The sequence below is a fragment of the Necator americanus genome, chromosome V, assembly GCF_031761385.1.
Source record: "Necator americanus strain Aroian chromosome V, whole genome shotgun sequence".
In the NCBI taxonomy this organism is placed as follows: Eukaryota; Metazoa; Nematoda; class Chromadorea; order Rhabditida; family Ancylostomatidae; genus Necator; species Necator americanus.
The window spans coordinates 34,407,179-34,510,654 of NC_087375.1; the positions used below are offsets into that span (position 1 = coordinate 34,407,179).

Here is a 103,476-nt window from a genome sequence, read left to right on the forward strand (position 1 = left end):
TGGTCCGTCGAGCACCTAGACAGGACTATTCCTTCCGGAACTATTTGGTGAACAAGTTGTCTATATGTACGTCTGTCTTGCGAAAAACTCACATCAAGCCGACTTGCTGCGAACATCCCGCAAAAGCCATTATCATCGCTTGACTTTAGATCATCTATGTTCACAAGCGAAAATCGAACATGATTTCCTTAAGTCAGTAAAGTTCAGAATCCTGACGTTTCTCCCATGAAGAAACCGTCAAACCGTTACCAAGAGCTACTGCTATCGTCCATGAACAATCAAGACTTCGAGAATCCTTCAGAGGGTATTGAGGACTTGCGATCGATCCAGAAACACCCTCAACATGTCCACCACAAGCTATAAAATACGACGCTTTCTCTTTTCTCGCTATGATTCAAACCGGTTGTAACCTACATGAAAGTATTTGTTCGTAGCTTATATTGAAATACGTCTTCGATGAGTCTGTGGTTTGAAGCCTCAGGAAAACACGGTTGCCATGAGATCGCAAGATTGGCATTGAAAACTCATCACATACGGATGATTCTGTATTCAGCGCTGTAAATCCAGGTGATTGGTCAGAAGCACCGTTTCTGAAAAATTAAAGGTGGGTTTTTCATAGCAATCTGTTCTTACCATTACCAGATTCAAAATTAAAGATTCTTCTTGTACTCTAGAAAAAAAAAAACGGTCAAAGTACAAATTCTGCGTGACATTTGATTCAGCAGTTTCCAGAAGTTGAGCAATTCAGATTACGTATTAAGTTTTTAAAGATTTGTGCGTGAAATCGAAAAGTGGACGTGGAATCCAGTTTTGTTTATTTAGAATGCTGTTTTGCAGTTTTTGCATGATCACTTCATCCGCTTTGTTTCTTCCTAAAAACCATCATGCTGTCTTCACTCCGTCCATGTTCTCGAATAATTGGTCCATAAGTAATACTAAGGCGGAATGGAGAAAAAAAACTGGGAGGTTTCTGAGGCTATCATGACCGCTACAGTTCATTTTTCCCTCACCTAGCTGCACCCAACAAATTGGTAAAGATAAAATAATCATCATTTCCACTAGATTAGTTGTTAAAAGCAGAAATAAATGCATCTCAAGAAATAGTTGGTCGCATACCTCAAAATTAGTTGTGATTTGAGGCATGGAATGCTCATATTATTCATCTTCAGTACAAGGCGAGCTGTCGAAACGACCTAAAGATTTCAGCTGAAGTTAAAAAAAAAGTAAATTACGAAAACATCATTAAGAAGAACTTAAATCGAATTTAAGGGCAAAACAAAATCCAAGAAAAAAGAAAACTTACTGAAATATGGAAGTCACACTGTGAGTATCTTCCTTGACTGCCATCGAAAATTATCTCTCCTGCAGGTTCAGTGTAAGTGTGATCACAGTCTGTTGATGGATCAACACCTTCGAATCTGAACGAAATAAAATCTCTGCTGTTCTTCTTTGATGTTGAGCGATGTTTTCCACATCCACTACGATTCAGTTTCACAATTTTGTTCAAATAAAATAGTTCAAGTTAATTTCAGCTGTTAGCAGTCAAACAAGAGCGGTTCAAAAAAGATATATTAACTGTAAATTAACGTTCGTTATCCATTTGAATTGAACGAACGCATGTTTTATGACATTTCAGTTCTATGCTACCGTGGAACCGAATCCGACTCAATGCCCGAATTTTAATATGGCACATGAAGAACCGTACCTAGCTGAGAAGCCGTTTCCAGCAATCGAACGATCTGAGCTGAATACCACAGCCATCTTGTATAAGCTCGAAAGAAGTGTTGGTGGTAACATTGTGCCGCAGAATCTAACAATAACATACTGCACAATCGATATGAGAGGGAGATCTACGAAAACACCTTACCTTCCCAGCAATTTTCCGTGTTCTGTTGCACTTACGTACCATTCATACACCGCCACATTGTCGTATGAGCATTCATCGTTCTGCACGACCTCGATGTCGAAATTGTCAAAAGTTAGTCGCACTTGTTTAGACTGAAAAAAAAAACTGAAGCACCAATGAAACCGTGAATGGGCAGAAAATGAAAAACCTACCCATGGAACTTGTATATGGTATACACAATGCATATGAGGGAGATATTTATCGGGATAATTAGGCGAGCTGATAGTGCCACTAGACTGCGAGAAAACACCACCGCAACCTATAATTTCGACAACGAGTTTAAGCGAAGCCACGTGAATTCGAAAAAAAAAAGATCATAGTCGAAAACTGAATGGGTAAAAATGTAATTCAGGACAAAATATTCACAGGATTAAGAGAGGATAAGAAACTTAGTAACAGAATGATCTATGAAACGAAAGGTAAGAAATGCGACTGGAACAACAAAGATGAATTGCTTCGTACTTATGCTTAATGTACAAAAACAAAGAAGAAGAGTAAAGTTTCAAAGGATAAGTAGAGCAGTTATTCGTATCCTAAGAGTACAAGCAAAAGTGAACAGCAGAGAAAAAAAGAAAAAGGAAGGAACACAGCAAAGAGATAGAGAAGAGAATACTAACACTCGTGCAACTATACGATAACTGTCACCTGTAAAACTGAGAAACCAGTCACGTACCGACATCTATCGTTGAGTACTCCATGAGCAAGCCACGGTTCTTCTCATCACCGCTGCTCGCATAAGTGATTACCAAAGGTCGTGTTGCGCTCATAATGAACTCGCCCTCTTCAACGAACGGATACCGAGCACATATGTATCTTTGGTTGATCTGTTTGTCCTCTTCTTTTCCACCAGAAAACTGAAATATGTGGAAAAATTACTATAGTCGGGAAGCAAAGGAAGAAATTACTAGCAGCCACGTTTAAAAATGAGGTTTCTACCCGCGCTGAGCGCCCCAAGCTCCCACTGCCCTTAGGTTCCTACCATGTTGCCTTCTCTTTTGGAGTATTAGGCAAGATACATAAAACCTTAACCTTGGTATCTACATCGTTTTGTACCATTTTAGATCTCTTCTCAAAAACAAAAAAAAATGCTGCTGTACTTCCTTTTCAGGGATAAACTACCGTCACTTAAACAGGCAAATGTGATGTGTCGAAATGCAGCACCGCTAATTCGTACCTCAACATAATCTGTAGCCGTCGCAACGGAATCTCGATTGTAGAAGCATTGTGATATTGTTGCTCCACGCATACCTATCGTTTTGAATCTGAATTTATTCATGGAATACTTGAAAGCCTTTGCAATGCTAGGAAATATTTAGGAATTCACTTAAGTCTGATTGCATGACTCTGATCCGCCCTTATTATGTAGGTGCATTTACCAGCTCTTCCACCGTCTGGATAGTTCCATGTTTGGATGGTTCCGTTTCCGTAGAGCGATTTCTCGCATACTTAAAGAAAAATGGAAAGTAAAAAAAAACACTTCTCATTCTTCATTTATCAAAATTACTCATTTACTTTAAGATACTATTTCAATTAAAAATCTATTCACCTAAACTGTATGCAATTTTGAAACCTTTCCCCTGTGTTCCACCATCTGAATGAAATCTGAGTATAATTTGCGGCATAGGCATTAACATAGTAGTTGGAGGTGGATGACCGTTGCAACCGTCATGTATTAGTTGTCCATCAGCGTATAACTAAAAAGTACCGTACCCAACAAACAAATGAACTTGATGTGATGTCTTACAAGGTTTCTTACATGAAGGTAGTCGTCCGTGCACTGATAAATCATTTGTCTACGAAAAGGTATTAAAGGATTGACACGTCGGAATGGTGATGTCAGGCCCATTCGACCTAAAATTATCCATTTAAAGCACAAAATTTCTAGCGACACAACAAACCCGAAACAATTTTTGTGAAAAGTTCGTAAAACGTACGCTCAATACCACTAAAAATGTTAAAAGCCCTTCTCGGAATTTCTATTTGTTGCTGGAACATTGCAGACGAGAATTGGTACGTTGATGGGATATCGAAAGAGAGGAATTCAAGCTGGAATACAAAAAATCACGTCTATCCATAGAAAATACGTACGTATACACGAACCTTTAGGGTTTGATCAGTGATGGAAAAGTTGCTAGGACCAATACCATCAAGTTTCCACGTACAGTCCATGTTTGCTGGATAAAATCCACCATAATTAGGGCTCTCGATTACACCAGAAAAGTCCCATTCGCCGTCCGTATTGGTGACATCTCCACCACAACGGCGGTCAGCTTCAAATAAATGTGATATCAAGATGAAAAAAAAATAATTCTATGCGGAACCTACGTTCAAATGTTCTGTATTTCATTGTGAATCCACGCTGCAGAGCACTTTTCGACCCTCCAAGAACGTTACTTCGGAAGGACACTGTGAGGAATGGCCCTGTGGACCTAACCTGGAAATAATGTAACAAACGTTTTATAGTTCTCAACACTTTCTTACACAATCTACAAGCCACTCAATACCCACACAGGAAACGACGAATCTCTAAAAGACAGTTACCAAGCGCCGAAAAACTTCACAAAAGTCTTTTCTGCATCTCTATGTTTATGTTAACACGCTGAATTTACAGCACATGAAAATAAGACGACATAATCCGAAAGTGACACAGCTTAATTGTTGCCGCAGTTAGCCTATATTTCTGCATGAATTCTTAGGTCAATTGCTGTCATTATCAACAATCTCACGGTTATCTCATATAAAGGTGAGAGAAATAAGCGCACTACGTTATATAGAAAACAACAGACAATCCGCTGAAAAAGTTGATGAGTGAACATGGTTCATGATTCTAACTGCGCAATTAGTATTTCACTCTTGTAATTGTAAATTTCAAATGAAAAAGAGAAAATTATAGAGATTAATCAGTTGCCCACCACTGTCGTTACGTTCGTTGTTTCGCAAATGTGAACAATTCGATGAGCATCGTATGAAGTATAGCCATCGAAAACCTGGAATAGAACACATATGAATATATTCATTATATTAATTATTATTATATATTATTATTAATTATATCAGAATCTACGAAAAAAGATCATTGTTTCATATGTTACAAGAATTACATCATGTTTGTTGTAGTAAAAAGTAGTAACTGACCTCCAACTCATTGACCGAGCAATTTAATTCCACACCAGTAGTCATTTCTACCGTAGGAATCTCAATTTCGATATGCCTCTCCATCGGTGCCGAAATAAACCAATCGCACGCTGTATCCATATGGTGCTGGGGCACAACGAGTACTCCGGAGGCCAAATTGGTGCGGTAACCACATTCTTAATGGAGTAAACTTGTAATTTTCAAAACCATCTTTTTAGTAATACGTCTGCATGTATGGTTCTGTTGTGATCAGGAACAAAGGAGAAATATCCAGACGAGGAAGCCTAGAGACTCATCTACATACTATCCATACATGATACATGCTTGTCTTAGTGTAGTCGAGTCAAAACGACATGAAGCTTGGTGCAATTGGGTGAGGGGGTTCGCGTGCGATAAAGCGTAGCTGTGGTGGGGATCGAGAAGTATCTTTTCTAGCACCACTCATCACTGCAGTTCGCGATGGTCCTACATCGATCTCACCCGCTCGCTCCACCGCGCCGCTTCGAGCGCAGACGCTTATGCAAATGCACCGACTTCCATGTCATTTTGACCCGACTATATACGTACAGAATCGTTAAAAACTGAACCTACGTATAGGAACTATGTACCTCGTTTTTTTGTTTCCCATTTAATCGAGAATGAACCACCCGTTCCTTTGTAGCGAAGCAGAGCACTCGAGGACGTCATCGTTATTGCTTCACCAATTACAGGCATCTAAACGGAACAAGGAGCCTTTTTGGAACAAGCGCTGCATCAAGATGCAGCAAAATTTAGTCGATAACCCGCTGTTTTTAGAATTAGTGATGACTTGCGGTAGGATATATACAGTATACATGCGATGAGAGATCTTACTTTACAGCCGTCTCAAGAAAAATCCAGGAAACAAATGCCTTGCAGTGGCTGTGAGCACTACTGTTAACCAACCACATCATCTCTAATGGGTATACCCTCTAATTATAAACTGGCACTTTTTTAAAGTATATTTCCTGAAACGACTAGCTTTTTTATTTGTAAGTGCATGATCTCCTTCGTGTCAATATTACGGAAGAATATCCTTCATTTTAGTTGGTTGACGGAGTTGAACTATAGGCTGATTCATGAGTCATCCGAGGATTTAAGAAAATAATAAAGAGAAATACCTTGCCACTATTCCCATCGCCACAGAAAGTCGCAAAAACCGGCGCGTTGTCACTAGCGCCGTCGAAGAGTGTTAAGTTGGCTGGCATCTTTGAACAGTCCGTAGAGCTAATCCCACCATCCATATTTTCAAACGAAGTAAACGTGATTCGTAACGCCTCAAAAAGTAAACTTTGTCGCAGAAAACATCGACAGAAGCTTAACTTTGCACGTAATATTGTTTAAGAGAATTTTAAGAGGAAGAAATATAAATAAGTCAAAACAGGTGTACCTAGGTGTCCAAAGATGTGCCAAAATTCTTAGTTTGAAATCAAAATAAGTTATCATCATTGAAAGGAAGTGAAACCAGACTAGGCCGCATCACTACTATTGCTACTACTACCGTAAATAACTGTGCTCTTACCGAGTTTTCCTCCCCGGTGGAGATCACAAAATCACAACCATCCTCCGCAATATTGCCAGCGTCGGTAGGAAAAGTGAGATTGCCGGAGGGCTCCCTGTAGTGAGCACCACAGCCTTAAAGGTACCCATTTTTAAAAATCAAATTCTCTTTAGAGGAACGAGAATATAAAGAAGGTAATTGATAGAAGGTATACTTTAAAAGCAAAAACTCACTGTTTTCCTCATACTGACATAATGATCCATAGAACCCAATTGGACATATACAATTCACTTTACCAACGCCGGCATCCTCACAAATGCCACCATTTTCACATGGGGAACCAATGCATGCGGAGACCTTCAATATACATTTACAACTAACAATGATTTTTCTGAAGAAACTTATTTAGAAAAAAAAAGAAAACTTCTGATATACAGCCGACTCAAAACGACATGAAGCACGATGCAGTTACGTAAGCGGCTGGGCTCCAAGCAAGGTGGGAGAGATAGCGGTTGGAATCGAGGTGGGACCATCACGAACCGCAGCGGGGTAGCATGGGTCAGCATTCGATCCTAACCGTTACGCTCCGCCACACCGCTTCGAGCGCAGCTGCGACTACATTCCCACACAGACAAACATGTACAGAACTTCGAAATTACCTGTTCGCAGTGGATGCCATAGTAAAATTCTGGACAAGCACATCGATAGTCGGTCGCTGATATCGGCTGAAAGTTGGATCTTCGAAATCACTCATATAAATCTCCTTTTGTCTCCTTTTGTCTACGCCTACATTAAAGTAGGAAACAAGTTTTGGTAATTTCTAGAAAATGACGTTTCTAGACGGAAACAAAACTCGATTTTTTTCGAATTCGATTTCGAAAACAAAGCAATTTTTACTTAGTTAAAAAAACATTACGGGGATGCTTTAAGCTTTTATAGTCTAAGTAAAAATCGAATAGCATGTCCCATACGAACATTGCACGTCCCTCCATTCATACAATATCCTTCTGAACGACAAATCGTCGAGTTGCTCTTCTGACATCCACTTTCTCCTAAAAAGTAGCCTCATCTTAATTCTATGCAGCATTTCAAACAATAAATTGTCTCACCGACTCCATCTCCCATCATTCCACTCGGACAATGACAAATAAAGCCTCCTGGGTTCAGAGATGTCTGATCATCTACACAAGTGGCGGTTGGATAACATGGTGCATCGTCACAGCCTGACTTGCGACGGCACGAACGACCATCACCGCGATAACCTACGAACAAACTTTATGATTTATAGTCTCAACCTTGAGAGACAAAGCCTGAACGAAATTTACCTGGCGGACAACTGCCACAGTGAAATGAACCGATAGTGTTAAAGCATGGTACGCGAGGATTCGTCGAGCATGGATAGATTTCCGCAGCGCATTCATCGATATCAGCACAAATTTGTCCATTGCCTAAAAACGAATAACAGATGTTGTACAACCATCTAGAATATATTTTACAGCGAAATTCCGCTCTTGTACACTTAAATGGATTAGAGTGACGCCTCCTCAACGACGCAAACTCTTCCTCATCTAGGGCACAAACCTCTTCCCTCCACCCATTGAAGATGAGTGACTGCGTCGTAAGATAAGATGTTGGATATTTTAGAAGCTTGGGCTCTTGAGGACAAAAAACAGACTTCATTGTTAAATTACTCCTAGCTAATAGGAGTAGTTTTGTAATATAGGACATAGTAAAAAAGTTGTAAAATGCATCATGACCTTTCGGTTAAGGACTCACTAACGAAAATAACGCAAACAAGATGAGTATTTCTATACTACTGCACTACTACTGTTCTATTCCAATTTACTAAATTATCATCAAAGACCGTAATTAGTTACTGTCAACAAATCACTTGAGCATTAATCGTTTTTTAGCCATAACACAATCCTGTGGCCGACTCCAACCGCACATCGTCCCTGTTCAAGTGACAGTGGAGTGGAGTGAGCGACATACAAGATTGCCCAAGAATATCTAACTGAGTTTAATTATGAATAGTTGCAATTATTCTACGTAGATTAGAAGGAAGCTGACTGTACCATGATAACCCTTCGGACAGCCAACGCATTGAAATTTTCCAGGCAAATTGATGCAGTCGACTCCCGGATGGCATGGGTTGTCCAGACATTCGTCCACATCGACGCAAGTCGGGTTCTGTTTGTCATCCGAAACCTTGTAACCCCAATCACATATGCACTTGTATGAAGCCTACAAGGAAAACCATCTCTTTAATAGATTTCTCCTACTATTTAATAAAAACTAACGTCGTTTTCGGATGTGTCTACGTCAATGCAATGACCATGTGGTCCGCATAGTTCGATCGAACGAGAGCACGTCGATTGACGGTACTGGCAGAGGGGTCCATGGTAACCAGAACGGCATTCACATCTAAACAAACACTTTAACATCCAGAAAACGTAGGTAGATATAAAGAAAGTAATCAAGCAGCTCCAATCACTGTTCTCTTGCTACCAAAACTAAACGAATGTTGAACTGAAAGAAGCTTCGAAATTTCCAAAGCTTACACTTTTATAGCCATGGATTAATTCCACCGATTGACCCCTTAACTAATTGAGATCGGGAAACATGTAGTCGGAGGGAGCAATCATTAACGCTCTAATCAAACTATACGCTACTTTAGAAGAGCATTTTTAGAGCACAAAGACCGTTTTTGTGACCGTTCAGACCGTTTCAGATGTGGACTGCGAAGATGTCACCTCTTCAGCAATTTTCAGTTTCGTTAAAAGTAGTACATGATACGACTTAGCTTTTTACTTCCACTAAACTTGTTAAAAGAGTTTAATAAAGTTAAAATGTTAGTAGTTCTAGCTCTATTGTCTTTTCTCACTTAGTAGCTTTAACCCACTTGTCATAGATTCTCTAAGACCAATGTTTATGTTTTAGTGCCCCGAATAAATCAACAATTCACTTCCAGTGATGATTCTCGATTGTGGAATTATCGGCTTTCCACATGAGAAAGTCAATTGTCAGTTCAGAATGGTTTTTTTCTTTGCTGTATGAACGTTTTTTTTTTTGCGTTCTAAAGTAGAGTTCGACAGTGTTGAGTCACCCTTCCATAAAGAGATCAAATCCTGTAATTACGAACCGAAAACCTGTGTCATGATTTATGCACGTTCCATTATGTTGACATCCAGCATGCGTGCCTTCATACATCGCACATTCGTCTACATCCTCTTCGCAATTGTCACCCTAAAAATTCATGAGTGTTAGGACAGATAGAAAAGTGCCCTTTTTTCAGATCCATGTAGTCATGGCACTGGAACGGTTCCAGCTTTACAAATTTATTAGACAACATTCTGGTTCTTTACAAATAATTAACTGAATTGCTCAACAAGCTCAAGCGACAAGAACTTATAATTGGGTCAAAACTACATGAATCATGAACAGTTGCGTAAGCGGCTGCTCTCGGGGCGGGGCGATAGAGCGTAGCAGTTGGGATCGTGTAAGGATCCCCGCTACCGCCAACCATCTTTGCAGTTCGTCATGGTCCCACCACGATTCCAACCGTTCTCTTCACCGCACCGCTTCGAGTGCAGCCGCTTACGCAACTGTCCGTGCATCATGTCATTTTGACCCAACTACAACTTAATTAACTGAACGTACCGAGCGATAAGACGGACAGAGACAATTGTATTTGTTACCGAAACGAGGAAGGCAAGTACCACCATGCTGGCACGGCTTCGACTCGCATCCATCCATTGCCAACATGTCGGCGAGAGCCCTGCAATGGATCACTATTCCTAAGAAGATAAATAGTTCCGTTAGGGACCGACTGTCAACTGAAACACAGTTTATTCTTATTATTACTAATTCAACTAACTTGATGCTTTTTTGCAATCTTCCCATGAATCTTCTCACTCGCACGTCTTTCAACGTTTTGTTTTGCTTCCATTCTTGAAGTTGTTTCAACTCAGCGGAAAAGTTCCTTGTCTAAAATAGAACTAATCACTCAGAAGACGATTTTTTTTCTGCTGGGTGAGCACTAACCGACTGTAGAAGACGTCTGGACGCGGTTGCAACTAAAATTAGTGTGGATTGATGTGAATCAACCCGTGATTTAAACGTATCTTGACGCGCCGAAATCGATTCGACTTTTTCTTGAAGCGCACTGAATTGAGCCTGAAAATGCAACAAATACAACTTCAAGAAAAAATTTGAAATAAGATGTTAGACGGCTGGTGACAACGGACGATCGTATCACGAATTTACGACTCCTAGTCGATCTCAAACACATTTTCATGTTGAAGAAAGGAATTAAAGCAGATGTTTAAACACCTAGAAACTCCAGTCAATCCTATAAAATTTCATGGAGTACTTTCCAGAACTGTGTAGGTATCCTTGCATCCTCCATCGTGTGCATTAGAGTAATTAGTTAGTTGCTATTTAATTAGAAACATTAGAACAGTTGGTTGAGTCGTGCTACCTACTCCAACTACAAAACAGTTCAGTTAACAGTTCCCATTGAAACTAAAATACTAGCGCAACAGTTGTGATCCAGAAAATATAGCTGTAAATTGTTCACCCAATTCAATTTGTTCAATGAAACGGTGTCCAACGACAGATCTTTCAAAGTGACCATGTTTGTCCGGGTCCCAACGGTAGTGGGTCCCGGACGCATGCAATGTACGTAATGCGCGACGAGCGATAAAAGAAAACTATGAAGTGTTTACGCTTAGAAATCGATGCTACACTGCTATCAAACTTTGATAGTAATGAATCATGACAATAACGCTAATAAAAGCAAAGAAATTCCAATCAACATTCATTTACACAAATCGTCGACCTCATGAGTGCCGATGCAGCAAAGGCTGGCTCAATACCAGAGGGAGACTATGAAAAAGGGAAAAAGGTAGGTGGATATGTTTCAGCGTGGTCGAATCGGATTCAAGGATAATGCCTGCGCAAAAGTATAGGAATTAAACGCAGTTAGACGCACTAGAGCTGCAGCGATTTGAGCAATGATAAACGAACTCCAGAAAAATCTTCTTAGCATGATTCCTCGACGTTATTAAGCCCTTTTCATAGTTTTTTCTGCGTTACGCCAAACTATGCAGAAAATGGAAGCGGAAACGAGTAGCGACAAATGCGAATTCCCTGCAAAAGCGATAAATTCGAGAAATATTCCTCTTGTGCAGCGCGCGAGACATCCCCGCGACATCCTTGCGAGCAGGCGCGGCAGTTCGGATGGGTCAGATTCGCTCAATACGTATGATTTTGTGAAAAGGAACAGATTTCTGCCCAACTGAAAAAGCAACGGGACGCATGTGATTCGACGTGCGGTACATGATGCCTATGCGAGCGCGCAAAATGACGCAGGGATGTCGCGAGCGATAAAAAGTCTGGACGCACAAACTTCGCGTTATTGTTGCGTTGGGCTCGCGCTTGTCGCTTCCATATCCTTCATCATGTGATGTAGCGCGAAAAATACGAGAACACCACAACTTTCACGGATGTTCAGCCTCTTCGTAAAGGCATATTCTTCAAAAGCAAGCGTACTTTCACTGCACCTTGCCTGCCTTGTCTGAGGCGGTCAAAACGACGTGAAGCACGGTGCATTTGGGTACGCGCTCGAAACGGCGCGGTGGAGGCAGCAGGTGGGACCGCGGTGGGACGATCGCAAACTGCATCGATGAGTGGTGCCAGCACGTTCCTAACCGCTACGCTGAACCGCACTGCTTCGAGAGAAGTTCCGTACGTAATTACACCGTGCTTCACGTCGTTTTAACCCTACTATACATCGTGATATTTTTCATTGCGATTAGACTGATGGGGTTTGCGAGAGAATTTACTAAAAGAATTCATATCTAAGTGAACTGAACAGATTTTTTTCTTGGAGTTTTTCATAATTACACTTCGGTTCATTCAGATTTATAAGTACCGTTGTGCTCAATGCCATAGCATCAATTCAACACGTAGCCTTGCTGGACCAACACTAAATGGTTTGATAGGCCGAATGTCTGGAACAGCACCAGGTTACGTCTACTCGCAAGGGAACAAACACAAGGTATAACCCAAGCAGTTATGCAACATGAAAAAAAAACCCTAGAAAATAAGATAAAGATCATCACACTGATCTCTTTTTTCCTTCATATTCCCATATCTTTTTCCTCTTTCAGGGTGTGGTCTGGACCCGTGAAACATTGTATGACTATCTTGCCGATCCAAGAAAGTACATTCCTGGTACGAAGATGTTCTTCGTTGGATTGAAGAATTCCAATGAACGTGCGGATCTCCTCAAGTACATCGAGGTCGAGAGTGCCAAACCACCCTCATAAATATCCAAGAACCCGTTCCATTTTCTTTCGTTCAAATGAGATTTTTTCTGGCATAGTAGCATAACGTAGTGAGTGCTTAATAAAAATTGTGTTATGTAGTCCTCAGATAAATGCCGTCAAATACATTTTTCATTATTTTTATCCAATTTTGAAGAAAAATCGCCTTAATCAATAACAAGGTTGAATGGCAAAATTTGAACACAACAACGTACAAGTGGGGAAGTGAAGAAGAAAAATGCGAATATTTGGGAATAATCTTACATGAAAAGGGGATTTTTCGTATTGTTCCCAAAAAGACCACGGAATACGATTTATCCATTTCGATAACACGCATGGTATGATAGACCCAAGCGGATTGAACACACTATTATCCAGCAAAAGTTTGTGCAGCTTGTTGAAGCAGCAGACAGTTATAGTCGGATCAAAACGACATGAAGCACGATGCAGTTGCGTAAGCGGTCGCGCTGGAGCCGGCGCGGTGGCGATAGCGATTGGAATCGAGCTGGGACCATCGCAAATTGCAGCGATGAACGGTGGTAGTAGGGATCTTCACTCAATCCTAATCGCTACGTTCCCACGCACCGCTATGACAGCTTCGCTCTTGGGACCCTCGCATTCAATGTTGTTTCATACTATATAATAACGGGCTTATTTTGTAACGTATTTGTATGTGTGTGTGTCTCAGTCAAGAAATCCCAAGAAGAGAGGGAGACGGATACCATGGAGTCGGTTTGGTGCGCTGGAGCCCCAACGCGGTAAAATTGGGTGAGACGAATCCTATGGCGTCGAATTCGTGCCCCGGAGCCAGATAGCCGTAAAATGGAATGGGACGAGTCCAATGGGGTCGGAATGGTGTGCCGGTGCCAGAAAGCTATGCAGCGGGGAGAGCCGGGTTCCACTGCATCGGATTGGTGCGCGAGATCCACAACGCGGTAGAATGGGTTTTCTGTGGTCCCTTCGCACATCTATTTCCCAGCGTGTCTTCCTGATGCTGCTAACATCCTTTCTTCAAAAAAAAGGAAACACACGAGCGAACGGTTGCTTAAATGCAATACATAATAGCCAACAGTTTACGCGATCTGACGTAGAACGTTGTTTTTATCAGTACGATAGTGATATTCACGTCTTCATGTTAGCACATCATTCTTTGCTAATAGCTGAGAACGGAAGAAACTCATACTTCGAATGATGTTTCCCAATTGTGAGGTTTGAGAGAAACATAGATGTAAAATCAAGATTGATTGTTCTCCAAATATAGAACTGAGCGTTTAGAGAAAATCTTTCATCCATGCATAGATTTCCGGGTAAAAAAACTGAAGAAAGTGTTGATAGAAAAGATCAATTCTAATCTTACAAAAATGTCGCTACTGTTATTTCTTATTGATCGGTGAAGGCGAGCGAAGCGAACAGCAAAAAAAGTCTGATGTCCGGCTTTAGCCGGACGTTCAAGCTGGTAGAAAATATCGTAACAAAATGTTTTATATACCTACATTAGGTCTTTTTATATCACATCTTGGCGCCTATATCTTATATATCTTGGCGCCTTGTCCTTTAGTTACAGTAGTTTCTTTCGATTTATAGCACACTTCGCTCATGTATACTATCACTATTATACTGCTCCTTATCACATACTAAGATAGATTGCATACGATTTCGAGTATTCTACTCTTTTTTGAAATATCTCTACTATTATTTTGATGTCATTTCAACTACTGAGATAATATTATTCCCTAAGATAAAAAATGAAATATAAAAAATATATTTACACCCTTTTGACCCTCATAATTTCACCATTATCATTCTAGTTTAATATATAATTAGGTTGTAGTTACCTTACTTAGGTGAGTTTATTTATTTATCTATTCATTTTAGTTATTTATATTTTATTTTTTACTTATTTATTTATTTATTTTTCTTCCTTTCTTTCTTCTTCTTTCTTTAAACATTAACCTTGCAACTCGTATCCTCATTGTATTTCTATACTTTATAACATAACACTACCGATGTGGATTACCAGTAGTCTCTGGCATGGGAGGATAAGAGCTACGCCTCCGGTGTGTTATTATTTACGGAGTGCCAACCCCTGGAAGCAGCCCTTTCGAAACCTTACGGTAACCTTCCCTCTGACTAGGGTTGAGGTCTGTCCTAGGTCTGTCTTAGACTCTAGGTCTAAAAACACTTTCAAACAAATCGCTTACACCCATTTCCCCTATTATTTTCAGGAGCACATCTTCCACAAAAGTAAGGGTTTATACAACCTACTTAATTTTGGTAATAACATTGAGGGTCAAAAATGTTCTAATAATTGTTTCTATTGCAATAATATTAACTTCAGCAGTTATATAACATCATATTCAAGTTTATTCTTAATACGTATAAATATAACAATAGTAATTGTATGTCAAATAATGTGATATATTGCCTCACTTGCTCTACATGTAATTTACAACATGCAGGTATAACAACCAGAAAACTCAATAAAAAACCATTCGAACAAATTATTTTATGACCATTATTATAAAAATAATTGCGATCTCGCTAAATTTTGTACACATATTCTGGATAATCATCCCGAAAATATTAATACTAATACGTTAAGAGATAAAGAATTATTCTGGATCAAACTTTTTATGACTCCATCCCATTTCGGTTTTAATGATAACATTAAAAGATATGGTCCTTCCGTCTAAGGGTAGAGGCGAAACGAAAGTATTTACTATATTCTAAGCTACTTCACACCAATATTCAGCTATATACTAATTTAATTTCTATTATTCTACTGTATTAGACTACTAATATCTGTGTTCTCCTAGACAAGTCTGGTACAATTTAGTCGACCACGGACGGATGAAAAGCTTGGTTGTCGCCCGCACGGGTTCAACCATCGATCGATCGATCGTGCAGTCATAGCGGAACTTCTTACTGACTACGCTACATCGTTTGCTGATCTTCTTCAGCACGAAATATCGCCACAGTCAGACCGAAATGAGCTGAAACCTGATGTAGTTGCGTAAGCGGGTGTGGCCTATGTATCGAGAAGAGTTGGTGGCTGTGACCGAAGAGATGAGGTCCCACCTCGATCGCGGCCGCTAACTCCACCTCAGCACATGCAACGCAGCCGTCATACACAATTGCGTCAGGACTCAATTCGTGTAGAGTTATGCGATGCCGTGCTTGCTGAGGCTGACCTTTCCTTGTAATCTCGGGCATATTTCTTTTATAGCTTGTTCCGAGCATTCGGAACAATACTATGGTGGAGTCGAAACGACATGAAGCACGGTGCAATTGCGTAAGCGGCTGCGCTCGAAGCGGCGCGGTGGAGGCAGCGGTTGGGATCGGAATGCGACCATGCAACGATGAGTGATGCTAACAAGGGTCTCGCCGCTTCCAGCGCAGCCATGTACGCAACCAGCTGCGCTGTGCTCCATGTTCTTCACGACCGTTCTATAGTAATTACTCTTATGTGCTTATGTCCTCCTCTTGTCCAATTATATTGCAAAAAGGTGGTCAACCTGGGCAGTTGTTACGCAGTATTTACCCCGGAAATTCTCAATGGTTCTACTCGATTACTCTACTTTTTTTGATAAACTTTATCCACTGAACCAATTGCTGCTTTTATTGGGTTTAAAACCCTCTTCTGGTGAACCACCGTACCTCACTTTCGCACTGTTGACTACTACATATTTTTGGTTACTAATATATGTTATATCACTCAAAACTCATCATTTTTTCTTTCAGCGTTGATAAAGGGTGGAGACGTTGAGACAGAGACGAGAAATTAAAAAAAAACGGTGAGCGCTGGCGTTCCAAGCAATGGTAGAGTGGTAGAGGAAGGGCGGTCGCCGGAGCTACTCTCTTTTCGAACTGGGCACTTCACCTGCGTCGGTGTCCACCGTGGATAATCACTTTTTGTTTGTTTTTTTTTATCTTCCATCATTCTAATCGAAATTTCGTGGTCATCCATTTGTCTATGAGGCTTCTCTCTTTTTATCTCTCCTTATTCATTAACTTGGATATAATAACTTGGATACTCTGAAGGTCCCGTTCTTAGGACTCTTTATTGTGTTGTTGCCTTCCTGAAGAGTGTTCTGATACTTGCTCAAGTAATTTCGATGCTCATAAAATTGCTTCGACCCTTACAGTGGGGTGCCAATCGATTCTTTTTTTTTCCTGAACAGTGCAGTTGTCCTTTCACTGCTACGATTCCTCGATTGCAACGTAATGCTCACTATAGAGGAATTTTCAACTTTCGATGAACGTCGAGGATGATGCTAAAATATAATTTGACCCCATAATCATATTTTGACACTTTAATGAATCGTACGAGAGAATGCTTATTGACGCTTCGTGACGCTTCCGACGAATCGCCTTCTTCAGAGCATTATATTTAAATTGATCTAGTAGTAGATTTTTGTCTTCCTGCTATGTTTGACGTTTGTGGAAACGTCAGGCCAGTGACAAAGTCTCAAAACCTCGTTGGCATAATAAGAAAACATAAATGCAGTTCCCAACGCCGTGGTTTTAAGAAGAGAAGTCTTGGAGATCCAGTAGTGACCGTTGAACTTGATAACACTAGATTGACTCCTAGATCTTAGCCTAAAGCTCCGAAGTCTTCATAATTTGACGTATTCTTCTTAATTTCACTTTTTTTGCTTTCACGTCTCTTATTTTTTTACTTCTATGTTAATCGCATACGAGAAAGTGGCCGAAAAGGGTTAAAAGCAACAAAAAAAAACTCCGGTATAGCTCTACAAAAAATTTTTGGCACTGAATTGTCGCAGGGTTACGTCATGGTGTGCTATGCTCAAACGCAGGAATGTTAGACCCCGACCTCAATTCTGAAAGTGAAAGGATAACAGTGGAATACTGCTAACCGCCTACTAATAGAATCTGTTCACCTTAATAAGTTCAAATCTTCATAATTTGACGTACTCGTCTTATTTTCACTTTCTTTGCTTCCACGTCTCTTACTTTTTTTACTTCTATGTTAATCGCATATGAGAAAATGAAATGATGAGATTGGCAGTCTTCTAGTTCTTTTCTCATGGACCTTGTTGGTGTAAAAAATCACTAGATTTCTCCGACTTTTTCTTTTTATTTTTACTGTAAAACTGCAGCGTAATTTTTCCCCTTTAACAAATGCGCACTCCGATGACAAAATTGGCGTTTCCATGTTGTTTGCCTCTATTGTGCGAGTCTAATTCTAACGCGACCGGAAAACTGTAGAAAAAAAAATCGTCTACCAGTTTCGCCCTACTACAAAAAAAGGAAAGTGTTCAAAAACGACAATATTGCACGAGAAACGAGTTTCTTGACGAAATTACGGTTGGAGAATCTCCGTGAAACTCACAACCACATCGCAAAACACGTGGACCAGGACATGAGTGCGCAGACCTAGAGCTATGGTTCTCAAGAAAAAAAAAGCTACTGAGGGAACCGAAGGAGGTTGCGGAAAGGTGGGGCGTTCTAACGTACCATAACGTAACGTATTAACTGAGGCATTTCCGTTTTTTTTTTTTCGGGGAGAATAAGCTGAATTGGGCGTGACCACGCTCGTACTCGTAATCTACATCCCGAGCTCTGTATCAGCTCCATAACTACGCCAACATCGTCACTTTCGTGATACGTTGTCTTCAACTAAACTGTAACTCATACGAAACGAAGTTGCACTACTGTAGTCTCATAATCCAGAGGAAAAAAAGAGTGGATCTAAATCACAGCTGTAATTTGAAATATCTCCATGCGGCAAGTCGCATTCCATTGCAATAGTGTGACTTGTGACGAATTTTTGCGTCGTAAACATCATGTATTTTTTCAAAAGATGGATGAAATTTTCGTCTTCAACGTCTTCAAAGAAAAAATCCCAACGAAAACCGCCAAAGAATTTCTGTAACATGACCGCACAACATATATACTTCAGTAGAACTGCTACTTAGAGCCGAAGGGCTTCTCATTGCCAGAAATACATATATTTTCTAATCATTGCTTAGAACAGAGTACATTATTTGCCGATACAGCCGATTTAGTCCCTCATAACCGATCCGAAGGACCAGCAGTTGAAAAAGTAACTTCCAACTTGATAAAAATGTTTTTAAATGAGATTTGATAAGATAACTATGGGAATTCTCGTATATAAACTGATTCTCCGAAGTATTCGTTCATTTTATTTCTACCAATGGGTAAAGGCAAAGATTCGGATTCGGGTGGCGGTATACCCGAAGGCGATTACGAAAGAGGAAAGAAGGTGAGTTTCTGCTCCTCCTCGTGTTACCGCTTGGAAATCTCTAAAGTATCCGTTCAGATTTTCAAACAACGTTGTTTACAATGTCACGTTATTGACTCTATGGCATCTAAGACTGGTCCCTCACTGAATGGATTAATTGGACGGACATCGGGAACAGTACCTGGATTCACGTATTCGGATGCAAATAAGAACAAGGTTCGTTTGGGTATCTGAAATGAAATCGCGGAGGAGGAGTTACATCTGAGCGCATGTGATTGGCTAGCTGAGAATTCACCAATAATCAATGAGTTTATTTAAGTTGGTTCGATCTATGGAATGAACGCTTCTCAAACGCTGAAACGGCATTTTTTCAGGGAATTGTTTGGTCTCGTGAGACATTGTTCGATTATCTGCTCGATCCGAAAAAGTACATCCCAGGCACGAAAATGGTATTTGCTGGTTTGAAAAAAGCAGGAGAACGAGCTGATCTGATTAAATACATGGAAGTTGAAGGGGCAAAAAAGCCATCTTGAGTCAAAATAATAAATATGTGCTTCTACGCCTACGGACACATCCTCCTATGCAGACCGTATCCATGTAGAAAAACAAGCGCCTTGGATCCAATCATTTTATTGTATGTTATTGTAGTGTGTCATGTTATTGTTCATTGTACCTACTGAGAAAGAAAAAAGTCCTGAGGTAATATTCTAGAAATATGTAGAAAAACGATTTTTACAATCTCCAGAGATGTTTATATAGCGTGACGGCAAAGTTTATGCAGATAGCTGTCTGCTGGCTCTCTACGATTTAGGTGATTATCGGGGATTCATCATATTCGCCAGAAAAGATAATCAATAGTAATCGATTATCAGGAAATCTGCAGCGACACCGCCGAGCGTCTCCCCTTTACCATACGTCGTGGAACTATTCACCCACGAAATTAAGTGATAATAGTAGTAGTCAGATCCTGAATCCAAATATTAGTACGGTACACATATTTTCTGAAACAGACCGAAAATGGTGGTGATTTTCTATCTTCCGGAAGTTTCAATTCATCAGCAAATTTCTGGATCCACATGGTTCGATCCGTAAATAAATCTACGAACTGTTTGTAACAGCTTTTTAAATCAGTGAACAACAAAAATTATATCTAGTTTTGCAATAAGTTATCCATTTTCAAAGTTATCTTCATTTTTAAATGGTGTGCCATTTTGCCCTCGAAAGAGAGGGCAGAAATAAGGAGCAGAGAAATTAAGACAAAGATATTGTAAAAGAAAGAAATGAAGAGAGAAGTAGAAGAAAAGAGGAGGATTCGATTCATATTCTATGGACTAAAGATGAAGAAAAAATACCGTTCGAAACAACCAGTGTTCTTTTTTTCGTTCATATTTTGTCCAAACAATATGAACTGAAATTATAATTATTAGTAGTTTCGATAAGAACTTATTTAGAAAAAAAAAACAGAATAACAGAACAGAAACAGAAGCCACTAATCCAATGAGTCAATCGAGAAGATTTCAAGCGTACTAACTTCCGGATTTGGTGTAGTTTTTTAATTCGCCTTTTCATAATTCTAAACGAGCATTTTACGATATCTGGGCCCATATGAAGACGAGAAATCTTTGCAAGAATGTAAGCGCACCGAAGGAAAAAGTGATTTTTCCAGAAATCTGACCGAAAAGCGAAAAACTGACCAATTCGGGTAGCTTTGAAATATCCGTCTGATCTATGAAAATTGAACCGCCACCACTTGTTTTAAATGTCATATTTTTTCCACGTCCCGCGTGAAACCACATATGACCATCGACCATCAACAATCGGGATCTGAAAGAAAATCGTTTCTCTCCTCAAAGTGAATGATTTTTAGAGGAAAATATACCTTGGTTCATTTACGTCGTAAATTTCAATATCGGCAAAATCATCGCCATTTACTAAATGTTCGGATATAATCCATGTGATTAGGATTATAACCCATTTCGTAGTCGTTTGAGGACGCATTTCGCCTTTGAAAATAATTTCCAGATTGAAAAATTGACGCAGCTAATTGATGGGTTATTGATGGAGAATTTTTCACGTGATCGATCGAAGAATAGTTTTCGGTAGAATTTTTTTTTTCGAGTTTAGAGTAAAATGCCAACGAAGAAGCAATCTTGTACCTGAGTATGTAATATTAAAATTTTATATATTATTATTATTATTATTATTATTATTATTATTATTATTATTATTATTATTATTATTATTATTATTATTATTATTTGAAAGGTCTAAGGATATTATTTTATTAAAGATAAGATAATATTAAAGATATTAGATTAGATATTAAAGATAATAAGATGTTTTTATTATTATTCTTGTTCCATCTTTTTTTTTAGTTTTATGGCACAGCTGCAGGTGCTTTCAATATGTAAATAAATAAATAAATAAATAAAACAAAAAGAGAGAAAAAACACCCATTTCTTACTTAGAAAATTGATCATCTTCACTAAACATATCTTATTGGTTTGTATAGAACAAAATGTGATCCTAAAGCCTGTGAAATTCTCTGAAAGTGACCACGGATGCTTAGAAAAAGAGCGCTTTAGGGAAGTAATGAGAAAATTAACAATCGGGTAGGAACAATCACTGGAACGGCTGACGACTGTCGATGGACACGTAATAGGTGGTAATACGATCCGTAGCTATTCTATATAAACGAAATTGAGTATCATTGACATACCTGTCATCGCTTAAACGCAGGAAAAAAAACAAACTCGCCATGCCACTAATCCAATACGTCAATTGAGGGGAGCTTAAGCAAATTAATTTTTGGATTTGGTGTGATTTCCTAAGATGACGGTTTTTCAATTCGCTTTTCCTTATTTCTAAACATGTACGACGATCCCTAGACTTTTCTGAAAATAAATTCGCATGGCTGAGTCTGTCAGATACAACACCGCTACTAACTTGTGTCCCAAAATCCGTTGCCGACGGATTAATCCGTCGCAAACCGTCGGAATTATTGGAGGTGGTCAAAATTAAATTTTGAAAGTACCATTCGAAAGTAAATGAGCTATGTATGCAGCTTTTTTGCTTTTCCACCACAATCTTTGTCTACATCTATTCTACTTGCTTATTTTATATTCGACTAATAAATAAATCCCGTGCGAGCACCTGGACTGCTTGGAAAAAAAGCGAAATTTATCTGTTCAAAATTTTCTTTGAATTTTTGGAACGCTCATCATTTTAACCTATGTGTAATAATTTTTTTGAAATCCACATTGTTATAATAGGAGATTAATGGTTCCTATTTCTTGGATGTTGGGAATTTATTCATGAATTAAAGTCGAAAGTATGCCGCAATCGTTAAACGTCATTCCTCCCACTTAACCAGGACCCGACATTTATTCTGAGCCGAGGTTCTGGCAAGTAGTCACAGAATTTTTCAACATTCTATTATCTCTCAGGATGCGATGAGTTTTCACATAACTTTCTTGTTTGTTTTTGCTTGAAATGTGCCTCTAGACGCCCAAAACATCGCTTTTTTGGCTCTGATGTGTTAGCAGATCCTGAGACGTCGTAAAGTTATGTTACAGTACAGTACAGTACAGTTTGACCTGTACTGTACATCTTTTTTTTGTCAGTATAGTACACTTTATTGAAAAATACAAGATAAAGAAATTCACACTTATGAAATATGTAGTTTTTTTTATTTTATTTCATGCTTATTAGGAAGAATACTTATCTCCAAATCCCTACGAATAGAGTGCAGAATAGATGTGAGAGGTGCTAAGACAGAGATCTTTGTTGTTATGTTTTTTTTTGTAAAAGGTTTTTGTTAATTTACTGTTTAATGTGCCGAAACTTAAACCAATTAATGCTATTTTTTTTCTGAATAACACTATCTATTCAAATTCAGACCGTGCGTTAATAATTCGATATCTTTTCTTTCCTGGACCACTTCCGATCCTTCCCGAATGTCAGGTCTGAACTAAATGAGAGGATAAAAACAAAAACAAAAAAAACTGGTCGATCTCCTGTTAACAAATCCGATCCAAATCAGGATCAAAGTAGTTACTGAGAAAAGCAAGATTTGAAGAAAGCACGGTTCACCCTAATTTTCACGAAGTCCTCCTTTTCCCATTTAGAATTAGCGATATCTTCATTCTCTCATATGCATACTGTAGTTATTAACATCTTTATTCACCTGTGTATTTAGCAGAATGTGTATAGTATCTGAAATGTTTGAAATGCAACATGTAATCAATGCATATGTTAAGTAGTTCGACCGCTCTTGTAAGTGAAAAGGCAACGGTTCTAATGTAAACTATGATACATTCGCTTATGTAACAATAAAAAAGCATAGTAAAAAAACCAAATTAGAAACAATTCAGAAACATATATTATAGCAAGAACAAAAAAGACTATACTCACGCATTGCTCGGTCATATTTGATATCGTTAATACTGACAATAAATAAGAGAACAGGTAAATATTAAATCACACGAATCAATATATAAGAAATCATTTACAGATATTTTCCCCACCAGATCGCAAAAATCGAGTTAGAGGCGTGGCTTCAACTCACTCTTATTGGTCAGCAAATCGCTGCACCTCCTCTTCCATTTCCACTAATTACGTGGTGGTTCTAATCAGCGACACGCCCATATTGAGCACGTCCATCCACAAAAATTAGAAGACAGACTGGATGGCAACCAAGAAAAAATTACGTGCTCCCGATGTGGTACGAATAGTTATCGATTAGCTGACGACTTATGGGATAGTCTTTTTAATGTATATCATGAGTAAACGGAGAAATCAACAACAAGCAAACTGTAAACGTAAATGTAAATGTAAATGGAATTCTGGGATAAATGTGTAGACCGTGTTGTTTAGGTGAAGACCGCGATGCTTTCACTGCACAAATTCGGCTAAGGCGCGGGCTGGCGCCATAGGACGTCGCTCACTTGCTCGACGAATCACGCCGTGCTTCTTTTGTACCGGTACTAAAGGCTGCTTCATAGGTGGAGCCATACGCCATTGCACATATGGCGCTTGTGAGTTATGCCGACGGAACTGAAAAATCCACTGTTAAGGAACATTCTCCATGCACACAGGTAAGGAAGCACGCAAACTTCACTAAACAGCACTTTACTAAACAGAAAATTATTAACTACTACATAAATGTTTTAAATGTTAGTTTTGAAAGCAAAACTAAATGTGTCACATTCGATCACCAAAACAAATGTTACAGCGCAGTATGTTCAAAGATGTTCGTCTTGATTGATGATAGAAAAAGATCGAAATCGATCGATGATCGAAAAAGCAGCGTAGCGCAATGATTTGACAGAATGCTTTCAATCTTTTAGTTATGCTAAAACCAAAGCACCTACTACTACAACTACAAAGTACAACCAACTACGTTTTTTAGAGCTACGTCTAGCAAACTTAACATGACTGTAACAGCTGCTAATTGTATCCTATCAATGTCCAAGCACAACCAATTCACAAACACCACAAATCAATCGAAACCAATCAGTGACATCACATCATCACACACACGCCTCATCTTACCGTCATCATCGTCGAACAATGGCGTCTCACATAATGCCATTGCTGCTTCAATGCGAGCACGCTCACTTTGTGCACACTGTATTTCATAAATGAGCAAATAAAATAGAATTTGGTGTTCCAAAGATAATGAAACAATTGTTAGCTATCCCACAATATATCAAGAAAGTACGCAGAGACTCCTTTCTTCCTCTTCTTTGAATTTCCCGTTTCTTTTTACTCACCTTCGTGCTGGCAATATATGCAGCTTTGACCGTCAGAACTACGGCACCGAGAAGATTTCTGGCGGTTTGGATAAGCGACATGGCTGATTCCAAGCCGGAAACTACCACATCGTTACCAATCTGCTGCACATCCGCTTTTACCTGTAGTAGAAATGCATGGTTGCATGATTTAGTGCAGAGCGCGTTCAAATGCAGACTTTCTATATCACTCGCCTTGCTACAGATGTTCAACTGCTGACAATAGAGCGTGATCCGCGATAAATAAGCGAAAAGATCTGCTTTCGTGTTCGAATCAACACTTTCATCACCAATTTGTTTCGCTAGCGCATTTAACTGAAAAAGAATAGCTTCATTTCAGAAAATTCAAAAACTAGAACAATTTAATAGTAAGTAGCTACCAGAAAAAGCAATAAGAGGAAACTAATGGACCAAATAAAGCGCGAAGAAGACTTACCTTTGAACCGTCCACGGAAATTTCTTGTGCTGCACGAATCACATCCATCGTGGTCTTCAAAGGTCCATGACCCCTAAGAACAGCATTTTCCTTGGGAGATTATCAGTATTGGGATTTTTGCTTCAAAACAAGGGCAAATCCAAAATTTCTACGTATTAAAACTCACTAATAGCAGCACTCTTCCTTTTTCTTAACAAAGGATACTAATTAAAAAAAAAAACTAGTGGTTACTCAAAAAGTAAATTTTAAGTAGAAAATTTCAGATGAGTATTAAGAGAAGAACTTTGATGGTGCTGTGATATCAACGGAAATGTGTTAACAAAATATGCGGGCAGCAACCAAACAGCGGCAGATATCTACCAAACGAAAAGTTCAGTCGAACCTACAGGATCAGCTAACTGTGAAGTTCCCGTGAACTGGTGACTTATTTCCAAAAGGTAAAGGCGTATCTCGTGTATCTCTGTGTAAGAACTAAAACTACCAATTTATAATGGACATTTTCAAAGATGACCCAATTGGCTTGCTATTCGAAATACATCTTATATGATCTCTGACTGATGAGAAAAGAGAGCAAAAAAGAACAGCTGGACACGTGAAAACGTAAACAATAAAACTAGAGAGAAAGTACCTTGTGAAATCAGTCATGTCAGTCATAATCATGCACATATGTTTCGCTAACACGATGATATCGTTGCCACTTTCATCCCATTTAGCCACTTCCCGTTCGAATTTCGTCTGGGTGATCTGCAAATTTTTCATTCTCATTAATTATTGCTACAAAGCAGGTCCTGGAACGCAATTATAAACTACAGTCAGCTTCACAAAAAAAAAGATTCCTGTGGAAACTCTGCCCGTACCTTAAAGACATCGATCTGCTCTTGGATCTTCTTCTTATCCTCCTCTGGTAGACGACGCATGATTTTTTGTTGGTTCTCTCCTTCTGATATCTTAAACAGAAAATAGTTAAACAAAGATGTTAAGTCATCCAGGTGTTTATTTAGAAAGCACTACTAATAATCTGTGATTAGAAAATTTAATGAACAAGTTCGCTATACGAAATATTGTATTTTAGAAAGATCGGCGAAAAGAATAGCAGTCAATTTTAAGGGAACCACAAAACTCTGTAGCAAAACCAGAAGTCTCCAGCAATTTGGCTTTATAAACTTTGACTTGTTATTAAAGGAAATCGCAATAGTGCAGAAAGTAAATAAAGAACAATCAAAGAGAAAAAAATCAGAAAACTAACTGCTCCCAGTTCTACTCACCCTACTGGTGTTATCGTGCACATTCGTTTGACCATCATCCTCATATTCGTTATCCGAATCGACATCTTCTGGATGCCGATTCACCAGAAGTGCATTGCGGATGTCTTTTACTGCGTCGTGCACCAGAGTGCAGGCGTTGATAAACTCGTCTGAGTCACGATCCCTATAAAACCTTATTGCAGATCAAATTTTCTAAAAAAAAAAAGACAACATTGATGTAAAGCAAAAGCATAAGCATTCTGTCCACTTTTCGGTGAGGAAACTGAGAAGGAAGAAAAAAATCGGAAAGAAAGTAGGAACCGTAAAATTTTTCAAAGAAAATTTATGAAGTTAAAGAATATTTGTTGCCTACCCTTACTGACATATCAACTCTATACTGCAGTAACTTTTTGGGAGCAAAACAAAACTCAAGTCTCTTCTAAGATCAAACATTAAGACACTAAATTTACCTTTCTTCCTGAGTTGAATTCGGACCGACTGCTTCTAATCGGGTAACAACTGCCTCCGCACGAACAGCGTACTGGCTCAACACTGGAAATCGGACGGGCGATTACAAATGAATAGAGAAAACAGTAGTAAAAATACTGTCTGCAATTTCGGTAGAACAACTTCGATGTGACGCTGATTACGGTACTAGCTTGCAGGGGAGCGCGAAACAGAAAAGGGAGCAAATATTGTTTCCACTCACTCTCATCCCTTAACCTTCTCGTTGCCAACTTCACTCGCTCTGTATAAGCACTTGGCTGCAATGCGTCCATTTCAGCGTCGACTGCCGAACAAACCTAAGAAAGTTCCCAATAAGTGAGATTACATTTGTATGAAGTTAAAACTAGGCTTACTCTCAACGATCTGCCACGGATCGCTCCTGATGCTCTATCCAGCATGTCTCCATCTCCTTCGTGAACAGCCTAAAATGAGTCTCTAACGTAACTAATCAATGTACGAAAGTAATTTTTTCTATTTTAAATGAAATAGGGAAGCTTTTCTAAAGATAGAATCGCAAAAAGACAAAGAATATAGCAAAAATTTGTAGGGTAGACTAGTTACAGTTAGTCTTACCTGTAAACCAGCCATGGCATCCTCAACGATATGCGCTTCACTGACTGCCAAAAAGTCGTCAAGGGTCATTATCGAGTCAATAGCCATTGTTAGCAACCGCACCTAAACAGTAATGGTCAGACCAGCATATTAAAACTTTCTGATAATAAAATTTCCTAAAGAAAGTATCTTAAAGCTCACTTTGTCTTGCCAAATATCCCGGAACAAATCCATATTTTCCTGTGCAACTTTGCTGTCACCGCGTAGGCATAATAGTTGAGCGGCGTTCACCACCTATGAACATTAATTGGCATCAGACAATTAATGGACAAAAATTTCAAAAAACTCAGCACCTGAGGAGCTAGTTTCCTAAGCTGGTTCGCAGTATATCGAATAATTCGGACACCTTCCACGTCCGATGACATCTCACAAGCCAAGTGTGCTACCTACAACATAATCACCTGTAGAAACTACCGTTTACTCAAGTTACTTACTTTAGCTACTTTAAATAGTTTAAATGAAATAGTTTAATAGTAACAAAATAATTTAAATAGTTCTTCACATAGTTCTTCTAAAACAAATGTCGCGAGGAACTCACATCCACTATTTTATTAGCATGTTCAAGGAACAATTGTCCAGCCTGAGTCGTCCCTTCACTGTCTCTTCGCTTCGCAGCATCAATTAGAATAAGAAGAGGAGTATTCGTATCCAGAAATGCGTCGCTCACATGATCAACTACAGCTCGTCGCAGATGCCTGGAGAATGGACCCCTCAGTTCAAGACCTTCATAATTTATTCGAATACGCCCTCTGTGAGCAATTTCGATTTCCTAAGGTCGTACCTTCTCAAATCTTTTGCTTTCCGCCCCACCAGCACCATAGCCAAGTCAACATCTTCGTTGTTATCTCTTCCGCACTGAAATCTAAGTCGATTGGAGAAAAAAAGGAAAGGAATGCTAAAAGGAACCGAAAAAAAAACATTCCAAACGCTAAGGTTTCAAATTTCAACGGAGTTAGAGATAAATATGCAGATCATACGAGCTGACGATACGTACGCAACATCTAACTATCAGAGAATAATAACTAAGAATTTAAAATCTAAAAAAAACACAAAGAAAATTGGGCTGTTCACAGCTGTGTGGACTTCCAGGGTGATTATCAGCATTTTTCACCGCTCACGGCGACTCAATTACGAAAGAAAATTTTAAAAAAACAGAACAAAATACGAATAACATAATTTCAAGCTGATTGTCCGATCATTTGTTATTTCGCATGTGATGAAAAGAAACTAATTTAAAAAAAAACCTTTCCTGATAGGGAATCGGCACCTTTACAACCTTTTGGAACAACATAAGCGATAAGACAAATTTCTGTTGGATACATTTTTACATTTCAATAAAACAGCTCTCATAGTTACTCCCCACGTAGAATGAGAAACCAATTTTCATCCTAGACGATCCGTTGAATCCCCGAGTTGCGATAAACCCTTCTATGATCCCCGATGATTCGCCCCATTGACCTTTAGCCTTGACATTCGCACCAGTGATTACGTATGCGTGATCGCACCGCCGTGTTTGAGCAAACCAACACTTAAGAAATCTTGAAACACTCATGCACTTTGAAATCAGAGAACTTTCCATCCGATTCGTCGTTGAAACTCACCAAAAAAAAGCCAGTAAAACATCATTCCAATTGATAGTGACACTTAATTTTTCTAATTTGAACTTTTTAGATACGCACTTCTTATTCCTTGCAAACGAGTCGAACTATGCGGTCTCACATCATTATGTTTAATCCTCACTAATTACCAACATTTCCGTAAACGTTACGCTTCCCAGTCGTTGACCTCGTCAGAGTCTTAATACACAGTGAGAACGTATTTGGCAATTATCCAGCGCCTCCAATTCAGCATACGAAACAAAGCGCATCTTATCTACGACCAGGGTGCAGAGAACGGCTCACACTTATTTCGCCAACATAAAAGAAATCTCAAGGGAACATCTTACCATATCTTTGAGGAAAGAAAAGAAGTTCATAGCTAACGGTTACAAATATCATCATAAGAACTACAGTTCCACTATGTTATATCAGGCTACTGTACGACACATAGGATGGACCCCACCATAAAGTCCAAATCAAAACCCCGCGAAATCTACACCACCAACATAAGAAAAGTATCACGATCTAGGGGGCAAAAACGTTTGCTGACACATGGTACCATTTAATTCGGTCAAAAAAGTGGGTTACGACGTTGAGAAGAAAGACACAGGAGAAATGTATGAGTGCCTTAGCACGGAACAGTGAAAAGGTCGCGCTAATCATAAAATATTTGACACTGACAAACATAAGCCGCAAGACTTTTCGAAAAAAGTATAAGTAAAAGGTATGTAAGTCAGTGATCTAGTTCTAGCTCTGCATGTGTAATTAGGGGCTGTGTCACGTCTTGTCGCAAAAGTAAAAGTAAGCGCAGGATCTAGAAACATAGCTTCAAATATGTATTCATAGAAAACCCAACTTGTCCTGAAACAACACATGTATGGAACAAATCTCTTCACAGATATCCTCTGATAGGCACAGCTTAAGGAAGCTAGCGGAGAAGTTTTCTTTGAACGAAGAAAAAAGAAGGAGAGGAGCACATGTCGAGGCCGGCGCGAAATTTGGTTATATTAGAAAATAAGAGTTTAATTCACACAATTCAATTCAATTTTTGCGGCAAGAAAAAAAAAACTGAGAAGAAAAGCGAGAACGGCTTCATCTTACAAATATAAATTTGTTCAAATGACAGCTAGCCATTTCATCTGCTCGACGCACCATGTATGATTGTTAATCTATCTATTAAGCGTGATGTCAAAAGGACAGGAATCTGACTGCTGTGACAATGCATAGGTCAAACATTAGATTTTTAGCAGTTAAGAGCTGCTTACTGTGCTCTCAACCTTTTTACGTCTTCGGATTTGTTTATATATATATATATATATATTGTTTGTATTTTGTTTTATATCTGTTCTTTATGCTGTGTCCTGTCATTTTTCTCGACATATTTAGCCACTGGGTATAGCTGCCACTAAGAACGATGTCCTTCGCTGACACAACAGAGAAGCATCTCGTCACGCGGAAAATAACTGCTAAACAAGCGTGAAAATCCCTCAAAAGCCGTTAGCGCGAAGCAATCAATGCACTCGACGAAAATGTTTGTATGTATCTCAAAGCGGAATTCAACCTCACCGCATCTCACGTTTACATATATTTACCTTTCCCTTCGTCACAACCACGACTAACTTTGAAAAACGAGCTACGTGTAGCTCTCTTTACATAGCTGGAAATTTGCAGCCATATCAAGGTTAGTCAGAGTCACAAGGCTGCAAACCAAATGCGATGAAACGATACACTTTCAGTTTCTTCCAAAATTTTGAAGCATATGATCATAACTACTCCACACAATATCTAGGATTTCATTGGAAGATTCTTAAAACTACTGTTCACTCACATTCTAATTTTATACCAGCTCAAAGTTCGTTAGTTTGATTAGCCACTCGAATGACCCTTCGCATTTTATTCTGGCTCTGCAGTGCGCCTAGTCTATCAATAGTGCACGTCTCCTTCCTGAGAAAAACGGCCTTGCAAAAACGATCACATGACGAGTGGACAACGGCACGATCGTCAATTAGTTAGCAATTGCCTGCGAATGGCGCACGGCGCCTTATTTACATTAATGAGGACACGTTTTGAACATCGCACAAGCCCCTTTGAAAACAGAAATCTCCTTCAAACGATATTATAGCTGTAAAAATCTCCGAGCAATTAAACAATGGCACACATTGATAAGTTGTCTGTTGGCAGCAGTGGTGTTTGCACATGGCTGGCAATAAAAAAGATATATTCTTCATTACGATTCAGGGAGTTCAATTAATTTTGCAGGCAGAAAAAAATCACCAACTAACATCGATTGCTATATTTCTTTAATTTCTTTACCATGACAGTTTCACTTTTACGAAACTACTTGTAAATGGAGCGAATTTTCAATGACACCACGAACATTGTACCGACTAGTGAAGCCGAGTATAATTTTGGGTTTCAAATATTCCTAGCTGTAAGCTGTACCTTATGAATTGTGTAAGAATAAGTTATGAAAAATGCAATTTTGCTGACATTTATGCTTATATTCGAGAAATAATGGTTGACTAAGAGATGTGGACCCCATCCTTTTAGCACCACTAACCTCTCACAAGGTGAAAACATCTCTCTCTCTATCGCAATGTTCAAATACATGAGTTCTTCACCTCCCTATCCAATCAAACGAATGTGCAAACACTAGCGTTTTCTAATGCAAACAAAATCGCCGATATCAGACTCGTTGTGCTCTCGGACAGAATCCGCAAAGAAAGCCGATTAAAAGATTCACTGGACGGGAGAAGATGTCGTAATTTGCAGCACAAACATTTTGCCATATCAATATCGTAAAATTAACATCAACGGTTGTCCCACATCCCACAATTTTTATAATTATGAAAAGAGGTAAATCTAGGAAGACAGAAAAAAAATATGTAGGAAATAAGTGTAAAGTGAAACTAAAATCAAAATGAGACTTAATAAGAAAATATCAGAAGATAAAACATACGCTTTTTTCATACTCTCCAAGTAAATCTTGCAAAGCTTGGCGGAGATTATTGCATTCGCTAACGATTTTTTGTTTGCGATCAGCACGAGTGCTGCCTGAACATATGAAGCAGAAAAACGTATCTTTTAGCAATCATGAACATCTCTGAAATAAATTATTTGAAAGTAATACCCGAATCTGCGATTGCAGCTGATCCGCTGACAATTCGTTCGAGAAGTTCTTCTAACTCTGGACGGTGTATGTGGGGCTTATAAGTTCCAGGTTCGAGGTACACTCTATTCTGAATGGGCGTGACGTAAGAATGAGGACTAATGCAGAAAAGTATTAAGGTAATTTTACCTGGAATTGATCAAGTTCACTGATGAGGTGACCTAATCGCCCTTGAGCAGTGAACGACATATCAGCCTTTTCTCCTTTAATAATGATTTGCAGAATATGTAGTAATGGTATATTGGAAAATAACTAATATTACAACTTTAGCATAGCAGAGAAAATAAAAAAAACAATCTAACACAGTACCAAATTTACTGAGTGGCTGTTTTCGATACAGTTACGATAAAGTATATCAAAAACATAGTTTAACCTTTAAGGATAGCATCCATAGCATTCAACGCTGCCAACGCTTCTCCGTGTGCATAATCACGGTTTTGCCGCGATTCGTCGCTTTCCGGATGGCGTACAAATGCCTAAAGTTTATGGATTTCAAGTGATTCTGACTTGTTCGTATAACGCAAACATGTACCTTAGTTGTAGCAAACACCAGAGGGCATGATGACTTCAAAAGTCCTTTACAAGCTAATAAATCGTCCCGCTGGTTTGGATCGCGAAGGTCAGCAATGCGTCTCCTAAAACGATTCTTATCTTTCTTGCTCAAGCACACTCAAATTGTTGGAACCAAACACCTAAAATTCTTCGTCATAAAACATTACGATCGTTCATAGTCAGCGATATTCAGAGACATGGAACTTCACGAAAAAAAAGTCTGGAGGTCGTTATGTAGCAGTCAGTTATATTGCAATGCGAACGAGGACCTTGATCATTCAAAGTACAAGAGTTTGGGCAGGAAATCCGGAGCAGAACTCAATATAACATATTGGAGGATAAGGAAAAAGTACACAAATTTACCAACGTTCTATGATTGATTACTAAAACATTCATGATCATAGAAAATAATAGCAAAACCAGGAAAGGAACATTCCACACAGACTTTTTTCACAAACGAGTTGGACGAACAGTAAAGTAAAACCCGTGATAAGTAGGAAATTCAACGATGAAAAGAAAAACCGACCGCACAGTTTCTTCGATTTCTTCAATCTCGGCAATCATCAACTGATACCGGTCAATTACTTCTTGATTTGAAGTTGCTGATCGGATCCCATCAAGAATAGTCCGTACCTGCAGCAAACTCAGCAATATTTAAACTCTCAAAAAAGGTGTGGATAGTCGTCCAGACAAAAATAAATATAAATAAAGACAAAAAAAAAAGAAATGAACTCCCCAAAGGTCACTTATACTCGCCGGTAGCTAAAAGATGAATTGCACTCCACACATCAGATAGCATTCGTTTTTTTTTACTATGCAGAATCTCTTTTTTCCCCAAAACGAAACTCTAACAATAGTTTAAGGACACCCAGCCGTTGTTCTACCCTTTCGCATTGTTTTCATAGCACTTTCCTTAAATTACAGATAATTACATTACGGAGACCATATGTTCAGTTAGTACTCTTAGTAATAGACAAATGATCACGGGCTAATAAAACCACAACAAGGACGCGTCCAATGTCGTCATTAGTTTTCCGGTAAACATTTCCGAGAAAATGCATACAGATCAAAAGATAAATTCTGTTCGCTATTCTTAAAAAGAGAAACACTCGAAACATGCCTTGGTAGTCTCAATCTAAGCAGTTAATGCAAGTCGGAAGAAAATAACGAAAAAAAGCTTAGAAATAATAAAAGACAGAGAAGAAGATTTGTAGTTGACTAGTGCGTGAAGATCCCAAAAAAACTCGCAAAACACGCAACTCAAGGACTCGAGGAGCACAATGAAATTTCGTATTGATTAGTAAGATGGGGACACGAAAACATGTTTAACATAATCGCTTTGAGTGGGGGATGATGGAGACCCACTCATAACATTCTCTCTAAGCAAAAATAATTTCCTGTATCCTGTTAAAGAGCAATAAAATATAAAAATGTCAAGTAAGATGAGACGTTGGAAATAAAACAAATTTTAAAAAAAGTAAGATGCTGACCTTATCGATGCCCTCAACAATGAAAGCCACATCAATTGAATCCGCGAGAATGAGGAAATGAGCGACGGCCTCAAAACAATCGGCATATAAAAACTTGTACTTTCAAATATAAAAGCGGAGAAAATAGAATAGTCTAAAGGAAACTTACTTGCAGCAATGTTTTACCAGCGTTGATCGCACTTGCTCGCCGCTGTGAGGACGAACTGTCGCGAATGAAATCACGACCAGCAAACGACATTGATTGGCCTAAACATAGTTGGAGATTAGGGTAGGTATCTCGTATATTCAAGGAAAATGTGCTTCGTGAGGAACGAGTACACCACCACTTTTACGCCTACAACTGATCGTTATCTCAGAACAGAGCAGCGGCCTTGGTAAAGTGCAGTTATAAAGAAACTCTTATTGAGGGAGGCAAAATAAACTCTTCCATGAAAGCTAGTAGCATAAAAACTAGACGCTATATCCGCATCCGTGGTCGAAAAATATGCACACTGTCGGGTCAGTCCAAGACGGAATAGCACAGCACGTAGCTACGCGCAATAAAGTATTTTACTTTAAAATCGTATGCAAAAAAATGAAAAATTTGAAAGCTTTTCTTTACGGAACGCTGTGCTTTCTTTTTGGAGAATTTCACAAGGAACAGAATAACTTTGGAGCAAAACAATGTCCACATTGTTTTGATTCCAATTTTATAGAACTCTGACAGTCTATCTTTCAGAGAATTAAGTGGAATACATGATCTGCTAAATGTAAACAGAAGAAACAACAACATATTCACACAAGAAAATCTTATGTAACTACCAATAAAAAACCATTATCTCAGCTGCAAAATGTTAGCAAATCAAATTTTGATCAAACAGAATAAGTAGCAAATCAAACGATTTTAAGATACAAGAAAATATAGGTTAAACGGAAAAAGATAAAGGGGAAGAATGAAAAACAATAAAAGAGTAACAAAAAAGCTATCAAAAAGTAAAACTAGAACGCTTTGTGCAAGAACACCGTTTTCTTAGAAGCGATGACAGCCATTTAAAGAAAAACCTCTAAAGGTCTTGACGATGGGCCGCTCAGACAATACGAAAAAACCATAAGAAAGTAGCAACGGCACAAAAAAAGGCTATTTATTAACTAACCAGTGTCTCGAACTTCGACTAAGGCATCTGTCAACGTCTCCAGAGCAGACCCATGCGCCAAAGGACACGATCGTATAGCAGCATCACCTTGGTCAAGAAATTGTTGCACACTACGTTCAACCGCCACAACAAGACTTTCGGATGTTTGTCCAGGTTGTAGAGGAAATGTTTCAGTGATGTTTGTCACCTAAAATGTAAGTGTTAGAGATGGGGGAGGGACACCACCAATATCCAAATCAGCACAATTCTAACTGAAGAATCTTACCAACTCCTACAAATCAATCTAAATCTGCAGAATCTATAACTAAATTTATTATGGAACTTCTTAGACAAGTGAAGATAGCATTTAGCTATTAATATTATGATTTAAAAGTATTACTACAGTGTATCAAGTATAGGATTTGTGTCCTCGAGTGGAAATATGCGTTGTGAAGAGGCGTGTTTGCACAAGCCGTTCGCTAGCCATGTTTTTTTTCTATGTTTTGTGGTTAGATGTCCTATCCGAAACGGCCGTATCGTCTATCTTTCACAACGGCTATAATATTCCAATGTTCAAAACGGAAATTTTATATTATATATTCAGCTATATTTAGATTAAGGGAATCAATTCTTCGGGAGACATTAGAAAAAACGAGCAACGATCGTTAAGAAGGGACTGTAGGAAACTTTGAAATGCCGAAAAAAGGAAAAAATACAAAAATATAATAATATGATATGTACAAGACGTCTATGTAAGCTCTCATGCAATTTTTGCATAAAGATATCAACCTCACTTCATTTTGAAATACGAAAAGCAATAGTGAGTGCATGATTATACAATACAAATACATGGTTCATACAAGGACCAAAGTTTGCACCCGATTACTCATAAGACTTCCCGACTCTGAACAGGTACGCTGATTTCCCCTTCGCTTTGTTTTTGAATGAAAGAATCAAATGCACCCACAAACACATCAATAAACGATTCGCAACCATAGAAATTGATTTTAAAAAATGGAATAGGGGAAAAGAAGAGTTTCTACCAGTAAAGAATGAATCAGATTCAGGTTTTTCGTATCCGATGCTGATAGGAACCACCACAAACACCGGAAAAGAAGAAAGAAGCAAGTGAGGATGCTCATAAATAGTTTGTGAGGAGGAATTTTAAGACTCGAAAAGCAAGCCTGTAGTATAAAAAAATACATATTTGCCGTTTCAACAGTTACAAAATTTAAAAAAAGGGGTTGACTAGAAGGAATAGGGTTCCATAAAAAAGATCAAAATCAAGTCCCAAGAGAGTCTACGACAAGTGAAAATCACAAGAATAAGATCTTATAAAAAACATATATGGAATAAAAATCCAACTTCGCAAACGGTCCAAAAGAAAAAAAAACAAATTTACGGGAAAAAAGCTAGTGCTGTAAAAATACTTACATCATTTATCAGCTGGAAGATTAGATTCTCGACGGTTTTTGTTTTCACTTGGTCGAAATTAAAAGAAGACTGCAACGATGCTCGCACTACCATTTGATGCAATTACGTTGCAGTTTTATAGTGTAGAAAACGACAAAGATGATATCTTTACAACCTAAAAATGTGGAAGAAAAGTTACAACGATATTCCGCGGAAGGACAAACGACTTGAAATGTGATGTGTGCATACAAAACAAGAAACGTGCAAGAAGGACCCAGTAGACAATGATTAAAAACTACAAAATTGAAAAAAAGAAGCTAAGAAGAAATATGACTCATAACACAGACTCCTTATGAAGGCAACCAGCATACGAACCATTATACCGTAGGTGACGCCCACCCAATGACGAATTTGAGGACGTAATAACGCGTGGCGGCGAGTGCACATCCAAATCGATATCGTAGGGAGAAATTCAGAATGGAGATTTTTCGTTGCTTCTTTATGCAGGGAAATCCAAATGTACAGTTGTTTCAGCAAGTTTCTATAAGAAGGATAGGAGTATAGACATATGGAAGGGAAATTTCAGGGTCTGCCCCTCTTTTTCTGAATGAAATGCTGCTTTTCTAATAAGCATTCGTTCCGTGATACAGCATAACAAGAAGAATGTAGAATTTTGGACCAGTAATGAAGCAGAATGTCTCACAATTTTTCCCCAACAAAATAAAGTTCCCCCTCACTTAAATACTACCTTGCTCGTGTTTCGTAACTCAAGATTATGTCATAAATTATAAGTCTAAAGCCGGATTATACGTCTAGTTTTGTACTTTTTCATGTCTTTTTTTTCAGAAGTTTCTTCATGAAATTTTACATATGTGTAACCGTTGTGGATTGATGGCTAAAAGCTATTATCTAGGTCTTTGCACAATCAGAAAATACAATCGACGTCTAATATGTTGTGTAAGCGCAACGCGTTACTTCTCCGGTGGTTCTATCGATGGGACCTCAGCCACAGAGGACTCAACGACACACAACACTTTCAACGCCGGTGCCTATGTGATTAAGGAGCTCTTTATTAGCTTTTCCAGCAACACCGAAAGAAGAAAACTAAAACTAGATTTAAAAACTTAACAATATATCGCATAATTACATATAATTTAAATGCGTATTTTGGATTCTGTACGAGTTTTACATACCGTAGCGATCTCTATGAAGAGATTACCTGCTTAGAAATTGTCTTTCAATGTAATGTTCTCCAAACGGCATAGTTAATGTGCCATTGGGAAGGATTATCAAAATCTGATCGTGATAATGCTAGCCGACGTACATTGCTATCATAGATACATACCCTGAGTTCCAGTTGAACACCAGCGTTTAACGCATTTTACGATAATATCCAATACATGTGTCCGGGACTTTTTAAGGATTAATTTAGCTGCAAACGTTAGAAGGAAAGTTGCACGAGGGCACAAGGACTTCAAGTCGATTTATTACGATAAATAAGACATATGAAATCATCAACATAATATTTACAATGAGTACTAGAGCAAGGGAATGAATGTGTTATGCGAGCTCAAGTGCTGTAAGAGATAAAGCATCACATTTGAAAATAATATTGAAACATAGAACGAACGGATAGCTATTACTCAAAAACAACAAAAATAAGCTGCCTGATGACTAGTACACGTGAACCATTCCGTAAAGAAATACCCAAAAAAGAATATAGGTGAACAATCCGCCGACTATTGAATGTGTCACAGAGAGTGTTCGATCGAGGAAATAGGATTTCCATTCAAAACCCGCCTTCGCTTCCCAGAATAGAGCCTGAAAAAGATATGAGCAGTAAGGAAGAAGAACAGGAAATAATAAATGGTCATAAATAATAAGTGATTACTCATTGAAAACACTACAGAATATATCACGAGCAAAATTTCAAAAAGACAAAACCTGGTCTGTTTGTGACACTAAAATAACTTAGGTATGAGACTGTAGGACCTATTTCTAATGATAAATTTTTTTGAAAAACGCTGAAACCAAACAAAATCTACAACAAAATTCATTTCCTGTTTGCACCAAAACCTCCTAAAAATGAAGAAAAACGTAGAAATATAATGAAAAGTAAGGTAAAACTCTTCTTACTTGGATTGCTACTGACACAAAGTAGAAGATGAAACCAGGTATTCCTGTCAAGCCGAGAATTCCTAGAAAAGAAGTTCTTTGAGGAATTTTAGTGAAAAATTCGAAATTGTTGCGTAAACTACGACTAGAACAACGAAAGTTATCTTGTGCTTACCTGCAGCCATTCCCGAAGCTGCTGCTTGACATGTTCTACTATATTCAAGAGAGCTGTAGTTGTTTCGCATTGCCGACTCACTATAATTTCACTAGTCATTCCAGCTATGTATTTATTTAAACACGTACTTAATTCGTAATGTATGTACCGTTATATATCACAGTTAGAGAAAGGAAATAAGAATAAGAATATTTCATTGTTGTACATTTAAAATACAAAATAATATCAATAAGATCAAAGATAAGAAATAAGGTAGTGAGTGGAACTTACCTGAATACTTCTAGACCTTTCTGTTTGTCCTTGTTTTTGTCGGAACTCTTTGTTTTAGGTGCCATCCTACTGGAAAAAGAATCCGTCGTATCAAACTAGAGTTTATACGCGAGAACCAACTTGAAACAAACCAAGAAGAAAGAAGGAACAAGCAATACAACGGATCAAACAAGAGTTGCAATGCGAAATAAATACAACGAGATTGCGCTTGACGACATGCGCTAGTTTTGTCAAATGTCAACTCGAATCGTGGAAATGCTGGCGCCCGGAGTGTATCTCGCCGATTTGAAGCAGGGTTAAGTTCATAATAAAGTTGATTTGTTGTAGTATGACTTCGTCAAAGTACTCACCATTTATTTCTTTGAGAGCACTGCATAAGGCTGCAGCTAACAAATGATGCTCGCCTACTGAATTCTTATCTAGTTCTTGCGACGGATAATTTCTCATTTTCACTTGAGCACTATCATTCCGGTCTACTTTTGGACTGGTGAACTTATCGATGGGATTAAATGCACAACGTTAAGGTATTGTCCATGAAAGTCCACATAGTCATGTTCTAATGTATGCTGTTGATTTGGAAACGAGCAGTAAATACGCTGAAGTGGATACGGTACAGTTCTCCAGGAAATCGTTATGTTCTCAGAAGGTCATTCATTACATGTTCATCGTAAGACTTCTAGGAATATTCGGGAATGCTACCGGGAACAGTATAAACATAAGTACGATTACCATTGAGTCAGGAAATTATGTCTAATGGAGGAATTACTAATACTACTATTCAAGATGGGACCCTTCCGGTCGATAACGATCCATTTCAACATTGGCTACCTCATACATTAGCCGGATAGTGCAGGTGCACTACATACCGTAAACTTCTTACGGAGACGAACGTCAGGAAGTATTAACGATCCACTCCTTTTTCCTGTTCATTTACTGAAATTAACCTCATCTGTAACGTGCGGTTTGGTCCCTGGTATCATAACAGGGCCGTCGGAACTTGTATTTTTAGGGTTACATTTTAAAAATTTTGACTTATTGTGGGACATTACACGATTTTCGGCTACTTTTAACCAGTAAACAGTTCGTAAACAACGCTTCTAACAGAATTTACCGTAATTTAACAACGTTTAAAAGAATGGTTTTTGAATAAGATCGCTAGCACTAGGCTACGAGTCGTGTGTACGGAGCTCGGAGAGTGTTGTGAATGCAAAACGTTTGCACGGAGTGGGATTTGAACCCACGCACCCGTACGGGTACCAGAATTCCCAACCGCTGACGCGCGGCAAGTCTATGCTTGAGTCTGGCGCCTTAGACCACTCGGCCATCCGTGCACATTATTGCTGGCTTCGAGTCTGTTCAAATATTGTCCGAATTTTTTTTTCTCGTGGAACCATTTCAATTTCGATTTTGTTCACTAGCTTGAAGAACCGAAGACAGTTTCGATCCCCATGTTGAAAACCCTCCCTTGTTCACTTTTTTGTCAAGTTTTTTTTTGAAATTAAAATGTGTTTTAATGAAATTCAATTCTGAAAGAACAAGCGAAAAACTAGGGACACCGTTCTGAGTCATACACAACACTGTTCGCTTTTTTGTGTAGTTTTTCTGTATGAATATATTGTTTGAAGGAATTTTTGCACGGGAAATCGAGCCGGACAAGGATTTCTTTATTGCCATGTTTCTCGCGTTTCTATTAATTCTATTATGTGTGTTTTCGTTCTTAGGTAGTGTAAATTCATTGCAAAAAAGAAATTCTTGGATTCTAGGGGATTTGTATGGATTGCAGATGTAGAATTTTTTTTTTACAACGTCACGGAGAACACTGTCCACACGTAATCACAAGCCATCCCATACATTAACTTCTAATAGGGACCAGTTTGCTTGCAATTCGCCTCAGCAAAACGAGTCTTCGTAAACATTATCATCTTTTACACAGCAATTATAGTTTTTATGTGAGTACTTAAGCTTCCATTATGCTAAATCATGTCGTGCTTAGAACGAATACTAAAGGTACATGAACATTCGTGCATTTTCCAACAATTTATGAAGTCTTTTGGTCAGTTCAGACATATACTAGAGCTAAGTGACTTGCTCTGGAATGATCGGCTTGGGGAGCATACAGGAACATCAAGGATGTAGTGAAGAAAACCACAAAAAAAAGAAAAACAACTAGCTTCGTGTTCACCTCTTCAACACCACCGTTCTGCCTGCTTCGATCTACACTTCGCAAACAGTATGAAAATCAATCAACAAAGTAATGTTGGTCGGACATGTTATGCACTTCAACGACAAGCATTGGACCAGAGCTGTGGAAGGCTGGATATCACGTCATGTCAAAAAACACTGCAGGAAGGAATAAGGGATATGGGATCGCGACGAATGGATTGATTCTGGTCAAACTCTCGAAGAAGATCGAGAAGGTTGGGCAGAGCTATGTTCAAGGACGGCACGCCTCGGCGAAGATGCACATTGGCCCGCTGATTAAAGGCATCACCACACGAATCTGAGGTGGTACGGATTTCAGGTGGAGTATTCGTATACGGGATCGTAGATTATGGAGAGGTGGGTGATTCCGTCCATTTCTTGCTAATTGGCGTAAAAAAACGGCCCGAAAGATGCAGTGTGTGCACGCTGGCGCGCTCCAATCGAACTCGTTGTAGAAAATAGCGCGCCGGAACGCTTGAAGCCGTATCTTTCAGGCCGGTTTTTACGGCAATTAGGAAGACATGGACGGAATCACCCTCTCCCCCCCTCCCCTTCCTTAATCTACGATCTCGTATACGAATACTCCACCTGAAATCTGTACCGCCTCAGATTCGTGGGGTGATGACTTTAAGTCAAATACAGTAGGGTCAAAACGACGCGTACGCAACTGCGTACGCGGTCCCTGTCGAGATGCTTCGGTGGAGCGTAGCGGCTAGGAGTGTGGTGAAACCCTTGCTGTTTCCACCCATCGCTGCAGTTTGCGAAGGTCCCAACTCGGTCCCAACCGCGGCAGTGAAACCAATGGATAGGTTCTTGAGGGTACCGGAACGTGTACATAGAAGAGTGCCCTAACGTTCCTCGTAGGAACTGATGCGGTGCCACGCTGCTGTTTTACGACGAGTAAAGAAACAGAGGCGGAAGTACGCTGGGTTCCGCAATCTACTACGCGAACTCTTTGCTTTCTCTGCGGGTTTCGCATCACGTCAAAGTCGTGATACGCTGCCTTTAAGTGGAAGAGTGAATGATGACGTTCCTAGCCCGATGCCAGCTGTAATGGCAAGGGATGCGACTGAAATGATTACATCGATTACAAAATCCCTGAAGGCTAAGAGGTGATTCTTTCAGGATTGCGTAAAGAAGAACAAAATTTCCAAATGTTAAGATAACGTTTAGTTTGTAGACAACCTTTTTCTTTGCTCATAATATGGATAATTACTCAACTTTCTAGCACTATCACAAATCGTAAATTAAAAATAACAAACAAGTTTCGTTAGATGGCATAAATCGACATCCTCATTTTTCTAGTAGTGTACTTCCTGAACGGCTCATGCAACCTCGTTTTCTCAGTAAGTTCTAGAACGAATTGCCTGGTAGGCAGCCGAAGACAGCGTTTCCAAATGCCATCCACCTCGTAACGCTTGTCATTCTCGCACCGGGATAAGTGACTACATAGTGGCGACTAGTTCCCAATGACTTCTTGCCGTTCGTAAAACTCTGTGAGCTAAGATTGTCCCACATGCAATTCCTTAACGTTATCCACACACCAGTACTTAAGGATACTGCACAGTGCTTAGATCTCATTCGCCTTGGTGACAATCTTTAAGAATGCGGTGGTTTACCAACCCCGCTAGTCGGTGAAAGTGGTCAGTTGTTTTCCTTTTGAATGTCTTGGTGGTGTACATGGAACAATATCGAGGCTTGGCGAGGAGAGAGGAGGAGTTTGATGGGATATGCATGGCATCAAAGACCTCGAACCATTTTCAGGCCTTTGAAAAAGACGAGTTTGTTGAAACGTCAGGCCAATAAAAAAGTTTCACCAAAACCTCGTTTGCATGGCAGGAAAACATAAATACACTTCCAAATGCCGAGAATTCATAGTGCTACAATCGAATCAAAACGACCAGAACTTTGGTGCAAAAACACTGCAACTGGCAACTTTGGTGCGCTGTTACGGCTTTTAAAGTGCTGTGGTTGGAGTTACGACAGGAATGAGACCATAGTTAGTTCTACTCATGTCTGTAGTCTGAGTGGAGCTAACGATGGTCCCACCTCGATTGCAACTACAGGGTCTACCGCGACGCTTTAAGCGGATCCGTTTACGCAACTACACCATACTTCATGTTAACCAGACTATAGCTTCAGACTTTTCTAGAACTGTGAAAGTGGGCAGCCAGTAATAGATATGTCCTAAGGTAAAGTTACAAAAGCCTTCCAATACAAATCGACTTCACTGTCACCATCTTTTTTCAAGCTGAAGGATTTGTGGTGTTATGAGAGAATGAATTACGAGAAGCGCTTCCTTCCTTTAAGACAGTATTGAATTTAATTTCGTTAAGGGATATATCCTTGTTTTATTTCTTTAAGCAATCATTATGTTGGTCACAAGGTATACACAACCTCAAAATTAGGCATTGCTCTCGTCAGCTCAAAATGAATAATTGCGCATAGTCCTAGGGATAATGATAACGCTCCTTATCGAATATCGAATTGTTATATTTTATGAATTCCAGGTCATAGGAGCGGTTAGGATCGAGCGGGAACTCTTGCTATCACCACTCTTCGTTCCAGTTCACGTTGGTCCCGCCTCGATCGTAACCGCTACACTTCACCGCGCCGCTTCGGGCCCGGCCGTTTACGCAACCGCCTCGTGCTTCACGTTTTTTTGACCCTACATGTAACTCGAACTACCAGAACCTACAAGACGGTATTGTGTTGCCTCGCTTTTACTTTTACACTGAAATCAATTTTGAAGCTGATAATTTTTAAATGACTTTCAAATTCCTAAGTTTATCCCCATCATTTTGCTACTTCTTTGATCACGTGTATTTTGTATTCAAGTGTGGTACGCCCTTTCCACGACCATTGTTGTCGTTTGGTTCTCGGCCGCATTGGCCCTGCAAAAAGAAGTCACTGAGTGCTATACGTCAAAATTTGGTATTCGAGTGAGTTTTGGAGACTTGGAAATTTTTTTAGATTTTTGGGGACATTTCCAAGTCCTGAATAGTCCCACTGTAAGGTTTTGCGAACAGGGGAAAAAAACGTTCTTCTCAGAATGTTGGTGATATATGTGCGATAACAATTTTCTATCGTGAAGGGACCTGTGATATTATTAGCTATACTTTTTGGACTTCAAATCGAGTAAGTATCATTCGATCTGTTCGATATTCGAATTTTTTCCTCTCATCACATTTTTAAGACAGAAATACTCAGACTTTCATTCTTATAGACCACCCATAAGATGGGACACTGTTCGGCCGCTACAGACACGAAGCCAAAAGAGCGCGCTTTTAGATTTAGATGCTACTGCGATTCAGATCCTTACTGTGCAGGGAAGCCGGCTACGTTCCATGTAATATTTAGAGCATTTTCTTCTACTTTTTTGTTTTATATTTTATTTTTATATTTATTTTAGTTGTACATTTGTTTTTTTTATATTTTTGACTAAAAATATTTAACCTTTAATAAGGTGTGGTACATATATCATGAATAATATCTTTTATAGATACGATAACTTTTAACCTGAAAATTGTTAAAGGTCATGGATAATTCAGGGTTAAAACTCAACTCAAACAAACCACTGTGGTGTTATTTCCATTCCTGAGCTGCCATATCATAGAAAACTTACATAAACATTTTCACTTCTATAATTGTTGTTAAAAGCAACAGTTGTACAACCATTTCTAGCTATTCTTACCTAAATAACTTTAATTTTATAGGAACCATGCCTCGACATTGATGATGTTGCGATCTGTGCAGGAAAAGATGGGGTTAGGGATGTAGATCACGAGTATAAACGAACGCAATCACGCCCTGTTTCCCGAAATCGTTTGAAAAAACAGCGTTTGAAATGTGATTGGCGATCGAAATCCCTTACGAGACACCTAATAACGTGTCATGTCTGCGGATGCAAGCATAGGCAGGCAGCCACCTGAAGAAGACAAACAGCGTCAAACGCCATTGAAAAAGACACCCTGTTGCTCTGTCGCAGACGCGGCACGTGTGCCTGTGCTTGCATATCTGACACGTTGTTAGGTGCGTCGTAGGAGAATTTGGCCGCAACCCCGTTTCTCACGTCGTTTTTCAGTATAAACAGGGGAAATTGAGTGTGATCGCGCCAATTTTCATGCACCTCCAACCGTATCTTTTCGTGTAGGGTTACCCTTATAGTGAATTCAGTGATATGCTCCCTTTAACTTCGTTCACTAACTCTCTCAAATCCACAATTTTTTTTCTGATAATTACTCTTCCCTTCTGAATATTCCTTTTAAGGAAATCTTTAGCATTCTAGTCTTTACTAGCTACTACATATTAAAAAAAATCGATTATATAGGAGAGACAGACAGAGAACATATATTTAAATATTTTAACATTGTCTATATAATTAAGTATACAAATTATAAATAAATATAAATATATGTATATACATATAAATATATATATACTAAAACATATATTTTTCTTTCTATACAGGGCGTTGCGGAGAAAAGTTGAATTGATTTCGTGGAAACCGCCAGAAATATGAATGGTTTTTTTTTTTAAATCTCTTTAAATCTTATCATAATCGAAACAAAATTGTCCGATGTAGGCGACACTGAGAAAATATTGAAAAATTAAAAGAAAATCCATTTGTGCTTGAAAAAAAGATCTCATCACTCTTATCTTATAGGAATTTCTCGCACCAAGAATTTCCAAACCATCTGATAAGCAGTACTACTTCCAATGTCTTCACAACGATCTTTTAATTGGTAAAATTTTAGTAATTTTCTTTCCGAAGAAAATCCTTTCGTAGTTGTGAATAGTTCTATTGTTGTTTAATTAGTTTGTATTGTTTTTTTTTTCAAGGTACATTTCTTCGTGACATTAAAACAACAGTTAGTGCAAGTACTACAGTGGGAACAAGATTAACACCACCACCACCACCGCCACCACCGCCACCACCACCACCAACGACAACAACAACGACAACAACAGCATCAACAACAAGAACAACAAGAACGACGAGAACAACAACAATAAAAGAAAAACCATCAACAACGACAACAACAACGACAACGACAACGACAACGACATCAACAACAAAAACGTGAGTTCGTAGTGACTTCTACGACATATCGCAAATTTTTTCTTTCGAATTGCTCTTCTTCCAATTTCCTTAACTTAAGGTTTCAAAATTGCTAACTCTTAATATTCAATGCACCTTATACTACGTTTCTCTTCCAGAAGCACAAATAAAACCTCAATCTCAGTGAGTGTGAACGAGACCGTAACTGTACCAGGACGCCCGGCTACTACCGTACTGTTTCTTTTCTTACGAAACTCTTATTTATGTCATAAAATTTGTTCAAGATTCACAAACAAAGTTTGGGACAAAATATATAAAAGAGTAAGTGATGAATAAATAAATAAGAATATTTATAGGAGAGCGCGCAGCCAAAAGTTGTGAAGGGACCCTACTTAAGCGAAGAAGCAAAGGAGTGAGTTTTTACAGTGGTTTATTCCATGTAGAAGGATCCTTAGTGATGCGTATACAGCCATAACATGAGAAAATCAATCGATTTGGTTTAGTAGCCGAGTTTTTTCTTTTTTTTTTGAGATGATCCAATCTTGAGGAATTTTAGTCGGAAACCAATTAAAATTATATCTTCAGATATCTTCACTGGGCAATAGAACGAAACCTTATTTTTCTTCTTGTAGTAGGTTTAGTTATATGCATGTCTGGATATTTTTACTATGGAAAAGATGTAAGCATTACATATATGCTAGTGAATTTCTAGATTTTTCGAAATCAACTAAATGATTTCCGAATTTTTCAGGCGCCCGATCTTGGTGATTTTTTCAAAAGAACAAGAGTAAAAAAATAAGAATCGAGTCATCAGTAATCGTTCAAAAAATTAAAATCTAACACATTTACGAGCTTGCTAGATCAATAAAACGTTTGAATTTATTGATTTGTGGTCATTTTTTTTATTTCTAGTCATCATCCACGCCAGATAAAATAATATCGATTACTGTACTGAAATGGGAGATTCCCAGATCCTTAATGATTGTTATAGCGTAGTGGTTGGAATTTTCAAAACCCACCATGCCGGAATCTCGTCGAATGTTCTGGAAGCTGCCCAGAATTGTACGTAAAAGGACTGTTTCCACATACACTAATTGTTCTGATAAAACCTCCATCAGGGCTCGGTTACAACAATAAGTTATGGATGCTCGCATGTCGTAAATTACAAGTATACTCGGAGATTTTTCCCAAAAGGTTTTCTCTCCGTGAAATCCCGAAAATTTCGCTCCGTTTTCAGATTTACTTTTTAAACTCTTCAATTTACTAGGATATATGATATGGCAACAATCCATTAGCGAATTAAAAAAAAGCTGAAAGTGCAAGGCTAAGCGTTTATGGTTCAAGCCAGTGACCCTTCCTAGAATTACTCGATCGCCCAACGGTCAGATCCATACGTTGTGGATCTGCCTATTTATAATTACATTGCTTTATTTATTTTAATAATTATATTTTTTTATTTTATTTTACATTATTCATTTTTATTTCGGAACAGAGTAGAACTTCAAATATTCTATAGTCGTTCTGCTATTCACATACTCATAACTGGTCCAAAAAGAGAAAAAAAAAGAAAAAAATGGAGCAGAACAGAAACAAAAGTAGTTCTTCCTCATCATCAGTTAAATTTCACGAAAAAAGGAAACAGTGGACAAATTACTGGATCTGTGCATGATTTCTAAAACTTGCATCATGGGACCTTTCATTGTGACTTGATGTTTTAGTGCGTCCTTCATTCTGGAATGAAGTTTTTTCTTCTCGATGCTCGCTGACGACAAAAAAAAACCTGGCTTTCGCTGAAATCCATACTGAAAACCGGAGTGAACAACAAAATCACAACATTCTGCTGTGGTAGGGACAAAGTATGCGAGCGGAAATTCTATGGGACCCTTCCCTTGCCGAGATTTCATTCCAAGTTGCGTTTTTTTTTCGTAAAATTCTCTCCGATCGCTGATCATTCGGATCATCTGTGATCCTTTGAAAATACTCAACAATAATTTTTTCTGGTGAAATTTATATCAGAGATCATGTAACTAAAAAAAAATCACATCACTCTTCAATAACATTATGGTACTAGAAGAGAGACCGGAAGTGTTAAGTAGGTGAAATAAGGTGGGTGTTTTTGTTTTCCTATATTTTATGTAAATTTCTATCGTATAAATATGCGGTGAAACGAGGTGACAAACATTCGAAATGCTTCCATTCACTCTTCTTCTCCTCATTGGTGAGTAATAGACTTTTTTCTTGAATTTCTTGAAAAATAAATTACTGATATGCTGCCTATTCCACAAATTTTGAGTTATTTCGGACTCCGATAGGGAATGCCGCCCTAGCAAGTTTGGCTCAAAGCCAATCTGACCTGGGATAGCGAAGTTTACGTCGCTTACTCGCTGCCTACTGTTTACTTGTTTACACGTGCATTGCTCCAGATTTGCGACTATAAACAAATCGACGATAAATATTATGATTTCAGCTATCGCTTCTGCTTCCGTCATCCGTGATGGAAAAGGTTAGTCATAAACTTAAACCTGATTTTAACTCTCCAACTTTTTAACTCTTTAACTTTCTGTAAGGGGCTATGTAAAACTAATGAAAGAAGTATTTTTCCACTTTCTGAAAAGGATCAACATATCAATAATCCTGACACAAAAATTGATTAACTATTAAAGTTACTCATTAGTTAAAATTGGTGTGCTTCATCAATTTCTTTCCAAGATTCTGAATATCCGAAAACGTCCGAGGAGACTGAAGAATGTTCCGGAGCACCAGGTATGTAGTATGATTAATACAAGAGATCTACGATAAAATATCTCTTACTTGAAGGGAGCGGCAATGGCTCCGGAGAAGGCTCAGGAGAAAACTCTGGAGAAAGCTCAGGAGAAAGCTCTGGAGAAGGCTCAGGAGAAGGCTCCGGAGGAAGCTACGTAGACAGTGGTGAGAACCCGTCAAGGAAGACTCATTGAAATTATTTTTCCGCCTAATGTTCGCTTCTATTTCAAGGTGATTGCCCTCCCAACATGATCCTAGGAACATGCAAGCCTATATGCCAGCAGGACTGCAAGCTGGTATATATTTGTGTATTCGAATAACCCAAACAAGTCATTTTCTTCGTATTTACTTATTTTTTTTTTGAAGGAGCCAGCATGTGACGGGATCCAGTGTGGTGAAGAGGAAACGTGCTCCTGTAAGGCCGGATACGTACTCGTATCGACCTCAAATCCTGATCTCGGTTGTGTGAGGACCGAGGAATGCGGGAATATTTGAAAAGAAGCACATATCTGTTCAATTGTTGAAATAAAATTTGCGGAAGCAAGCGGTTTTCATGTTCCACAATAGCATTAATTCAGTGTCTACGAGATAGAGGGTCCCGAACATCAGAGCCTTAAAGAAATTGCCGATAGTTCCGCGCAATGTCTGGATTTTTCGGGAACATTCAAAACTGTGTGATTTATTATAAGGGTCCAACAGACCATTTAACTTTAAGGAGCTGCGAGCGGCAAAAGCCAACTTTTTTGAAGCGAACTAAAGTATCAGATATTTTCCGAGAAGTAGTCAACCACTGAAACTTTTCAGCGAAAACTGACAGTACCATACAGTGTCACGTACGATACTATCATACTATACAGTACAAATAGTCAGTTGTTAAAAGGAAATAACAAAAAAAAAATTGGTTTGGTTAGCTCTGTTAACCTATTTGATGAGTCTTGAAAAAAACACTGGCAAAAATAAACTCCAGTAACCTAGGATTCACCATTAGCATCGCAAGCACGTGTAGTAGGTTCAAAACGGCTTGGACTTTGGAGCAGTTGCGTAGGTGGCTGCCCTCAAAGCGGTGCAGCGAGCGATTGGGGTCGAGGTTGGTCTTTAGATAGCTTCATTTGTCGCTGCAGTCCGAGTGAAGCTAGCTAAATGGTCGCACCTCGACCCCAACCATTTGCTCCACTGCACACAGAGCTTCAGGTCGTTTTGATCCTACGGTAGCTACGTACAGTACACCAGTTGTTAATATAAAGGAAATCCATGAAATCCTTATGTACTCCTAACAGCATGTTACCAACAACTGCAACATTGAAATACTCCGAAACTGGCTGAAGAACAAAGTTGCAAAAAAAAGAGACAAATAGAAGAGAATGAATCTAAATCCGGAAGGAAATACGTAATAAGGACAACCTGCTGGAAATTTTCTGCCAGACATAGACAATAATCACACCTAGAACGCTGAGCGGAGCGTTGTCCTATCATCGAATGACGATCGATAGATCATAGATGACACTTGAACAGCGACAGCGTTGCCGGATCTCGTGGAAAACATGAAATTGAAAATGGATCTGAGTAGTCCAGGGATTTTCCCTGATTTATTTATGATTTAGAAATTAGATTTCTCTTTGTTGTTGCCTTCTTTGTATTTTATGGATCTGACCACCGTCTAATCCTTGCTCTTCCTTGACAAGATTGAGAGAGAGCTCGAGAACATCCACCTAATAAGCTGTCTTATGGATTTTTCTCATGATCATCAACTTTCAAACCTAAACTGGTATGTATTGCGAGACGAGGAAGGTCAACAATTTATTGTACTCGTTGGACTGAGGTCATTGAATGTGTTGGTGACAACATTGTTTATTGAAACACATTTGTAGTTCAGTAAAAATTAAAAAAAAGAGTCAAAAAAGTGAAAAGGAACTTCTAGGTCTACCTGGTATTGTTATCACACCCATTCGTTCGGAGGAGTTCAAGCTTGAGCTCTTGCCCAAGGCTGAGGTGCAATCCTGAGAAACTCTTGTCGTGATCCTGATCGGTCGATAACTGATCGGTCTCCGCCAGCAACATGACGTAGTTTTTCGACATTTTTTTTGTTCCTCAGATTTCTGCTCGATAACCTAGTTACCGAAGGTTTTCTAATTCATTTCAAATGTTTTATTCCACCACCTTCCACCCATTATGTTTTTTTAAATGGGGAATATGTATGTTAATGACGAATGTGTATTTTCAAATAAATTCAAATGTACTAAGATTCTTAGGGATGCCATTGATTTATCCTATTTATATTGTACTAGTGTATTTATTTACCATAGTTATTGTTATTCTCAGTATTTTCATTGTTATTTTTAAACTTTACTGACTTAAGAGTGCTAGCAATCTCTCCTACTAAGATTGACCTTCCTTAGACGTAACGTAACGTAACGCGACGTAGCACTGCCGTTTATTCGGAACTCGTTTAGTTTTTCATAAGAATTTTGTGACTAGAGCAGATAATTGGGGTTCGTAGGTGGATATCGACAGAATCTTCCAGAAATAACGAATATAATCAGTTTATTAATTTGACTATCACATTAATGACACAAAAAATTAACATATATTCGATCGTTTATGGAAATTTCACGCCCGAAACCTGGAATTTTCTTTTCTTGTTAAAATCTATAAACCTTTTTAATGAAGTTCTATATCTTAACAAACCTTGTACTTCGATTCCGATTGTATGTCCTGATACTCTGAAAAGAGTCTACATGATGGTATAGAAAAGGCAAAGAAAAAAGAAAAAAAGGAGGCGGTACTAATAGAGGTATGTCTGAGTTTATTTGAAGAGTAAGTATCAATAATCTGCAACAAATTGAACTAAAACGGCTCAAAACTCGCTTCATTTTGTCTCTTACTTATTAAAGTATTATCTCTTACTTATTTTTAAAGGAAAATTAAGACTATTCCTGTGTAAATTCCGTAACTACACAAAACTGTCATTCTCTTTTGTCCTACTCTTCGTCTGTTACATTAACATCTGTCAAACTCTGATTTTCCGATGAATTCCATGGTTTTTTTTTTATCAGAATTCAAAAATATCTTTTTCTGCATGTTGAATAAAAGTTCAATTTATGCTCATCTAACCCGGCTAAGAGAAAAAAAGCTTGCCCTCAAAGGAACAAACCTTCAACGGCTTCCTCGTCCTCTTCTTCATCGGATTCCTCATCATCGCTAACGTCTTCATAGTAGAGCTCTACTCGATCGATCGATTGCATATCATTTTGACATTCTTTGCAATATCGTCGAAGGGAAAAACATTGGATACAGTAGAATGCTCCACATACGACACAAATGCGAGTATTTCTAGAAAATTCAACATTTGTATGTATCGTACTAATTCACTTTTGTTACTAGTTGATTGTACTGAGCTGGTCAGAATGCCCTTCGATGCCAGCCAAATATTCCAGAGTTTCCTCCCTCACAGAATAGTTGTGCCACCACTTCGATCAATAAAATGGCCATCACTCATCATTAAGAGGGATGAATACAAAAAAAAATGTCGTCGAAATCCCAGCCTTATTCCAATTTATTTCCTTCATTTCTCACCGAAGAAATTTCAAGGACGAAAGTTCTTCTATGTCGCCCGAGACAGGCGCGGACGCAAAATACTACAGTATAAAATGCTACACGAAAGGGGTGAGGTCAAAAATATGGAACGGAGTACTTTCCAGGATATAGAGGCAAGATATCCTGGCCTATTTTATCCTCAAACTTCGTCTAAGTGCCACCATTTGCTTTGCATCCTTTAGATTACCTCTCCTTCGAAAATTCACGGATTGAATCTAAGACAGAAATCGCAGTCACGTGGCTCTGAGTTTGAGTTTCGGGTTGCCACTATTTTCAGGGAAATACGAGAAAAAATTCCCTAGAAGCTGCTAAGACATGTTTTTTTTTAAGGAAAATCGGCGATCATAAGGTCTGTCCTTGAAATCTCACTCCAAAAATTAGTTGGTTATAAATCCAGGAAACTTTCTGACTGTATCAAAATTTCGGAGAACACACTACGTCCTTACGATTCATCAGCAAGACGAAGGTCGGGTTCGTTGCAAATGCTACAGTTCACTCGTATGAATCCTCTTGACTGTAATCCACGCCGCACTACCGTCTCACGTCCTTCCATCTGATCATCAGCAAGTTGTTTCTGTAACAAAAAGATTATTTACGTCACGGTTATTTTACGTCAAAGAAGATTCAGATGCTCACTTTTTGCTGGTTCATTACCGCTCCAAGAATATTTTTTCGATCTTGTAGGATTTTATTGTACAAAGTCAACGCTCTAGGTCTCACTCTATCAGGGAAGAAATGATCGGCCAGGGCTAGCGACTGTCGTGACATCCAGACCTGAACGACAATATTTAGAAGAAGTCTACAAGGAAAAATTCCAGAAAAAAAATTGATGAGACCTGGAATCGACAAAGAAACATGGCTGCAATGAACATCAGAATGATGTTTCGGATTGTGAAGTAGTCAGGAGGGGTTGGCTCGACAAAGCAGCTTCTCCATCTACGTAAGAAGCAATTAGAGCTGATTATTAGTCAGTTTTTTCGTCAAATTAGTTTGTTTATTAGTTTTTTTTTTGGGCACAAAATTAGTCTAAAAAATAACCTCTCGTCCCTCTCCTGGATATCAGAAGTTAGAGGAGAAAATACATTTTGAAAACTTCTCATCATTTCAGCAGCTTCACCAGTTCCCGAAACCTAAATTAACCACAATTTCAAATCCTTTGCAGTTGTGTAGATCTTAGCTTTATCATAGGATTTTTTTTCAATTTTTGAGTTATTATTTAGAATGATAGTTCCTATAAAATACATAAAATAAAGTATAACGCCCATAAAAACAATTTTTTTAGTTCTACTGTAACGAGAATTGTCTTCTAATAGAATTAGATATAACAACGATGATTTTTCATAGTTGAACTTCCGAAACTATCGCTCTTCACAGCATTTCTTACCTTAATTTCATAGTGTGAAGGATATTCAACGTTTATTAGGCCCGTAAAATAGAAGACGTTCGATAAAATCTGCAATCAGTAAAGATTAGGGAGTCTATATCGTGTTTGATGAGTCGTTTCCGAAAAAATAGGTAAATTTTTGAGAAGTATAAGAAGAAAAATAAAAGTGAGCTTGTTATGGATAGGAGTAAAGGCCATTATGTCATCATTTGTAACTTTTTCTTCCCTATATCTTTCCACTAAAAAAAAAAAAAAACTGATTCAGGTGGAGTTAAACGGGACTATTTTTCATTTCTTCATTGCCTAAAAATGAAGATACGGCTTATTTTTCACCATTTTGTAAGAGGTTCATTGGAGCCGTCTTAAACAGATCCTGGATTAACGCATACGAAAATGAGGATATTTAAGCATAGAAAATGAGTATATTTACCACAGAAACAATCCCTACAGCTTGAAACATTTGATCAACTACAGTACTATGCATGAATGTTGAAAAACCGATGAGGAGTGACGGTGCGACATCGTCGGCCACTGTCCCTCGCTCTTAATTTGTCACAAAAATTTGAAATTTTTGAACAACTTTTACGTCACTAGACTCGTTTCTTTGAGATCTTTCTAAGAATCGGCACATCTTGGAGAAAGGAGCAAAATGCCAGAAATTTTTCACCAAATTTAATGACTGGAATCCGACATAGCCTGAGGTTATAGTCAAAAAATTATTCAGGGACTAAACCTCTCATATTTCTTTTAGAACACTAAGAAATTGTTGAAAGCAACCATATAAAATTGCTGATCTATTATCTTCTGAATGAGGAGGAAGGAGCAGGAAGGAGTAGAAGACAAAGAGGAGAAAATACGAGGACATGAGGTTGTCCTTAACGACGTAAAAGCGAAAGCTACTTAAAGAAAACTCTAGAATCTCTTAATCAAGCCTCTATCTAAAAAATTTTGCAAATCTTGCTCTTGACCTGGTCACTTTTCCGCGTCTCCTACAGGAAAGTAATGAAATATTACCATATATACTGCTTCATCCATACAAATAAAACAAAATGGAGTAGCGCTGAGAATTAACGTCATCGTAATTCGTAGCCTATAGAATGCTTTCTCTCTTGTGGTCATCTTCCATGAATTTCTCGGGATATACTGCAAAATCAATCTCATCAATCAATCAATCAATCAATCAATCCATCAATCAATCAATCAATAGTATTTCGCTTAACAGAAGACAAATTAGGATTGGGGTGCATAAACGACTCTTATGGAAAGAAGAAAACATGCTGAACAAATATCAGCTATGTCCGAGCTACTGCGGACATATAAAAAAAAACTTTCATTAGAAAACTATTATTATTATTTAATATTACTATATTTATTATATTATTATTATATTTATTATATTATTATATTTATTATTTGTTGTATTATTATTTATTATTTGTCATATTATTTGCTATATTTTCTATTTTTTTATTAATTATTAAATTATTTAGTATTATTTTACCATTGAAAATTACAAAATTACAATAACAAAACCAGTAAAAACTGTATCGAAGATTAACAATTAGTGTAACGATTTAAATCTAGTATTTTTCAGCGCAATATTATAAACTTATTAAGGTAGTGAGGAGGCCATAGGTTCCGGAATTTGGACATAACATTTGAAAGTCAGTTCAACAGGAATTGGCCCTTGAAAGTGAGGTGGGTCGTGCTCAGAAAATGACAGTTAATTTAACATAAAATTAAATTAATTCAAAATTGATGATAGCGTTGAGCCTTTCCCCATATCCTCGTTGTTTAAAACTGGGAAAAAAAAAACAAAGGAAGTTAGTCTATCACTGGTAAATCGGGCGAAAATTGCTGAGAAAAGAAAACACGGTTTGAAGCCGATACGCTCTGATCAAGCTGTACATATTGGCATCTTTTTAACACTCAACTGAAACTGTGAATCCTCTTTAAAGATCGCCTCCGATTTACCTTAAGGCGATCGATAGATGGAATTTTTTTTTTGATAAATTTCAATTTACTCTCAGCGTCTTTCGTTTTCGAATTAAAAACTCAGAACATAAAGGGTTAGTGCTAAATATCTGCTAAATAGTAGCGCCCCTTCCTAACGTTGGTTACCAAATTGAAACAGCTAAGGTAAGTACGTCAATGGGAACTGTTCAAAGATTTGAAGGTGAAGGGGCGGGTTAAAACTATCATGATTGGTCCGTTACAACGCTCTTGTTCTCAACGAAGAGACGATTAGTCAGCCACTTGATTCAGGGAGAGATAGTAACATCAAATTTGAATAAACTGACACTGATGGGCCAAAACAAAAGCAAACTGTCATTGGTAGCGGGATAAGGTTGAGCCTGAATGAGCCAATCATGATCACTTCGTTCCACCTCTTTTTTATCATACACCTCCCGCCGCGAAATTTCCCTCACGAAAATCAAGTTATTAAAGAAATATTAATGAACATTACTGAAAAATCATTAAGAAATGAAAAATTTCCTCTCAGGACATCGATATGCTACAATAGTTCTAATTAATATAATTGAAAAATTATTAAGAAAAGGAAAGTTCCCTCTTCAGGACAGCGATGAGCTACAGTAATACTTTTTCCATGGAAGAGCTATGAACCACGCACCAATAGCTGTTCATCCTTATTCAATGGTAAAGCCTTGGTCCTGCCTTTTAACATCATATCCAAATCGATCTTATCGAATTCATCGGTCAAATAATTATTCTCGTACTCTTCACGGTAGTTGAAATTGAACGTGAATAATGCTGTCTGAAATTTTAGCTAGTTAAAGGAAAAATTTATAGGGGAAAAATTGAATAAAACAAATAAATGTTAGAAAAATGTCGGCTAGACACATCTCACCGTAATAAATGGCCAAAATAGTGTCATAGGAATAAATATCCATTTTATTAGGGTTTGCATTGTTTCGAACATTAGAATATAATTCTCTATCACATCCGTAAGACTTTTCTTTAGTTTCTGTAAGAAATTTTTTAGAATTGTTTGGGAAAACTGAGCTTTTTTTTAACCAAATAACTAGTGGAAGAAGTATTGGATTAAGATTCATGAGAAATAGAAATAGAAATAAAAAAATGAGAAATAGAAATAATTCGGTTTTTTTTAGAGAGAGAGAAAACATTGGTGTATACCTACAGTTAGCCTAATTGTCCTCAGTACTCCACTAGTGAGAAGGAATCTTCCAGAACAATGCGTATTAACTCTCCTACCTTATGAACAGTTAAATCATCAGCTCCTTCTCCAGCGCTATGATAGTGTATTTCCATATTTCGTACGTCCACTATTTCTTTTTTAACCGCTGTTGCACCTTTAGCGATCTTAAAAGGAACGTTTCTTAGAGGTTTTTCGTGGGGAAAATATTTTGGTATTATCTGACCAGTTTTGCAGTTTCGATATGGAAGAACAGGGATTTTTCAGCGGTTTTAGTCCCAACAGAGAACGCTTGCTTCATAAGGTAGAAGTAGCCGTTTACGACCACTGAAAAAAACAATCAATATTGTAGTTATCTATCACTTCGATAAGATTTTTTTTGGTTTTGGAAACACCACGGATAAGGAAAGGTAGTCAAAGACAATCTGGTCTCCGCCACTTATGTTTGCCCGGGCGACCGCAACGCGTCCGCTGCAATTGGCCAGATTTCCTCCCGATACACGTCGTCTCCGAGCTGCGTTTTACTCAATGCGTATCGTGGATTTTTGTGCGGGACAAGTAGCGGCACTATTTTAAAACGCTATTCCACTAATCGTGGAAAAAATTTCTCCAAGAATTTAAATTTGAACGAACCTGCTTTAGCGACGGACGGAAAATTGCATATGCTCTCATCCACTCCAATTACAACCATGTCACAAACATGAAACAATAAAAGTTTAGAACATGAAACTGTTTACAAATTAATTGAGAAGTCAATTTGATTTATTCCTTCCTTATTCAATTTAATTGATTGAAAATGCTACTTTTTTCCACCATACATGAGACTAAGACCATAAATTTATTCTTTCATCGCTACAAACAAATAAAATGGACGATGACTTTCTACATCTATGGATTTTTTTCCCATCTTATGGCCGATTTTCTACATTGATTTCAGCTAAGCACCTTTAAAACACTTCGGCTGTGACGGTATAACTCAAGAAATATTTTACTCAAAAATATCGAGGGAAAAAGACAAGAGTAAGCGAAGAATTCCAGGATTAAAGCGATCCGAAAACTTATTAAGGCCGTAAGGTTACCCCTTCCCTTATATTACCCTTATATTTCTGGACTAAATCAAGTTCAGATCAAGGTTTTTCAAGTTTTATATATAAAAATAAACAAATATTTTAATAAGTAAATAAATCATACTAAATAGATATATAATGTAATAATAATTTTGAATAAATATTTTCTTAGGTCACTTCTGATGAAAACACATACCGAGCTTGATTTTTTAATGATATCGCAACCCGGCAAACTTATAACGTTGTCGTTTGAAACACAAGCAATAAACATTTTTTCGAAAAAGTTCTTGCACTAAAAGCTTTTGTAATTAAAAAAAAATTTTGAGGTGCAAATCAGCTGACATTTGACTCACTATAGCATACGGTTTTTTCATGAATCGAGTGCAAAGATTTGTTAAATTGGCGAGTGCACGAAATTGTTTTCGTATTGCTTCAACTATCCTGAAAATTGTGTTCCACATAGGAGTAGACTCAGATTTCTCAGCTATAGGTCAATATAATCAATATTTACTTAATCACATGACGTTACTAATTCCAAAAAAAATGGTTGAGGCGACTTTTTTTCCTTTCTTTTCTTGTTTATTTCATTTTATATGTAAATCTGTACTAATTTATTTGTGTTAATTTGTTCTTTTTTTTTTGCTTACCGGCGAACTTTAGCGTCAATTTTTCGTAGCGTAGCACGAAATTTATTGATCGGAGCAGCAACCTTTACTATAAGTGCTTGTATTTTGTTGGCAATCATCTGTAAAAACAATTTTTGAGGTGATTCTTTACTCTTTCCTACATTTTTCTTTGTTTTTATTATCATTATTATTTTTATTGATAGTTTAATGTTCTGTTAGGGATATTTTCATTGTACGTGTAGACACCATTCTGGAATAGACCAGAATCCATAGCAGCCGCGTCTAATTCGAAATTTAGACACGGGTCGATCTCCAATTCTTTCAAATAAGAACTTAGATGCATCCTAAAATCCGCTACCCAGGAAAAATCCACCTCGATCCCACGTTTCTTTTCTGGATTTTTCGCGAGAAGACCTTCTTGTACGAAAAAAAAACTAGAACTCCAAACACTTCAACACTGTAGTGATTAAGCAAACCTCAGTCGATCGTTAATGTCAATACCAAAACGGGTGGCCCTTTATTGATTTTTTTTGGTCATTTTTGGTACTATTTTCCCAAATCACTCTATCCATTAAATCGAGTTGTTTTTTTTTTTTGAATTTCTAGAGTTTTCTCCCACCTACGTGTTCTAGTTTACCTTAATCTAATTCGAATAGTCGTATTCTCCCATGGGAGTCTGCGTTGGGCACGTTCGATCAGGCAGGGGGTAGAGGGGGTGCGTGTCAAGGCAGAGCGTACCTGCGTTGCGGGAGGCGTCGCGGTCTTCTGGTTGCAAAGCCACGATGCCACGTGTGCTTTCCAAAACTCTATGAAACAGGTTCTTTTTTTTGCACAGAAGTAAATTCGACCAGTTATTCCTCAATCACCAAGTGAACTAGCAATAGATCTCACAAAATTTTTCAACAGAAATTTATGAAAAGGTGACCGTGTAGGTTCAAGAAAGTTAACTGATATTAAAGTGGACATTATGAAACGATATTCTTAGAAAAATCATAAAAATCATTTTAAAAAAATCTACTAACATCTTTCACATCTCCTGCTCGACCTTTGACATCGTTCAAAGCTGAAGTGACATCGGTTTGCACACATGCAATACCTTCAGCCACCTTATGGATGTTCATTACTGCATTCATGGCTGGTCCCTATAGATAAATACACATCTTCAGCCCTGTACTAGCAAAAAATTAACAAATTTACACCTCAAAAGACATGGATATCATCAACAACAGCAACAGTCCTCGTATCTTTGTGCTAATCATTCGATGCACAGCCAACATGAAGTAGCTCATCAGCTAAAAATTATTAAGGAATAATGTGAGAGATTGGCGAGTTCCAGACCCTTCTCGAACTTACCGCTGGGAACACAAACATAAAAACGAGAAAAGTGTGAATGACAATAGAAAGAATTGTACCAACACTGAAATATTTTAGTGAGATTTTCCCCTTCAAATATTTTCTGATTCTGTAGAAATCAGGATAGAAAATCGATATCGCTCACTTTTCTGGTCGACTAGCGTATTTATATGAGAGCACAAAGTACATAACTAAACCAAATGCTTCTAGAATAATTATGTTACGGATGAGTCGTGCAATCGCGTTTTCTCTAAACACATACATTTTCAAAGAAAGTTTTTAGGTAAACATATGTGGGGACTTATGTTTACTCGAGCGACTGCGACGCGTCCGCACGCGTCTCTGGCGGTCTTCGAGTAAACATAAGTCCTGCCTGAGATTCTGTGTCTGAGATCTGCGCTACTAAAATGGAAGACACGTCGCGGTCGTCAGGACCTAAATAAGTACTAGCGCCCTGGGAAAATGCCTGGTTGGTATAACAATTGCTACCCATCAACAAAGGAATTTATTAGATGTTTGTGCCGAAATAACTATGGGACAGGACAAGCGAGGGTCCCAACCTGTTGGGCGGGATAGAGAAGGGCTAATGAACTTGGTTGTTGTGCAGAAAATTCGCACAGTATGTATAAATCAAGGGGAACAACCTACTTCAGATTGTGAAAAAGTGAAAATGATTGCCTTTGAAAGAATGATATGGTGTAGAAGGTCAGACAGATCTCATATTTTCTTTTAAGACTCATAGTGGTCCTCATTTTTCCCTCCTATTGACTTAGTACGGTCTATAGATGCTCGCAAGAATTTTCGCGTTATCTTCAGTTTCTTTCTACGGGAAAAACGGGCCGCTTACAATAATTCAAAAGAAAATTCGGTGGAAAAAATCAAATTCAAATCTGAAAAAAAGTGAAGATTGAAATCAAAACCAGGAAAATGCGGATGTGAATATCCTAGAACTGAGATGAACGCGGGCTCAAATCTTGAATTTTATGATCGATTCACGGCACGGAAAATGTTCTTTTTATACATGTTTTGCCTCTTTTCTGGATAAGGATGAGCCGCTTATTTTTACCGAAGGCTCTCGTTGCTTTTATTTTACATATATCTATGCTTTTATTTTGCTTTTCTATTTTATTAAGCTCTCGCTGTGGGTTTCACGAATAATGTTTTGTGACTTACGTAGTTCCTTTGCTGAATATTCGTTCGTAGCAGTTGGTCGGCACGAAATTCTCCCGCCAAGATGGATATACAGGAGAGAAGAATCGTTTTAGTTTTTCTTTCCAAGTGAGAATTTTGCTGATTCCTAGTTGCTCTCTTAAATAGGTTTTTTTTTTCGTGGTTTCCTACAGTAGTACACATTTCTGGAAAAAAGTACCTTTTTGCGTTTTCCGCTTCAAATAGGAATTTCTCTAGTGCAGCATGCGCTTCCAATTTAGCTTTGTACAATTTCCATATTGTCATCCTGAAAGGAAATTGTTTTCTTTTCAGAACACCACCCATCTGAAAATGTTGAATAAGAGCTTTGAAATACGAACTAGCGAGCTGATCAAGGTGTTCACTGAAATGCAAATGATCTTACCTTTGTTTTGATCCAAGGTGTACGGGCACATTTGTTTTCCAACATCTGATAAATTAGACGTAAACAACATGAATTCTCGCATGCGGTTCATTTTTATCCTAAAATATGGGGGCGATAGATGTTTCTCGAGACGATACTGTGCTTTTCTCTTCCACCGTATCTGTACACCTAAACTATAAAGAGGATTCATTGCTCAGTTACCTGATATCCACCACCATTTATCCATCTGGATAAACTCACTGGATAAATGTGCTTAGATCGAATAATATCCCGTTACATATCCATTAGAAATAAATATGTATTTTAACATATATTGTGTAACAAAAAGAAATTTGTCCGCGGTGGTAAATGCCTGAGGCAACGTATATGTGTCCATATGTCCATATGCAGCAGTTTCAGTGCTTCACATATTTTTCGGACGAATGGTTAGGTCCCGCAACGACATGCCATTGCACTGGATTTCTATCTGGAAATCAGTCAGATAATCATAGAAATCAGTCAGATAATCATAGCTGGTGGAAAAAGATGGCGACGTTAATCTAGTTTCTACCGCATTTTATGTCCCTAAGGACAAATACGTCGGATGCTCGGTCTCTGGAATCAGGGAGGATGCGAAGATCGTTGCAGAGTCTTTTCACGCAATCTTTTCGGTAGTTTTATTCCTGTTTGAAAAGTAAAATAAATAAAAATAATAAACAAAATGAAAGTGAGCCCATTTGAGTGTTTAAATCATAATCTCTAATAATTAATTAAATAATTCACATTAATAATTAACTCTAATCTCTACAAATAATTAAATGAAGCAATTTTAACCTTTGAGGTCCTAAAGGCTTACGGTAACTGTGTAAATCGATATAGAAACGAGCGGAACGTTCCAGAAGTTACAAGAATATTGCTGTCTCGTACTGGATTTCCTGAATGTAGTAGAGAAAGATGTACAATCTCATAGACAGTAGAAAAACTATGTCGAAACCGGAAGTCGTTTGAGTTTGTACGATTTCCAGAAGCGAATCGAATCCTTCTAAAGTTCTGGAACTGAGTTGTAATTGTGATTTTCTAGCAGAACAATAAATCGAATCGCTAATCTGATTTGAAGAAAAAAATTAATTCCAATTATTTGTCCTTCTCAGAGCTGAAAAATAATGTCAAATTAGCTTAATTAGTTCTCCAAATACTGATAAACCTCTATAACACAATTCTTTTCTCGATCTTATAATTTTCGAATTTTTTACAGGAATTTTTTTCAAACCAAAATTTTTCATTAAGAATCGCAGAATTTTTAGCAGGGTGTTGAATTTGCGATTTCACAAACCACTGCAGAATCAATTTGAAAGAAAAATTGGAAAAAAAAAATTTGAAAAAAAAGTTGAAGATATTATTACTTATCATATTATTCATTTTATTATTAATTCAAACCAATAAAAAAGTTTCACCTAAAGTTCGTTGGCATAGCAAGAAACCATAAGTTTATTTTATTATCAATTATTTTATTCACTTTTCTCATGAAAAAATTCAGCTTGTGTGCTCCTTGCCGAGGATCCTCAAGGGAAGCTGATGTAGAAAAAAAATTGATCGTCTAGGAAGAGAAGAAACAATTTTTTTCAAAATTTTTGGCCACTATTCTCGTCTCACGACTTTATTTCGGGGATTAGCTGGAAGTGTGAGATCAAAGAGATCACACTTCGAGCTCGGATCGGCGGATCACTTCGATTCTCGGCTGGGTGATGACCTCCTGCGTAAGGACATGCCAGTAGAAATCTTTGTGGTGTGAAATTATCGAGTAGCTGGTAGAGCGCCAGGAGCGCCGCTATCACCCCATATAACAGTTGTTAACAACGCCCGATAGGTATAACACCAGGATGATCCGGGGAGGTCATATATAAACTCAGTGGACGGATCAAAAATTTCTAGTCGTTCGTGAAGATACGATGTGAGTTCTGCTGGTGCTAGGCGCTCTCGGGGGACACTTTCACATATTTCTCCCCTTCTCAATCTTTTTTTTTTGAATTTTTAATTTTTATCAAAGCAATATGACTTGTTTGACGTGGAATTTTTATTTTTCTCTGGAAAATTTCCATAGGAATTGTTTGAGAAAAATCAATGAGTTAATTCAGAATGAGTAAATTATTATTAAGAGGAAAGAAAACATTAACGAGAAGAAAAACAATCCATGTGATTGTGCCAACTGTAATTATTTATTTTATTTATTTATTTCTTGCTTACACGGTCATCCATGTGTTTACGAACTGGACTATTCAAAGAATAAATAACACAAAATAAACATCTGAAAAACTACTACATAGCTAAAACCGTTTTTCAGTACGCATGTTTTATTAGTTCATGTATTTTATCTTTTTTTTTCTAAAAAATTTTGCTTTGTATTCGGATTTTTGTACCTATGAACTCCCATATCTTATGGTTTCTTCGTTTTAGTCACCTTTTTTTTAGATTCTTTTACATCCGTCGATTACTGTATCTTTAATACTATTTATACGAATATTTTACAGTGCTCATCCTGCTTTTCCAGTCATGATTTCGCCTTCATCAGAAAAATCGGATGTGAGTTCAATTTCATAGCCGGTGGACATGGTTTTTCAGATGATTTGATCTTATTGATTGACGTTTAAGGACAGCTCTCCAAGAAGATCACGTCATATGCGGAGGAGAACGATCGTGTCGAATCCATATGCAGAAATTAATCAACAAAACAGTACGTGTTACTTTTCCTTCTCTATGACATTGTTTCCATAGGAAAATAAAAATCTACGCATATTTTTATTCCTGGGAAAAGTACGGAAAGGAACGATTTGCTTGAGAGGAGAAATTTCTACGCAAAATTTTGTAAAGCAGTTCAGAAGGGAATGTATTTGTTAATTTCAGTTGTCCCATCTCTTTCACCTGAATAAAAATTCAAATAAAATATTTTTTAAAGAGAGAGCTTTACTTTTGTCTTAAAAAAAGTTAGAAGAAACACTAAGAGCATTTTTAAAAGTGGTAGGAAAAAAATCTTTTAATTCTTTGTTTGGGTAGCTAACTCAGTTTTATTTTCAGATTTCTACACATCGACACCACATCGAAGTTTTTATCCGATGCTACCGCCTATTTCCACAATTTACACTCCATTCTCATCGTACTATTCCCGATTTGAATTAAGCGGCTACTCTGCCGACTACTCGGATCCATCAACGTCTCTTAATCAACGGACAACGATCGCATCGGCAGATCGCTGTTCTCCGCCTCCGCAGCTGGTTCCTTACTCGACTCCGTTGGTAAGTTTAGTAGTTCTTTTTTAAATTTAATTTTTAATTTTTGATTTTTAATTTCATTCTTAAGCTGCTGTTGACCTTCTTCAAACAAAGAGTACTCTTACGAAATGAAAATACTATTTATTTCCAGTTATTTGGTTATTTATTACGCTCAATGGCGACCCAAAAAGGATGTGTCAAATACAAACACAAAATAGATACAGTAAATAGATAGTAAGTAAATAAATAATAAATAAAATTAAATAGCAAATAACAGAAAGAAAGAATACAATGAGCAGAGATCAGTTACGTGCAGTTATTTCAGCATAGGTGATAAATACTTACAATATATTATTTACATTTTATGAGATTTCTGTAATTTTACGGGAAAACAGTGGAACAAGGGCTGATTTTAACTAACTGAGAATACTACGGTGACATGAATTCTTATGCTTACAAGAGCATTTCCGGCAGAAGAATACAGTAAGGGACAGGGAGAATGGAATGTGTGCCGCAGACGGATTTTATGGGAGGCGCGGCGGACGCGCTGCGGTCGCCCGTGTAAACATAAGACCTTATAATGAAGGGATAGCCTTTGCTGATAATCTGAAAATGCTGAATTAATAGTAAATCATCAACTGCTCTAAAAATTAATTACGTGTTCCCAAATGCTGGACTAGGGCCTTCATAAATATAATTTTTATTTATATTTATTATATATGATAATTTTCACTGATGTTTTGTTTTTTATCTTTATCTTTTGTGTTTTTCGCATTTTTTATGAGCAAATTTTAATTTTTTTTAAACAATTGGTGTCATTTTCTTCTAAAATGATGAAATATTTTTTCCATTAAAGTCAGATGATTCTGGATTCTCCTCAACAGCATCGGGAGCGGACAGTACACCAGTAACTCGATCTACGGTCAGAGGTTACAAGAAGACATATTGTACAATTTGTAAAGTGAACATCAACAAAGAAGGGAAGAGAAGTCAAGGTTAGTGGAGAATTTTCGTACAGTGACAACACTCGCTACAGTAATTCCCTGGAATATGGAATAGTGATCGGGTTCAGGTCCACGACGACATCTTCTTCAACATCACGTGCGGAGGCCACTGTTTCAATGTCCACACTGTTCACATTCATCATTTTATGATAAATTCCATGTGACTAGCCATATGCGAAGAATACATCAGGTTTGAATGGAGAGGGGAAGCTGTTGGATCATCCATCGTATCCTTTTATTTTCTATTCTATCCATTTTTCTCATCCTTTCTTCCTTTTTTTCCTTTGGTTATATTTTTTTTTGTTGGAAGAATCAACGACTAAAGAAAGGACTGCGAACGGTTACAGTTTTCTTCAAATTCTGGATGTAGTTTCCCTCGTGCCCTCGTGTTTACAGTTTATTTCCTTGCTTTATGTAGACCCATATTGTTTGCACGGAAAATAAGCTATGCAATTACAGGATCACTCGGATCGACTAATCAATAGAAGTTCAGAATTTGAAGATGAAGTGGATCAATGGTACAAGGTGAGAACTAATATTAAGATTTAAAATTATAATTATGATTATTATGGAAAGTGATTCTATCCTCAAGTGGACGATTTTAGACAATTTTTTTCCGTTCCTTTCAAGTGATCTCCATATTTTTTTTTGAAATATCCTTGAGGGCATCATATAGTTTTTTTTTCTGTCAATCACTGCTCATTTCCAAAAATTTCAGCGTTGTTTCGGAGATGTGGGAGAAACAGAACTGGAGAAATCAGAAAACTCAGAGTCAAGGTTAGTTGATTTCAGGATATCATTCTTAAATCTTTAAATTAGATTAAAATGCTCGATAAGTAATAAACTTATGAAAAGTAAGAAAAATATTGTTTTACAAAACTTAAATAAAACAAATAATAAGCTTTTTAACAATTGATACTAAGAGGAAATATGTTAGTGGAAGAAAGTGGTAAAAAAATTGAGAATAAGCGATATCTGTAAGCATTCACAGACTAAAATTGTCCGCAAAAATTTTCCTTTCTTTTTCTTTTTTGTTCTTTTCTCTTTTTTCCTCTATAAAGATGAATTATGTATATTCTAATAATTGTTGAAGTTTGGTAAAGACTAAAACCTTATGGAGATCTTAGTAAAAAAATCTTAGTATAAATAGATATAGATCCACCATTCCGGAATTAGCTCAAGATTTACTGTTGGTGATCAATTTTTAAACTTTTTTAACGAATTTTTTTCTGGGTTAAGATAGATTTTGGTTTTATAATGGGAGAAAAAGTGAGAGATATGGGATCCTAAATTATCATGGTAGAAATATCCATAAGATGCATGATGCAACAGTTAGTTTCACTGTAACTGCACCCAATGGCAATAACATGATTTTATGGTCCCTTTTATATGAGAATACTCGATACTCATAGACGTGCATAGGGGTCGCTGTCGTCATGTCGTAAACATAAACAATAAGGTCAAAGCAGTAAGGTGATTCTGAAGGCAAAGGCGATTATTTTGGAAACAACTCTTGGATGCTATTTAGAAATGCTATTTAGAAATAATCAATAATTAATTAGGCAGATTAAATTTGATAAGTGGAGAGAAAAGTCAAGAAAAAGTTATAAGGGTATAAAAATAAAAATAAATATAAATATAAATATAAATATAAATATAAATATAAATATAAATATATATATAATAGTATATAAAGTAAAATAAACATAAAAAAGATATCTTAGAATCTTCAACTCGTGAAGAAAACCAAAGATGCTTTTCTTTGTACGCAGTTAGCATAAAAATATTTTTTAAGATGATAAGTAGATAACAGTAGTAATAATTAATAGTAATAAATAGTAAATAAATAGTAAATAAGTAGTAACAATAGTAGTAATAATTAATAAATATACATAACATTCAAAACAATTCAAATATTGCAGTTCTTCGCATCAATTGCCCTCCTCTCCACCGCCTGTACTTTCGCCGGAACCAATTTGCAAGGAAAATATCGATCCTTGTTCATTATTACCGGAAACGCCGATTCCCGTACCCGCTCAGAAAAAACGAAAAATCGGATTTATGATGGCAGATTTACTGCAGGTACGAAATAGTTTGGAAATATTTAATTAGGAATTTTTTTTGCTACATATCGAATTGTTAAATTTTTATGCCGTTACAAAAATTACGACGATCTCATAACACGAACAATTTCAGCTGAGCCCACAAAAAGAATAGAGAGTTCTACGGAATGACTCTGGATCTCCAGGATTCAGGAGCTATGATGCACTAATTATTGCCTACCTTGCCCTTATCCAGCAAAAGGATCCAATGAAGCCGGTTGCGTGTGCTGCCGGTTCTTAATTAACTTCAGCTTTTTTCGCTTTTTTTTCTCATTTTATTCATTTATTAATACTATTCTGTGTGACGTTGTGTGTGCTTTTTTCATATTTATTAAGAAAATATATAATAAAAATTTGCTTAATACTGTTCAACACACTGTATAGAACAGTATCAGGAGAGGCGGTTAGCCTCAAGTGCACAAAAATGTAAAAAGAACAGAGCGACTATAAGGGTATAAAAATAAATTTATTTATTTATTTATTCACATACACCAATGGTGCACTAGAAAAGAAAGATTGAAAAAAGGAACATACTTAAATATAAATATAAACATAAACATAAATATGAATATAAATGTTATAATAGTATATAAAATAAAACAAAATATACATAAGCGAAAAAAATGAACAAATATAATATAATAAATATAATATATATGTAATATATATAATATAATAATATAAATAATAATATATAATATATTACATATATAATATATAATACAAATAAAGGATTAATATTTGTATGTAGCCATTTTTAGGGCAAATAAATGTTTAATGCGATAAAAATAGCAAATAATTAATGAAGAATAAATTAAACAGCCATAAAATTGCTACGGAAAACTTTTTTTCCTCGTCTATGTTTTAGTGGGTTTTTTTTTGGGTACAATACTCAAATACATTGACGGTATTTTTACCAACATCTGATTTTTTTTTCGAGCGCACTACGCATTGATGAACTTGCTTTCCAGGAAATCTTTGCATTAAAATATTTCCATGCAGCATTGCAGCAAAGTTTTCTGCATTAAAGAATTATTTCTAAGCAGAGCATTAATTGAAGCGTTTAGACTGTTTACACCAAAGAAAAAAATCACTAGTAAAAAGAAAACAGAGAAGATTCATAGAATGTAGAAATAAATAATTAATAGCGATTTATTAACATATGATCACTTTATGTACCCCTTAAAGTCCTCTAAATATTCGACAAGCGGTTTAAATCAATCAATAATCGATATTCGACACAAATCATAGGAGATTAGAGCCGAAACTCTTTACATCTCATGTGAAACCCTCGTGGATTAATTCGGCAGGCATCCACCCGGCTGCGGCTTTAAATATTTTCTACCATTTTGGAAATATAACAGGTTTGTGTACATTCTCATGGTGTATGGTTCTCGTCTACTCTCTTCGCTTCTGGAAAAAGGAAATTTTCGTTTTTTTCTACTCCTTTTTTCCGTTTTTCTACTCAATGAAAATGATAGACACATCCTTTTTCCAAATGTGTCGTCGTACGGAAACAAACTTTTCCAGGAGATCAGTAAGAAAAAGTGTCAGCAATTGGGACTTTACTGGAAAAAAGTATTTTAATGACGCATGTAAATGTGCCAAAATAACTTTTCCAGGAGATCAGTAAATACCAAAATAAACTTTTCCAGGAGATCAGTAAGAAAAAGTCTCAGCAATTGGGACTTTACTGAAAAAAAGGATTTCAATGACCCACGTAAATCAGGGGTTCTGGGTAAAAAAATCCAGGGTCACCGTTTCGTCACCCAGCCGTCACATTTCTTCGAATGCTTTATCTCTTGATTTTTTTTCGTCATCTTCCATAACACTAAGAACTGGATTTGGGTTTGATCAAAACCTTTATTTTTTGTTGATCAGTTCTACGTATTCTTTTCGTTCTGAATCCTTGGCAAATCTTCAGGTTGGAATTTTGGAAATTAGCTTTGAAATCCTGACATTGCTGTGGTTTTAGGAAAAGTTTAAACCATTATACGACCTCTTATGAGTACATAAGGCTTTTTTCTCCTATTCTAAGGTAGAACAGTGAATTTTGATAGGATTTTTTCTTTTTTTCTGCTTCTTTATATGGCTGCCAAACACCAATAAAAGAAAACTACGGTCTGCTAACCTTCCCCAGACCAATTTTGTATTTTCAGCGATTTTAAATGTTTGGTGAAATAACGGCTTGAAATAAAATAACTGAGTTCAATTTTAAAATTTCTTACCTCGAATCCCTCTGCTGAGAACTGTGAAAAAGTCAGTGAGAAGTTTTTCATCCGGAAATTTTTGTTATTTAACGGAAGTTTTCTGACCGAAATGCTCCTAATTTTTATATTTATTTATATATAGCTGTTAAGAATAAGAAAAACAATAGAACCAATCTCATTTTATATTTATTTTTAACATTTACCTATTGACATTTTTTGAACATCACCTTTTGCTGTCTTTTTTGATGCTCACCTTTTTCAGAAATTATTTCTTCGCCCCTTCAATGTACTTGAAAAATGTATTGCTTTTTTCAATGAATTTCCTTCGATACAATGCATAGAAATTTTCGAAGACGATTTAAATTCCTTGGAGTCTTCTTGCAGGACAGTTTTTCAGTGCTGTCTGAAAGCATTAAGTGGAATCCACTTGGTTTCAAGCGTTTGTTAATGTGCTTTCGACACGTTTCCGTTTGGAAACCATCCTTGCATCCTTTGTTTCCATTTCTTGCTGCTTGCATTCTACAAGGAAATTCTCACGTACTTCCACGATTCTACTTGAATTCTATTCTAAATAAAAGTACAAAATTTTGAAGAGATTTCTCACCAAAAGAGTAAAGTTCTTAAATAATAGATGCACTGAAAATTTTCGTATGTTGACTGGTTTAACCAATTAACAACTTTAACAGCGGTCTGTTTTTTTTCTTAAAGATCGTTGAAGACTAGCTGTTCTGGAACAAAAAGAACGTAGGAATGAAGGGGTTTTTTTTTTCGATGACGCGAACAAATAACAGAAAAAAAACCCTGGAGGTGGATAATGTTAACACTGTTCCACGATTTCTCCAGAATGCTTTTTAAGGAATTTGATTCCATTATGAGTAGCAGAAGGGAATTTTTGGTTCCACGTCTTCTCTCAGTTAGGAATCCATTGCACCGAGTATCAACGAGTTTTCCATCATGTACCAATCGATTTCTTAATTTCAAATTTTTCTTAATTTTTAATTTGAATTTCATTGTGAAATTTAGTGCATATACTTGAAAATAACCCTGTAAATACTTGAACTTTGATGTTTTATTATCTTCTTTTTTAACCACAATATTTTTATGTAATTGTTTATTTATTTATTCATTTATATACCAATTCGCAAGTGGGAAAAAAGTAGGAACATAGTATCCCAGTTCAAAAAAGGTTTCCGTCCCTAATTTTTTTAGCTGAGGAACTGCTGTAGTTTTTCTGATTCGTGGATTAGTCTGCCTTCCTTCTATGAAATATTCTCTTACGTACTATGTCTCCCCGTTCAGAACGTTTGTATGGATCAGTTTCATCGAGAGTTTGGAAACTCAACCCAATCCAAGCGGAGACGAGCTAGTACGGGACCTTGAGCGAATGGCAGGTGGAGTCCCTCAAAAAAAGGCGTCCCATCAGGGAATTTAGGTGCAGAATCGCATATTTAATCGTTTTCAAGCTGTCCACTTCAATGCGCTAGTGCACCGACTGGAAGAAATATTCACAGAGTGAAATTTACTTAAGTACGGATCTTCTGTCAGTGACTATAAGAAATAAAAATAAACAAAATAATATTAAAAAATATTTGAAAAATAAGATATAATATATAAATAAAATATTAATCATGCTGTGAAATTAGGGATTTATTTTGTCAGGTGCGGATGTGTCAGACAAGAGGTTCCGTAAAGCAGTGGAGACAGGTCCAACGGCGTCGGATATGAATTTGTATCAGCGCCGAAGAGCGATAAAGTAGGGCCGGATGGGTCCCACAGTACAGTACAGTATCGTGCATTAGCTCTAAGCAAATTTTTCAATAAGCAATTGAGACGTTGTGGATCTTTTCACAGTCGTGGAAACTCCATGTGTTGCGTTTCACCTCTATTTACTCCTCCACATGTTTATTCCCTCCGCACGTTAACTTCATCATGTTGGTCCAACTCTTCTTCCAGAAATTTCTTAAAGAAAGGACCAAGAAAGCGAAACGTTGCTAGAAAAAATTCAAATTAATTTTCGCAGGAAATTCCTTTACTTTTAGTTTTTATTGATCAGTGAAGGCGAAAGGAGCGAGTATCACAAGAATTCTGAAGCCCGGCTTTAGGCAGACGTTCAGACTTTTCTATAAATAAAATAATAATATATAAAATACAAACAAATAATAATATTTTATAATATAAGCGTGTAAAAATCATATATAAAATATAAAGTGTTGTAAATAAAAAGTATGAATAAAATCCAAATTAGAATAAAAATCGCCGTTTCACTTACGTTATTTTAAGAATCCCTCAGCGTCGCCGGCGATTGGAGACGTTCAATTTCAGCGCTCGTAGTCGGTGGTATTCTGATGATTAGAAGGTGGCAGGTCCGTAATTTAATATTGTTCCCAAAATTTTCAAACCTCAAAATTTGATATTTTTCTCAAAATTACCTTATAAGTGTGGAGGTGTAGGAAAAATATAAAAATTAAAATAACACCGAAGATTTAATGAGGTAGTGAGCAAGAGAGTACAAATAAAAGTGCACATTGAGGATAAACTTCTCTTTTGCTGCGGAGACTGATATCGGGACTCTCGTTTCTTTTTGTAACATATTCATTTAAGGTTAATTTTTTGTTTGTGTTTGTTTATTTCTGTTGTTTGTTACGTTCTTAGTAGCTTGCTAACATCCATGACTAGAAATGTTTTGAAAAAAATGTAAATGCATTCTTTAATGCACGTATCATAAAGGATAAAGAATAAAGTGTCTGGCGTTATTTAATCCGCTTGGGACCTGCACCCCCAAATTCCCTCCATTTCAAAAACTTTTAAAAAAACACCCCACAAAAATAAGGGGGGGGGGGGTTTAGGTGGGGGAATTTTATAAAAGAAGGGAGAAAAAAAAGAGGGGGGGTTCCTCCCTTCCCTTCTTCATTTTCCAAAAAAAAAAAAGGAAAAAAAAAATTTTTTTCTTTTTTTTGGCTCTATTTTTTAAAAAGAAAAAAAGAGGGGGGGGGGGGAATTTTGGGGGGGGGGTTTTTTTTGGTTTTCGGCATTGGGAAATGGCGGCCCCCCTCCCGAACGTTCACTTCAATTCAGAATCGTTTGAGGTTTACGAACGTGTAACTGGCCTATACAATGACTTGCGGTGGCTAGCCGATGTGTCAAGTCAGTGTTTTTCGTCCTCCCAGACGAGTCTGGTACCAATTTATCGACCCCGGAAGGATGAAAGCCTTGGTGAGCACTAGGGCGGATTCGAACCTCTGATCGATTGTGCAGGAAGTGGAGCCTCTAACCGCTACACTACACTCGCCCAGTATCATATACTTGAAATGTTTTTTTTTCAAAAAAAAAACGAGAAAAAAAGCGAAATTCCATTAAATTGAACGGAACAGTAACGAGGAGAAGTTCAATCAGAACAAAAAAGAAAAGGATTTCCTCTGGATTTTTCGATTCTGAACTCAATCATTGCATCTCATCCTCTAAATGTCTTTTCATCCATACCGCTTCCCGTGTAAAAACTTAACATCGGCTCCTATTTCTTTCTTATAATGTGCTTCCAGAAGTTCTCCACGGGGAATTGAGGAGAGCGACGAAGAAAAGTCTTTACGATGTCGAACAAAGTTATCTTGGATATTGACAATCCTGTGTGCACTCGGGCACCAGTTTTTTTTTTCTAAGGGATATCGTTCTGATTTTTCACTAGCACATAGTAGTTAACTTGCTTTGCTTCTTATGAGTTTTCTTCAATTTTCTTCCTCATTTTTAAGAAATTTTCCAAGTTTCCAGTAGATTTTTAGTCAATACGGAGAGAATAGGTGTAGTTGCTGTGGCGATGGTTAGAAATTAACCAAAGTAAAGTTAAACTGAGACAATTTTATATATTTTCTTTTTTAGAATTGGAAGTTAAAGAAAATTCTCATTATGTGCTAAAAAAATTTCCAATTCCTATCCTGAAACTCCGGTTTCCATGGCCTCAACCTTCGAATCATTCGTAGACCGTCAGGATCCTTCAAAATAACTTAAATAAAATTTTAAAAAAGTCATTTTAATAGTTTCTTTTCGCAAGTTTAAGACATCTATGTAATATTGTGTTCTAAAATAAATTTACCTTTATAAAACTCTTGTCATTCTCTCAAATTGCGTTTATACTTCGGTGTTATCGTCAATGACGCCATTTACAGACGTACCACTGGAAGAAAAACCTCAAATTCCGTGAAACAGGATTTTTTTTTCGTTGGAAATAATCAAATATTCGAGCCCAGCATATGATGGCCGATCGTCGATGCTCCCCATATGCGCATAATAATAATTCTATTATAGGAATCTCACATGGAATATTATCATTTCTCTTCGTTCGTCTTTTCCCGTACGGCTAAAGCCAATATTCATTTATTATCGGTCCTAAGATCCTGTTTGAGCACGTCTATTTATCAAAGTGGGAAATTTTAGGCGATTTTTAATGCAAGATGCTCATAGATAGACATAGAAAAAAATGCGATGAATTATTTCCAAACCATTTATTGACCAAATTTTTCTTCTCGGCGGAAGAATCTTATTATCCTGAATTTATATATATATATATATATTTATTTATTTATTACAAATTATTGTTTATTATTATTTTATTATTATTTATATTTATATTATTATTTATTACCTACTATTATTATTGATTATTCATGTTATTATTTGATGATATTATTATTATTTATTTATTTATTTGATAGTATAATTTATGCATCGTAAGCATCATTACGTGCAAAGATGAGGAGACCCTTCCAGAATGCGCAATCAATACTAAAAATTGGAAAGTATGTTAAAATTTCTGAAAACATCACTCAAAATATAGTGAAGAGCATTTTTTGCCTTTAAAAAAAGCTATTTTCTGAAATTTTTAAATTTTTCTTCAAAAGTAGATTTGATTTTTCGCTTTTTATTTGAATTATCAGCTCTTATATTTTGTATATACTTGAATATTAGTAGCATATTGTTAACATCACATATTTAATTATATTTATATTTAAGGGTATAGTGTTTAAAGGTTGATTGACTATTGATTGATTAACGATTTGGTACATCCTAGGATCATCCTGGGATGGTATTTGGACTAGACGTTATTGGATTTTAATTTAGTGATCGAAAAGTGATCGAATATTTCTTCGAAAATATTGTGACGCTAATCGCTGTACAATTTTTTTTGAAAGCTTTTTCTTTTCCAGAAAATTCTTGTCCTTGGAAAATCTCTCTCTACATTTCAAATTATGGACATACTATACAGTATATTACCAGTATGAAGGTATTCTGGCTAAATCTCGTCTCGCCCATTTCATCTCTATTGCTTTTTTCTTTTTTTCCTGGTGCCTTTTCTGGGAATTTCTGGTGCCGATGGGCCAATCCACCACGCTGTGGGACCTGTCCCAATGCGTTTTGGGATTTCGTGACTGATTCGCACGCCCCTTACAAAAAAAGCCTGTTATTATATAGCATGATAGTGCCTACAGTAGCTGTTTTGGTCAGTCATTCATTGTGTTTCGAATTATAGCGGCAACTTTAAAAATTAATTGAAGCGGAAACAGTCCGGTCACTTATTTGCTAGATGAAATGAATAACTAAATTGACATCAGTAAACAAATAAAAAAAGCAGTCAGCAAGTTCAATAAACACTCATCCATTCTGTACGTACGTATGCTTCATTGAATGTGTGAATAGCGCCGGAGCCGGGTCCCAAGAAGTTTTTGCTATCGCATCGCAGGGAAGTTTAAAGAAGCGTAAAGAGGGAACTGTACAAATGCTTTTGATCTGATTCTTTTTGTCATCTGGCAAAACGGGTCCTTAATGGGACCAGTTTAGCGATGATGAAATTTGCTGAAAGCAGCTAGCATAAAGGAGTTCATCATAGGGTTAGTGAGGCGAAATCAATCATAGAAATCTTTCCAGGATAATTAGTTCATTACCGTACCTTTCCTAGATTAACTCAAAAGATTGAAAAACCATTTTGTTACCACCACAAAGTGGTTCAGGCATTTTTTACGGTACTAAAAATGCTGAAACCCAGCTGTGAGTAGTAACAGTTATTGATCAAATGCGGGTGATATGTTTTATTTCGAACGCCGAAAAATTGATGGAATATTCTAGAAAATTTGAGAAAGTAATTTTTTTCCTCGAAATGAATATGTGTTTCGAGTTCGATGCACTTTCTTGAAAGAATAATGTACGTGTGAATATACGGGAAAAACTGAAAAGATTTTAATGAAATAAGCTGAATGAATTTTCCCGTGAGAAAAGTGAAAGTCGTCGTCCCCCACCCCGGCTTCTCCAGCTTCTGGAACTCGTTCGAAGCCAGCCACTTGCCCGGTCCTCTTGCACGGTGCATGTTTGTTCGCCGAAGACGTTGTATCGATTGATCAATAAAAAAATCTTTTATTCCTTTAAACCACATGTACGTTACGCGTTCTATTGCTCACATCACCTCATTGGAAATTATTATTTTCCTTTTTTTTCTCTTGAAATTCGACATACAATTAGGAAAACGTTAAGAGGACGAAAAACTAAAAGTCTTCTCGAAAATTCGGTTCTTACCTTTTCCTTCTACCTCCGACCTTTTTCCTTTCTTCATCTTTAAGTATTTATTATTAAATAAATTAAAAAGTGTAAAATTTTTTGTAAATAGTTATTATTGAATATTATTTATTGAATAGTTTTTTTTCTTTCCTTTGTGACAGTAAAATTTCCGGTTTTCAAAAATCGATCTTAACATCTTGACCTTGGTTTAGAAAAAATTTCAGAAAAATTGTAAAAAGTGTAGAAAAATTTCTGTTGTTTTCGTCGTAGGCTGAATTTTTTTTCCATGGAACCAGGATAAAATGATTTCTATCCGGATTTGTTTTGAGCAGATCGTCCTTAGAAATTAAATTGGTGCTGAAACTCGATTCACAGGCACGTTCGCCACCAAAACACGTAAATTTTTCGATTCGTTCCTGTTCTTTCTTATGTCGTTCTATATGGATCCAGTTTCATTTGTGAGTACATTTGTAGATGAAAAGGGAATCCGAAGAAAACTTCACTCAGCTCTTAGAGGGATAGCGTTTTCCGTGTTTTTCCTGACAGACATCTGTTCTTCTTTGGGTTTTCATTAGAGTTTCTTGAAGCCAGGAACTAAATATAAGCCGCTTCAGATCCTCTGTCACACGGCTACAGACCCATTTTTCCGGAATTTTCTAGCTCATTTTTTATCCTTGATGGCTCTTGGAAGGTTTTTCGCCGTTTTGCGGAAAGGATTCAGTTTCTCAGCGCTTTTAAAGAAAGAATTTGTACTCGATATTTTTTTAAAATCAGAAAACTGGTTAAATCTTTATAGTATTGGTAGTATTGATTGCCTTATTATGACGTTTCGGGTGTTAAAATATTGTTTTTGAAGAATTTTTTTTTATCATAGTTTCAATTAGATGTCAATATCTGCTCTTTAATTTTTTTAAAAATTATTTTACGCACTTTTAACCGATGGTCTGCGACTTGGATAATCTGCTAGTCTCTGCAGTTAACGAACGTGCAACGATCGTAATGAATTTTAACTGTACAGAAATCCAGGTGACGTTTTAGAACTCTAACAAAACGCTTAAATTGAACAGAAATTTGCAATTTATTTTATTAGAATTTAAAAAAATCCTACGACGAGGAACGCAGTTAACCAAAAAAACCACCTTAAAGGATGAAAATACCCTATTCTTTTTCTTGAAAACGAAAACTAATCGAACTGGCAAATGTTTTCTTATTTTTCATCACGTTATCTGAGAAGCTCTGAGGGAGATGTGAGTCACAATTATTTTTCGTAGGCCATATTTATGTAAGGAGGTCTACCCAACCTATTTATTCATTTATTCTAATTTTATCCATTAAAAAAGTATGCGTTTAAAGAATGGGATGGGAAACGATTGCAATGAAAATTCGAAGAGAATAGCTCTGAATTCATTATGAATTTTCTTGTTTAAAAGAAAATATTAAGAAGCTATTCCGGTTTGTGAATGAATGCAGAAGTTGAACGTTTGTAAAGAAAAAAAAAACAGCGAAAATTCCCTAGAAAACTGAAATCTCCATAATGATATCGTCCGAGGTACTTATTTCCTTTTGTTTTGCAATAAAATTAAAGCATGCAAGTAAATAACGCTGAAAGAAGCTTTTTTTTGGAAATTATCAGCATGTTTTTCACCCTATAATATAAGGAAGAGAACGGTTGCTTTTCCATTTTGTTTTGTACTTTTTAAATTTTCCTCTGGTAAAGATGATGAGAAAAATTACCGATAGAGCAACTTTATTCTCCGTAGGAATCCATAGGACTAGTTAGTGCCATTCACAAAAAAGACGTTGTTTTCGTGTCGTGTAAAAATCCACAAATATTTACTCCCTGTTTTTTTTTCTCTCAGAAGAGACGCGGAGGTAATTCGTAAAGTTAATACTATTAAAAATAGTGCCGAACACTGTCAACATGGAATGCCATTGGCAACGAGCCAGTAGCTAAGCATATCCGTAGAATAATGGTAAGAATATATGAGATCGAGTTGAACTTACCACAAATACCGGTCCCGGTGGCTTCGAGGATTTTTACGTTGACCCTAAAACCTATCATTTAATTATTTATTATGTTTAGTATGTAATGCACTAAACTACATAAAAGAATAGTTAGCATTGAATCAATCCGGATAAAAACAGTAGAAACGTTTCCTCAATAAAGATATCAGAAATACAAAAATATAAGAAAATATGAAAAATAAAATTATATAAAAAATTTTCTTATAAAAATATGTCAGAGGTATTTATGTTTTCGTATTATTATTACATAATTAAAAATAGTAGAAAATATGTCAGAGATGTTTGTTTGTTCCTCACGAACTAATCATTCTTTCTCTTCTCTCTTTTCTTCCTTGTTTTCACACAAAAATCGACAAAGTCCCTTGTTTTGCACTGCACAACTAACCGATAGAATAATCCGGAATACAGCGTTGGTTCCCGAAAAATCTCCGCCATGGTTGCACTTTCATGTTCTTTTCGGCTGTGGTTTTCTGGTATGTAATTTGATCTGTTGGTGAATTTGTGGAAGTAATAAAATGGATTCATCGGAAGACTCGTGGGAAAAAGCACAGCTTTCGGGTGATTGACTCCTCTACTGTACTTACGCCTCCATCGCTTGGAATATTTACATGAATTCAATCCTATCTTCTTGGAAAAAGTAGTTAGTGGTAAGTTTTGAAGGATTTCTAAGAATTCTTTTTTTATTAAAATCATAAAATCACGACAAGGAACGCAGTTAAAAAAGGACATTAAAACTCAAAAGTAAACTTTTTTCTTCAAATCAAATCAAAGGTTAATCGGACTGCCAGTTGCCTTCTTATTTTTTCATCACATTATTTAAGGTTAAGGTTGATGGGTTCTGCTACTTCACCTCGTTCACTATTTAAAAAATTCTTCTCTTCTCCGGGAACTATGTTTTTGTATTTTTGGGATGGCAGCAATGCACTGTAGACGGCTGAGATCCTATAAATCTATCCTTTTTTGGATTTCTCAACGATGATCGCAAAAAAAAGAAGATTCGGTTGAGATTTTGTCCTCGTCTCGCCCTCCAAACATTAACGTTTCGGCTAAATCCATTATCTCCTGGGGCATGGTGCTCATTGTTTGACGACACATTCGCAAATATTCTCACGTTCGATATGGACCCTCAATTCAAACATTTTTCATTAACAAACAATTTATTTTTTCTTACTTTTATTGTTATTATATGCATTGTTATTTTTATCTTCATATACACTATATAATTACAATTATAATTATAATTATAACAATTATTTTACTCTGAAGTCAACAAATTGTTATCCGAGCTGAGAGCTTATGTGGTTGAAGTGAAAATATTTTGACTGTAAATATTTCCTCTACATTCGGCTGAGATCACCATAGTTGCTTTTGTTTTTATCACAAAAAAGAGCACTACGTAAATATTAGTTGATTTTTCCAAAGAAAACAATATCCATCGCTCATAACATGGACTGGATCCTTGTTGTACATATGTAAAGACGGTTGCTTACGGTTGTTATTTGACATTTTCTGCCTCGTCCATCCCGTACAGTAATTTTGTCTATGCATAATTTTGCTTAAAAGACTGAACTATTATTTAGAACATTCTAAATGATTTTTTTTTTCAAGATTCACCAAGAGATCGCTGGAAATGAAGCAATTTCTAAAGGAAAGTATTTTCAATTGCATTTCGAAGAAGTTTGACCTTTTTTCTCACTGTACGTTCCGATTAGCAGCAGGATTCGCTTTTCTGGATAGGTAATACCATTCCGTTCAGTTGTGTGCCTGAAGAGGGTGGATCCCAGCTAGATTTATGCGAATGTGGACTGTATCGCATCGGTACCATTTCCCTTTGACATCTGGAGCTGGATAAAGGTAGATTGATGCCGATCTTACACAAAGTGTCGATTGTTTCTAGTTAGCGTTAGTTAGTTTAACAAGTCACTGGATCCTGGGATATCTTTTCTCCCACTTCTGATAAAAATTTTTTGACTTTTCTAGTTTGTTTCGGGAAATTTCTGGAATGGCTCGCGGTTTGTTCTAGAACGTTCTACACGTTTCTACATGAAGCAACTTTACAAGCTTGCTGACGCAGTCTGCAAAGAACGTCGAAGGAACCTCGAAGCTCGAAGCACAGCTGCATGAAGAAGCGAGACGTCACACGGCAAAGGTGCAAATCTCTAGAAGGTGCGGCCTGGATAATTACGGCCACACGTCGCTTATAGCTCGGATCTTGCTCTATCCGAATATCACCTGTTTCTGGCCCTGAAGCAGTATTTGGGAGAAAAAAACGCTTTCTAAGGCCGCGATAAACTCAAAAACGCATCCAGCGACTTTTTATGGTCGCAGCCCCTGTTTTCTGGAAGAAGAGCACTGAGACTTTTTCCACTAATTGATTAAGCGTTGCTGATTATGATAGTAACCACATTCTTAATTCTTGATTCGTAGTAATAAAGTGAAATTCGTTTTATTAAAAAAAAGCAAAGAGCCAATCTAGGAATCAAATTCGAAGTGGTGCGCCAACGCCAGAAAATTTCATTTATTTCATTTCATTTATTTCAGACGGATCCTAGGATCCCATGGTGCTGTGGTACAGCGCGATGACAGCTGAATTCATCATGGTTTGAATTATGTTTACAAATTTTTGCGCCATCGTAGGAATATATATATAGGTGTAAAAAATCAAGTTAGAATACTCTCCAAATGTAGTACTGACGAATTCGGGAAAGGACCATGAAATCATTATTTCAATTCATTTCGTAGAAACTTAAATTTCTAAAACGAAAGAAAGAAAACATTGATAGAAAAAGTACAAATTTAATTTTTCGAAAAATGTCACGACATTTAATTTCTAATTCTTTTTTAATTTGATCAATGAAGGGGGACGAGGCGTGCACCAGAAGAAGTCTGATGTCCGACGTTTCACGGTTCTGGTATACATTTGCTCTTATGTGCCTAAAGTGTCTAAAGTTAAACTTTCGAATATTTCGGATTTTACTGCCTCGCTGAGATTTGCTTCAAAAAAGAAAAAAATATTTAAAGGGACCATTCTCTTTTCAATTGTTAGATTTTCCATACGTGTACGTATTTTTTCCTTCTGAATCAGAAACCGGTTAAGATCTTAGGTGTATTCTGTGATAATAACGAGCTATTCTTCTTGACTATTCATCAAAATTAGCGCTTATTCAGCACAATTCTTCATAAAAGATAGAAAAAATTGAAAGAATCATGAAGAAAATTATGCCTCAAACACGCGAAATTCAACATTCAACATTCATGAGATGACTGTGTGTGTTCGTCGAATATAATGACTAATAGAAATTTTTCTAGGATTATTTGTGTCTGCGTTTAATGAGTCAACGTGAAAATGTAATATGTATGTGTCTACGTATGAGTAATTTTCGTATATGCTATACGAAGATGTAACATTCTCGTATACAATACTTGTTTCTATCTCAATTTGATTTTATAAAATTAAAATTCAATTAATTATAATATTATTAAAATTTTTTTCCTTAGTCATAAATCTGCTTCTTTACTACGTTCACGGATGATGGATGATTGTTGAGAAATTGTATGAAAACTGTAGTGAGTATAGAAAGAAAAATTCTCTAACAACATTTCAAAGATGATGAATAGATGAACACATTTCCTTTTTTTTAAAAATAGACTACTTGTGAAAATAATGTGTCTGACAATAATTTTTGTGACCACGTTTTTCGAAAAATGGTTTTCCATGAAAATGTTCATCTGCAAAGCAACTTTTTCTAATTGAATCCTCACTACTCTGTGTGTCTCGCCGATGATCAAATCAGTTCTCAGCATCAATCAATCAGCAGATCAGATCAAATCAGCCCATAGTAACCATTCTATTCTGCATTTATCAAAAACGTAGTTTTATACTTATGTAAGGTGCAGAATGATTGTCCTCTTGAGAAATTCGGGAATTTGAGAAAAAAAAGTAGAAAGAGGTACTTTATTACCGTAAAAATCAAATAAATGGGATGATGGGACTATTCTATTTTCTCTTCATAAAAATTATTTAGGTTTACTGTGACATGGCAGCTTCTTTAAAATGCTTTATTTTACAAAATCTGCCACATAAAAACGTAGCGGTAGTTATATCTCTTTTTTATCCACCCTTTCCCTACAAAAATTTTTTCCCATGTTTTCCCCTAATCGAGAATCTGCTGAGCTGAGCTATTTTAGAGTTAGAATTAATTAATTATTTTAGAATTAATAATTACATTATTATTTCAGAATGTTTCATTCAGTCGATAATCGATATTGTCGAAATCTTATTTTAACACAATATTTAAGACTTTGAATTGTCCATAAATTTGAACGAAGTTTTTTTTTCTCTGCAAAGCTGTTGTGAGAAAACAAAAAGAATATGTACAAAGATATGTGCTCATAGTTCATAGAATAAATTCCGCTTCTTTGCGGTTTTGCGGTGGAAACGAAAGCATGACGGAGGGTTTCGAATTTCCCGTGTTCCTTCCTTTAAACTTTCCCGAACTTTCTCTAGCTAAACAGCTTCTGTTATTATTTTTGCTAACAAATCGAGACGGCTATTCCTATTTTTTTCTCAGCATAAATCATCACTCTATACATATATTTCCAATTTTTTTTTTTTAGCTTAGGAAATTTTTTCGAATCTGCGTTTTTTTCTGAATAGGAAATTTTGTTCTGGTCTGATGACTGAATGCTTTTGTTGGCGTGAATTTTCTGCTAGTAGTTTTTCCTGAAGCATAGTCAGATCTTCTGGAAAAGCTTTCAGGGAAGAATGGGAATTGAGACGTGTGGCCACTAATAGCAGCACACGAGGTGGTTGCTACGAGGAATCGCGTGTGTCTCCCGTTATGCACATCAAACATCAAAGACTAATTATATAAGAAAGCTCGAGCGCATATTTGAAATGGTCCGAAGCTGCTTAGTTACACATATGCGTCCATCCGTCCTTCCTTGCGTTCATATACGAGTCCACATAGTCTATATTTTCCTCATTTTCCTCTTATTCCTTTTTTTAGATGGGTGATTTTCGCGTCCTTGAGAAATTTTTAGCTGACGAGTCGTTTCCCATTTTGCTTCTCATCTGTTCTGTAATCAAATGGTCACCCTAACCCTGGCAACCGTTGTTCTACTGTAGCTTCCTGGGTTTTGGAAAAAGGGGATTTACAGACACATGGGAACCTCCACATGGGCACAGCACTCACCTTATGGGACCCACCCATGACAATTATCATGGGTATTATATTGTAGGTAGGGTTAGGAGGACACGCTGTGTTCTACGTGTATGTAAAGACTAATGTCCCACAGAACTCTTCCAGAACTGTTGATGACAGCATGAGGACCCACGGGTGAATCACGCGTCCTTGAAAAATTTTCAACTGACAAGTCTTTTCCCATTTTTTGATAATAGAACTAAGTTTCTGTGCTTTGGGACCCCACAGATCGCCTCTAATTTTTTTCCGGGAGACGACTCGTCAGAAACATTGACGTGAGCGGTGATTCTTTCGGTGAGTGAAGCATTTTTGGCTGCTAGGGTTCGTGTGACCTACCGATGGGTTATTTTACTATTTGAAATATGATTTTTCCCTCCTGTTCCACTTTCTCCGCTCTGCATTTTTCTGTCCTTTGGATAGAAATTCCTGAAAACATGATGATCTACGTATCCATCGAGACTATGATAACACTGGGCTGGTGTTCCTATGGTGGAGAACACCCTCCAAAGGGGCCCCCCACAATTTTTTTTTTACAAATTTTTCCTCATTTTGTTGATTTTGTTGTTGTTTTCCTACTCAGCCTTGTGTAGCATTTCGGATGGAAGGATTCAGTATGGGAATTCAGCGTGACTAAAATCCTAAGTTGTGGAATTCATCCACTAGCCAATCCAAAATAACGGGGGTCAATAATTGAGCACCATTAGAATGCCGAAGATTAAATAATAATAATAAAACTGGTTTCCATTTTTTCTTTAAAAAATTCAGCTCTATTTGTTCGAGGGAAAAATCTCAGCTCTATTTATCAGTTTTTGAAGTGCGTTGTTTTCACCTATGTATACAACAGTTCAGGCGAGGTTCATTCGGAATTATTTTGAGCACTCACTCACGTGGCGAGAAAAGCTCTTCGCGTCGAGTCAAATTATGCGCGAACAAATCTGCTAAAGAGGAGTTGCGATATGAAGGGAGGATTTAGTAGCTGTGTGTCTGCTTAACGAAGTCTACTCATTCCAAACAAACCTACAACCTCAGTGGCGATTTTGGAAAATTTTCTTGACAAACTAAAACCAGGTAGGCTAAAAAGAAGACGGGAAATTTAGAGCACTAATGATCAAATTTTTTAAACTCCATTAATTGCAAGAGGAAATTAATCGTAATCGAGCGTTAGCCTATTCCATGAATGATGTGGTCCTCCATGCTTTTTTTTATCCTATAAAAAGTCTTTGAAAACTAAAAAAAAACAGTTCTTAGGACCTAAAATAAGCTACCTTTATTTTCTGAAATCCTCTTCGTTATTTTCTTTTTGCGCTCTTTAATGCCTCTCTTCAAAAATTCGCTTGACCGTGACAAAAAACTGGAGGAATACCACAAATACTAAGATTAATCTCTCTTCGTATTCTTTCTTTTGCCTTTTCGTTATGTGTTTACTATATTGGCTGAATAAATAAATATATAAATAAATATATATAAATAACGCAATTGAAGAACTGCATCATTTACGGAATAACCCAATAGGTACAATAAAATTAACAGATGGAATAAATAGCCTAAATATTTCGAAAGAAAATTCGGTCTTTCTCTCGAAGATGCTCCTTGGAAAGCCACTGGATCGTTGATTAGACTCCTTTTTCAATTATTTCTCTTTTTTTTGGACTTCTATGAATTGTATCTTTTCTCTACCCCTTCAAAACAATTAATTTTGTTTTTTTTTTGTTTTGAGACTTGATAACAAAACTTTAAGGATACAGTAGAACGAAATGTTTGTAACATACGAGCATCACCTTCTAATTTCTTGCTTCATCTCTTAAGCAATTGCTTGTGACAGTTCTCGGATGCGAGAGGGAACGGCACAGGAAAACAAAAGTCGCTCTTTCATCTTTTGAGTTTGCTCTCAGAAAAAACAGGACTTTCAGGAAACTCAGGAAATTGTCTACGTCTGAATTTTTGCGCGATTTTTTATTTTCTTTAGGTTAGATTCCCAGTATTTACGCTGTAATGGGATAAGAAGACCACTACTTCAAAAGAAAAAAGAAGAAAAAGAAAAAATGACATGAATAGATCAGAAAACCCCTAAAACGCGTACTAAACGAGTTCCGGGTAATGGTTGTGGTTCGATAGAGGAAGTGGACCCGGGAGACACGATGCATAACCATTATTGGCATGAGTTCTCTTGCTCGATTTTCCTCATCCTCTATTTTTAAGCTTTGGGCGAATAGCACTGTACTTTACAGAAATTTTCTCAATCGACTTGTTTCTGGAAACTAAAGAGCGGTACCAAATTTCCTCCTTTTTTAAATTAAAACTTTCTGCCAAGTTTTGCACTCGATTTCCTCTTCGGCCACGGTGGAAATGGTTCCTCTGGATTCATTGTGACGAATTTAATGACTGAGTATTCGGCGAATGCCGATGAGTCATTCGACTATGTATGAATTGCTGGATGAGTCGATTATTCGAACATTTCCACCTACGATTCCTACGATCTTACGATTTTGAACGTTCTCGAAAATTCTTTCGAGGTTTCATTGCCTCTGGAGCGTTTTTATGACTGAATCTTCTGTTGCCACCGTTCAGGCACGGATTCGAAGAAGTTCCCGTTGACCGCGGAATTGAATGGGTCCACAAATTTGTAATTATCGATAATTTCGCGACGTACATTTTATTTTTGATGAAATCCCAAACGTATCGAGAAGTACACTCTATGCGCCTTTCCCTCATATGCTCATCTACAAGTTCATTGAGGTCTACAGCCTGTTTTCCTCAGCGCTTCACATAGCCTATGGCTAGGCGATTTCTGCATTTTCTCACACTCTCTTCTCGGATTATCGGGAAATTTCGTCCAGAGCCCGCCCACCTCTGCCATGAAAAAAAATAGAGGAAGTGCATTTAAGGATTTGACAACTGGATGACAGGGTGACAAATCCCAGTGGGGTCAATAAGGGTTTTTAATTCTTTTCCCCGATTGTAACCCCACCATCATACGAAGCGCTTTGTGTTCCGCACATCCTCGAATGATACTCTATCCATGGTGGCCAGAAATTTATGCATAAAGGCTATTATTCAGTAGAGTAGGCGTAGGCACAAGTTGTTATTCGTTCCACTCCTCCTCCGTCGCCTCCTCCTTATTCGTCGCTGGGACGGTGTTGTGTCGTCGTGCGATGCTGAGAACAATATGTCGTTGTGCGAATACGATGCCGATGTCTTAAATAAATAAACAATTAAGAGGAAGCTTTTTTTGATGAGGCTAGTAGGCGAGTTCCATTCGAGTCCAACCACAGCTGTAGTTTGACAGACCTCAAGAAAAATTTGGAGTGATCATAATTGGGGTTTGAATGTAAAATCATTCTTTGAATATTTGAAAAAATTCTTTTTCTTCAGTTTTTATTTATTTTTTAAGTTTTTTCTCTATTTTCAACAGGTGAAAAGTATGAATGATTTGTTAATTATCGAACCGATAGCTGCAGCTGTTTAAGTTTTCTCTCGCGACCGCAACGCGCGTTCGATTGGAGCAGATTTGCGTAGGGAGGTGTATGTCGTCTGGTAGTGTGACTTTGAGTAGACGCGTAGCGGTCATCTGAGTAAACATAATTCCCGCCGAATCATTTTAATACCTTACTATGTACTATTATTACAGTTCTCTTCCCTTGTTCTCGCAGGGTGAAGAGGTTTACCTCGTCCCTCATCGGGCGTAATCTTGCAAAAGGATGGAAAAACTGAAATTTCTCGAGTGTGAGCCTTAGAAATTCGAATCCCGGCGTTTCCAGATTTTCGTCCGTCTACCACTGCTATTTTCCTTCCCAGAGAACTTCATTCCTTCATGGAATCACAAAAACAAGAAATAAGATTGGACTCTGCTTTTAAGGCGAATGAGGTAACTGTTGCGAGATTCGCACTTGCGGAACAATTTCTATTTTTGAAGCTGTTTGTAGGTGTTGTCTTGTTGGAGGAATGCCGGGTTGTTTACAGAATGATCCAATAAATCTCCGTAAAATCCTTAACTGCTTCTGCCTCTTCGAAAATTCTAAAGCGATCAAAATTTCCTTTTCACCGTTGCCATTTCTCTTCAGTTTTCTTCCTAATTATTTTTTCTTCTATTTTTGTCTTCTCAGTTGCGGGATTTCCTTCTAAGGGGTTTCCTTTTCCCGAAGCCTCTCCTATCGAAGTGATCTGCTCGTTTTAAACAGAGTTTCCTGATTTCGTGCAAATAAATTCCCTGACGTAACAACCCGCATAGGCAATTTTGCGCTTTTTCTGGAACTGTGACAGCTTTTCCAGACAGATCCACCCCATTACCCTTTACCGAACCTTTTCCAACGTTTCACTTCTTGAACTAACCCAGAATTGTGGCTACAATACCGTAATTTACCTGCTTCTACCCTCACTTTTCAAGGTTTCCAGGCTACAAGCGTTCTATAGTAGAATAGACTAAAAATAGCTATTATATAAACAAATTTCGCATTAATTATCCGAAGGAGATAATTTTTAAAAAAAATCACATTAAGTTAAATTAATTAAATAAAAATTAAAACAATGTAAATTTCAAGTAAGTGTTTCGAGTAATGTTTCAAGTAGTTTAAATTTCCATTTGACATTAGATTTTTATACCGTCCAGCTCCATAATTTGAAACTGGATGCATTTAATTTTTTTCCTCATAAAAATAGTATAGCCCCTTAAGAGAAGAGGTGGTGGTGAGAGGGAAGACCTTCTTTCTTCCTTTTCTTTTTTTCTTTTTTCTTCAATTTAGTAAAAATCATTATCATCTATTTGGTCTCTGTGGCTTTCTTTTGTGATCATTAATCACTATTCACATCGTTATTGTTGAGTTATTGCGTTATCCATAGTCATAAATTCCTAGATTCCATTAATATTAATTAGTAGGAGGGCGGTACGCAGTTCCCCTCACAATTGTGCTACTCATTTTCCATGTTATTTGGATTTCTCTTCATCCATCCATACATACATCCATACATAACGGCGTGTCAGGATTTTATTCGACTTTATTCACGCAATCAAGTCATGTTTCTCATAAATGAATGACGACTTTAGTTTTTCTCCCCTCGCAAAATTCTCAAAAAAAAAGAGGAACCCGCCGACGAAATCGTTGCCGCCCCATAACTTTCATTCATGCACTTTCTGCACGTTATTGACTCAATCTTCCGGTATTAGTGGACATTTGGCGAGGACAACAAGCTGGTCGACGAATTAGTTCTCAGCATATTTTCTATTTCTCTCGACCAGTTCTTTCCCAGTATACTTTCATTTTTCCGACTAGATCTTTCTCAGTATATTTTATCCTTTTTCTCCTTTCTTCTTCTTTGGCAGGATTCGAACTTCTAAGCTATACAAATAGTGGAATTATTAGTGCCTGCAAACGGCGTCAGCTTGCGACAAACGACGGCTGAACGTCGAGCGCTCCCTCTTTTGCAATGAATTTCCTGGCTCTAACCTCATTACGTAAGGAATTTGTTAAAAATTTCTACCAGGAGGTGACGCTTATTTCCAAAAAAAAACTCTGTTGTGACGCAATAGGGCGCTGTTGAAATTTCTTCTCAAAGCAATTCTTATTTATTTTTATTTGTCGTTTCTCCACCAGAACCGAATTTCAAAATACGTTCAAAATAAGAAAAAAACAAATGCGAGGATACGTTCTTTTCATGTTCATGAATTTTTTGGACTAATCGCAGTCATCGAAACTAAACCATTCAGCGATTTTTTTTTCAATTTGTCTTCCTTTCGCGTTAGTTTCAGACAGTTAGGACGATGTTTGCCTAATTTTGTACAAAAATTCAGAGTATGCATGAATAATTTCAAATTTTTCCTATATGCTGCACAGAATTAAGCTTTTCTTTTTCTACTCCACTCGCAATTATTCACAATATTTATTAATAAATAACTAAATTATTGTTTTTGCAAAAAAAAAGAAAAAAAACTGTGTACGACTCAGGACGAGATCTAAAAAATATCGTAATGTGCTGCCTTCACCAATCCTTGGCTTCGTGAGAAGTTAATTCCTACAAATCCCAAAATCCTCTTTCTCCAATTGGTCTTCGAACGTTCAAACTCCTCGTATCGTGAAGGAAATATGTATGTTCAAATTAGCGCCGAAGTCGCTTATCCGGGAATCAAATCAATGCTTTTATCGTCGGTGGGGTAATGTGTTTAGCTAGGTTCAGGATGAACGCCCCAGCACCCCAGTAAACTGCATTTACTATGGCGAAATTAGGAAAATTGTCATTATTCCCATCGAATCAGCACTGTTTTAACATTTTCCTGGATTTTCCTGGAAGTCTGTCCAGAAATCAAAGCTGTGACAATAATGTCGCTGCAACGGAAAACGTTTTGTTTATGAACTAACTAGAGAGCTTTGTTGCAGAAGAACATAGAGAAAAGAAAAGAAAAACAGGGTAGGGTTACAGGTGTAGCAGCGGCGAACGTTTCTGGATTGTGGTACGGCGGCTTGGAACGGAATGGAAGTCAATCTTTTCTAGTGCATGCACACATTTATTGGCGTTGAAAACATGACATACAGCTGTACGTGCAGCGGCGACGGCGGCGGCAATCTTTATAACACCACCACCACCACCACCACCACAACTGTTCCTATATTTTTCTTTTACACCATAGTATCATCAATTATTTCTAGGATTTGCAGAAAATTTATGATAGTTGTCCGCAGCCGACGTTTCGAAAAAGTACGTTCGAATGCTGTTTGAACGATTATTTCCTCGCTTTAACGCTGCTTTCTTGGACAAATTGCAGATAAGAGCCCGGGGTTTATTACATCTGTTTTCCTGGAATCCGGTAGATCTCTAATTGACTTTTCTGTTTTTTTCAATCAATGCAAAATTATTCTTATTGTATTCTTTTGCATTGAGAATAGGAATGATTGGTGAGGTTATAAATATACTTCTGGCTCCGCAGAAATTTCTGCGGAGAAAAATAATTTTATGCAAAGAAAATGAATGGATGGAACATGGAAAAATTTTTACAAAATTTAATTACTACTCAAACTCATAATTAATTATTTAATTTAATTTATTCTGAGTATTGCCCATGTTCGACTGTCTTTGTTTAATAAAGGCGATCAATACCAATCTTGGCTACAGCTCAAGGAAATCAATTAAAAACTTAATTTATTCTATTTACAATTTTTAATTCTTACATGGAAATCAATTCCTTTCTGTTTACGTTGAATGAAAATTCCGCCAGAAAAAAGTGCGGCTTTATGCTCGCCTTGTCCCCACAGAACTCAAAAATTATCTAAACCAAACAGCGGAAGAAGAAAGATAGTTGAGAATATTTTCGAGTGATTTTTCAAGACGTCGCTACACCATTGTGGGACTTCGACTTTTCCTAATTTTTTTTTCCTTCCTAAGAAAATAATTTTTTTCGAAAAAATAGTAGCATTGTTTTCTAATTTGATTCAGCGCTTGAGTCGATCAGAGGTGGATCAGTTGATCCCACTAGCTAGGCAATTCCTAGTTTTGTTATTAAAATAAGAGCAAACTTCAAGAAAATTATATTCTGTAGAAAAGTAGTTTCCTGAAAATAAGAACGAGAGTATGCTCTTGCAGAACTGGATTAAATGAAAATGATAAATAAGAGGAAAAAGGAAAAAAACGGAGCTGCTGTTCATTCTATCCAGAAGTAGCTACCAGCGGATTTTTTGTCAGCAATGACCGTTCCTCCTAAATTTCTCTCATATTCCTCTCCATTATTCCGTCTTTTATACTTAGAACGTCACCTATAAACACTGGAAGTTCTCAAAGAACTCATAGGGTTTAGTTGGAAGTGTTTTTTGTCTTTATCTACTTTGTATAGCAAGAAGGTGGCAGATTAAGGGGGGGTTTCGGCGAAAATAGGAGCCTAACTTTTTTTTTAGCTTAATTCCTATGAAAGTTTTGGAACAAACCCTGGAGAACACTATTACAGTGTTCTATTTGCTTTTTCTTTGTCGTCGGTCCAGCATTTACGAATTTTCATCCACATTTAGAATTATGAGATGTCATGAAATACACCAAAATTCCTTGCAGGCTCTGTTACGTCGCAGCGCGGCCGTCCAGATAAACAAAAGTACCCAGGTAGAAGTTTTTGAGCGTAACTCTAAATAGAAAAATTTCCTTCGGATTTTCGTAGCTTTGATTGAAAATCTATTATCCTTAAGGGAATTGGAGTGTGCAGAAATATGCCATTTGCTTGCATATATAGAAGTTTTCTGCAGGGAAATAGAAGCTGCATAGGGAAACAAGTTTTCGCGTCAAATTCTTCACGTGAAAAAGAAAATGCAATCCTGGGAAGAAAAAACGTCTGCAATAATTCCTGTGTATAAATGTTGCCGCAGACATATCTATGGGAACCGGAAAAGTTTACCATGTCGACGTAAGTAAGTGGTTGACGTATGTGCTTCAGATATTCATCAATTACGTATGTAGTAGTTGAACCGTTAAATAAAGCATTGAAGCAACGCTATGTATTAATGGGCGCAATGAAACTTTCTGAGTGCAGAAAAACTCCAATAGGCCATTATTTTGGAACAACAATGCCTAGCCGTTGATGATGGCGGAGGAAAAAGAGTAATAAATATAAATGGAGTGGAAAATGATAGGGTCCTTGCTTTTGGGGACTTCGTGCATGTGAACCTGTCTCACTACCCGAAGAAGGTAGGAGAGGGGACGTTAGCATTTAGAATCCTTTTGCGACTACCCAGTATTTTCTTGCACTACTACAGTTCCTAAAAAAACAAAAAACATATCTAAGAATCCCTTTATTATTATTCTATTTGTTTGATTTAGAACACTGGAATTTCTGATTTTATTTTATTTTTTCTCACTTCCATTCCTGGACTCCTCCGGTGAGGTTGGCTAAAATCCCTTCTTGGTAATTCCTTCCACTTATCGAAGGTATCCGAAGTGCACATGGATCTAATGAACTGTGGTGAGCGGAATTTAATTTTAATTTCCGCATTTAAATGAAATTACCGGTGCTTTTGAGACCTTAATTACAAAAAAAAAATCCTCTGCAATTTCCTTTAAAGTACCAGTCGTCAATGTCAAAATGTTTTAAATTAAAATAACTGTAGAATTTTCTAACCTATATTTTCAAATATAGCCTTCAAATTATATTCAGAACACAAAGGAAACGCCTAAAAAATCTACTTAATTTTACTGCTGTCGTCTTGAAAATACATGTGAAATTAAACCCTTTAATTCTCCCTTGTTCGTCATGAGAACGTTTTCTAGGATGTTCTTCTACCTCCCGCTGTCTTGCAGTGTTAATCCCTCATTATTCTTCTTCTCGTCTTTGCGTCTGAGATTTACAAAGAACGTACTTTTCCGGTCAGCTCAGTCCTTTCGAACAATTTTTCATCCAACACTTGCAGCTTGCATAAGCGGAACCAGATTTTTGTTCGTGGTTCGTCTACCTCTGAAAAGGAGCTCGTTTTCTTCTAGAGTATAAAATATACGCCAATAATTCACTGCAGCTGAATATAGCCCACAGTAGCGAAAGATCCTCAATTCGTCGCTATTTTCTGCCTTATCTCGTTCCTAACCTTAAAAGATAAAGTAAAGTCACTGGCGTATCAATCCACTTGGGATGTGTCAACGCGTTTTTTACTGGAATTCGTAATCGTTGAGGTTTTGGAACGCGTGTTGGCCGATACAATGACTTGGGGGGCCAACCGATAATCAAGTCAGTGTTTTTACCCTCCCAGACAAGTCTGGTACCAATTTATCGACCCCGGAGGGATAAAAAGCTTGGTTTGCACTAGGGCGGTTTCGAACCCTCGACCGTGTGGCTACAACGGACCTCTAACCGACTGCACCACACCCGCCCCTTTTCTAACCTTATCCACGTTATTTCAGTAATCCGGAACTAGAGAAGTAACTGGATGCTTTGCGAACAGAAATGCTGTTTATTTGGCAGTCCCAAGTCATTTGCCATAAGAAATAGTTTTTTAAATTACATGCTTAACTGCTTATTACTACCTCAGTCTCATTTCTCAGACATTGTATAACTGAAATTTTTATTCTTAGATACTCATGTTTTCCCGGGTGACCGTGACGCGTCCGCTACGCATAATTCTTCCCTTGTTGACGCATTCTCTCCTCGTGTCGTTTCTCGCTGCCATTGAAAGGCGCCTGTGTACGTGGTGTACATATGTACATTCACAAATGAACATACACAAATGTATTTATTTTTTCATATATTTATTTTTGTATTTTTTTTACTTATTTATGTCTTTATTTCTATTTTCCAAGAAAGACTCGCTGTTGCAAAGAGAATTGGAATATAATAAATATGCTTTAAAATAACATTCTGCAAGAGAAAAATAAATTGATGAAAGTAGAACAGAGGAAAAAATCTGTTTTAAAAATAGATATTTATTAATGATTATTATATAATAAGCAATCTTTCTTTTTGTAGCTCATCATGTTTTCCATGTTTGCGTTTTTAAACATGCTTCAGCGGTCATGTTGTTTACTGTTTACGTTGGTTAATGGCCACAAACATTGATAGTCAAGGGCGACCTCGACAAGACGAGTTTTTCTTCGTTTTGTTAACTGATGTTCGACGCAAACCGTCGAATACCGTTTGAATAGAAGCAACTTGTTCCTAAGTAAAAGTTTTGTAGGTGATGTTATCGAGCCGTTCCCGTACTAAGACCGTAAAATAATAATTTCGCTATTTGCGGTTAGCACTAAATTTTTTCATATAAATAAGTTTTTTCTCAGGAATAAGTTAATTTTTGCATTTTCCAAACTCAATGAACAGTTTTTCAATGAACAGTTTTTTTCGCAATAATAATGGTGTGTGCTCTATGGATTTTTTCCTGTCCACATTGATTTGATTTTAATAATATTCTTTAAAACTTTTATTTACAACTTGCAAGTTATCTGGTTGCAAAATCCTTTCTTTTTTCTTCTTAGCAATTATAGGGCAGAATTATCGCAATTCTTTTTTTATAATTGGTTTGTTTACGCCTCACAATTTTGTCAAGGCTAAAATATATCTAACTTCTATTGAATGATTTTATTTTGAGGTTCATTTCGTCCAATATTCATTTATTTTCAAATACTTGTTTTCGTGTTTTAAAATACTTAACCGATCAAATGTCTAATTTTAATGTTTTTATCATTTTATTTCTTATTTCCGTGTCTATTTGTTTAGTATTCCGTACATTTAATTCATTCAAATGGCCAGAATTTTCAATTTTTCCTAGACTCGTTTAAAATTATTTGTTTGGAAAACGACATATCACTTACAGTACAGTAACTCAGACGGAGTACCATAGATCCGAATGCCAAACCTTTGTAGTATAAGCGGATAATTTTTTTCCAACGTATTTCAATGGTAGTTCTACTAAAACTACTAGTGGACAATACTTGGATTTTTCTGTTAAAGTAACCCATACGTAACATAAAAAACAACGGAATTTCGGATTTCTGAATTTTCTCTCATTGTTTTGAATGAATTACGAATTTTGGAACTTGAAATTATGAAATGTGTTGCACATCCACTTCGTATGGTTCCAGAATTCATAATTGATTCAAAATAATCACAGAAAATTCAGAAATCCCAAATGCCATTGCTTTGCAATGTTTTTTTATGTTGCGTATGGGTTATTTTAACAGAAAAAAATCCAAGTATTGTTTACCCAACTCCTATTTCTTCATCCTACCACTTTTGATGGTAAATGTATACCATTTGCCTACTCATGCTGCAGTAGCTGAGTGGACCAATTGGCTTTCGCAACGAATTGTTCGAGGGGACAAAACGGAGTAAAATTTTGAGAATCAGGTCCAGAAAGTACTCAAACGATTCTGTGATCTCTTCTCCACGTGAAAGCCCAATCGAATGGTTGGGAATTTCTGTTGTCGCCTCCGACTTTTTCACCAAAGATTAAAATAAAAAGTAGTAAAAATATCTCGGACGTTTCTTAAAGGACCAATCCTGAGGTGTTGCATGTCGATCCAAGTTTGCGAGTTGGTGAAGAAAACCCGAGAGGGGACATTGGTCATAAATTTCCGTCATTTTCCACCCCATGAACTAATGAGAAACACGGAAATGGTCTTAACATCGTTATTTGTCATAGCTACTTTGCTTTGCATTTATCTGCATGATTGCTCTAAATTTTTGCACTTTTATGTCTTGACATCTGCCACACTTGCCTATCTCTCCCTTATCTTCTCACGAATGTTATTCCTTGCCGGCAACATCAAACCCATAACTCTCGAAATCACTTTATTGTTACAAATATCTTTGTTGATTTTCCAGAGATGATCCATCCATTCAAATTATATTGTTTTAGCATGCATTTTCTCACCTATAAATTCAGTATTCTTATTTATATCTATGTTTATTTGCTCTTCTAAAACACCAAGTGTGATATACTAAAATGATTAAACATCATATTTTCATGTATAATTATGCCGTGTTTTTATTATAATGCACGATATTTACACTTGCTGCAGAACGTGTAGCGTTGACCTGACGCGACGGCGGCGGAGCGCAGCTCCTTAGTGCTTCTCTGTCGATCGATGAGCGATGACACCTTCAACTCGACTGAAACCATTTCTCTTGTCCCTCGATAGTTTATGGTTTTTCTTTCATATGTTTGTACACGATTAGAATTAGTTCATAGTAGCGAGATCTTTTTTGACTAACACTGTTGTCACATACCTATTGTTCCATCGTCTCATCGATGTGGGTGTGAAGAGAAGCAGAGCATCAGTGCCGCCTACGCCGAGTACGCAACACGTCAGGCAGGCTAAAAACGCTTTCAGAGGTGCTTTACTTAACTGTCCCTAGTGGTGCGATGTAGTGCTGGGGAAAAATGTAGTAGGGAGGAGAGGGCACTCAGTAGCCGCCTTATTTTCTGAGGCTATAACTTACTTTTTTCTCTTAGTAACTTTAGATCATACGTAATAGATCCTCTAAAACTAATGCTGAGGCCTTAGGGCCCCGACTGGTTTCATTATTTACTTCGAGAAATAAGGCCGCCACTGAGTGCTTCCCAGCTATATTTTATCCGTGGTGCCGTAAGTGTGGCGCGGTGTGGTCTATGGCGTGTGGGCCGGCGGTGGTCCTGCATATGTGGCGCGGTGTGGTCCTGCGTATGTGGCGCGGTGGCCGCGTGTGTATGAGGCGGCGTGGTGTTGCGTGTGGTGCTGAATGTGTGGCGCGGTGTGGTCTTGTGTGTGTGGCGCGGTGGCCGTGCGTGTGTGAGGCGGCGTGGTGTTGCGTGTGGTGCCGAATGTGTGGCGCGGTGTGGTCTTGTGTGTGTGGCGGGTGTGTGGCGTTGCGTGTGGTGCCGAATGTGTGGCGCGGTGTGGTCTTGTGTGTGTGTGTGGCGAGGTGTGGTCTTGTGTGTGTGGCGCGGTGGCCGCGTGTGTATGAGGCGGCGTAGTGTTGCGTGTGGTGCTGAATGTGTGGCGCGGTGGCCGTGCGTGTGTGAGGCGGCGTGGTGTTGCGTGTGGTGCCGAATGTGTGGCGCGGTGTGGTCTTGTGTGTGTGTGGCGAGGTGTGGTCTTGTGTGTGTGGCGCGGTGGTCGTGTGTGTATGAGGCGGCGTGGTGTTGCGTGTGGTCCTGCATATGTGGCGCGGTGTGACCTTGCGTGTGTGGCGCGGTGGCCGTGCGTGTATGAGGCGGCGTGGTGTTGCGTGTGGTGCTCAATGTGTGGCGCGGTGTGGTCTTGTGTGTGTGGCGCGGTGTGGTCTTGTGTGTGTGGCGCGGTGGCCGTGCGTGTGTGAGGCGGCGTGGTGTTGCGTGTGGTGCCGAATGTGTGGCGCGGTGTGGTCTTGTGTGTGTGTGTGGCGAGGTGTGGTCTTGTGTGTGTGGCGCGGTGGTCGTGTGTGTATGAGGCGGCGTGGTGTTGCGTGTGGTCCTGCATGTGTGGCGCGGTGTGGTCCTGCGTGTGTGGCGCGGTGGCCGTGTGTGTATGAGGCGGCGTGGTGTTGCGTGTGGTGCCGAATGTGTGGCGCGGTGTGGTCTTGTGTGTGTGGCGCGGTGGTCGTGTGCGTATGAGGCGGCGTGGTGTTGCGTGTGGTGCTGAATGTGTGGCGCGGTGTGGTCTTGTGTGTGTGTGTGGCTTGTGTGTGTGGCGCGGTGGTCGTGTGTGTGAGGCGGCGTGGTGTTGCGCGTGGTCTGAATATGTGGGCGGTTTTTCGGTGGGTGGTGTGGGTGGTGTGCGGTGTGGTTCTGTGTGTGTGGCGCGGTGGCCGTGCGTGTGTGAGGCGGCGTGGTGTTGCGTGTGGTGCCGAATGTGTGGCGCGGTGTGGTCTTGTGTGTGTGGTGCGGTGTGGTCCTGTGTGTGTGGCGCGGTGGCCATGCGTGTGTGAGGCGGCGTGGTGTTGCGCGTGGTGCACAGTGTGGAGCTGTATGGGACGGGGTAGGCAGCATATTCGGCACGGTTTGGTGTTGCATATCTGGCACTCTGTGGTCCTGCCACTGCGCGTGTGGCGCGGTGTATTGTTGCACGCGCGGCACGGTGTGTTGCTTTATGTGTGGTACACCTGTGATAGATTTAGTTAGAGCAAAAACAGTACGTGCTCTATAGAAGACGCGTGAAAGTCACTGGTGCAAAATAGCGCCAACGACTGCATTTAGACTACACTTCGTGGATCAGAACTCTCGCTAAAGCAAATTAATTTCACAAGCACAACTCTCTGAAAAAGGTGCTTTGATTACCGTTGAGTCCAATGTTAAGTGTAGAGATCAAGACCCGAGCCTTTGACAACAGCTCAAATCAATGGTGATCAGCGGTTTTTTTTCATCGCGTGGAACAATGCAGCTAACCGGTGAGTGATATATTTTTCAAAAGTTATTTTTCTTTATGATTTCTTAAGTTCTTACAGAGTTTTTTCCCTTAAACGGAACTATTATTATTATGATTATTTATTATTGTTTCCTTGTTCAAATATAGCTCGGAAAAGTCGATTGGCGATACGTGGGCAAAAAAGCGCGTTGTCGTCAATAGGTTAAAAACAAGGATATGAGTAGTTCATAGATGAAATTTTCTTATATCAAATAGAAATGCTTCGCAGACAAATAGCATTAATAAAATGTTTACACAAAAGAAATTGGGCTGGGTTAAAGAATTTTGGAAACTTAGCTTTCTCTCTAAAAATCTTATAGCTTCTTTGTAACAAGAAGGTTACATGTTTTAAAGTATGTATAGCATGAAATTTCCTTGCTCAGTACATAGAACTCGATTGATTTGCGACGGCCGTGTAAATGACAGATGTTTGACTATAAAGACTGCCTGGTTCAGCAATTAAACTACCTCTCTTAACCTTTGCTCAGACAGCGACATATTAATGTCTCTAAAATACTACAAAGTGGACTTTCCTAAGGTGAATGACTTCTTTCGTGTCTAAGGTTATAGAAAAATTCCTCAACAATTACGGAATAAATAGAAAAATAATTAAAATTCAAGCTACTATACGAATGTGCACTCAATCTCCCATCAAAACCTGTTGAACTGGTTAAATTTTTTCTTTGAGAAAAAGCTGACCACGTCCTATAACGAATAAATTTGTGGAATATGAATCACAACTGAAACCACGCCTTATTTGCAATCTGCTCTCTCTAGCCCTGCTTCTACTTAACGTAACCTACTCGACTAACCGATCTAGATACGTACGAGGTATGTAACTTGCACGGCAGAAGTTACCCAAACTTCTCAGAAAGGCGACATCTTTCATCATCACCATTAAAGTTTAATTTAAATAAATCAAATACCAAGAGGGAGCATGGAATCTTTGGCATCTGCTTTCTATTCCCTCACTCTGGAGGGAAGGATCCGAAGGCACTCAGGGTCGACAAGCAATTCTAGCGGATCGTGTATCCCAGAAATTTGAACGGCAATGATTTGATAGATCCCTTGCGGTCTGTTGATGTCGAATGAGAAGGTTGGAGAGAGCTATGTTAGAGAACTACAGACATTTGCGAAGAGTGGAGGCAGCTGATACTATCAGCCCATCAATTCAGTTAAGTAAGCCATAGATCTGTAAGGATAAGAGAGTTTTTTTGGTGGTCCTCCTCAAAGATAATGTGAATGTTCATAATCTGTCAAATGACGTTGAGTTTGCTGTTTAAATTGCACGATGTTTCTCAATAATTTTGTTGGTATGACAAGGCCATTCGCATTAGTGTGCATTAGCGACTTCCTAAGCATTCGTTCACCTCTAACTATGGTAACTAAAGGGCGAGGAAGAAGTAAATCCGAGTTTCAGCCAAAAAAAAGAACGCAGAAAATAATTTCAGATAAAGGAAAGTTTTCAGAAAAACTACTACATTATTATTACCATCACAAATATTCGAAAAAAGCAAAGATTTATCAGAAATTTAGGTGGGGTAAGAGATAGAAATCTATAAAATACCGTTCAAAAATGGTTAACATTCAAAGAAACAACTATTTACTGAGAAAGGGAATTTTTGGAGAATAAAACCTATCTTCAGTCCTCTCTTTTTATTACAAATCTTTAAATGCTTAATTTTGAATTCTTTATTTTATTTTTATTTTTGTTTAACTATTTGGAAATATACTAAACCTCACTTGTACACAATACTCTAAGAAGAATTTTTTACGAAAGTGATAGATATCCGAAAATTTCAACGACAAACCTAAGTACCGCAAAATATGTACAGCGACAAGGATTCCACAACTTTCGATATTTTCTGGCCGAGTTACGAAGTCACTAACCTCGCCAAAGGAAACTTCAGGAAGAGAAGGATTTCAGATCATTTGTGTTCCTATCTTATTGCCTTGAAGGAATGTGAGTCCAGTAGTTTACAAAATTTCCCGTTATTTCGCGGATTTTCAGTGAAGAAAAAGAGGTGGAAATTTACATCGCTTGTGGTAAGAGAATCGGAGATTACCTCTCACACTATGAGTGCATTTATATTCCAGGAAAGAGACAAATCACTGAAGAATAAACTTCAGTACATAGCTCAACTGATTTTTCTCATTTGAAATTTTTGAAATTTCCTCATTTTACCTGAAAGAACGGCAATTCATCGCTCTTATCATATCCTTGGAATATAGTACTGGAGATGTTTTCCATATTTTCAAATCTACGTCGTATATTGGAGAAATGTTTTGGCCGTAAGCAAATCCATGAAGATTCCTGTTTACCCATTCAGTTATAATTCGTATTAGCAGGCCTTTTAGATGCGTGCGTGGCGAATCCAATAATATGTAATATTGATGCACGAATATTTTATATCCACAATAATAAAGTGGTGCTACCCCTGCACTAAAGACTTAATCTACAATTAATGTGACACTTCAAGACACTGTATTCTATTGCTAGAGAAGAAAAAAAGGAAAAAAAATTCGCGTGTAATAAAAAGCGAACATTTGCATGTAAAACAGGCAGTTTTAATAATATCGCTTTTTTCATTTTAATCCAATCAAATCAAGAATAAGTCGTAATAAAATACTTTTTAGTCCCTTTAAAAGTATGAGCCTTACATTCAGGGCTTATATTCACTTGAAAGACTGCACCACGACAACTCCACCACTGCTACATAGCGCAAAGTTTTCCCAGGAGCAGGTGATTTCAATATATGGGAATAATCCAATGGTTTAAAAAATTCCAGGAAACAAGAAACCTATTCAGTAACAGAGCACAAAGATTTTGCGTGAGATAATTTTCCCGTAGACGATAAAAATAGTTCGTTTTATTCCCAGCCTATAGCGAAGTCATATATCTTATTTTCGGATTTTTTTTTACATTTTGTTGCGAAATCTGGCTCCGAGTTTGTTGCTATTGACGAACGATTAACGTCATGTTTCGTCCATTAAATTGGTGCGGAAATGAGGTAAATCGCGAGGGAAAAACTACTGCACTTTTGCCAGATAATCGCCAGTAACACAAATGCGCCGTCAGAAACGTAATTTCGATGGATTTTAGCTAAAGGGCACTGGCTACCGTTGCATTTGTGCTCGTGATTTCCTCGTTAACAACAAAGTGAAATATTTCACATCACTGTTAGGATCAGACTATATTTTTAGTAATTGCATCCTTTTTTTTAAAACACTTTTTGTTTGAATCCACATAAAATTTTGGTTCCGCGGTTTTTATTGGACTTATCTCTCGAAAAAAATTTTTCTTTGTTATAGAACAGATCTAGATAACGGGCAACTCTGTGCTTGACCAGTCATGCACGGAATTACGAACGTGCTGAAATAGCTCATAAAAGAACTTACATTGGGAAGAATTGTATGCATTTTTCTACTGATTTTTTTAAACGCTGAACAGAGGAAAATAATCACAAGCATTGATCAGAATTTGAAGAATATTGCAGCCCATTTGCAGCTTCTCATCGTTTTTCAATTAAGCCTCTTCCTTTTTCTTCTGATCCGTAACCAAATAATTTAGTAACAGAGAAGTATCCAGAAATATCTTCTTTCAATTTCTTTTTAGCCTCTATCCTTGCCTTTATGATTCCACTTTCAAAAATGCTACTTTTTTCTTCTGAGCCATCCGTCTCCTCACTACTTTTTACTATTCTTTTGACAGTATTTATTTGTTTTTTATACTCCACCGCTTTAAAACCTGGATTTTTCTGTACGTTTTTTTCTCAAACGTTATCTCAGGCTGTGAAGGTGCTGCAAGTCAAAGGAATGTTTTTTTTTCTACCGTGGCACTTAGGGACCTAAGTCGTGTGTGTGTTTTCGAATTTCCGTCGCGCTTCCATGAAAATGTCCTCATTACACGAAGTTTCCTACCAGATTCTAGCACCC

General features: G+C 37.4%; 10 protein-coding genes across 18 annotated transcripts in view; 4 read left to right on the forward strand and 6 right to left on the reverse strand.

Annotated features, from left to right (window-relative positions):
• The window catches only part of RB195_016095 (uncharacterized protein), a gene marked incomplete at both ends in the record, with an annotated part of 26,997 nt that extends 15,762 nt beyond the window's left edge, over window positions 1–11,235 (reverse strand). Inside the window, 34 exons of one of the 2 annotated variants that reach the window (XM_064207099.1) lie at window positions 1–15; window positions 93–187; window positions 250–357; window positions 415–590; window positions 1,117–1,193; window positions 1,304–1,418; window positions 1,706–1,810; window positions 1,868–1,998; window positions 2,059–2,165; window positions 2,580–2,760; window positions 3,081–3,168; window positions 3,231–3,351; window positions 3,453–3,600; window positions 3,663–3,757; window positions 3,841–3,952; window positions 4,007–4,176; window positions 4,232–4,340; window positions 4,819–4,893; window positions 5,042–5,217; window positions 5,650–5,755; window positions 6,181–6,336; window positions 6,582–6,694; window positions 6,794–6,917; window positions 7,220–7,285; window positions 7,536–7,612; window positions 7,670–7,822; window positions 7,886–8,008; window positions 8,636–8,804; window positions 8,861–8,984; window positions 9,703–9,806; window positions 10,221–10,338; window positions 10,438–10,547; window positions 10,605–10,736; window positions 11,140–11,235. The exon at window positions 1–15 is cut by the window's left edge and continues 154 nt beyond it. In XM_064207099.1, the coding sequence (XP_064062980.1) occupies window positions 1–15; window positions 93–187; window positions 250–357; window positions 415–590; window positions 1,117–1,193; window positions 1,304–1,418; window positions 1,706–1,810; window positions 1,868–1,998; window positions 2,059–2,165; window positions 2,580–2,760; window positions 3,081–3,168; window positions 3,231–3,351; window positions 3,453–3,600; window positions 3,663–3,757; window positions 3,841–3,952; window positions 4,007–4,176; window positions 4,232–4,340; window positions 4,819–4,893; window positions 5,042–5,217; window positions 5,650–5,755; window positions 6,181–6,336; window positions 6,582–6,694; window positions 6,794–6,917; window positions 7,220–7,285; window positions 7,536–7,612; window positions 7,670–7,822; window positions 7,886–8,008; window positions 8,636–8,804; window positions 8,861–8,984; window positions 9,703–9,806; window positions 10,221–10,338; window positions 10,438–10,547; window positions 10,605–10,736; window positions 11,140–11,235 (3,975 nt within the window). The remainder of the gene's footprint in view (window positions 16–92; window positions 188–249; window positions 358–414; window positions 591–1,116; window positions 1,194–1,303; window positions 1,419–1,705; window positions 1,811–1,867; window positions 1,999–2,058; window positions 2,166–2,579; window positions 2,761–3,080; window positions 3,169–3,230; window positions 3,352–3,452; window positions 3,601–3,662; window positions 3,758–3,840; window positions 3,953–4,006; window positions 4,177–4,231; window positions 4,341–4,818; window positions 4,894–5,041; window positions 5,218–5,649; window positions 5,756–6,180; window positions 6,337–6,581; window positions 6,695–6,793; window positions 6,918–7,219; window positions 7,286–7,535; window positions 7,613–7,669; window positions 7,823–7,885; window positions 8,009–8,635; window positions 8,805–8,860; window positions 8,985–9,702; window positions 9,807–10,220; window positions 10,339–10,437; window positions 10,548–10,604; window positions 10,737–11,139) is intronic. The other variant, XM_064207100.1, reaches the window with a different exon arrangement.
• Window positions 11,236–11,403: 168 nt separating this feature from the next.
• RB195_016096 (uncharacterized protein) lies at window positions 11,404–12,892 on the forward strand (the record flags this gene model as incomplete). The annotated part of the gene is made up of 3 exons (XM_064207101.1): window positions 11,404–11,466; window positions 12,484–12,621; window positions 12,734–12,892. 3 exons carry the CDS (start codon window positions 11,404–11,406, stop codon window positions 12,890–12,892), a joined length of 360 nt encoding a protein of 119 aa, XP_064062982.1.
• A 6,175-nt stretch (window positions 12,893–19,067) lies between these two features.
• Window positions 19,068–19,648, forward strand: RB195_016097 (uncharacterized protein; the record flags this gene model as incomplete). Its single annotated transcript, XM_013440771.2, has 3 exons — window positions 19,068–19,136; window positions 19,194–19,331; window positions 19,490–19,648. The coding sequence occupies 3 exons, from the start codon at window positions 19,068–19,070 to the stop codon at window positions 19,646–19,648; spliced, it is 366 nt and encodes a 121-aa protein (XP_013296225.2).
• Window positions 19,649–20,439: 791 nt separating this feature from the next.
• On the reverse strand, window positions 20,440–21,113 carry RB195_016098 (uncharacterized protein; the record flags this gene model as incomplete). 2 transcript variants are annotated; one of them, XM_064207102.1, is made up of 3 exons in its annotated part: window positions 20,440–20,523; window positions 20,810–20,939; window positions 20,995–21,113. In XM_064207102.1, 3 exons carry the CDS (start codon window positions 21,111–21,113, stop codon window positions 20,440–20,442), a joined length of 333 nt encoding a protein of 110 aa, XP_064062983.1. The 2 variants fall into 2 exon arrangements, with proteins under 2 accessions (XP_064062983.1, XP_064062984.1); XM_064207103.1 differs by lacking the exon at window positions 20,440–20,523 and adding an exon at window positions 20,668–20,688.
• A 2,895-nt stretch (window positions 21,114–24,008) lies between these two features.
• Window positions 24,009–37,154, reverse strand: RB195_016099 (uncharacterized protein; the record flags this gene model as incomplete). Of its 2 annotated transcripts, XM_064207104.1 has the most annotated exons (26): window positions 24,157–24,170; window positions 24,669–24,744; window positions 24,890–25,030; window positions 25,103–25,222; window positions 25,344–25,416; window positions 25,972–26,087; window positions 26,201–26,290; window positions 26,609–26,771; window positions 27,058–27,139; window positions 27,297–27,390; window positions 27,448–27,516; window positions 27,668–27,769; window positions 27,848–27,940; window positions 28,000–28,092; window positions 28,245–28,401; window positions 28,488–28,561; window positions 32,264–32,358; window positions 32,435–32,543; window positions 32,603–32,676; window positions 32,847–32,949; window positions 33,006–33,108; window positions 33,552–33,658; window positions 34,516–34,584; window positions 34,664–34,761; window positions 35,649–35,835; window positions 37,062–37,154. In XM_064207104.1, 26 exons carry the CDS (start codon window positions 37,152–37,154, stop codon window positions 24,157–24,159), a joined length of 2,595 nt encoding a protein of 864 aa, XP_064062986.1. The 2 variants fall into 2 exon arrangements, with proteins under 2 accessions (XP_064062985.1, XP_064062986.1); XM_064207105.1 differs by lacking the exon at window positions 24,669–24,744 and having other exon boundaries at window positions 24,009–24,170.
• A 1,560-nt stretch (window positions 37,155–38,714) lies between these two features.
• Window positions 38,715–39,976, reverse strand: RB195_016100 (uncharacterized protein; the record flags this gene model as incomplete). Its single annotated transcript, XM_064207106.1, has 5 exons — window positions 38,715–38,861; window positions 39,177–39,238; window positions 39,331–39,410; window positions 39,601–39,669; window positions 39,951–39,976. 5 exons carry the CDS (start codon window positions 39,974–39,976, stop codon window positions 38,715–38,717), a joined length of 384 nt encoding a protein of 127 aa, XP_064062987.1.
• Window positions 39,977–41,867: 1,891 nt separating this feature from the next.
• On the forward strand, window positions 41,868–50,122 carry RB195_016101 (uncharacterized protein; the record flags this gene model as incomplete). Of its 4 annotated transcripts, XM_064207108.1 has the most annotated exons (16): window positions 41,868–42,017; window positions 44,494–44,506; window positions 44,641–44,744; window positions 44,854–44,940; window positions 45,029–45,151; window positions 46,469–46,547; window positions 46,645–46,885; window positions 47,023–47,095; window positions 47,221–47,276; window positions 47,450–47,543; window positions 47,616–47,628; window positions 49,332–49,367; window positions 49,574–49,627; window positions 49,682–49,792; window positions 49,859–49,923; window positions 49,994–50,122. In XM_064207108.1, the coding sequence occupies 16 exons, from the start codon at window positions 41,868–41,870 to the stop codon at window positions 50,120–50,122; spliced, it is 1,428 nt and encodes a 475-aa protein (XP_064062988.1). The 4 variants fall into 4 exon arrangements, with proteins under 4 accessions (XP_064062988.1, XP_064062989.1, XP_064062990.1 ...); XM_064207109.1 differs by lacking the exons at window positions 41,868–42,017; window positions 44,494–44,506 and adding an exon at window positions 43,130–43,148; XM_064207107.1 differs by lacking the exons at window positions 41,868–42,017; window positions 44,494–44,506; window positions 49,332–49,367; ... (2 more) ...; window positions 49,859–49,923; window positions 49,994–50,122 and adding exons at window positions 42,673–42,914; window positions 43,108–43,148 and having other exon boundaries at window positions 47,616–47,663.
• A 2,101-nt stretch (window positions 50,123–52,223) lies between these two features.
• RB195_016102 (uncharacterized protein) lies at window positions 52,224–58,471 on the reverse strand (the record flags this gene model as incomplete). The annotated part of the gene is made up of 14 exons (XM_064207110.1): window positions 52,224–52,247; window positions 52,313–52,347; window positions 52,779–52,957; window positions 53,668–53,795; window positions 53,858–53,995; window positions 54,058–54,157; window positions 54,260–54,351; window positions 54,606–54,674; window positions 55,620–55,748; window positions 57,238–57,381; window positions 57,475–57,591; window positions 57,840–57,947; window positions 58,007–58,107; window positions 58,414–58,471. The coding sequence occupies 14 exons, from the start codon at window positions 58,469–58,471 to the stop codon at window positions 52,224–52,226; spliced, it is 1,422 nt and encodes a 473-aa protein (XP_064062991.1).
• Window positions 58,472–58,841: 370 nt separating this feature from the next.
• Window positions 58,842–62,444, reverse strand: RB195_016103 (uncharacterized protein; the record flags this gene model as incomplete). Of its 2 annotated transcripts, none has more annotated exons than XM_064207112.1 (11): window positions 58,842–58,886; window positions 59,044–59,139; window positions 59,201–59,288; window positions 59,495–59,592; window positions 60,496–60,615; window positions 60,673–60,765; window positions 60,827–60,890; window positions 60,972–61,076; window positions 62,000–62,134; window positions 62,196–62,320; window positions 62,400–62,444. In XM_064207112.1, the coding sequence occupies 11 exons, from the start codon at window positions 62,442–62,444 to the stop codon at window positions 58,842–58,844; spliced, it is 1,014 nt and encodes a 337-aa protein (XP_064062992.1). The 2 variants fall into 2 exon arrangements, with proteins under 2 accessions (XP_064062992.1, XP_064062993.1); XM_064207111.1 differs by lacking the exon at window positions 58,842–58,886 and adding an exon at window positions 58,950–58,970.
• A 538-nt stretch (window positions 62,445–62,982) lies between these two features.
• RB195_016104 (uncharacterized protein) lies at window positions 62,983–68,865 on the forward strand (the record flags this gene model as incomplete). 2 transcript variants are annotated; one of them, XM_064207114.1, is made up of 11 exons in its annotated part: window positions 62,983–63,049; window positions 64,311–64,329; window positions 64,907–64,958; window positions 65,028–65,109; window positions 65,451–65,668; window positions 66,501–66,639; window positions 66,717–66,838; window positions 67,108–67,173; window positions 67,367–67,425; window positions 68,571–68,730; window positions 68,845–68,865. In XM_064207114.1, the coding sequence occupies 11 exons, from the start codon at window positions 62,983–62,985 to the stop codon at window positions 68,863–68,865; spliced, it is 1,005 nt and encodes a 334-aa protein (XP_064062994.1). The 2 variants fall into 2 exon arrangements, with proteins under 2 accessions (XP_064062994.1, XP_064062995.1); XM_064207113.1 differs by lacking the exons at window positions 62,983–63,049; window positions 64,311–64,329 and having other exon boundaries at window positions 64,929–64,958.
• Window positions 68,866–103,476: the final 34,611 nt, after the last annotated feature.